Source organism: Ixodes scapularis, unplaced genomic scaffold (genome assembly GCF_016920785.2).
Source record: "Ixodes scapularis isolate PalLabHiFi unplaced genomic scaffold, ASM1692078v2 PGA_scaffold6__148_contigs__length_123643588, whole genome shotgun sequence".
NCBI classification, from domain to species: domain Eukaryota; kingdom Metazoa; phylum Arthropoda; class Arachnida; order Ixodida; family Ixodidae; genus Ixodes; species Ixodes scapularis.
In genome coordinates, this window is record NW_024609881.1 from 55,077,034 (window position 1) to 55,193,548 (window position 116,515).

Genomic DNA, 116,515 nt, shown 5'->3' on the forward strand with positions numbered 1-116,515 from the left:
ACTTTCTGAGGAAAGTACAATTCCCGACTTCAAAGTACATTCTCCAAATTTGGTTTTGTTAGATTTGTATCACGAAATGATGCCTTGTCAACTCCGAATAAATAGTGGGAAAGATATAATCTAGTCACACCAGAAAAGTGAGCAGACGACGCATCGCTTTGCTTGTTCTGGGGGCGGCTTTCCAGTAGCTTTTTGAGCTCTCGCTATTTCTCGGTCGGTCAGCGCAAGCGAGGAGGTTTAAAATATTATGAGAGAAAAATTGATTATAATCTAGCACCTGAAACTGTGGTGCGGAACAATTAAACTTTCAAGTCGAAGAAAAAGACAACAGAGGAGAATGTCACAATGTTTTGAGACACTCTTTCGCCTTTTCCTGAGGAGGTTTAAAATATTATGAGAGAAAAATTGATTATAATCTAGCACCTGAAACTGTGGTGCGGAACAATTAAACTTTCAAGTCGAAGAAAAAGACAACAGAGGAGAATGTCACAATGTTTTGAGACACTCTTTCGCCTTTTCCTTCGACTTGAAAGGTCTTTAATTTTTTCGCACCCCAATCTCAAGTGTCACATTATGATTCATTAGCACCAGCTCGCTTTCACACTGACTGTTTTTATCTTTCATTAATGAGAGGACACTCCTTTATGAGAGGATTGCTTGCGGAAGCTACGAAGCTGACGTCATGCTCTCATCTAGTGCATTTAACCGGGTTTACTACGGTTGATCGAATGCCATTTCATCGAAGCACGTTTTAGAGAATGGGCACGTTTTATCGAAGCACGGTTTAGAGAAAGCAGAGCCTCAGTTTAGAGAAACGCCGTCTGTCGAAAAGGGGGCGCTTTAAAAAAAAAAAAAAAAAAGCTTTCCTACTTCTCGCGTGTATCACGGGGGGGGGGGGGGGGGGGGGGGGGGTACTCTGGCGATTTTTTTATGGTCGCTGATTTGCCTCCAAATGGACTCAACACACCGATAGACATGGCTCTACAAGTTCCCCAAGTATCGTGTGAAAAGAAAAAAAAATTCGCGAAGTTATTGAATTTTCGAATTTCGTTTTCATCGTGTTTCTCAAACCGGGAGCCCCTACTGGCAACATTGAGGTGTGACGACAGAAATGGTACAAAGTGGGCAGTAAGCCATGTTCCCAACCGATTACAAGACGTTTGATGGTGGGAAAAGAATGTTTGGTAACTGAATCACTGAGAAGCACGTAAAAAACACTCGACATAATCTGTTTAAGACTACATGCACGACCTGAAAGTCTGTACCATGTGTGACAACATACCACTGAAGAGCGCGCGAAAATTTGAATGCTGGTTTCGGCATCATCTTCATTTACGGTTTTCTCAATTGCTATTTTGAATTTCGAGAAAATAAATAGCATACCATGACGACTAAAGTGCGGGTAGTCAGAAAATGCAATTTTTTTTTTGCGGCAGCTCATTACAAAAATGTTAACTCACCTGATTTACCCGTACATTCCGCTTCGCGGCGGCCGAATTCGCTAAAAGGAGGCTTATCGTCATTTTCTCTAAACTGGGTTCTCTATAAAGGCATTCGATAAACCGGGGTCGGTAAAACGGCGTTCGCTAAAACGAGCTTCTCTAAACCGCATGCCTCCGCATTTAACCCCTTTAGTGCAACAACCTAATGCAAGCGGCGCCAAATTCAGAAGAGGGACTTCTGAAGTTGGCTCCATTCCTGAAATTAACTACTCCGTGGCCATTATCAAATATTCGCCGCTGTTTTTTTTGAAAATAGGGCATGCACCCCTGATTACCCCTGGGCAATGCATACCAGTTAAAAAATCATTGCATACACGTTTGCAAGTCCGGTCTCAGAGCGCCGCTATCTTGCCCCGTGGAAGCTCTGGCACGGCCATAATACGATTATGACGCCTTAGCAAGGCTTCATAATCGGATTATGACGCGTTCAAGCGCACCCCAGCGAGCAAGACGACATCATGAAAGATTGTATCAAAATACTGTACTTTACTTTAAAGTATATTGTAATTATACTGTTTTACTTCAAGTACATTTCACCCTATCACGTCTCATTGACTTCGTACTTTATTTGAAGTACCTTTTAGATGTGCTTTACCCAACACTGAACCCCAGTGAAGTAATACAATATTGAGCATATAAATTAATGTTTCCTTCAAGTTAAAAAAATTGTAATAAAACTGCAATTTGAAATTCAGATAGAAACCAAAGCAATTGTCAATTGATTACGAACGTCAATGGTATTTTATGTGTAGAACTTCGTAACAAAAACGGCATGTGAACGAAACTTAAAGACAATTCTGCTGAACTCGTGAAAGTTCTTCCCGAGGTTCCTACCAATTTAGTTCTAATTTACTCACATCTATATAAAAGTGATGGCTAAACAAATGAGTTGGTAGGAATAAAAAAACATAAAAAGAGTGCATACAAATGTTCTTGCAATACCGAACTATCCTCGTTAAATCTCGATTTGAAAAAAAAAAAAAAAGGTACGAAGTTGTAGACAGGAATTGGGTCGCGTCTCGCTCTAGAGGAGTGCTTTCCCCTTAGCACGGGGGTGCATTGCGGCGAAGCAAGACACGCAAAATTGCGATGCCTACTTCGCGGTTTTTCACTTCTCTGCTGCAGTACACCAGTGCACGGTGAGAAGCGCACTCAACGAGACCAACTAACCCTCCAGCAGGACAAACAAACATGAAAATTCTTGCAAAAGGCGCAAAAGATTGCGCACTTTCAACGCCTAGAGAGAACCGCACATGGCCGACGTCTTCTTGAGATTTTGGACTATGCAGCGGAAAGAAGGTGCCCACTCGAGGACGCCCTGCAACCTTGGAAAGACATATTAAACTAACGGACCACAAACCGACACCCAAGGAAGGGACGGGCAGAAGAGCCTTCGCAGCTAAGAAACGCAACAAGCGGCTGGAACAAGGGAATCCCGGACAAAAGCTCACCGGACAAAAGCTCACCGGACAGAAGCTCACCGGACAAAAGCTCGCCGGACAAAAGCTCAAGTTTTCACAGACCCGGATAAAAGCTCACCAGAAGAAAATTTAATGTTGGCCTTAAGACGAGTGCGGACAACTTAGGTGCTTGCCTGCGACACTAAAATGCAACGATAAATTTAATCTGACAGGCGCATATGGTTTGTTGATTAAAGTAGAAGCAAGTTTATTTATCAATTGGTTAGAAGCGAATGCATTTTCCTACTAGCTCCAGCAGTATTGGTAGATCTCGGTGCACCTCTTCGGGTTCAAAAACTCCGGTTCACGAAGTTTCTTGGGCGATACACAAGGGTGCTCCGACATACATTGAAAGTTGAGTCAAGCAAGCTTGATCTTAATCAGCTCAACTCAGTTTCGGTTATCTTAATTTTGGTCCCAAAAGTTGCTTCTTTGCCAGTTATGGCTTATCTGTCGACACCTTTGCATGGGATGGGGTACCAGTTCTCCTAAAAATGGTGCTATGTCCATCGCGTCCGCACGTTATCCAAGCCCTTGTTTCGACCGGGTAGCGAAAAAAAAAAGAGGTGAGCTTTTGTCCGGGTCTGCGAAAAAACGGATGAGCTTTTGTCCGGTGAGCTTTTGTCCGGTTACCGGAACAAGGTACAGAAGAAATGAAGAAATAAGACACAAATGCTGCTAAGAGCACCGCGGCCGTTTCTATGGCACGCAGAAGAAACTGGAAACAAAATTGAAACAGCGAAGCCCCCAAAACAGACATCTGTCAAACAAACCGAACTGACAGCTACAATGGCAGTTGCTGAAGCCGTTAGAGCAACTCTCCAGCCGGGCTAAACGGCCCGAACATTCACGGACTCACAGCGTGCAGAGACAGCAGGACAAGAAACGGACAGTTAAAAACATCAAAATAATCGCAGAGGAGATGAAAAAACGAGGCTCTACACTGATAATTGAATGGCCATCCGAGCACGCTGGCATCCCGGGCAGTAAGGGTACACCTGGGGTGCTATGTTGCGCTTTTTGCACCCCCAGGAGACTTGGAAGAGGGAGGTGACGTCAACGACACAGCAAACGCAGATTGGATGTTGACAGAAGAAAACGAAATCAACATCCAATCTTCATTTGCTGTGTCGTTGACGTCACTTCCCTCTCCCTAGTCTCCTGGGAGTGCAAAAAGCGCAACATAGCACCCCAGGCCACCTCGGAGGCAGCTAGCAGCACCAGCCCTGCAACTGGTCTAACATCTCGGGAGGAAGCAACCAAGGAAGCTCCCATCGACCCAGAAGAAAGGGCCGAATTAGCAAAAGAAGAACGAAAACTCTACCTGAAAGGCCTCCTACCGACAGTAGGAGACCCAATCCCGCAAGGGTACAAGAGGTGGGCGAGTGCACGATTACGAAGAATCAGGACAGGTACGGCCTTTATACCAACAAGAAAAGCAACATTTACAAAAAAAAAAGAAGTAAATGAAGACGTCAATCGATCCTGTGTGCAAGATATATACATCACAGGAGGGTTGCTGACAACAACACGCATGCTATGGGTCTGCAAGAGTATGGAGAAATGCAGACAAGACGCGCGGGCCGCGCCAACGAGCGAGGCGAAACCAAATTTAGAAACCTGGACCTGCCCAAAAGGGCAGGCACCACGCAGAAAACAAATCCTGGATTCACCGATATGTTTTATCAGAACAAATGGGGTCCATCAATTCATTAACATAGTCGTCATCATGATCCCATCTCCCTACAACCCTCACAACCCCCATCCCTCCTGCCTCAGGTTCACCAGACCATAGGCGGGCGAACCTTTCTTATCAATAAAGACACGATTTCAATCAATCGATCTTGCAAAGCGTCCGAGTACAGTCAGTCTTTCGTACGAAATGCGATCAAATAGTATGTCGACACGTTAATCAAAAGTTCCGAAAACTCGCATAAGGCTATCGTAACATTCCGACCAGGCACTGAAGCCCAAGCTCAATTAAGGCAAAATAAAGTTTTGGTGCAACATTGGTGCAAATTCCTCGCATTTTGGTGAAATGTAGCAGGGCAAGCACATCGGCAAAGATTGGCACAAATGGCTCAGCAATCACATCACTGTGACAGTCATATCTCATTTCTGCAATTTTAGCATAAAACTGCCCCGACGCTTTGGGTCACCCACTCAGCTTTGGGCGTCACACTGTGGATGAGCACAGCGATAACCCAAGCTATGCGGGACACCTGAAGCATTAGGACCCCAATTGTAAAACTCCCCAATATGGATGCCCATGTAGACAGAACTTTCAGGGAAAGATCGGGTAAACACAGGAATCTCTGTCCCATTATTATGAACAACTCGCATTACGAGGATTTTGGGGGGAACGGTGGTGCGGATATTACCGAGACAGCACTGTAGCGACACCTGGAGCACGAAGGGGGTACAGCTCCCGTTTGCTGGGAAAAAGAAGTGATCACACTACTCTGCCCTCTAGCCCACCAGAGCCAGCGAACCGAAACCGAACCAAAATCTTCGCCACTATCTTGAAAATGAACCAGACCCAAACCAGAAAAAAATAATGGTAACCGGATAATGGTAACCGGACACAATTCATTGCTTAAAAAAACCCAAAAAAGATATAATTAATTGCATGTTTAAAAAGGAATAAAAACAACAGCTGGTTTTGGGTAATGAATTTCCATCATTCAATTCGCTTCATGTATGCGCTTCCGATCATGCAAGAAACATTTACGTTCGCCAACAGATTTTTTGTACGGCAACAATTCGGACTTGTTCAATATTTTGGACCTAAAGGAGGAACCGTCACCTACCCGATGAAAGAGTGCGTATTCACGACCGACATTTCGCAGAACTTGAAGTCTGAATCTTTGATTCTTTTGGGACAAAATCGTCACCAGCGATCAGTGGGAAACACCATTGAGAAGCCGCCATTTAAGACTCTATGTTGGCTGCTCATGGATTGGCTTAGATTGGCAGGGCTACTTGACTACTGCAAAGTACTACCGCTAGGCGACGCTATGCTACGGCTTTTTTTACCCCTGGCTGCACATCATTACCATCATTGTTACCATTTTTCTTTGTTCATTTGCCATTCTGCAGTTACTATCTTGCACCTCTCGCCCCGTCTCGGTGAATGTGTTCAGACTATGCTGGCTAGGACGGTGTGGCCAGTGTGGCCCCGTGGCCCCCATCCGTTCTTCTGACGCCGCGAAGTGTCGCTAAGAAGTGCGGAAAGTACTCGACCACAATGCTAGAAAAGGAGGCAGCAATTCCCAAGCTAATAGAAAGTGGCCAAACTCAAGCAGAGGCGCAACCTGAAGCAAGGCACTACTGTCGGTTTTTTTTACAGCGGAGCTGTTATGGGTTAGTTTCCTTAGTTTAGCGTCCGGTACCAAACAAATGTGGCACAAAACTCTGGACAGCTACCGCCATCTATGAGCGACGGCGGCAACCATTCCAGCTATCATAGACGAATGGATAGCGTGCCGAGTTGGTGGGAATTCATCGTAGGAAACAGCGCGAAAAACAGACGAGGACGAAGAAGAAACACACGGGAGGAGCGCATGAATGACAACTTCGATCGTTATATTAATGTCCGAATCTTTAATAGTTCAAATAACCAATTACCCATTCACACCTTAATCCTTACATTTATAAATACCCCATTCCCACCATAGTACAGCTTTGCTGGTCTCCCTTTTTCGCCAGAGGGGAAAGGCTGAAAGTTTTTTAAGCCCACCTAGACGTAATAAAGGCAAGTTTATTTTTTTAATCTGCCGATTTTTTGGACTGGTGTATTAATCAGACGTTTTTGCGGTACCTGTGGAGACCGAAAAATCAGTCGGCGGCTGTACATCAGAGAAAGAAAAGTTAATAAACGGCTGTCGTCCCCCGAAGAAAATGGAACAAAAAAAAAACATGCAGTAAATCGAAGCTTTGAATTTTGTTTCACTTGCTCCGTCAGAGATGTTGAAATGTTCATTTACAAGTCGGCTGACCCGAATCCTCTACGCAGAAGACGGGACATCGGGGGAGAGGGGGGCGGAGTTCGGCAAGAGCCAACTCACCAACTCAGCCAAACAAATCCCAATGAGGACACGACAAAGGCACGTCCCATTTTATGGTACAACTTTATTCGCTCTTCCTCCACACAATATGTTGGGGGGGGGAAACGAGAAAGGGGGAGGGGATGCAAAATACAAAACAACCGGGGGAAAAAAAAGGGGGGAAGGTAAGAAAAAAGCAGGAAAAAAAAAAAAAAAAGCTCGGTTTCCCGTACTGAATTGAACTGACGGGAGCCTACGGAGACTCCGGTTCTTTTCTTCTTTGTACAGTGAGATGACGACGCTGGTCGACGACGATGCGCGTCTCGTGGGCACGGCTGGGCGTCGCAACGCCGGTCGCACGTTCGTTGCTGACGTGGGGACGAAAAAACATATGGCAGGCACAGTTTGCGGAGGAACGACTTTCGACGGCGCTCGTGGAATGTGGATTCTCCAGTCGTCTGGGACCAGCCGGGGGCGCCGCCCACCACCCCCCCACCGGCATGCCGCTAGGGTGGCCCGAACCCATCTTCAACCGGTGTGTCCGAATGTCTGTGGGTCGAAAGCGGTCCCAAAGCGGCAACGAATTGTGCCACGTGCCAATAATAAAAGCAAACCCCCCCCGTCCCCCCAAAAAAAGAAAATGGTACATGGGGAGGACATGGCTGGAAGGCTGAGACCAGAGTTAGCATTCGCCACGTACTCGATCGATAGGTCAAAATACGACTGCAAATTTTTGTTTCTGTCGACCGTCCGGCTGCGGAGCAACCCGCAGCGCAACGGGCATCTTTTGGCCCACGTCCGCCGACGTCGGGCGGAAGTCGGGGGACCGCTTTCAAGGCCGCGCCGGACACACTTGTCGGGGAAGCGTTTCGAGTGCCGCGGCATCGCCGCGGGGGAGTTGCGGCAGCGCCACGCTTCGATTTCGTTCTCGCGGGGCACGACGAGAGGAGGCTCGAGTGAGATCTGGGAGCCTCCGGAGGGCGCAAAGCGGATTGGGAAGACTGTCGGGGCGTCCCGCAAAACGCCGAGGAAATCCACCCGAGAGTCTCTTCTCCTTGTTGTTGTTGTTGTTCGGGCTACTGGGCAGTCGACAGGCTGTGCACTCGGCAGACGAGGACTAGTTGCATCTGGCTACAACAGCATCAAACAAAACAGTGCACGCACGGAGCAATGGAAAAAAAAAAATGTGGTGCCCCAAAACGCGGCGTTTGTCGTAAAACTTGGGTTTTGACGCGAAAACGAAGAACAGACGACACGGGTAAAAGGCGGCCGCCGCCGCAGATGCCGCGCTGAGCGCGACGACGTTTGAAAACGGGAGCATTTTTTTATTTAAAAACGCCGACGACCCGGCACCACTGGAACAAGCGCCGCCCACCTGTACTCGTCACGTCTGCGCGCGGCAGTCTGTCGAACACCTTCGCCGAACGTTTCGGCGACCGCACAAACAAACGGTCGCCGGACGACTTCCCAGACGTGCGTAACGCGCACACTTTACGTTTAACAATAACCATTTCGACGTGGGGTCGTGCGCGACGGACCACGCGGTTCGTCCCCAGACCTCATCCGGTCTTGACCGGCGAATGGTGCCGGGAATAAATAAATAGGGGCAGTGTGTCCGCGCGCCCCGCGTTCCAGTGGCCCGAGAGGGGCGCAAACTTGCATTGACTTGGCCGCTATCACAATTGACTCTCGCGGGCCGGTGGAGCCCGCGGCTGCGCAAAGGCACCTTCGTCGGCTCGTGCTCGCACGAACCTCGGCTTCGCGACCCGGAAAACTCGGCCTCCCGAAGTGGCGGGGAAGACCGCCCCGCAGTGACCTTTCCCCGAGGTGACCCCGGGCGACCTCAGTGGCCCAAGAGGCTCGAGAGAGTTCTATAAATGCCTGTGAACGCGATCGAGGCATTCGGAGGAGGGTTTCAGATTAAAGAAGGGCGCTCGTCGCGACGCGCGGACCGCTGAACGACGATTGCATAGCAGACGGCCGGATCGACAAAGGAGCGCGTGACTGGCTTCCTTCCGGCTGGTGTGTCGACTTCACTCGACGGCGAATCCGCACGTTTCCTCTATGGCTTGAGTCAGCTTCTCCGTGAGCTTGTCGGGGCTTTCGTAAGGCGGCAGGTCGATCCGGTTGAAGCTGCAACGAGAGGGCGCCATATTGACAACTCCCACTTATCCGACCAAATCGGCGTTGTACAGCGCAGCCGTACAAACCGTTGCTTTTTACATACGTGGAAATATTGGGTTCGTAAGGGGAAATAAAACCCGGTCTTCTGGCTCGCATACCGTAAAATACCGTAAAGGCACCCACCCCGAAATCAAGAGATAAATGGTGAGAAACATGAGGTGGGCTAACTTTGGGGATGAGACAGCGAAGCTATCAAAAATTAATTATAAACATAAAGGGTATCCGCTACAAACTACGTGACATGGGAACCAATAGCACTGATCGCAAGCACAACAAATTTGCATTTCTCAATGCAATAAAAGCGCAGGAGTTCACTACAAACTCTCGTGTTACGGGAAAGGATACCGCAGACTGCGGATGCAGCCAATCCACGTTTCACGGCGCGATAAACACGCTAAGCTTGCTTGTCATGGGAACTGATATCGCGCGCGCAGATCGTGTACAAAAAATAAGGAAAACTCGCTACGAACTCGCACGTCACGATTATAGCCGGCAAGATAACGTTGTTTTATTTTATTCTCGCCAACAAGTCGTCGACGAGTTCCGTATCGCACTTCCGAATTCAAACGATCGGTCGAGGAGGGCGTACCAAGTATGTGCCTTGGGCAGGTTGTCGGTGTTGGCGTCGATCAGGTGGATGGTGAAGAGCCGTGGACCTGCGGCTCCCGTGGAACCTGGGGAAAACACGCAGCAGTCTCGAGATCGGTTGCACGAGCGCGAGAGCGACGGCGGCAAGTTTCATGGCAGGGTTCCAACGGGAACCCCCACGAGAACGCAACCGACGACAAAGCTGCTCGAAGTAACGCATTCACTGTGGTCGAGTTCTGTCGATTAAAGTCGACGCACATGCCTGCATTTGAAAGTTCATGATTGCGAAGATATGCTCGAACGTCACAGTGCCTTAAAGTTTACCTCTCTGCACGACAGTGACAGGAAGGACTACTTTTTTTTAGTGGCGGACGATACCAAATTATTGGAAAATGACTTTGCAACAAACAATCCTGAATAGGCATATGTGAACAGTGGGCTTTAAGTTTAAAGCAAATTCGAAGCGAACAGTAGTGGTTTTGTCGAACACCTTAGAATCTAATAGTTTCTTCGAACCTTCCAATACTGTACCATGCTTAAACAAAAACCCAGCTGAACTTGTCAAGCTTGTTCCCAAGCTTCCACTTGTCCATTTCCAAGCTAAGGTAATTTTAATCTAACTATATTCATGGACTTTAACATCAGAAAGTCTAATGCCTACACTGGGAGGGAGCATAAATGACACATTTGACATAAAATTAAACCAACAGAAATGCCCAACTATGCCTAATCGAGCGTATTTATAAATTTTCTCGCTACAGTTGAACCTCGATGTAACGAAGTCCGTAAAATTCGCAATTTACTTCGTTACATTGAAATTTCGCTAAATCGAAATTTGGCTTTAGCATGCGAAAAAAAAAAATTCCGAAACATTTTACGGGTATGAAAACTCACCGAAAATGACATTTATTTAGGGGCAAAGTAGTCCGCGAGTTTTGCTTGCGCCTTGTCCGACAGTAGCAGCGGCGTCATACGGCGTTCGAGCGCCCAGAGCGCTTGCACGGCATCCTGCTGCCCATGCGACGCCGTGTACTTCCTCAGTACGTCCATTGCGTCGAGCACTTCCCGAGTGCTCGTGATCTCGGCAGTTTCTTCAGGATGGCGTCCAGAACGTTTGCTTTCTCATCCAAAGAAAGAACTTTACGTTTCCTTATGGCAGCAAGCACGTGAGTGAACCACTCGGTTAAAAAATAAAGCTGTTTAGTTTAGGCGGTGCCAATGTTTCCAACCTACACAGCACTCTTGACCGCACAGTTTACTTGCCCCCTTGCGCCCACAGTGTGCTTGCACCTTTGCTTTACATCACGCTCGCAAGACGATAATCGGTCCTTTCGGTCTTCTCCTAGATGGCACTGCCCGCGTGGTCGCGCCATCACGTCGCTCCCCCGCTGAAGTTGGCTCCCGCGGTACAGTGGAGTGGACTATGGTGATCAGTGAATGTCAGTGGTGATGCTGTTATGCCGTGTTAACTTTTTGCTCGGCATTTTCTGGCCAGCCTCACGGAATCCGCTTTGCCGCATGCCTCGCCGGCGCTACCAGCGCCGCATCCTCGGGCAGCCTAGGAACGTTGGAAGGCCTGTCCCCGTGAAGTAACCTATCAAGCGCTCGCGTTTGCGCATAATTTTTTTTTTTTTAACCACAATTTTTTTGCGAAGTTGTTTTTTAGAGTTGATTTATTTATTGCCTTCTATGGCAATGGCGCTTCGTTATATTGAAATAGCAGCAAAATAGACTTCGTTATATAGGGACTAAAAATACATGGGGTCTATGGGCAAGAAATTATAAAAAATAAAATACTTCGTTAAATCGAGGATTTCGTTACATTGAAGTTCGTTATATTGTGGTTCGACTGTATATGCAAATATCCTTTCTTAAATCGTTTAATTTGAGAAAAAAAAGGAAAGATTAATTGTGAATGCAGGTTGTCCTGACATCTCTGCCTAACATATCCTCTCGCTTAAAGGGCAACTCCGCTTCATTTTTGGTTTTGAAAAAACAATGCAGTCCTCTTCAGTATCGCCTAGGAAGACCACACGTGAAATCTTACGACGCAGTTCTGTCTAAATGTTTCTTAAACGGTCCGGCAAACTTTGCAACTCGCCAAGTTGCCAAAATCGGCTGACTTGAGCGGGCGAATTCAGGTGCAACCAACAGCGCAGTCAAGGCTACGGCATGGGCGGAGCCAACATTGAGCTAAACGTCATTATCATGGCCCCCTTTTGCTTGTTTTCACTTCTCTGGGCGAGCGTAGCGCATGACCCCAGCAACGTTGCCTCTCGGTGCTCAGCGGTGTCCACGTGATTGGTGCAACGCGCCTGCGCAGCGCGTTTCTTGGGAGCCGTCCGGCCGCCCACCGTGGTCCCGCCGTTACCGCCGTCTTCCGCGTCACAACCGCCATCGTCGTCTCACCGATTGTGATTATTGTCTCTAGGAGTTTCGTCCACACTACAGACACCACGTGCGCAGACTAATGCCGCAGTTGTGCAGACGTCGTCGAATGCCGTAAACACCAAAACGTGGCGAAGAGTGCGGTGCAGACGACACTCGCGCCTGCCATGCACTTGGCGACCCGAGGCCAATGTTGCCGGGCGGAGCCGAAGTTTCGGTTTCGATTTCCACTCGTGTTTAAAATTAGATTTAAAAATATATATCCCATTTTTCGCTAAGCAAACAATGTAGTGTGTTTTACTAGGGCTTTTTAATTCGAAATCAATCATTATCCCGAAATCTTCGGAATTGAGCGGAGTTGCCCTTTAATAGCTAGAGTCTAAATTTGAAAATTGTACAATAGTAGACCTGCCAACCCTACTATGCTAAAAATACTACAGGGGACGCCAATAAAACACCACAATTGTGTCAAGTAATACGACCAAGAACGGCACGCACCAAAACATAGCCAATCTCTTTTTCATCCATTCCCTTCACTATCGCAGCTGTCTTGGTTCGAGCACAGGCATAGTTAGTAGCTCTCTTTGAGCCCACAAACATTTTCCGAAACTGGTCTCCGGCATGACCAGCCACTGTGAACGGCACATTGTGTTCAATCGAAAATGCCGCAAAAAGGCATTCTGCTAAGGTAGTGTCGGGATCCGTTGATCGGCTGAAATAACCTCCAAGCTTCTCGCAGAGTCCTGGTGCTTTTTTGTACCGAGACGACACGGAATGTCCCGGCGACCAGCGTGCGAAATGTTGACATCGCAGTGGCACAGACTACACAATGCAAACCTTTCGCCCTTGCACGACATCTTGATAAATGAAAAGTCAATCGAAAAGCTGGGAATAAACACTTAAAAGTAATTTTTCCCCAACATCGTGTAGTAAAAGTGCTTTCGAGGGATCATGCGCAAAAGTTCCGGTAACACGACACCCGACGTGCGCCACAAACAAGGTTGCCACAACAAAGGAGATTGCCTAAACAAAGTTACTTTGGATTTGAATGGATGGATATGTTAGCAGCTATACCTCTTTTAACGAGCAGTAGCTTGCACCCCCTAGTATACAAGCTAATGTAGCAGTGTTGCCAACACCAAATTGCAAACTGGCGTGATGCAGCTCGAGCAAAAACATCTACTATTTTCCTTTTTCTTTTTTTACACGGGATCAGAAAAATTGTACAAACATTGTTGTCAATGCTATAACCGTAAGAAAGCGCTAAAAAGCGGGCACTTTACGATAAAATCAGTAAGTTCACTTTCTTTTTAAATAAACGAGGCACACAAGTGGACCATCCCGCATTGAAAGTGTGCTTTCCTCCTAAGCATGAGACTGCAATATTAGTACTTTTCGAAGTGAGAATTGCAGCATGTCAGCCCCGTTGAGCGCAATTCTTATTTAGCATCGGTGCACTGCAGAAAGCAACAGCCATGATTCTCCACAGCGCACCGGTGCTCGGTGCACTGTGCTCAACGGGGCTGGCCCACCGTGGTCAACACTTTGAAAAAGCACAAATACCACAGTTTATCTTGAAGCGAGTTTCGAATAGTGCATTATTCGAAACAAATATCCAAAATTTCAAATATTCGCGCAATCCTAGCTTAAATAATTTGACGTGACACAGACAAAACATTTGAGCATCAAAATCGACGGCGCTCGTGTGCACAATCAAAGTTTTCTGAGCTCCGAACATTGCAGCCAACGGCTGCTATTGAAATTAACGAGTTTTTGGAGGACGCACAGAGGTGCACAAAGACAGATACAAAAGCAGAAGTAGACACCATTGAGCGCCACCCGGTGTTCTCAAATTCAGCACCAAACCACCCAACAATCGGCGCCGTTCACTTTTCAAAGGCTTCCCCAGAGCTTTTGCAAACAAGTATTTTCTAGAATCCACGGGACCCCGAGGCTCGAAGCTCGAAGGACCAATGAAGTGGGCGAAGTCGTGGACGCTTTCAGAAGCCCGGTCGCTCCAAAATGGTGGCTCCGTATTCAAACGCTTCCGAGAGCCGGCGGGACGCCGAAACTGGCGACTTCGTAAGCACCTCCCTAAGCCGCGGCGCCGCCAGTCCCACTTCGTCCCGCCCCCCCGTAGACCCTTTCCAAAACCGCGTTGAGCAACAACGACAGTCGCCATTTGAGTCTACACCAAATACCGATGCAGTATACGTTCTTGATGCGACCCGAGCACAGCTCGCACCAAACGCCGACGCAGCCGTCGCGTCCTACGCTCGCTTCGAGGGCGCACCTAGCACCACAAAATAAGCTACACTTCGGAGTGACGACACTTGCCCATTTTGGGGCTCAAAATCGTGGTTGCTAGTTATCCGAAGCTTCATATGAAATCGCAGGAAATGCTTCTCCGTGCCCCACGTACATGTAAACAGTTTGCAACAAAAGCAAAACAATATCATGCGAGCTTCCCGCCGCCGTATCCAATGCTGAGGAAGTTGCACCTTCGAATCGTCGGGATCGGCGGTTGCGTCTGCTCTCTACTAAACACCGACATGGCGGCGCCCACAACAAAGTGCCGACACTCTAAGCGTAGCTCGTTTAGTGGTTCCGGGCGTAGCCAAGCAACAACAACTCAAATAAGCGGCGAAGCCGCTGCTAGATGGTGCGCACTTCTAAAAACAGTCCGTTCGCCGGATCTATCTAAAAAGCAAATTGCGGGGGAGGGGGTCCTCGAAGTGCACTTACCCTGCAGCGCCCTGAAGCCCTGCAGCGGCACCCTGGAGCTTCCGGTGACAAACTGGAGCAGGCGAGCCCGGCGCTCCTCGCTGTAGCCCTCCACAGTGCGCCAGAACCACTGCACCACGGGGGTGTCGGCCGTGCAGTGCTTGAGCCTCGTGTGCTTCTGCCAGTCCTCCAGGTCAATCTTGCCCAGGCCTCCAATCACCAGCTGCGCAACAACCGCCGCACCAAGGGAGGTGGGACAGCATTCAAGACTCCGGCGCACTGCCCAAGCTCCGCGGCGTCGAGGCTAGCGCGGCTTCTGCGCTACTTCGATACTTGGCGTCTCCTTTGCACGAGAGAGCGCGCGAGAGAAAGCTGGCTCCCACACTAGTGTTTAATTGCAACCCAGTTCGTTCGGTGGAAAAAGAAATACGGCAAATTGCTAGGCAATTGTGTCCTGCACATGTAACGTCCTATAGTCCGTTGTAACTCAAGAAGGTAGGGCAAGGGAAAGAAGACTGGGGAGGAGGAAGCAGACGGAACGTTGGAGAGGAAAGGGGGAAACTTCCTCCACTCTCCAGCATTCCACCTGCTTCCTCCTCTCTGGCCTTCCTTTCTCTCTCCCTACCTTCTTGAGTTGCAACGGACTATAACATCACAAGCATCTAGCAAAGTTTGTTTAGCAGCACGTCTAGCCTCTTCAGCCTAACGCCCCAGTTCACGGCGCTCTTCACCAGATAATTCGAGGCACGGCCTGTGTATGCTGGAAGAGATGAACCTGGTAACCTTTTAGAACCTTCTAACCCATTCCTCCTCTCCCACCTCGCCTCCTTACGGCCACGCTATTTTCCAGGTTTTATTTTTGGGCTACACGAAAAGCCGGACATTTAGTCAAGAATGTTTCACCTTAAAAAAAACTTCTCCTTATATAGCCCGCACCTGGCATGCAAACGATTCTCGTGCACTGCAAACCTTGACAAATGCCCGCATTGTTAGTTCATACAGAAGCCTGTATCATACATCAATTATAAATTAAGACTGACATACTTTGTCACTCACAAAATCTGTCAGTCTCGTCATAATGACCAATCTAGAAAGGTAAACCCTCGTATAGTCCGCACCGCATAAAATTTCACCTTTTAAACATGTATCAAACATAGTCCGAAAACCCATTCACCGAGACAACACCCCAAAAATCATTTTGTTGGCTACTTTTTGGCCACATCTGCCAACAACCCCTCAAACTTGCCAACGGCGCAGGCATCCCCGGCACCTTTGTTTTGTCTTCCAAAATCGCTCAAAGCAGAGGTCAAGGCGGCGTACCTCGAGCTCCTTCTCGTCGAAGGCCTTGAGCAGGTGCGGCTGAACGAGCTCACTGAAGCCCTTCTGCAGGGCCAGGAACTGCTGCTCAATGCCACGCATGAAACGGTAGTTCACAAACAGCCTGCGGAGGGAACCAAACCACAAATGGACAACACGCAACACCGCTTTCTTTCGTGCATTTCTTATAGGCTACCCTTGGCTCGCAAGCTGGTGGCTGTCTCCTCCTTCACTTCAATAGTGATGCAGTTCTACTAATGCAATTTTTAAGCACAACTGCATTCCCACTCAATGAACCTTGGAAAAAAAAAATAAGTGAAGCATGCAAGGTAGAACAGAGTTCGCCGACTGCCAGACACCTCCGCTGCGAGCTCCGCCGGCCACACAATGCGACTGGGAAAGAAAAAAATGACAACAAAAACAAGCACACAGAAGGGGCAGGAGAGAGGACTCAAAGACACTTTGAGAAGACTTTGCCACCTGCGAAAACTTCAAAAACAATAAAAAAGAAACGGTACAAGAGGAGGCCGTGGCGATGCTGGCACGGCGTCACGTGCCTGGAAGATCGAGATTGGATTTTGCATCTGCTGCATTGCTTGCAAAACACAAGTCCGCATATGAAGTCGCACGACTGCGATGTTGCACGACGTCATAATGTCACCCAATGTCACATGACTTATTGAGGCATCATGATGTCACATGACACTATGACATCATGATCTTAGTGTCATAACATGTCACAGTGTCATGACACTGATCAGCATTGGGTAAAGAACATGTGAAAAATATTTGAAGTAAAGCACAAAGTAAATTAGAGGTTGTGTACTTCAAGTAAAGTACTAGTACACCAAGCACAATAAGTGCTATAAATACAATGTATCTAATCTCCAAGAAAAGTACAAGTACTTTTTAACGCAATCTTTTATGACGCCCTTTCACTCTCCTATACATGCCTTGCACCTACGTCATTAAAATTGCATGCTGGGAGGGCCATCGCCATTACGCCGTACCAAATCGTCATAGCTGCATAGAATGTTCCCTGGAGTTGCCGTCAGTTTGCCTCGCTGAGCAAAGGTTTCGCTACGTAGAATGGTTGCATGTGCAATTATTAATTGTGCAAACAGGACTAAGAGCAACAGGCGTCGTAATTGTAACACCGTCGGTGATGCGAAGATTTTTCAAACTACCGAAGGTGATCTCTGCTCAGTGTCGGCAGACACACGAACTGTCAAAGAAGTGAAGGAGCATGTGGTTTGCGAAAATTAACAGGGCCGACCTGGTCGCGAACGTGAACACACAGGTGTGCAGCGAGCACTTTGTTACAGGTAAGAAATGCTTCTTGTCGTTCTCCGTTTTCGGGACCCGTTCACCCAGTTGCTGTCGCAAAATTGAATGTAAAACTCGGCGCAACGTTGTCTGCTGCGGCGAGTTTCACGAACGCGAGCGCGTCAGCGAATGGCGTTTTTTTTTTTTTGTTTTACAGGAGCTCCTTTTAAGTTGTCCGATGACACGAACCCTGAGTGGGCACCGAGTTTGAAGCTTGGTTACATGGACGAAGGAGATCGCTCAGCCTCGAGTTGCAGCGCTCGAGGCTGAACGAGTTACGTTAGGAAAAAAGGCGGCGTCGAATGTCGTGTCCACGCCGACACGGAGTTTGTGGGGATTTTCGCCGTCGCAAAGTTCCACCTTCTTCGCGTATCTCGCTCTCGTAGGCCCAACGAGCTCGTCGAAGTAATCTCCGTAGAGCGGCAACGTCCGCTCCTCCGGCGACGGCATATTTAGCTCGTAGGCGCTGGTAAAAATAGATTCAAACGATTTGTTTACAAATTGTGCAAAAAACAACAAACACACGCAAAAAAAAAAACAAAAAAACGCTACGCTCTCAAACTGCGTAAACATGTCATGGTCGGACGAAACACGCCGTCGACTATGCTTTGTAAATTCTCCGGTCCTCCTCTGGTACGGAGCAATGGCGATCGGGGGTGGGGCATCACGGCGTGACGTCAGGCGCAAGGCGTGTATAAGTACAGTGTACTATATATTTTTTACTGGTATGCGTTACTCCAGGGGTAATCGGGGGTGCATCAGTTCTTTTAGGAAAAGGCGTTGAATATTGAACAAAAGGAAGTGGCCACGGAGTTCTTATTTTTGGAAATGGGGCCAAATTCAAACTCCCTTAGATTTCTAAATTTGGCACCGCTTGCACCCAAGGGGGTTAAAGTTACTAGGAGAGAGAACGATGTCAGCCCCGTAGCTTCCACAAGCCATCCTCTCGTGGAGGAGTGTCCTCTCCTAAAATTTTTAACCTCCGCGCTCGCACTGACCAAGCGAGAAGTAGCGAGAATTTCAAATGCTGCAGGAGAGCTGCCCCCAGCACAGACAGAGTGATGCAATGTCTGCTCGTGATTTACAGCGAAGCTGTTTATGGCTAGGGTTCCGAGGATTATTCATGTGCTGTGACTAGAAACTCTATGCTCGCACCGCCGCACGTGCCTGCCTTTCCCGTATAAAAGATTCAAAGTAAATAACCAAAAATAAAGTGTTGACGAACGCATGTGCAAGATGCCCTTTGTTTTAAGCTTTTGCTCCAAAACACTTACTGCTGCAGACGCCGGCACCGACGCACACGCAAGCCTCCTTCAAATAAAAGATTCGAAGTAAATACCCAAAATAAGGCGTTGACAAACGCGCATGCAAGGTGCCATTTGTTTAGGTTTTTGCTTTAGAACAGTTACTGCTGCAAACGCCGGCACGTGGAACACCATTCCCTGCATTCTCCTTGATGCTTGGGCAATTTAGCAATGAATCTAATCAGTAGATTAGTTATCAATAGGCACCATTTTCAAGATCGGTAGACTCGCAGGTAGTTAAAGGTTTCTCAAAGATTTCCCGCTGTGCGAGCCACGTCGGCCATGTCTACACTCGCACCGCCCTCTCTTCGTTGTCCTTCCAAGCGCTTGCGTGCCTAGTTTCCTTTCCTTCCGCTCTCCCAAGGTGGCGGTCCCGTCGCACGTGTCTAGTTTGCTCCAGCACCTCGGAGCGGGTCTCTGTCGTGTGCTAAACAATGTCGCTGGTCATCCACCTTCCCAGTGGAATGGCTCATGATTTTTTTTAGGGGCGAAGCTGCTTAGGGGCTAGCCATGTCCGTATGTCCGTCCGCCGTCGGGTGCACGTGCTCCTGCTCGTGAGCTCACGCGCTCGTGTAGGCCAAAAAAAAACAACCGCATCTCCACGTGGTGAATGATGTTGATTGGGGCAAAGCTCTGGTGCTGCTTGTCTGCGTAGACGCTGAGCCGCAGCATGCCGAGCCTTTCGTTCGTTTTCATCCATGTCAGAAAGAGAATGTGTGGTGTGGAACGTGGTTATACCGTATTTGCACGAATATAACGTGAGTTTTTTTTTCGAAATTACGTGCTCCAAAACGCATTTCGCGTTATATTCGGAATCAAGTTCAGCCACGAGGCGCGCAAGTCTGGAGAAAGTCATCCCTCCGGCTCAATGCAGGAGATCCGGTGGGAAAAGAAGTGGGGGTGTGGGAGGGAATTTATTAGCTATTGGGCCACGTGAAAGGGCGAATAGAAAACATTAAAAAGCATTTTTATCGCTTTTGTGTTTGTACAACGCGCACACGCTGGAAAAACGGCGCGAGCGCCGTGCGGGAATGCGGGCACTGGCCAATTCGAGCCAAGCCAAGCCGGGCCAAGTCAAGTCAGCACAAGCCAAGCTAAGACTGGCCAAGAGTACCAACCGCGTTTACGCAATCGTGCAACACGAGGCATTTGTTTATGCAGAGGGACCAGAACAAGAAGTGTGATTGTGTATCCGATTCAGCAGTCTTTTTTTCTGCCTGCGCATTGTTTAGTTTCTGCTCCAGAGTGATCTGGTGTTTGTGTGTTGGTGCTTCTGCTTCGTGCCTTGTTTGGATTGTGGGCTGCCGAGGAGCTCGCACGGAAGAAAAAGGGACTACCAGTCAAGCAGGTGCCGTGCTGCTGCTTATCTGCGTAGTTGCCAAGTGGATTGTAAACAGAAGGAACTGAGCAGTGAGGATGAGTGCAGTCAAAACATAAACTGATATTTCTTCTATTTCCATTGACTTTTCACATCTGCTATGCCCCCCTGATTGCGAGAAATTGACGCGGCCTCGGTTCGCGTTATAATAGTAATAATATTTTTTTTCTTTTTGAGGGCATCAAAACCTGCCCTCGCGTTATATTCGTAGTCGCGTTATATTCCTGCAAATACGGTATACGCATTTGAGCATTTGACCGCAGCATGACATGGAATAAAACAAACGAAAAGCTCGGCATGCTGCTGCTCAGCGTCTACGCAGACAAGCATCACCAGAGCTTCGCCCTAATCAACATCATTCACCACGTGGAGATGTATTTTAAAGTGGACATTTTTACAGTAATGAACAGCGCCCAGTGCGTTTTCTAAGACGCTTGAACTGAGGGCCAAAATAATAATTGAGGCTGGGTGGATATTTAGAAAGCACATCGTTGGTCAGCCATTTCAAAGTTGGACGAGTCACTCTCTGTAGATGAAAAATTTAGACAGTGCAGTACAACCGCTAGCTTGGGGTCTTTAACCTGCACCGCGCAGTAGTGGTACATGACCGCACGCCAGTACACTAGGCCCGTAGCTCTCAAGTTTTGAGCAGCGTTCCAGGCGAGCCAAATATTTTATTTGGCTCGCCTGGAACGCTGCTCGGGAAGCGTATCGACATGCGTCGATACGCTTCCCCACTACAGTTTTTTTTTTTTCTTTTTTTATGAAAGTAAAATATTCTTTTTATTATTTCTTCAGGGTTTACAAAGCATAATTTTGGTACACACATTTAACAAGACCAAATTTGGGGAATGTACTTTAAGTTGGGAGTTGTACTTTCCTCGGAGAGTACCAGCAAAAAATACTCAGTACAGTGTAGACCGCATATAACGTATGTCGCGGGAGTCGCGAAAATCCGCACTATAAGCGGTACCGCGTTATAACCAAAACATCTATTTTTCAGGCCAAAATACATGCCATGAGACAACTTACCTTTGTAAAAGAATTTATTTTATGTTAGATGAAAAATAAAGCTTAGTCTGAGGAAAGTCTTTATTTCACCAGACTAGTACAGTTCTGTCTCAAGTGTGTCACACATTTTGAAAGAAATTAGCGGCTTTTGCCTGGCGCAGCCTTTTAACGGCGTCGCGGGTTGCGGACGGACGTTGCGAGCGTTCAGGATTGCTAACCCTAATCACTTTTCTCCGGAGATGAAAACGCGTGAAAATTCGCATCCTTCATACGGTACGCGCCAGTAATACCTTGAACTTGAGCACACGCATGAAATGCGCCAAATAAGAAATCCGGGCGATGTACTGTAGTCGAAGTAAACAAACACGACGACACGGGCGTTTCTGCCGTCTCGAGAGCGCCGCCACGACATCGCCGCACGAGTAGGTGAATCTTCCCTTCTGGTACGTGCTGGGTTATCATAGCGACACACAACGAAAATTCACAGTCAAGGATAGCGCTTTTACGCAGAACGATGAGATGAACTCCGTCTACGACGACGATCAGAACCGACACCATGTTTGCGGAGAAGCAGCCGGCCCGCGACCGGCACGCAACGCGCGCGAACACTTCTCCTCGATCTGCGATTGGTCTGTCGGTGCGGTTGTTTGTTTCTTTGTTTCCAACACAGCGGAGGGACGCACGCACGTGTCGTGCGTCCCTCTGTCGCTACGGCGACTGAAGCCTCTCTCTTCGCTTCTCCCCACTTCTTCGAGCAACATCCTCGCCCCGCGCCGTCAGCGCCGTTATCTAGTGTCGCACAGGGAAGCGTGCCCGCTGCTCCGGTCGTCGGCGCGGTCGGCGGGCTGTGCCAAAAACCGCACTATAGCCGGTATTTCCCTTCGCGCGCCTGCATTTTAAGCGGTATGTAAATACATGGAGTTCTATGGGAGGCGAACCGGTGGTTTAAAAAAACCGCGTTATACCCGGTCCTGCACTATAAGCGGTTACGTTGTAAGTGGTCTATACTGTACTACTCGGACAATGTACTTCAAGTAAAGTACATGTTTTCTAAACTTGTTTCAAGTAGTACTGTAAGTACAATGTACTTAAGGTACTTTTTAACACTGACACCGATCATAGTTTGACGACACTACAAAACGTCACTCAGGGCATCGTGAGGTCGCACAACACCACGACAAGTCGCACCACGAAGTCGTACACGTTCACGGGAGCCTGCGACGTCGTGCGATGCGTCGCACATGCGTGGTACGCGTCACACAAGCGTGGAATGATGTGGGCAGGTGCCCACCTTGTTCACAACATACTCTGTGCTCTTTGTGGGAGGGAAAGGTTGAAAAGGGCCCACACCTGACATACTCCTTCTTGTTGTCGTCCGTGACCGGAAGCTCCCGGCCGTTGGGCTTCAGCTCGTGCACCTGGAGCTGCCCAAACGCATTGTGCTCCACCGAAAAGGTTGTGTCGATGCCGTCCCCTATGTCGTTGTTCCTGCAAGCACGCCCACTGCCTCAAACCTTCCGTCGTGGATGCACGTCGAAAGCAACACTGCATCGTATTCTGGAGCTTTGAAGGGGGCAGCGTGACCATTTGCATAGCTTCCGTAAACACCACTTAGAGTTAACCCTTGACGATTATAACTGGGTCTCCCTGTGTCTTCACAAAAATGGGAGATAACCAAAGAAAAACCCAAATTGGAGCCGCCTTGGAAGAAGAAAGAAAAAATGATTCAGGGGAAGGGAATTTTTACCTAAAGCTCTATTCTGCGTCGACTCGAAACTTTGCCCCTATTTTCTTCGGAGCCATGCTCCTTACCTCGTTTACTTCTCTTATCGGCACGGGAACATTTTAGAAGTATTCGGGTTGTGCGAAGGTTCCTTGAAGGGGAATCCCATGCCCGTCTCCCATATTCTTCAACGTAAGCCCCAAAGAAAAAAAAAATTTTGTCACTTGATATTAAAGGGTGACGCCGAAAAGGACCTACTGTAAAATTCCGAAAGGACATCACCTCCCGAGAGATCGCCCATTCCGTTTCTTCTGTCTAAATATTCGTAACATTAGAATCTACTGCGTCTGCGATATGCGGTATCCGTTTGCATGACATGCGAGTTCGTAGCAGATTCTTGAGTTTTTGTCCGAGACCTGCATGCGACATATTGATTCCCTTAACACGCGAGTTGTTCTCACGTGTATGTTGCATCATGATATGCAATTCTGCTGTGTCAGCGACCTGCAGTATCCGTTCCCGTGACATGCGAGTTCGTAGCGGATTCTCACATTTTGTCCGTGATCTGCGCGTGCTACTATATCAATTCCCATAACAAGAGTTTTTCCTGTGATTTGCAGTATCCGTTTTCATGACATGGGAGCTTCTGCAGGTTCTTCAAAAGTTTGTCTGCGATTTGCGTGCGTGACATTGGTTCCCATAACACGCAAGTTGTTCCCGCATGTATATTGCATGGTGATATGAATTCTGCTGCGTCCTTGATCTGCGCACGCGACATCGATTCCTGTCACAGGCAAGTTTGGCGCAGGTTCCCGCGTGTTTATTGCACCGCGAAACTTGTATCTGCTGCGTCCACCGTGTTTGTTCCCGTGAGATGCGAGTTCTCGGCGGGTTTCTGCGGGTTCTTCGCACCGAGAAAGGTGAATTCGTTGTGTCCGCGATTAGCAGCATCAGTTCCCACGTCACATGGTTTGCGACGGTTGCCCCGATACTTATAATTAATTTTTGATAATGTTTCACTGTCACATCCCCAAAGTCAGCCCACCACATGTTTTTCACTGTTTATCTCTTCATTCTTGGTGTACGTTCTTACAGGATGTTACGGCAATAATTTTTTTTAATAATGATGTTATATTATAATAGTATATTAGAGCATCGAGCGGAAACCCGGAAGCTACGACGTTGTTGGGCAGAAATTGAGCGACCACTTTTTAGGGACGCAGACAAAAACGCAGGTCGGTTTGAGGCACCATAGTTACGGCCGAGGATTGGCTTGGATTCAAGCTAGACGGGTGGGAACGCACAGCATCCAGGTAAGGCTGCGGTGCAGGTCCGGATCGACCAGCTCAATGTCGTCCAGGTGGATGGGCTTGCCCAGAAGCATCTTGTAGAAGGGCAGCGTGAAGCCCCCGTCGATGTAGTGGCCATGGAACACCGCCAGCCCAATCACCCGCCCCACAAAGTGGAAGTACGACAGGTGCTCCTGAGGCCGAGAGAGAGACAGACGGCCGTGGGGAACAATCCTTCCCCACACTGCACAGTCGCGTGACGAGCCCCTCCCGCAAAGCCCTCCACTTTTCCACTCCAGCGAGCAAACGAAAGAGAGGCAAGTGGACCCACCTCTCCTCTCACCTCCCATCCAACATTGACTCTGCCAAAGTGAGCAGAAGGCTTTATGGGAGGAGCTTGTCGCAATTTTCTTAACCTGCAACACGGTTTAGTTCGTGCAGAATGCGGAAAAAAAGTAACAAGGTTTGGAAAAGTTGTAAACAGCTGATAGTGAGCTAGGGAATTCTCCGAATGATTTCCTCTTTAATTCCCTCCAAGAAACTTCCTGGCAAATAGACTCTTCTCAAAAATAAGAGCCCTCGAGTGCCAGTCTCAAAAGCTCAAATTTTTCTGCACTAATAGAGGTGACAGGAGAACATGATCAACTAAATCAAGGACTCTCGACTTCGTGAATCGAAGGCAACGTACAAGAACCGAAGCGTTCAAATCGATTCCTCGCTTTCTGCCCTACGCTTTCAAAGACATTCTCTTTCTCCGGAGAGAAGCCGTGCAATGCCGCTATTGGGGGGTCGGGTTTGGCTCTGCGCGGGATAAGAGACCGATTTTTCAAAAGAGGCTCACTCCCTAGCCCGTAAGGTGAGTTCCCCAGCACGGGAGCGATTCCGCGGTGAATTCCCTCAACCGTGAGTTATCAAACGTTTCAGCACCTAAAACGTCCGTCTGCCTCGACCAATGGCCGAGGAACCCCTCTCTGCCTCGGCATTGATGCGACAGACGGATCTCGCCCGCTGGTTTCGCTAAGCTGCGTAGCCGCGAGGCTCGACACCGATTGGTCAACAAGATGAAGAGCAAAAGCAAGGTGCTCGACGCCTACTGGTTAACAGGGAGCTCAATTGACCAGGATCGGAGTGACGAGAAATAGACGAGGGTTAGAATGTTCTGGAAGATCACTAGGTTTATCATTTCAAGCATACAGATGCCATGCGTTAAATTTTCCGACGAAGTGCACTGCGAACGCAGGCGTCCGGCTCAACGGGCTAGACGTGCCACTAAACGACGACATAAACGTTTGTGATGTCAGAACGTTCCATGTACACAATTGCCTAGCGATCTGCCATACTTTTTTTCGTCTTTAAAATCTCAATTGACCGCTTCTACGGCAGACGGGCATGTCTCTGGCGCCTAAAAGGTGCAACCGGAGTGCGTACCGGGTTCACCGAGGAGTCCGGGTTGATCTGCAGGGTGTAGATGTCGTCCCTGGTGTACTGGAACAGGCCGTAGTACGGGTTGAGCATCTCGTGAGACAGCAGGTACAGCCACTCCCTGGGGGAAAGAAGCCAAGGGTCGGGACGCCGCAACAACAGCGACGCTCGCTTTCGCTGGCGCTTTTTGCTGGGACTTTTAACGCCAACCGTCGGGGTCTCAACGACCGACGGCGCGACGTGCCGACTCCCGGGACGTCGTTTGTTTGGGGCCACTTTCGAAGTATGGGCGCGATGAGACGCTAAATGCACCGGTTAAAGACGTTTTTCAGGCACCGTGCCGCAGTCAAGAATACCAGGATCTTTACGGTACAAGGAAACCTTTCCCCGTGGGACAAACAGTCAAGCGCTAGAGACAAACATTCAAGAATACCGGGGCTGGAATCCCTCTTTCACAATACGGGGAAAACTTTCATCTAGGGACAACAGTCGAGCTCTTGGGACGAAAAGTCAAGAATACCGGGACTGGAATCCCTTCCTTCACGCTTTCGGGAAAGCTTTTCCCTAGAAACAGGCTGAAGAACAGAGGTGAGCTGCCGACATCGGGAGTCGGCCAATAGGATAATTTGGCGAACCCACCTATGGACGTGGGTTCGGACAAGGAGCCGTGCAGAAAGCCGCCGGATGCGTCTACCCTTTTGCGAGAACCCGCGGACGAGTTGAAAAGATACTGGACACGCCATCTATGCTTGGGATGTGAGGTTTAAATTATTTCGGAATAACTTTTTTTTAAACAGGTTGTGAAAGCTACAGCACAGCAATCTGTGCAGGAGAAATATACAGTCAGTAGGACATAGCACAGGGGGCTAACTGTCACGATACATAGAATAATTAATTAAAATGTGTCAATTAACTTTTTAACTAGTGAAAATAAACGTATGGCCTCAATCTGAAACTTGCTGAGGATCGCATCAATTATCTGATCTCAAAAACGCATCAAACTTCGGTGCGCTCGTGCAGGTTTTTCACCTCTTACCACGCACGTTTTTGCACCACCAGCCTTGCGTCTGTAGCAATAGTGGCAACTTTAGAACGCTACCACGCTTCCCATGCACTCCAAGTCTCTCTAAAATTTATCAATTTAATGGTTTTCGATAAAGCTCAGCAAGTTCAAATTGGAACCATACGATTAGCCCCCGCTATTATGTCCCCCTACTCTTATAACTCACCTACGTAGACTGTGTTAGTGTAGCTTTCATGGCTGTTTTTGGAGAAATCCGTGAAGCCTCGAAAAGACACCCTGAAGCGAGTCAGTTGGATGACAAGTAACCAACGCAATGAATGATTAATTGATCGGGTAATTAAGAGCCCCACCTGGCCACTCCCCCGTAGTCGAGGCCTTCCTCTCCCCTGAACTTGACCATGAGCCGCTTCTTCAGGTCCTTGGGGCGCATCTTCATGATGAGACGGTACGACTCCTGCAACGAGGCCTCCATTTCTAATGCCGTAGCGGGAACGCCCAATGGGCCCAACATCACAGTCTGCCATCCTCCCGTCTCTCACAGCATCAACAAACCCCCCCCACAACCGACCTCCCAATCACACCAACTTACAATTTTTTTTTTCGGAAACTTCCATTGCTGGACGCAATGTGCCAAGCACTCCAAACAAAGACTGCAAAAGTGGATTATGTGTTGCTGAATGCTCAGTCACCACCCAAAAACAGCACTGGTCGCCCAAACTAGATGCCAAATATTCAGGGCTTGCTGTTATCGCATTCAAAAGTTTTAAGCAATTTTCGGAAATTTTCTATAAGAAATGGGCAGCCGATGTCACCCAGAAATGCATGGAGATGAATGGCGTCAGCCACCAGAAATGGGCCCTAATTTCCCATCGAAGGTTTCAGAAAATTACTTATAACTTTTTAACAAGATAACAGCTAGTTCTTAAACCTCAGCATCTGGTCCTACCGCTAGTGCTACGTTCGACGATGCAGTTAATTTTTTTTAGTAAAAAGGCACCATACACTTTTCTTAGGGGGCACGCAGTACACTGGGCCACCTCAAACATGTGGCCTCCAGCTGGACACGGTGTCGTTTTCTCTCTCACACCCCAGTACATCGACCCACCTCGAAGATGTCTTCCTACGAGACCTTTAGCAGGGGACATCGGCTCAAAGAGAAATTTCGTTCTTCTTTTTCATCTCTCGGTCCGGGTAATGTCACACTCTCAAACTTCCCCATCCTATTATCACCACCCATGGCATCATTTTCGCGTCAATTCCCGGCCTGCGGCAACACGTAGTTCGTCTACGTGGGACGAAATACGCAGCATAGTTTTCCCTCCAGCACTTCGTATTAACCCACCTCCAAAGTGCCCTCCTAAAAGACATCCAACTGTGGACGCCGGCTCGAAGAAATTTAGTTTCTGTCTTCTATCTTTTGATCCAGGTAATTTCACGCTCCCAAATTTTCCGCACTACATCGCCACCACCAACGTAACACTCGCGCGTATCTGCAGCTTTCTGTGACACGTAGTCGATTCCAGCAGGCCGAAAAACATGGCGGCGTTTTACAGGCTGCACCCCATGCGTGGACCCACCTCAAAGATGTCCTCCCGGGAGACCTCCAGCCGGCAGTGGCCCGACTGCGGCTGCACGGTCTGCAGCTCCTGGCGCAGGGCAGAGAGCTTCTGGACGAGGTCCCGCTTGTATTTGGGCAGGCAGGACAGCTCGGGGGGCGAGGGGGGCCGCTCCACGATCAGGCCTCCCGACGGTGGCGGTGGGGGCGCCGCCGGGGACGGGGCCCCGCTGCGAGCGACCCGGGAAGGGCACCGGTTGGAGGACGAGGTCGCCAGAAGCCGACTCACCCAGAATGCACAGTGCGTTTGTGCCAACTTGTTTCGGTCCGTTTGAGTCCGTTGCGTCTGTTTGGCACGTTAGGCTATTGAGGTAGCCTGTCACACCCGAGTCCCGCCAAAGCAACAGACGGAAACGGCAGACACCGACGAGCCTCAAGCATTAGCGGCATGCGCATGAAGGTTTTGAACCATGGTTAAAAGCGCTAAAAAGACGAACGCAGAAGGGAGGACAAACACGGACGCCCGTGTTTGTCTTCTCTCTTGTGTTCATCCTTTTACCGCCTTTAGCCATGGTTCAAAATGTTCACCACCAACTAGCCCAACAGGAACTTTTACATACGCACAAAAACAGACTTGGCATTTGGTACCCTAGGCAGCCTTTAATAGTTCCGTAACCCTGGGGGGGGGGGGAAGTATCTATGTTTTGAGTTACACAATTTTTAAAGGTAGCTAGGTTTGGAGCTAGGATTTCCAAAGTAGCTAAGTTCAGACCTAGATTAAAAAAAAACACCCAATTAATTTGGGATTGGCCACAAATTGGCCTTTGCCAAAATTTTTCCGCCCTAGGCAGCTGCCTACTCGCCTATAGGTAGGGTTCCGCGTTTTCGGTTTCTATTATTTCGAAATTCGGCATACTTTTTTTGGTATTTATTTTAAAATTCAATTTTCGGTTTTTTTTTCGGTGTATATTTATACCCCAAAAAGTTTATCGGCTTCTTTCGGTGAATTAACATAAACACTAACAAACACCGAATCACATGATCCTTGTAGCTTAAAATATTTGTGATCACTCAAAGAATAACTGCACAGATACATTGAAAAAGAAATCAACACTTTATTTGGCAAATGTGATAATAATGATAAATGTCTTGGAACTCGTCACTCATGTGTTACCCCAGTGCACATGCGCCGCCCAACACAGCGCTGCATGTAAGTACTTAGCTTAATGAGCTTTACTTAATTCAAACAAACAAACAATTAAAAACACAAGCGTGCACAACAAAGAACTGTCCGAGTGCGGCATAGTTAACCGCCACTAAACGCACGCTTCCCGTCTCCTGACCTACACTGCACTCTCTTCCTAAGAGAATAGAGTGCAAGAGATGATCCGGTAAAACATCTACAGTGGCGTAATAGCGGTGGCAGGACACTCACAAGAGGCTGTTCCGGTGGTTGTTGCTGGCCACAGATGGAGGGCCGGCGGCAGGGGGCAGCGGGGGTGGCAGGCCGCTCACGTTGATGGGGGAGATGGGGGCCACGGGAGGGGAGACTGGGGGAACCGACGGGGAGGCAGCCACGGGAGGAGGGGGCTGCTGCTGTTGCGGGGCGGCCCCCGGAGATGCCACCTGGGGTGCGGGGATCCGCCTGCCGACGGCCAAGAAGAAAGGTGAATACCTCGATCCCACATGTGATGAACTATGTTCAAGAATTACGTCAGCTAGCCGTGGCCTCCGACATTCTGTGCCGAATATGCCGCGCCTCCCCGAACGCCGGGTACCATCAACCCAGAGAGCGATCTGCAGCGGAACAGGCGTCCGACACGTCCAATACTACTGCTTCAACACTTTCACTACGTCATCGAGGGAGGGGCACATTTAAGGGTTAGGCTTGGGGGGGGGGGTGGGGCATAGGCATTTCGTTGGCGGTGAAAGGAGGGGAGGTCTACCGAGAGATGACGTTACGAGAAACGTTGCCCAGATTAATTTTGTTGACCCAATATTCGCCATGTCATTAAAAACTAAACTTTTGGCTAGAGTTCTTTTCATTGAAAAAAAAAAAATTAACCTTAAAGGAACACTGACACCCCCAAAACCTACTTTTCACATTTTGTTACGCGATCCATTATGGCGTCAGAAGACTACCCAATCAATATTGTTCTACAGCATCACATATATTTTTAATAAAGAAAAAAATGCAACTGCTCAAAACCGAAACTGGGCTGTGGAAGAAGAAGAAATACAGTAAAAGCTCGTTAATTTGAATTGCACGGGGATGCAAAAAGAATTCAAATTAAACAAAATTTGAACTAACTAAAAACGAAAAAAAAAGGCCGTTTCTGCACAGGAAACGCTCGGAACGGCAGATCTTTATTATCCAAAGTAATCAGTGATCATCATCTGCTTCTTTTCTTGGAAAGTTATGGTCATTAGCTTATTTTCAAGGGACGCACTAAGCACAAGGCATCTTCTTCGCCCCCTTTAAAGCTGAACAAAAGACGTGCCACGTTCAATGCATCAATGACCTCCGGTGCGGATGGCCGAATCGGAGTTTCTTCCACCCCCACTTCTTCCTCCTCGTCAGCGACGTCGTTCTCCGCTTCTGCGACGGGTTCACCAACTACTTGAGCGATGATGTCTTCGTCTGTCATAGCGCCACAGATCACCGCGCTACTGTCAGCATCGACGTAATCGGCAAAACTCACGTCCTGCAGCAGATCACGCATGCCCTCAAAAACAACATCACATTCTCCAATGTCGCCACCAGCCGCCTCCGTACCCAAGACACTAAAACCACAGTGACGGAAACAGTTCGCAATTGTTGCGGCGGTGACACTGAGGAGCGTCACGTTATAAATCTGGTTCCCTTTGGCCGCGCAAAGAACCATTCGTTCCAGCATGTGACGTTTGTAGGAAGACTTGATGTTTTTGATCACAGCCTGGTCCATTGGCTGGAGTGCTGCAGTCGTGTTTGGTGGAAGAAACACGAGTTTAATTGCCTTCAGCTCCACGTCGACCTTGTGCGCCGAGCACTTGTCTACGATAAGCAGAACCTGTCGGTTGCTCAATTCGAACTTTCTGTCGAGCTTCTTAAGCCACTTCTTAAACAACTCGCCAGGCATCCACGCCTTTCTGTTGGCTTCATAGTCCGTTGGCAGTGTGCGAATCTTCTTGAAACACCGAGGCTTCATCGACTATCCTATTACGAGCAGGGGAAGCTTCTCCGTTCCAGTCATGTTAACCGCGACCAAGACGGTGACACGCTCTTTACTTCGCTTCCCTCCTGCGCAGTTGTCTCCTTTGTACGTGATCGTTTTGTCCGGCAAGAGTCTAAAAAATAGAGCGGTCTCATCCACGTTGAAGATGTCCCGCGACATGTAGCTCTCCAGGTAGCCCTGCAGGGATCCATTTCGCCACATTGCGCAAGTTTCCATGCTCACGTCTTTGCCTTCACCAGACATGATACGGAAGACGAGGTTGTGCCTCTGACGGAAGCGATGGAACAATCCCTCAGACGCGGCGAAGTCGTGGTGTTTCAAATGTAATGCGAACTCGGCTGCCTTCACCATGATGATCGGGCCGCTGAGAGGAAGATCGTGGCTTCTCATCTCTTTAACCCACGTGATGAGCGCCTTCTCCAAATCCGGGTGTTTGGCAGAGCGAAGTCTTTTTCCGTCATGGGCAAAAACTTCAGCTTCATAGGCGTCCTCGATTGTTTTCCTGTTGCGGATGTATGTTGACAACGTACTCCTCGGGATCTCATGCTTCTTGGCAATCTCGACCTTGCTCGCTTTTCCTGCGTCTATTTCACGCAAAATCTCCACTTTCTCTCTGAGCGTTTTGGCGCGATACTTTCCTCGGGCCAGTATACACCTTTTCCGCGTAGTCGTCACCATCTTGTGTGTTGCAGCGACAGCCACGCCGTCTGGCGTACGGTTGTTGCGCACCCATTTTGGTATGCGGAGAGCAGCGTTGTTCCTAGCTCCGGCGTTGTCCCCATTGACCCCGTGCGTCGTATCTTCATTGTTTTCCCTTTAGTGAGTTCTTACTTTGTTTATTATTGAAAGTCTGAATTATTCTTGTGTTCTGGCGTGTTTATTCGCCTTCATGGCTCCCGTTGTTGCGCCAACAGCGCCGAGAGGTTCGTCGCCAGCGTCGCCGGTAATCAAAATCGGAGGCATGTTCACTTTTCCTGAGGACGTTTACCAGTGTTTACTCTTCGCGTGTTGTTGTTTGTGAAGAATGACAGCCTTCTGCGAATGACTAACGGAAAGTTTCTATGCGCGAGCGAGGGCGACCCTGGGCATAGAAGTATCATCGTTTAATCGTAGAAATACTCACAATGGGAGTTGGCGACGCGGGCCGAACGGTTTATTGTTATGGTGCACCGTCAAGGTACGATCGCTAGTTACCGGGACATCTGTCTTCGTATGACGCTCAGATGCGTCGGAACTATTCAGGAGATGGGGGTGAAAGGGGGGGGGTGGGGAAGCGGGGGGAACGACGACCACAACGATTTTGCGCCCTCTTTTCGTATTGTTTTCATCAACGTATTTTAACAGGCGTAGCTACCGAGCAACACACAAAATTATAGTGCACATCCTCGTAGGAAAGAACGGAATGAAAAACAAAACTTGAGTAGCCAATAACAATCATTATACTCAGGGTCTTACATTTGCACCACAAGCTGCAAAATTCGTTCTACATCTGACTTGTCGAGGCCTATTACTGCACTTGTAGATGTCCGTTTCTATACTGGCTATTTGCTTTTTTTATGTGCTGATATTGTATCGTTTCCCCGCTGATATCAGCGGGGAAGCGATGCAAAGTGTATACGTTACAGCCGCATTCGCTTTGCGACTTCTTGTGTTCGGTGCACAATTTGTCGTGCGCTATCTTCCGTTTTCGGAAACTGCTGCTGCAGCCAACGACTGTGCAGTGGCAGCCCGATGACAAAATATGCACGGACATGATACATCGACGTATTAACCCACCTTATTTCAACTCACTTCGCTGTCAAGGGCTTCAAAACCCATTTAACGCGCACCACTTCAGCATCTTGCCAGCCGGCTAGGCCTGCTCCCGCATACCGGAAGTGTTAGAACCGGAAGAACTATTCCCGCTGTGCGCCGAGTCGAGGCTACGCACGTTACGCGCTGGGTCGAGGTTAGACGGAAAAGGTGTATACCCGATGACGACATTGCGGTCTTAAAGCGCGTAGCAAGTAGCCCGGTCGTACCGCCAGTACGGCCAACACCATCAGCTAAGTCACCAGCACAAATGGATCGGCGATCGCGCAACGGCTCAAACACAGTAGGCCCGGATCAACGAGGCACGGAAACAGAACCGCAGAACTGGTAATGCGGAGAACAAAGGAACGTGAAGGCCTTCGAAAAGCGCGAAAGAAACCACTCTGAACGTCCCTATTGGTCTCTCGAATGCCTGGCGATGTTGTTCCAAATATCCATGTGCGCATTCCTATTGGCCCGCAGTGGATACCGGCGACGCTCTCGCGTTTCCTGCAACGCGCCTGCCGCATTTAGGAACGCGCCGCGCCGCCTGTCGCTTGACCGGAAAAGCTTTACGCATGGCGGCGCGTGGTTTGAATTGTCGGTGCCGGAAACGATTCGAGCGTGAATTAACGGGTCGTTTTACACACGTACCTCTACGCAGCATGACCGAACCATGGCAACTGGTTCCAATTATCCAAAAGTTTGAATTAATGAGTTGTGAATTAACGAGCTTTCACTGTATTGAGAAGGAGAGTGTTGCCAGAAGACACGTGGCTGTCCAACTTTTAGTTTTTCTATCAATGTATTTGCAACTTCTTAGAAGCCACAAAAAATAGATATCATATTTTGTTTCTATTTTTAATATTGAGTATGTGCCTTCGAGGACCCACGACTTTGATTTTATTTGGTGATCGTGTCTAAACCAACGGAGAAGAGAGCGAGCGCAACTCAAACCAGCCAGTTCTCAATCAACAGTTTTCGGGTGGAAAAAACAAATTTCAAGCCACAAATTGTGTTCTTGGTAATGTGGCTCTCATACGTCATTTACAAATAAAAACCTCAGCAAGCATAAACACCCTGTCAGTTACCCTTTAAAAGACCTCTGACAAGCCAAAAATATTTTTTTTTTCATGCTAGGCGTTGAAATGGCATGTCAGGGCATTACAAAAAAATTGTTTCACTATAGAGGTGTGTAGTTCTTTTATAAAAAATAGAAATACAAGGCCCAATTCAAAGTTCCCGCCAGTACACTGTGACGTAACAGTGCATGTCAAGGTGTCGGGGCGGTCAGAAGGGAGGCATCGCCAGAAGTCACGTGAGCTGTATCCCTCTTCGTGCTTACCACGAGTGCGTGTAATATTTTTTTTTATATTTTTGTTATTCTCCGCACCTCCACGAGCGATCCTAGCAGACAAGGTATCTTTTATTTGCTTTTCATAGCTTAATGTAGCAGTAAAGGTAGAAGAAGAGTCGTCAGTGAATTGACGTGATCAACTACAATGCCTAGAAGGTGCTGTGTGAGGGACTGTCCCGGTATTTCAGCAACTAAAGAAGAGATCACACTGCATGCATTTCCGAGAGACGGCAGGCATCTTCAGCCTGGAGAGTATACAATGAATCGACGACCTCGGTGTCCGAAGTTTCAGGAATGCAATTGGACGTGTCGTACGCAAGCAATCCTAATTTTTGCGAGCATTCTAAAATTTTTTGTTTTCAAAACTTGATAGCTTTTTTTGTGCCCAATATGGCTCTGTATCATCGGACTGATGGCATGCACTCGTACACTGGCTTGTACTCGCAACGCTTTCATCATTGACCTCCATCACATCGATCAACTGACTCTTCGTCCTCAACTTTTACAGCACGCAAACTAACCAACGGTGCAGCAATAAAAAGCTAGTGGAACTGAAACTTTGTTTTCTACAATCGCTCGTACAAAGAGCAGAAAATTAAAAAAAAGTCGTAGGCACGGTCGCGGAGAGCACGAGGAGTGAAACTCACGTGACTTCCTGCGAACCCACTTTTAGTGACGTATGTGGATGCCTCCTTTCTGATGTTACGTCACAGCGCACTGGCGGGAACTTTGAATTAGGCCTCCTATTTCTATTTTTTATAAAAAGAACTATGCACCTCTATAGTGAAACAATTTTTTTTGTAATGTCCCGACATGCCATTTCAACGCGTAGCATGAAAAAAAAAAAACATTTTTGCCGTGTCAGGGGCCCTTTAAGGGGCTCTGACAGGGTGTTTATGCTTGCCAAGGTTTTTATGTGTATGACGCATAAAAAAATTTAAAAAGGGGGGGGGGGGGGGGGTCACCCCCCCTCTTACACCTGCTCATGCATCAAGGTGCCACTTTTGAGGACGCAATGGACATGCCAGTCTGAAACGCGCTCTGGGCGCTCCGGGCAAACCGACCTGGACGGAGTGGAGCCCGCAGCGGCGGGGGGCTGTGCCGGCTGCGCCGCCTGCGCGTTGGGCGCCAGGGGCAGCCGGGGGTCGGTGAACTGGGTGGTGCGGTTGTTGTGGTCGACGTAGTAGAGCCTGCCCGTGGGCGTGGAGCGCACCTCCCAGCCCCGGGGAAGGGGCCCCAGGGCATCCGGGTCCAGGGCCCCCAGGTCTCGGGGCACCCGGGGGTCGTGCCAGGTGCTCACTCCCGTGGCCACGTGGTAGAAGTACACCTGCCCCTGCTGCGTCGTCCGCACCTCTGCACCGGTAAGGAAATCGAGCGCGTCTTGGCTCGGAGATGTGCGCAATGCGTCACGAGTGAGCCGGGTATGTGCGCTCGGTCACCGTTATAAACTGTTACAAATCGGTCGAACTGGTTTGTTTTTAATTCTTTCTAGGCTATAAATGATGTCAGGGTTCTCGAAATGGGTAAAAGTCTATGGTGGGCAAGGTCAAGTGTTAATGTTGCACTGTATCAGCCGAATTTTACCTTCAATGCTCTCGGTTAACATTCTACTGTTCCGACCACATTGTAACTTGAAGGCCTTAGGTCACTGCCATACTGCAAGGCCTAAGGTTAGCATCCTATGACTCATCAAATCACTCTTAGGTTAGCATCATACCGCACTAGCATCTGTGGTACAATTCTAGCGGGGCTAAAACCCTACCACAGATGGATGGATGGACTTGTAGACTTCATAAAATGTGGTAGCTTGCACCGCCGAGACTAAAAGCTAAAACAAAATTTTTAGGGCGCAGCTGTTACACGCCCGTTTCTGCAATACGTGGCGCCTCCGTTGGTGTCGGCGTAACTACCCCGCTAAATTTAGCAGGAAATTAAATGGCTGTTGAGGTCACGCGGAGAATCTGAATTTGTTCATGGGTGGCGTGACACAAAGTCATCTGACGTCATTGTCACCGCTAAAATTAGCGAGGAAACTGAACTGGTGTTGACGTCACGGGATGTCAATTTAGTGGGAAAATTGACATCACGTGATTTCAACACCAATGAAGTTTCCCCGCTATATTTAGCGGTGAAAATGACATCAGATGACTTCGTCTCACGTCCCCCATGAACAAATTCAGCGGGAAGAGGAGGAGAGGAAGAGGGAAGAGGAGGAGGAAGAAGGAAAGGAGGGAGAGGTGGAGGAAAGGAGGAGAGGAGGAAAGAAGGAGGAGGAGGTGCATACCTTCCCCTCTGTACCCTTCCTTCCCCCCCCTCAAGAGCTGCACTATAGTTCAGCATTACAAAGTTTTGTAAATGTCTTTCTGTCTTTTTTTTTTTTTTTTTTTTTAATGTTAGTTTATCTACTTTTACCCAACCTGTTCTCGATTTCAGCGGGCAATCTCTCCGGATATCACCGTAATGTCCCACCCCACCGAACGAATCGCTTCCGGTCGACCAAATTGCACTGGCCAAACCTCGGGACAGACCGACCGTCCTCACCGTAGCCCTCGGGCAGGTCGGCGGTGGCCCTGTGCAGCTGGTTGCGAGCCAGGTAGTTGCGGTGTCGGGTCGACCTCCGCCGGGCGTTGGGGGGCGGCCCCTCGCACGGAGGGGGCGGGTCCCCGTCCTCCCCGGGGGGAGGCGGGGCCTGGCCCCAGTCCTGGTTGGGCGGGGCGACGGGGCAGGCCGGGGGCGGCATCGACTGCCGCTGTCCGCCCCGGCCCCCCAGGGGTGGCGGGCAGGGAGGGGCCCCGTTGGGGGACGCCACGCCCAGCAGCTCGTAGGCAGGCCTGGAAGGAGCATCATCAATTCGGTCAAAAAACATAGAAATCAATAGTTCTGTGCAGTGAATCATGGTACGCTAGCGTCGTCTACGAAGTGACCTTGGAACTGCATTTCACTAGACCAAAGGTTTTGCGGTATTTGCTATATCCAATGCACATAGCATCTACAAGAAATGTGTCGGTTATCACACTGTCAGATGGCGCCAGTGCTGTGCTGTCGTCGTAGGAGGTCCCAAGAACTTGTAAGGCACTTGGTCGTGAGCAGCTGAAAGTGTGTCAACCAGCCTTTAAATGGGGACGCCGGGAAAATATTGATGGTTGCAAATTTTCCTCAAATGTTGGTTAAACACAGACAAGAGTGGACTTGTAACCAAAAACAATAGATGGAAAAAAACATTTAGAGAATTTACAAATTGTGGTCCTTACTGTACTCCCAGAGTGGCAACACTGGAAAGAGTGACGACAAATGTCGTAATTTGGGAGCATATGGCTAGTTCCCAATGGGTTAGGAGTTTGATGACATGAAATTAATGCTATGGAGGCTCGCATTCGGCAGGCTGATAAAAAGGTGCAACACACCCTTCCCAATCTGCAAGTTTCCCAAAAGGCGAAGCCACACTGCTGGAAAGCGGGGGGAAAAATCTGAGTTGGTTTTGGCCTAACCTTTTTTTGCCATTTTGTAAATAGCTACTCCGATTTTAGAGGTAATAAATAGCATGCCAAGAAGGGCAAACCCCAGGGTTCGCAAAATCTATAGTGCCTGGTTAGCTAATAAAAACAGCTAGGACTCCTTTAAAAAAAAAAAGATTTATTAATTTTTTTTTTTAATGTGCACAAGACAGACGTTACAAAAAACAAAACCAAAAAAACTCCAGAATAAAAAAAAGAAATGTATAGCGTGACAATTAGGTAGCAAGACTCTATTTGAGTTAAAAGCAATTCCAATATTGTTTCTAGTTTGAGACGCCGGCCCAGTAACGTTCTTGGTAGTAGATTGGACATTTTACCTCCCTGGTGGTCTGGAGGAAGGGGTGCCCGCTAGGCCTCGGCGGCACTGAGCAGATCAGACAGGACAACTTCGAGTTTTAAACTCCGTAAACTTAATAGTAGACACATTTGAACGAGTGACAGATGACGGAACAAATAAGCGAAGACTTCGACGAATCGAGCCGCGGACTTTGCCTCCGTCAGAGGGCGGCTTGTACCTCTCATTTGGTACCGAACTAAAGACCCGTCCCTTTGTCTTGCCGATGCTCTTATTGAGATCAGCCCGTCCCTCTTTCCCATTCCCCTGCGAGGGTTAAATGATCTCGCCTGGCACCCAAGCCCAGGGTCCAGGCCACGCCAGGCATAGGAGACGCAGGCAGGTCTGGCCCTCGGACGCAACGGTGCCGCGACGAGTTGAAGTTCAAATGCTTGACGACTTTATTTCTTTTTGTGCATTGCATGACGCCAGCGTTTTTGTGCAAAATAAAGTTAGAAAACAACTATGGCAGAATCCACTTATCACGATAGTGAAAAACATGAAAATTCAATTGTCATAATTGATTATTATCTGGAATAGAAACTGATTGTTTATTGTCTAGAAACGCTAGAAACTGATTGTAGTAAGCAGTAGATCGTTATATGTGGCATCATTATAAGTGGAGTGCACTGTACCATAAAATCCCTTTGAGTGCCCTCCCCAAGGTATCGCTTACGCCATCTTTTTTGGCTAGGTATCTGTTACATTAAAATTTCAAAACCTCGGCAACCTCCCTTTTCCGTTTGTTTGTAGCGGGTTCTCGTGCGTTTATAGCGTCCCAAAGTACCAACCTGCTGCATCCGCAATCTATGGTTTAAGTTCCCGTTTCACGCGATTCGTAGCGGGTGCACCAGTGTTTACCACTAACTCCTGATCAAATTTTGCTGTCACATCCCCAAAGATATATTTTTCACCACTCTGGATGCGCAGTTTTGCAGGATTTCACTATGGGTACAGTCCTCGTAAGTGGTGTTTTGCTGCTTCTTTGCAGTATGGCAGCAGTATGGGTCCACTGGGGCCACTGACGTACGAGCCTATGCCGTTTCGAAGCGACCGAAATTGATTGAAATCTGGTGGAGCTTTTCCTCTAGATTATTACATTACCGTAACAACTTGAGATACCTCACCACCGAAAAATAACCCACCTCCCAATTTTTAGCATCATTCCCTATTTTTTTTCAAAAACAAAGAAATACAAAAACACTTTTAGAAAGCACAGGGTCCTGGCCATTGGTGACCTTGGCAGAAATGGAGTTTCTTAGGCACAGTGGGAGATAAGCAAACATTGCTGACTGGGAAGGACAGTCTTTGATTCAATGCCTCTTCCTGCGATCACGAGTTTCACAGTTCACAAAGTCTAAAACTAGCCTTTTTCAAACCTTTCTTTATCACACACCGCAAGTTAGCCTACTGCTTGTTTTCACCCCATTTGCTTTCGACTTTAGGCGGGCCATCTCTCCAGACATTAGGGTAACACCCTGCACACAGCAGAGAGCAGAGGCCGAGCGCCATGCACGTGCACCCACCTGACTGGCTTCTCCCACTGGGTGGAGCGGCTCCAGTGGTTCACGTAGTACACACGCCCCGTGGCCGCGCGCCTCTGCTCCCACCTGCGGGAGCGCGCACACTCTGTCACGACGCAAACCAAGCACCGGCACAACGAAGGGTTTCAGTAGGTCATTCCAATGCAGATTTAGCAGAAAGTGTGTTAAAAAAAGAAGAAAACAAGACAAGGGGCATGGTTCTCGAAAGGAGAGGCAGCCTCGCCGACAGTTCGGCGTGGACCGTGTTCTGGGACAAAACAGAGCGCTAAATAAAGACTTCTTTCCATGAAGCTCGGGTGTTTCTCATTCAAGGATTGTTTCGATTGGGGTTTTTTCAGGTTTCCCAGATTTTAATACAACCGGTTTGGGGGTGCGGGGTTTTTCGGTAGGTGCCCGTACAGGGGGGACCCCGTTTGTAAGCAAGGTGGGTGGCAAAGAGGCTCCCAGGAAAGGGAACAGGAAGGGGAGGGGGCACCCACCCTTCGGGCAGGTCGTCCTGGAGGGAGAGGTTGCCCAGCAGGTCCACCACCACGTTCTGGCTGCCCAGGCCGTGGCCGTCCCTGGAGAGCAGGCTCACCACAATCTGGCCCCGCACCAGGTCCCCGTCGTCCCCGCTGCTGCGTGTCAGGTCCAGCCGCTGGTCTGCACACCCACGCGCCCCCTTTCTAGAGTGCCGGGAGGAAGGGCTCTCGACGCACAGGCCACGGAACGTAGCCTCGATGACTTCGCGATGTCGAGCGACACTGCAACATGTCGCTCGACGCGTTTCTAAAAGCGCTCTAAATGCACAACGTCGAGGGAGTCCTCTCCGACGTCACACGACGTGACATTGTGGCATTGCATCGCGTCACACCGTGGCATCACGTTGCAACACTGAAGTCACACGACACAATGTCCAACATGGCATCGCATGACGTTGACGTCACGTGGCATGCGAGCTCACGCAACGCCTACGTCGTGAGACACTGAGGTAGCATAACGCTGCGACATCATACAATGCTATGATGGGACCCGACGTAACGTAGCATGACATCGCGATGTAACGTAGCATGACACCGCAATGTCATGCGACATTATAACATTTCATCACGTCACAACGTCGTCCCATCACGGGGTGCGTACGCCACCGCCCCCATCCGCCACTCACATCCGGTGTCCTTCAGCTGCTGGATGACGTTGGCCATGATGCGGACGCAGCCCAGGAAGCCTGCCCCCTGCTTCTTCTGCACCTTTTTGTGGTTCCAGACGCTCAGGGTGATCGAGTCGGAGCGTCCCAGGTACCTGCGGCACACGGGGAGTGCAGAGCAGGTTAAGAGCCGTTCGCACGAGACACGCCTTCTGTCGTGCACAGCAAAGAAAGCGTACATGGTTCCCAAAAAACACTAATGTTTCGATATGTGTGTACGTTTTTGGCGAGGACACGAACCAGAAACAGCAAAGCTTTCCTCCTTGCCTCCTCCCAGTCGCCTCCTCCCTCCTTGTAATCGAGAGGTTGGGAACCGATATCAACTGTGGAGGCCTCGGTGACAGCCAGCAGAGCGCATGAGTGACTGTCCGGACCCACATAACGAGCCCCAAAGCGGACCGGATCTGGAGCAAAGCATCCATACCCAGTACAGCAGATGCTGCGACTGCAGAAAATGAGTCCCTTTTGGACATCCCTTCGGAGCCACTAACAAATTTATGCTTTGAGGTCAAATTATTAATTACAAAATTTAAATCAAAATTAAAATTATGCGTAAAATTATTGTTGCCTGTCACTTGAAGTTCCATCCGAAATTGCGGGAAATGCCTTGCCATTCTCCACAAAACCTAAAGCAGCCAGCGACGGAGCAAGACGAACGACATTGCCCGAGCCTTCCAGACACCGCGTAACGAATTACGTCATATATATTTTTGGATGGCCGGATGTTAGTTGGCCCCAACGGGCTGTCGCAGCGTTGAATCGGAACCGTCGCTGTTTGCTCCGCTCCGCACCGGAAAACAAGATAGCAGCACCCGTACGACGATCAGGGATGTTGGAACTCCGAGCATAGCCGGCCTAGCGGCACCAAAACCACTTCGCCAATGAATGCAGGTATCCCTCCCGGAGGTTAAAATGGCCGTACGAGGGATTTCGAGGTCGTGCGACCAGCTCCGGGGGGAAAAGGTACCTCGAGTTCCGTCGGCAGACGTGAGCCTCCTTATCATTTTGTTTTGGTCTCGCTTAATGTGACTGAGCAAATCGCGATTTTCATCCGCCGACCGTGTGCTAGGTGACCGCCAAGTTGCCAATTCCTGCGATGTATGCAGTTGTGGTTGAGCACCTTTTCATACAATGGCGTAGCCAGGAATTATTTTCGAGGGGGGGAAGGGGGGGGGGGGGGCTTTGTCTCACCTTTGCGTGTAGTTTTCGACATACTGTACTATAGTCATTCAAAATTTTGTTTTCCTTCTTTAGAAACAAAAATGAGAGGATATTTACAAATTTCTTTCATGCAAAATTAAGAGCATAGCTCTTGAGGAGGAGGGGAGGGTATACCCCTCCTACTCCTACATACCCTTTCCACTGCCTCCCCTACCCCTGCCTACCCACCCTCCCTCCTGCTGTACACCCTCCCACAATTTCCCCGCTAAATTTAGATGAAAAATTGACGCCACGTGACCTCAACAACAATTCGATTTCCTGCTAAATTTAATGGGAAATCGGACTGCTGTTGAGATCACCCTTGACGTGACGTCTATTCCGCTAAATATAGCGCAGAAACTGAATTTCTTCATAGGTGACGTGACACCAAGTCATGTGACGTCATATTCCTGCTAAATTTAGCAAGGAAACTGAATTGGTGTTGAGGTCACGTAACGTCAATTTTCTCGCTAAATTTAGCGGAGAATTGAATTCTTGTTGAGGTTATGTGACGTCCATTTTACCAGCTAAAGTTAGCAGGCAAGTGAATTGGTGTTGAGGTCATATGACGTAAATCTTCCCAATAAATTTAACACGGTTACGCCGACAGCGATGCCGCGAAACCTGGAAACGGGCGCCTTAGAGCTGCGCTCTAAAACCCATGGTTATAGAGAGGGGGGGGGGGGGGGGGGGAGTTTGATTCCCCCCCTTCCCCCTTTGCCTGCGCCACTGTGCATACGTGGATTTCTGGTAGTTATTGACTTGAAAAGCATTAAGTCTGACAACAGTACGACATTTTCTTTTTCCTGGGTGGGTGGGGTGGGTGGGGGTGGGGTGACTAAAACAATGATGCCACATTATTGTGTTCTGTGCGTTCGCCGGTTTGTTTTGTTGCACAATTTTTGGTTCCATGCGCGAGAGGAAATGCAGAAACTTTGACCGGGTGATGCGATGCGGGTTACTGTACTCCTCCGGGCCCGTGTCTAGAAGCTTCCGTCACAACTCGTCTAGCGCACCGCACTCTTTTTTGCGCGTCCAATCGGCCTTTCATCCGGCAAGACCTTTCTTGTGGCTGTGGTCTACTCGAGTGCTCTGCGCTAGCACGAAGTGCAGGAAGGCATTTACCAACGCTCCTCCGCAAGCCTGGGACTTCGTCGCCTTTACACTGAAGCCTCCTCGAGCGGGACCACGGTCGTGTCACCGTTGTGCTTCACGCTAAGCCCATCGCAGTGTTCCGTCTTGCTCTGCACACGACGGCAGCACACAGTTCTTTTTGGCAGCAGCAAACGTCGATTTCACTCTTGGACGACGGTGCCACAGTGCAAGGTTGGAGTTGCGCGGCACTGTGGGGTGGCGAACGGGTTCGGCCAGTCCTCGCTGTCGTCTGCCCGTCGTCTCCTTTGGGTGGATGCGCTTGGGAGATGGACGAACCGCAGACGTGTCGTCGCACAATCAATTTGTTCGCGGATCAGTCCGTCGTGTGAATCGGCCCTCAGGTGCACGATTGCGATTTACTTCACTTACGTTTCACGCCCGTTCACCCTCCTTTAGCGCACCAAGTCGTAATCCAATACTCGAAGCGGGGACGAACTTACGGTAGCCGGTCACGCGACTTCGAAATCCCTCTAGCAGCTAGTTTAGACAACGGGAGAGAAACCCACAATCACCGGCCAGCCGGCCCAGGGGCTCCGGGAGATCTACTCACAGGTCGTAGTGCTGGTTCCACTTTGGGTCCAGGGTGTTCTTGCAGGCATCCGTCGAGTGACACTGGCCAGACCCGTCCACGCTGATCTTGCAGAACGGGTCCGGAAGGCCTGTGGGCAAGGAGGACGTCGATCGAGCTGCACTGCTAAGTTGACACTAAATGATAACCGAGACAATAAAAAACATTTAATGCGTTCTCATCCCACGACAAGGTTGGGAGACACAGAATCCGCAGCATGTTTCTAGCTGCGCCGGGTGCGGGGGTCATGCTGAATTCTGCCAATTCTGGCGGACTCGTGTTTCGCCGAATCGAGCAGGAAGCATATGCCCACTAAATTTAGAGGGAAGTATCAGGGTTGATTCAGAACACTGATCTCTATTGTAGTAGGTTGGACCTCGGATCGGGAGTCCGTCGGCGGCACCATTGGCGGCCATTGCTTGACACCAGACACCAGGGTTGCAGCCAGCGACGACGCGACACTTCACTCACGTCATCGGGCGGAAACCGAGGGACCGCTCTTTAAGACGCGGGAAACAAACCGGTTTGGAGATGCCTTCCGGGTACCACAGTTACGACTAGGGCTGGGCAATTGATCTATTAACCAATCAATCAATTCATCTTTTTAACCGGTTAATCGGCAAAATTTTATGAACCAAAATAGTAAATAGTAAACGGTTTCACCCCGCAGACGTGGACGAGAACACCTGAACGAAGGGCAAATTTTAGGTCAAAATTTTGCCTAAAGCAAACTGTAGGGGCAAGGTTTGTAACTCTTGAAAAGTGCAGAAGGTTACACGTGTCCCGGCCACTCCAACGCCGCTCGAGTGTTTGCTTAGCGCAGCAGAGACTATTGTGAATATTCAGAGCAGGTCGCTCTTGGCGGAGAATATCAACAAACCTCTTTGGCTCATGCAGAAGTAATAATCTGCGAGTGTGACTGCCTTTGAAATGTTCTTAACTACACATAAAGGATGATCCATAATAAAAACTGTATATTCCACCCTTTAGGTTACCTCATATTCAGCAGATGCATAAACAAAAAAAGATATATTAATTTCAGCTTTTAAAAAATATTATGCATGGAAGGTAATAAGACTGATTAATCGATTAATTGATTGATTAAAGGGTGGCAATTAATCGCGTTAAAACTTGTAATCAACACCCAGCCCTAGTTATGACACATTCTGCGTTAAAAATCAGCCGCACCAGTTCCCACCCCAAAATGGGCACCGAAAACCCAGGCACCCCCGTCAGCAACAGAAAAGAAACGAATCTCGGAGATTGAAGTAAGGCGGTAAGCTGGGCGAGGTGCTACTGGTTGAGCATTATGAAAAAACAGTGCACAAAAGGATGAGGACAGGTGCAGGGAAGGAACACCGAAGACAGACAACTGCTAACTCACAACTCAAATGTATTGTACTTAGAAAAGAAGAAAAAAGCAGGAACGTGTAGCAGGCTTGAGGAAAAGAACACTGGCACCAGAAGCAACCCTGGTGCCAGTGTTCTTTCCCTCGTGCATGACGCACACTCCTGCTTCTCACTTTTTTTCAACGTACAATACAGTTGAGTCGTGAGTCAGCGCTTGCCTTTCTTCTGTGTTCATTTCCTGTTCCTGTCCTTGTCTTTTTATGAGCTTTTTTCTTTTTTTTTTTTAATAATCTTGGAACTTGAAGTTACATTCCGTTGTACCGTGGGTCGTCGTCTGTCGCGCAGACGACGACCCACGGCAGACGGGCAACCTTGCCGAGAATGTTCCCACGCCCCGGGAGTGTTGCAACGGCACGGCAGCCGCAGGACGCTCCAACGAGTCCCATCCTGCCCGGGCGGGAAACAATTAACCGCTCCGCCGAGCGTTGCTGCCTCCCCTCCAATTAATGCCTCTCGCGGATCTGATCGAGCCATTGAATATTAAGAGCGTTAAGAACTCAAAAGTATTGGCACGCCATGGCGCAAGCGTCGCGCCCGCCTCGACAGGCCGTTCGGCCAATTACCCGATTAGAGTGCCGAGGAGAACGCTGGGACTGTGCCGTAAAATACTATGCCCATGCAAAGTTGGAGATAATCACCCAAGAAAATGGTGGTGGCCGCTTGTTACTGTATTTTCCGAACTACTGTCAGCGGAGTATACGCGTGTAAAAGTCAAAATTTCATGCGGCACAGACTATATACAGGTCGGACTACACAACAGTCTTTTTGTTTTAACATAAAGGGACGTGACACAATTTGGGAATGACGGCGTATGTTAATGATGATTTCTTTATGCCAAAGTACGCTTCGTATGATCATTTTCAATGTGTGGACTGCAGGTGCGGACTATCCAAGGACAAACTTTCCCTTTTCAGCCAAAATTCACTCCTACGAACTATTGTCCCAAAGATACGTTAGGTCCGAGAGCACAAAAGCAGACCCTTGTTTGATAGGTATAGGAGCAGTATGGGGTCTGGCAGAACCCCTCATTTTTAAAGCGGCTGCTCCACTTTCATTAAGCCTGCTTTGCGCCGGCACCCTCGCGTCATGTTTTACCCCTCCCACCGATGCACATGCGCAAAGCTTCCCCTCTTTGCACCGGCTTCTCGGAAAAGCAACTGACACAGATGAGTACCTCAGTCCTCAAAAGTTTACTGGGATAGGTGCTTGATATGTTCTTTACAAACGTTTTACACCAGTGTTTAACCGGAATTGAACCATACCAAAAACTGGAACATAACCGTTATTTTTAGCCTGAACCGAAACTGAACCGAACCGAAATCTTCGCCACCGTTTTGGAACTGAACCGGAGCTGAACCGGAAAAAAAAATATAACAGTAACCGGCTTAAAACGATCCATGGTAATTTCTTTTATATTTTCTTAATATCACAAAATAAACATTTGAGAATAAAAAAATAGCGGAGCTCTGTATTTCTATGTATTGATCATACCATCATTTACAGGATTCCAAAATATAAAAAATTGTGGGTTTTCGTTGCATTTCTGTATTCGAACTATGATTAATCATGTGTCACGTGGTCACGTGATGTCATGGTGTCAAGACATGCTGTCAAGTAATGCCACGTCACGTAGTCCCGTGACGTCACACGACTTACTGCATCAAGTCGATTTGAATTGAGAACATCACTGGATTCATTAGCCTTGTTGACAGCATGTCCACTTCTTTGGTCATTAAATAATTATGTTTCAACACATACACACATCTTGCTTAATTATTCATGGTAGGTATGTGCTGCAAACAGCCTAGCTGCACGAATCGTCCGTTGTGCATTAAAGGGCAACTCCGCTTCTTTTCCACTAGTGCAAAACTACAGTTCTCTTCATTATCATCTACAAAGCCCACATGGCAAATATTACGATGGAATTCCGCCTAGAAGTTCATTAAAATCGCTGTCAATGTTTGACAAGCACAAATCCGCTGGTTTTGGATGAGACGGTGCGGGCCAGACAACACTGCCCGGCTGCATTTCCGATTCCTCCAAATTCCTTCTCCCGGCACATCCGTGACGTCATCGAGCATGTACAGGTTGTTTGTTTCGTAGTTTTTTTTTTTTTTTTCAATTTTGTTTTTTTTCCCGGGGAGAGCACGGGTGGCGCCAATGCCGTGAGAGACGTGAGCGACGCGCTCAGCCGGTTCGGCGCTCGACTATTGATACCCTACTGATAGGCCCATCGCCTTGTTGAGCGCGGCGTGTATTCAGTGCATATTGACGTGCGATGGCACGTGCTTTGCAGACTATGCAACGATGACTGCGAAGCGCATGTCCGCGTGATAGATCACGTGACCCCTTGTATATCACGTGGGTGTACATGCTTAGTGATGCCGAAGATACAATGTTGACCGGTTTTGCCACCGTTTCGGTTTCAGCTTGCGATCATGGCTAGAGTAAAAATTGCACGAAAAATATTTTATTTTTCGCAAAACAAAGGATTGGGGATTGTTTTTGAGTGCTTCTCAAAGCAAAATCGGGCACTATCTCGAAATTTTCTAAATTGAGCGGAGTTGCCCTTTAATGAAAAAATAAACACGGGGATGGACAGGACGACTGATCTTTCAACTTTCAACACAGAGAATTTATCTAAAGTCAGCAGTGCTGTGATAGGCCTTTGTGGAGGCCCCATTCCTTTCTCCCCCCCACCCACCCGGGGAGTGTCACCCCAGCGACAGTCGGCGACTGACAGTCTGAGCCGTCAATGACTGGCAACATTGCCCAGCGTCGTGTTAGGGCGCAATGCACCTGAGCAAAAGAGGTTAAGCCGGCCTCCCCCACAGAGAGAGTCCTCAAGTTGAGTCTTTTCCAGCAAAGATTGTTTAAGGGGTCAGTTGGAATATCTCTCGTCTTTGGAAGCTTTGTATTTTTCAGTCCAGACTCGATGGCAGCAACGGCGAACCCAGGAGTGACAAGGTGCCACTGGGTCAGTATCGTCTGCATGTGTCAGCTGGGCGTGCGTGTGAAGGAAAGAAACAGGAGCAGGGCTCAGACTCTGGAAGCGGAAGCTTTGCCACCCTTGACCGCCAACATTACTGCATGGACTCCCTAGTAGGGAGGTGGGGCCAAGTGACCCTTTAAAAAGGAGCAGCAAGCAGCTGCGTGTGTGCTCTCTGGGGATGTAAATTCTTCTGTAGACATGTATGCAATGGATGTTATCGTGAGAAACCTTCCCGTCTCATGATATTTCTGCTTGGGGTTGTCCTTCGGTTCCTGGCCTGGCCCTGCTCAAGCAAGACTAGGCCAGGCTCCTGCCTGGAGAACTCTTTGGTCCCGACAGCCGTTTTCTCTCTGAGGCGCGTCTTATCGGGCCGCTCAGGGGATGATATGAACGCGAGATTATTGAGGCATACACGATGATGCATGCGCCCCGTAACGTGTCTCGTCCCTCACTCTCTCTCTCCGATAGAGAAACTGCCTTCCTTTGTACCCAGCTGCCGTCCTTGATCTCCCTCAAGCAACTAGATGGCGGAGCCAGAACGTCGTTTTCATTTTCATTTTGCCGCCAACTCCTCATCAGAGAAGGGGTCACACGCGCCAAATTTGACTACGGCACTTGTGGGGAAGGGGCCTTGCAAAGCGCCAGGTTTGGGATGGAACATATTATTCGCTCCGCTTTCGTGAAATGTATATCTTGCCCTGAAGTCTGACGAGCAGAAAACGCCTTGAACCTTTGGACATACTTTGCGACACATAGACACGAGCGATCACATTCCTTTTACAAACCAAGCGCCGTTTCAAGGAGGTCGTGTACGAGCAGACGACACAACAGTTGACGACGCAGCGTGCACACACTTCCGAAGGACCCGGAAGACGCACGACGATGCACGCGCTGTGAATCGTCAGGGAGCGTCGTCGTGCCCGTTGCGTCCCATGCAAGGGCGACGTTCACTCCTCTCGCAATACTTGAAGTAAAAAATCCAAGACCGTTGCAATACTCTGCACCGCGATCGGAGCATATACAGCTACTCTGGATCTCTTCTGCTTTGTGCACCTCCTGACAACAAACAACGGCATCGCCTTTGACGACCAGTAACCTTTCTTCTCGTCCTGTTTGCTTTCTTCCTGCCACCCTTCTCTCTTCTCGTCCCCCTTCTTCCCCCTTCCCTCTTAAAAAGCCTGAGGAAAGAAACTAAACAAATTCTTTAGGTGTTGGAAGTTGAAAAATGTGTCGTCCTTTCATCCCTCTGCTTATTCTTTTGGTAATGTGGAAACCCGTAGAACCTTATTTAAAACAAGTAATTGGCAATTTGCACAAAAATTAAATAAAACATGCACTTCGCAGCCAATTTTTTTTTTTAATAAATTTTTAGCAGTTATTTGATGTGTGCATTCAGCAGTTATACACTGTGTGGTACACTTGTAAATGCTTGGGAAGGCAGAGAGCAACAAGGAACATCTGGAGGCCAAGTGAATGACTGACAAGGAAACAGCGCACCCTCAAAACAAGCACTCTAAGCTTTCATGCACACAAAAGAAAGAGTCACTTACACAGCCAAGTGAATGTTCCCTTTCATTTTTAAGCAAACTGCCCATCTTAAAATAAAGTCTCCGAGTCATCAGAGAGGTGGTACGACTTGTCATCCGAAATGGTAAAATACCCATAACCTTCAAATAAGTTTTTTGCATTTCTTATCAGCTAAAGTGTTAAAGGGACACTGACAGGGTATTTATGCTCGCCGAGGTTTTTAGTTGTACGTGACATATCAGAGCTCAACTACCCAGAACAGAAATTGCGGCTTGAAATTCGGTTTCTTTCCGCCCGAAAACCGCCGATCAAGAACTGGCCGGTTCGAGTCTCGCTCACTCTCTTTTTCGCGGTCACGGGCCGTTTTCTAAGGTATCGATGCGACCACCAAATTTAATCAAAGTCGTGGGTCACTGAACGCACACACTCAATATTAAAAATAGAAAAAAATATTAAACCCATTTTTTGTGGCTTCTAAAAAGCTGTAAATACGCTGATTGAAAAAAAAAGTTCCACAGACAACCGGAAGCATTCTGTGCGTTCGTCGTTTCGCGTATCGTGGGTCTCGCGGGGACGGCGATGGCAGCGGACGACGGGCGTGGGACCTCTATTTCAGAACTGCCGTTCGCGGTACCGGCGAATTCTGTCTACCGTTAAAAGAGAAATTTGGGACTGATCAAAAGAATTGGTATTCATCCCGTACGACACACCCGGCCACCAAGCCGATTTAAACGAAGGCGTCGCCGAGCCGTCGCTCCCTTCTCGTGGCTGAAGACATCGCTCGCGCAAACGTCAAGCACGACGTGTCTACTTCGAGTTGAATATGCACGCGTACAATTTCTTTACTAGGTGCGAATGTCCCCAAAGCGTGGTGCTTCCCGACTTCGACCCGGGAGTGCTTTTGCTAGAGAAAAATCGACAGCAAACTTTCCAACTTACAGTTTACCGGCTGAATTATTACAAAGGAAAGAGATCCTCCAGAATCGAGATGCCCCAGTAGCTCAGTGGGAAAGACGTCTGGTTCACACGCGGTAGGACCGGGTCCGATCCCCTGTGAAATTTTTTTTTGTCAAACATTTTTTGATGTTTACATATCTTTTTCTTTTTTTTTTACAATCATCACTGAAGAAACAAACAAAAAATAACAAACAAATGTTGTGGACGATACTTCGCTGAATTAAATGGTATGGGATTTTCGTTCTGACACCTGCGAACTCAATGTAATCACTTTCCACAAAATGCAAGGAGCATATAAATCAGGTAGCGTCCGCTTTCCGAGGTGCCCGTAAATGTTCTACAGGAATTGCAGCCAGCAATTGGTCCCGATCCCGTTGATCTTTCGGAAACTCTGTCGCACAATGCCACTTTTTTCGGATGCAGGACAGGTGAGCCAGCTCTTCACGCAACATCTTGGGTGTATTCTTTTCGGAGCCGATCATGGAAATTCACCACGGGCACTTGCTACTCATCTCCAACTCCTCAATGTACAAAACAACTCATCTTGGAATACAGAACAATGAGCGGAACAAACATAACTGCAAAAGAATCGCAGGGCGAGCAGTTCCCGCACGCCGCATCGCACGCCGCATGTCGTGTCGTCTGCTACGGAGAGGAGAAAAAAAAACACACACAAAAAAAAAATGCACGGTCGGGTGTAGCCACGTGACTTCCGCCACTCACTCTCTTCTCTCCACTTCTCCGACCTCCGTCGGGTTTCGGTTTCGAGCAGTTGCGTCTTTTGGCTTTATTAAAAAAATATGCTACTCTGTTGCAAAATATTAATTGTGTAGTCCTCCGACACCATAATAAAGCGCCTGGCAAAAAATAAAAATTTTTTGGGGGGTGTCAGTGTCCCTTTAAAGGGACACTGACAGGGTGTTGATGCCCGCCGAAGTTTTTAGTTGTACATGGCATATGAGTGCCTAACTACCCAGAACACAATTTGTGACTCAAAATTCGGTTTCTTTCCGCCCAAAAAGCGCCGATCAAGAACTGGCCGGTTCGAGCCTCGCTCACTCTCTTTTCCGTGGTCACGAGCCGTTTTCTAAGATATCGATGCGACCACCAAATTTAATCAAAGTCGTTGGTCACTGAAGGCCCACACTCAATATTAAAAATAGAAAAAAATATGAAACCCATTTTTTGTGGCTTCTAAAAAGCTGCAAATATGTTGATTGAAAAAAAAGTTCCACAGACAACCAGAAGCATTCTGTGCGTGCGTCGTTTCGCGTATCATGGGACTCGCGGGGACGGCGATAGCAGCGGACGACGGGCGTGGGACCTCTATTTCAGAACTGTCGTCCGCGGTACCGGTAAATTCTGTCTGCCTTTTAAAGAGAAATTTGGGACTGATCAAAAGAATTGGTATTCATCTCGTACGACACGCCCGACCACCAAGCCGATTTGCACGAAGACGTCGCCGAGCCGTCGCTCCCTTCTCGTGGCTGAAGACATCGCTCGCGTAAACGTCAAGCACGACGGGTCTACTTCGAGTTGAATATGCACGTGTACCATTTCTTTGCTAGGTGCAAATGTCGTCAATGCGTGGTGCTTCCCGACTTGGACTCGGGAGTGCTTTTGCTGGAAGAAAATCGGCAGCAAACTTTTCAACTTACAGTTTACCGGCTGAAATATTACAAAGGAAAGAGAACCCCCAGTACAGAGATGCCCCAGTAGCTCAACGGGAAAGACGTCCGCTTCACATGCGGTAGGACCGGGTTCAATCCCCCGCAAAACCTTCTTTTTTTTTTTCTTTTTTTTTAAATTATCCGATGTTTACATTTTTTTTTTTTTACAATTATCACTGAAGAAACAAACAAAAAAATAACAAACAAATGTTGTGGACGACACGTCGCTGAATTAAATGGTATGGGATATCCTTTTTAACACCTGCGAACTCAATGTAATCACTTCCCATAAAATGCAAGGAGCATATAAATCAGGTAGCGTCTGCTTTCCGAGGTGCCCAAAAATGTTATACAGGAATTGCAGCCAGCCATTGGTCACGATCCCGTTGATCTTTCGGAAACTCTGTCGCACAATGCCACCTTTTTCCGACGCAGGACATGTGAGCCAGCTCTTCACGCAACATCTTGGGTGTATTCTTTTCGGAGCCGATCATGGAAATTCACCACGGGCACTCACTACTCATCTCCAACTCCTTTATGTACAAAACAACTCATCTTGGAGTACAGAACGAGCGGAACAAACATAACTGCAAACGAATCGCACAGCGAACAGTTCCCGTAAGCCGCATGTCGTCTGCTACAAAGAGAAAAAAAAACAAAAAAAACACACGGTTGGGTGTAACCACTTGACTTCCGCCACTCCACTCTCTTTTCTCCACTTCTCCGACCTCCGTCGGGTTTCGGTTTCGAGCAGTTGCGTCTTTTGGCTTTATTAAAAAAATATGGTACTCTGTTGCAAAATATTAATTGGGCAGTCCTCCGACACCATAATAAAGCGCCCGGCAAAAAAATTAGAAAAAAAATTTTGGTGGGTGTCAGTGTCCCTTTAAGGTCATGTCGCCTTTACCGCGCTTGCAGACGCCTTCTTTTTTTCTTTTTTTTTCTTTTTTCTTGAAACAATTGGGTTTTTTGGTCATATTTTGGAATGAACAACATAACAACCTGAAGGGGGCGCAGCAAAAGTGGCAATGTTGCCGTCTGCCCGAGAGCAGGCAAAACAAGCTCCGAAAGCGAAACGCGAGTGTGGTACGTAATTCGATTTTCTGAATTGTTCCCAGATGACGCCTGTCGATCATGCAGTGGCTCGAGCATATGACGTCATGTTTTTGAATGAAAACAGGGCTGGCGCTCAGCGAGCCTGGTTGCTGTCTTGGAACTTGTCCCGATGGGTCGTCTCATCTACTTCGTCTCGGTGCGGCCTTCTATGGCCCTTGCCAGTTCCCGTCTGGGCCAACCGCACGGCTAGGTGAGCCCTAGCCTATCATGCCTCAGCACACCACGTCCTTGGGCGGTTGGCTACAGGCGCTTCTCCTGCTTTCTTACGTGCCGAGCAACCTTTAGCCTCGGCCATCCCCTAAAAATTACTACAATGAGCCAGACTCATGGTCTGTTTTTCTGCTTCGTAATGGATGGCACGAGCAACGCTCGTGGTTGGTAGACTAGGGGTTAACACTCTCTGGTTCTCGTCACACATCAAGACGGAGAGCAACTTTTTCAAAGAGATTTTTTTTGGCGCATCGAAACGCAAAAAGGGGCACGCCAATCGACAGGCTACGTAAAGAATGCGCGATGACGAGGCAGCCAAGCGCACGCTGTCATTGGTCGAGACTGGGGGGGTAAACGAGAGCATGCGGGCGCATTTGGAGGGTAAACAAACGCACGGGGTGTGCAAAAAGCAGACGAACTTGCACGCCGTATAACAACGATTGGCTCCCCTCTCCTCTGTGCCGCGGCATTCATCTTCTCGAGAAATGCCACCATTCTCTACCAGGTGGTGATGCTCGATCCCCACTGACACTTTGCGTAAAATGTTGTTCGTGCAGACAACGATAATCAACTCAGAAAGCCGCTGCAGTGCTAAGGTGCCCGGCCCGCATCCTCAACCGGTCCATTTATCGTCCCATTCCGTCACTGCGTCGAGAGTAGCTCCAAAGTGGCAACAAATGACGTTGCGAAAGTCGGAGCGTCCTGCCGTCGGACGGCGCAATCCTGGCGGTGGGGCATAAACGTCCCAATAAAAAAACGGCATAAGAGAATGCGAGCCTCGCCGTCGTCAATGCGGCACCAAGGCTGTACCGACGGCGTGGCATCCAAACCACGCAGCGTAGACCTTTGGGAGAAAACGCAAGCGTGCGAATGGCGGTCATACTTACGGAAGAAGTCCTTCTTGCTCAGGTTCTTGGCACAGAGCACTGCAAACGAAGAAGGAAGCGTCAGAAGAAATTCCCCGCATACACTGCCTCCCGACACCTCGAGGCTCAATCGTGCAGCTGCATTTGAGCGAGTGCATTGCATCCTTTTGACAGACTGGTACCCCCAGAACTGCATGTTACCAGGCTGAAGGTTTCGCAGTATTTACAAGATAGAATCTATGCACTATTCATGGAAAATGGTCATTTACAACATTGTCTGCATTACTTCGAGCCCAGAGTGAATAAATATTGCATAAAAAATTAGAAAATATATAGGCGGGTCGGGAGTGTTCCTGTTTTACTTGACAGATGGCGCCATTGTTTATCTCGGCAAAACACACTCCATCACAAATTTGTGAACCAGCCTTGAAAGTTTCTAAAACGGCCCGTTATCGCGAGAAACTTTTCGGGGACGTCTGTCACAACATCAGTAATGTGATCGGTCAGAGTCATTTTGGAGCACCTTCTGAAGCAGCTAAAAGTCTATTTTCGAGCAGCAAAGGGAACTTTTGGAGCACAAGTTTACACTTCATTTTCGTTCCAACCGCCGCAAATATTATATGCCAAGATTAAAGTGATTGTCCGGTCAAATTTTGTATTCAAGAAAATGTTTAGACCTCATTGTCAGTGGCTGTAAAAGCATCTTCCACAACAAATCTGAATTTTGTATGCTTCCCTGGACGAGTAATTGTATATTAACCCAGGCGTGCATAAACGGCGTTTTCCTCTTCCACCTTTGCAGCGGCGGAGGCTCTGACGTAACATAACGCAAAGGTTGTGCCAAACTGAAGCGCCCTTAGTATTTTGTTTTCCGTGTTAGCGCTAGGACGTGGTTCACCCTTGTTGCTGCACTAGAAAACTTTTTGTTAATGAAAGGGGACTCTTGCTGTGCGGTTGTCACGCTAGACACTTCTCCGCGTGATTTATAGCGGCCAGTTAAGTGGAATGCTGCAGTGAGTCAGGAGCACTGTTTTCTCACGGAGGAATGACGCGTAAGATCTGACAATTGCGAGCCTGGTGTGTCGTCACATCAAACATGGGAGCGCAGCCATTGATACTTGTGAAATGTGGCATGGAGTTTCGTATAATTATCCGTCATTAATTACACTAAATTGGGGTGTCGTTTATAAGAATAAAAATGGCCTATGCTAATCCTTAGGCTCCCATTAGGTAATCATCACAAGATGTTTTCACCGGATAATCCCTTTAATGTATTGGCCTGTCCATCTAAAGACATTGTCCACCTTGCCTTCCCGCTTTTGTGCAACTTTTAGAGTCAGTTTAATCCCCTAGTTACACGGGCACTTTGAACTGTCGTTGAGTTCAATCACAGTTATCAGCCCTAACTGTGATTGAACTGAACTGAACTGAGATGGTGCTACCATACCTCGGCAAACCTCACTCATGAGGGCCCTCACTCACCCTCACTCACCCTCATCCTCACAGATGAGGTGAGGGTGAGTGAGTTTCTGAACCAGGAAAATTCATGAGTGTGAGGGTGAGTGAGGGCCGTGAGGGCTGTGAGGGCGGTGAGGGCCGTGAGGGCGGTGAGGGCGGTGAGGGCGGTGAGGGCCGTGAGTGCGTGAGGGCCGTGAGGGCGGTGAGGGTGGTGAGGGCGGTGAGGGCCGTGAGGGCGGTGAGGGCAATGAGGACCATGAGGGCGGTGAGTGCGTGAGACCCCTTCAGATCGAGCATCTTTCTCAGCAATTTTGGTGTTAATGGCGGGTTGTTCTCCAGCTTTCCCTAGATCGACACGAATTGCTAAGATCGGGTCCGGCTCGAAATAAGCAAGCAACTCAGAGCAATTCGAATACGTTTGAAGCGGCTGCATCCAATCAGGGACGCAAAATTTTCACGTGATACCTCGTGCCGGTGATTATGACACCGAAAGACTTGGTTCTGGTTCGAACTCGATCGTTTTTTGGAAATAAACTGTTTCAGAAAGGTGAATTAGCATTCTTAACGAGGTTTAAATGCATAAAAACACGTTTATAACGCGTAATTGTGTCTAAATAGTGCAAGAAAAATAAAATTTTATGATGACGATGGCAAATTGCAGCAATTGGTTGCTGCGTGCGATCGCGGGCGGCCCGTGTTGCTGGTGTTGCGACGTAAAGTTTCTGGGCGAAATCGCCCCATCTGAAGCTGGCCTGAGTGGCGTGATGGTCATGAGTCCGTGAGGGGTGTGAGTGCCGCAAGGGCGGTGAGGGGCGTGAGGGCGGTGAGTGGCGTGAGGGCTATGAGTGCGTGAGGGCCGTGAGGGCCGTGAGGGCGGTGAGGGCTGTGAGGGCCGTGAGTGGCATGAGGGCGGTGAGTGAGTGAGGGGCGTGAGGGCCGTGAGGGCGGTGAGTGCGTGAGGGCCGTGAGGTTCAGTGAGGGTGAGTGAAGGGCTGATGGTGAGTGTGAGTGTGAGGGTGAGGGTTAGTGAGGGGCTGAAGGTGAGTGTAGCTGTGAGGGTGAGGGTGAGTGAGGGGCTTAGGTGAGTGTGGCTGTGAGGGTGAGGGTGAGTGAGGGCGACCTAAAATGCCGACCTCTGGGTGCTACACGGCTCTCTAGAACCTAGTTGAAGCTAAAACGAAACTAGTTATTGTGCCTCGTGATCAGTCTAATTGTTACAGTAATCTACTCGGAGAAACATATTTTATTTACTATAAGTATATCGTACATCATGTTCAATACCTTGTTGCTTTTTAGCGGCATTTACATCAGTACCAAAGCAAATTCAGGGCTAAGTTGTGCATATTTTAGGCTAGGTGGAGCTAGCTACCACCCACTACGATGGGTGCACCCATTACTATCTGTCCATTCACACAGCTGGCCCCGCCGCCATCTTCGCTCGTTTGGTGGCTTGCCGGCTAGCCGGGATCGTTTTAGCGGCAGTTCGGACGCCTAAAGCTATTCCTTCCTGGATATTTTGCTGCTACGATTCTTTTTAGACGCCTCCCCCTGCATTCCGAAACAGTAAGTGCCTCGGAAACGATGGTCAGCGGCAGCGGTCCCGCGGACAGGCGCCATTTTACCTCAGTTGAGGAAGTCCATTCAGTTGAACTGAGGTAGGAGAGCTCAGTTGAACTCAACTGTCATTAGCGGCTCGATGACAGTTGGCGCCGCCGTGCAACTCCGGCCGATCACGACTGAGTCAACGACAGTTGACTCAATGGCAGTTGAAAGCGCCCGTGTAACTAGGGTATTACAGTGGGTATGACTTCTTCAAACACAAAACTAGCTGTTGCATGTGTTAAGTGCCAGGCACGACAACAATATTCTGAATGATGAAAGACAGTATAATTGCTGCAAGATGTTATTTTAGGCACAGAGACAAAGTTCACTGTGCCATCGCTCGAACAGAACCTATGTAAAGGTTAACAACTAAACCAGGGAGTTCACATAAAAAAATAAGCTTACAGAGAAATCGATATAAATCTTCCCGCAATACACAAGTATCCTTGCTAAATCTCAATCTCGAACAAAAAATAATCAAAATATTGTAACCTATCTTATGTAGTAGTCGCAGTTTTATTGAGGATTTTTTACTGCAGGGTAGAGCTGTTACATCAGCACTTACAAAGCTTCGTTCTTTCTTTTTTTTTCTTTCTTTTTTTTACACTTGATGCTTGAGTGTGCAACGCATCGCTCTGGAGAAGTGACTTCCCCTTAGTACATGGCTGCACTGCGGCACAGCAAATGCGAAACATTGTGTTGCCTACTCCGCAGATTTCGCATCACTGCAGTGCACAGTGCATGGCGAGAAGCGCACTAGCCGAAGCTACCTAACCAACCAGAACAGACCACAAGCATGAAAATATTGAGCGACTTACAGTCGGCGTTTGACACAGAGAAAAAATACCTTTAAATTCTGACAAGCCTACCCATAGCAATACGGACGTGCAGCGGTGCGGGGCCTCAGATATTATGCTTTCAGTATTAATAGAATGAAATTATGTTTTTCGCACAACAGTGGCACAAATTAATCACACTGTGTTGAAATGTAGCAGGACAAGGCGGGGTAAGCAGATTGGCGCAAATGGCGCAGCAATCACACATCACTGCAACATTCAAGCAGAAAATCTAGGAGCCTCCGAAGAAAGGACACTTTGGGCTTCCAAAATTGCCGGATCCGCAGTTCGCAAGGACCTTGCGCCTACTAGAACAGATGGATGAATGGATATTGCTAAACCCTTTGAACCAGGTGGTAGCATGTGCCACCTGGTGGTATTGACCACCAATAGTGCCAAACTTCTGAACGGCAGTGGCCAGAATAACATTGGAAGGGAATGTTTTATGAGGCATCTCAGGGGTGCCCACCCTGTTTTAAGAGGGTGTTAGTCCAGTTGATTGACCGACTGTGACAGCGGTGCTGACACCTGGTGCCACGAGTTGGCACTAACACGAGGGAACCGCAGTTCGCATCATTACTGCATGATGTAAAGAGCCCTGGTAGCAACCGTATTGCACTTGCTCAATTTTTTATCTATGGCGTAAACCAGTTGTCACCGTACCTCAAAGGCAGACGGACATCTGTGTTGTCTAAGCTTGAACTTCAAATTTGTTTCCTTTTTGTTTGTACTACTCACTTACTTGTTGCATAAGCATTTGTCATAATCGGTCCTAAAGGTTGTTTGCGTAAGGTTTTCAGCACAAACATCACCGAAAAAAGAGAGCTCAAGTGGCAAGGACCCCTCTGTCTGTCATTCTAAAGCTGCCGCTGACCACAGTTGCACGTGGCATTTTTCAAACAAACGGAACGGCAGCGATAGCAATAACTTTGAAGGGACTGCCCAGAAACGTTTAAAGTTTCAACTGGTTCCAAACAAAACTATTTTTCTAGCCGCTTTTGAGAGGTAACTCTCTTTGCAGACGGACGGAAGACGCACCCGTCTGCTAAAAAAGGAACCGTACACAGCAAAAAAAAATTTGCGACTTCACTTTCCTACAAAACACACAAAGAGACAATCACGGCGAGCAGCAGAAGGGGCCCAGCCAACGACAAAGCTCAGAATATGATTAGATCTAAAAAATGTGACGTGTGCAGGAAGAGTGAGCAAGTGAAACGTCGTGCCCAATGTTCCTGCACATGTCGCATCGTTTGGGTCATCGCATTTTTTACCTTTTTAACTGTTCTGCAAAAAAAAAATTTAATTCACAGACATTTCTAATTTTTTTATAGGAGTACCATATTTTCTAGACTACAGTTTGCAGACTATACATGTTTAGAAGTTGGAATTTTATGCAGTAAAGACCACCTAGAGGTGCGGACTATACAACGATGTTCCTTCAAGACCGTTCCTCACAACCAAACATGACAGGTTTCGTGAATGGCAGGTTATATTTATGGTAATCTTTTATATCAACCTCTCGGTGTCCTAATAAAGCAGGCATTTTTCAAAATATGCTGCACTAAATTTTTGTGTGTGCGGATAGATATATAGATAGTTTTTATTCGTCGCAGCATCACAGAAAGGCCATTGGCCCATACCTGAGGCCTGTGGTGCCGCAGTATTACAAAAGCTCAACACAACAGTAACAAGAACATTAACAGTAATTAAGATTTAATGCAAAGGTCATATGGGGGTGGTATATATGTCAGTCCGAAAAGGAGGTGTCCGTCACTGCCGGAGGAAGTCTAATGCCTCTTTGCGCCAGGCTTTCATGTCCTCTTCCTCTTGGGGAAGGGGGGGGAGGGGGGTGCAAATTATCCAAACTTTTTTTTTTTTTTTTTTTTTTTTTTTCAGTCGAAATTTGTTGTTCTGATTTATACACCGGGTGCGGATAATAGACTGGAAAAGGCGGTATGGAGAAGCCATCGAGAGGGAGGTAAGGTCGTTTTCACCCCCCTGGACACCGGAATGCGTCTTAAGTCGACCTAAGCTTCCGGAATGGCCGACGACGACCCAGAAAGACCTTCGATTCCCGATCGAGCCCGAGGATCCCAGGCGCCGCTGAACGTCTGCCGATAAGGCCGTGTGGACAGCGATAAGAGAACCAGACGATCGCAAACAGAAGCACGTCGCCGACGTCCGTTGCACGGGCTTCTTCTCGGTCTCGCATGTCTGCTTCGCCGCGGGGGGTTTTCCGTGAGGCCCGTTCACGCAGTCGCGTTTGGGTGCGTCTGACTGCGTTGCGTCGAGAAACGGCCGCAAGTCACCGGGGCGCGACATCCTTGGGCTTCGTATGCAGCTGGTAACCGATTCAAGTAGTTTTTTGGTACACGACATACGAAGCACGGATGCCCCGGTTACTTGCGATCGCAACGCAGTCAAACGCAACTGTCTGTATGGGCACTTTTGCGCTCAGACACTGCGATGGTTACGGCGTTCCGATGCCCGTTCGTGGACGCAAAGTTGACGAGTGCGAGCTGAACGGCGGTGCTACACCCAAACAGCCCGAACCAACTCAAGCAGCTTCCGTCCAAGTTAAGCGTGTACCGATGGCGAACGGATGCTACTTGAGTGAAAAGAATACACTAAACAGTCGTTAATTGACCGCAACGACGAAGACTGGCCAACAGCGGAAGACCGAAGTTTGCCCGCGGTCGTCGACACTGGGGAATCCAGCGCCATTCATTGCGTGATGAGAGCGAAAAATTTTCAAAAGCTGGTTCAATTTAAGTTTACCACGACAGATCATGCAGCCGTGTTTAAGCTTAGGAGGCTGTCGCGCTCAGCTTTGAAGCCAGTGCAGCGAAACGACTTGAAAGGGATCGCAGTGCGAGAGCTCGCGCTCAAAGCTCAAACGGTGCACTCCGTGGAGTCGGTCACGTCGGAAAGCCTTGAGCATCCTCGCTTATCTGACACCGTTCCCGCGAGCGCCTCGACTGATTCGCGGCGTCGGCGGACGTTCACTCGAATCCCCCAAAAAGCGTTCGGGCACGACGGTACAACTCCAATAGCTCGGGGCGTTAGGCTTAGCCGACGCCAGACGAGCGGACCCCACCACCTCAGGCACCCCGCGCGCTAGTCCGATCGCCAGGACGGGTCGCGGCACGCGAGTGACACGATGTTTTAATTTCGGGAGAAGGCTCAAGAGACGGGGCTCGGACCCCACCGTCAGTCACCCACCTGTGAGTCTGATCTTCATGGCCCCGTGCCTCCTTGTCGGGGGGTTGGCCATGGCCAGAGAGCGGTCCCCCCAACGCCGCTCGATGGGACGTTGGACACGCTCGGCTGTTGCGGTCACGTCGGCTCGCGATCGCAGTCGGGCATTGTTGCGGCTCCGGTCCGCGTCTACGGGTCGTCCGACGTTATAGCGAGACACCCGCGGGCCGGCCCGACGACGCGCACATTCCGACCAAACTCGAGAGAAACAAAAAAATACACACACACACACACGCACGCCACAAAAAGTGAACAAACTTCGGTGCGAGTTTTGTTTGCACTTCGGGGCAAGCGGCGGAGAGAGCGGCGAGCAACCGAGCAACTCGCTTTCCGGACGCGTGGCGCCGTCTCGCGGATCCAGCCGAAACCACCGAAACTAGACGCTTTTATGCGACTGGATAAATTGCATTGGTGTGAGCTTGGAGTTGAACGTCAGGTTGCGCCATCTATTGGCTATAGTATAAAGCAAAATTGTCAGCTCGAGAGGAGGGCAATGGAGAGCGAGGAGAAAGGAAGAGCACCAGGAACTACAGGAAGTTTAGAGAAATAGGTTTCTCTTGCCCTCCCCCAGCCTTCCTAGTGCTTCCCTCTCTCCCCTTGCCTGGCTTTGCCTTCACCTGTACTCCATTTCACTAGTTACGTGAAGTACGTGTGAAGCCAACACCAGGCAAGGGTAGAGAGGGAAGCAGTAGGAAGGCTGGGTAGGAGAGAAACCTTCTAAAGTTCCCATAGTCCGTAGCACCTCAAGAAGGTAAAGCGAGGTTAAGACAGGCAGGGGAGGAGGAAGCAGACAGAACGCTGGAGAAGAGGCAAACCTTCTCTTCAGCGTTGTCTGCTTCTTCCCTCACCCTACCTTCTTGAATTGCAACGGACTATAGTGCTTTTCCTTTCTCCTCTCGCCCACCATAGCCCTCCTTCCCTGTCCTGCTTCCCTGGTACTTGCCCTTTCTCTCTACACCTGGCACTGCCTTCGCCTACACTGCACAACATAGTGGCCTGGACTATAGGAGTGCTGCTGAACCCAGGGATCCTGTGTTCAATCCCCACCCCTGCCCGTTTCGATCTGGATGAGCATCGTACCAGCGTGCGGTCATGTATCACTACTGCGTGATGCTCGTTGAAGACCCCAGGCTAGCGGTTGTGCTGCAGTGGTTAAATTGCTCATATACAGCAGAGACGCGCCACGCGGTCGGTTTCAGGGGCACAAAACGTGTATGGCCTTTCCCTGAATACCTGCACACCGGGCGGCACTGTACAATAAAAGTGCAATAAAATACAATACAATACAAAACAATACACCAGATGTCCACCGAGACAGACTAAATTCTGGCTGTATAAACATACACACAAGACAATTTGTTGTAGGGCGTTCCTTCCATCTCCTTTCTCATCCGCGCATTGCAAGCACGTCGTTTTATTCTCATGGCCAATTCGTCTGGGCCCGCATCGCACCGGTGCAGTGCGGTTCATGGTACACGGAAGGCTAGAGGGGAGAGGGGAGCTTCCTTCTCTCCCCGCCAGACTTTTGTGTACTAAAGTGGAGAGAGTTTACTGAACTGGATGGGTGCGGAGTGCCCCAGACGAATAGGCCATTAGAATCCGTGAACCCCATTTTCTGCAACGTGGCGCCTGTTATTTCTAAAATGGTGGATTACTTCGAGATAACGCTAGGTTTTATTTTTGGTTCTAATTATTTCTAATGGTTCCTACAACTGAACTTGTAAATATGAAAGTAAAAAAAACTGCCTAAACATTTTTTTTTTTGTAAAGCATAAATATTATTTTTAAACTTGATACCATGCAATTCCTTTGTGTTCGCAACATTGTTTGGCTTCGGGTTGTAGCACGGTCCAAATCCAATAACCCAGAGTGCTAAAAAATAGATTATCTCCTCTTACTAGGGGTGTCGCGAACTTTTGTCGAACCAGATTTTTGGGTCGAACTTTCGGGGTTCGACTGGGTCGAACCGGCCTTAGAACTTTTCACCAAATTTGACCGGTTCGACCAGGGTGTAAGATAGACAGGTGGTGAAACGAGAGCCAAATGAGCGACCCGATTGTGTCCCCCTCGGTTTTCTCTTTTTCTGTGGCGCCATCTATGGGGAGCACCGCGAACTTTCACTCCGGGTGGGCGAAAGCTGGCGACCGGTTAAACTGACGGAGATGGTTTCTCGTGGATTTTCAATGGAGGACTCTCGTGCTCTAAGTTTATTTTGCGCACTCTCCCATAGAGTTCCATGCAAATTTGATTCCAATTTCTTTCTTCTCGTCGCAGCGCCATCTGTCGCAAATCGGGAGTACCCGCAAGCCACCCGCAAGCAGACGAGTACACAATCGGGTCACGGCGCTGCGGTAGGTTTCTATGGGCCGTTTCCCCACCTGTCTATCTTACACCCTGGGTTCGACTTTGTCAACGAGGTAGAGGGGCTTAGAGCGATAAACCGGGGTTCCGGTCTGCACTCGAAAGTGACCCCCATAAGGAGGCTGCCACTGTACGCAAATTTGACCACACGTCACATGACCAAACCAAATACGTGACGTCACAGGAAAGATGGCAGCGCCCATGAAGCGGCTGGCCCCAGCTGGGCCGCAGCTTGTCGGATGCTTTGTTGGTTGTCGTTCGTCTCGGCGAGTTGATTTCAGACGCGGAAGCCGTCATATGAGGCCGGTCGAAAGCGAGTTCAGAGTTCAGCGTGGTGTTTGACGTAGGTATAACGTGAAAATACGGAGAAACGGTGTGCATTTCGCTGGTGACCGACCGGGATATTGCCACGGAAGAGACAATCTGACCTACGTTGCTCGGACCTCGGATTGATTCGGATACCGCTAGGATAAAATTTAAGGCGACGTTTCTGTGCTCTCGTTGACCATCGGAATCTTCGAGGTTTGCAGTGAAGCGTGTGCAATATATTTGGATACACAGTTTAGCGACGGAAATTGCGTGAGTCGTGCTTGGCGGTGTGCAATCGCGGTGCAGCTTCGATCAAATGACCGAGGGCTCACTTCGGTTGTGCGGCGCACCGGAAGGCTGCCTTGAAGCTGGTAGTTCCCGTGCCCTGCTGAATGATGCTGTGCTGCTTACAAATTGTTCCGGCGTAGAAGTGCACTTTCACGGAGCACAGGTGTGCGGCGCACCGAAGAGCTGCCTTCAAGCTGGTAGTTCCTGTGCCATGCTTTAGGTGATGCTGTGCTGCTTCCGAAATTGTTCCGGCGTAGACGTGCACTTTCACGAAGCACAGGTGTTGCAGTTGGTATTGATCCCGCTGGTCTGTCGCACGTTTCGTCAACACAAACGTTTCATCCACACTCGTTACGCGAATTGCAAGCTGTCCGGACATTTCACCGAGCGTGTTACGTACCCAGCTCACGCCGCTTTGTGGCAACAGTCTGCAGTGGCTCATTACCAGAAAAGTGGTCCCACATCCATTTCAGTTCAGTTCGTCCACGGCAGTCGCCAAACCCCGAAGGAGAGGATTTATTCGGACAGAATGCCATAAAGCAATGCAGCTTCTTCAGTGGTCAGGATAGATTCTCTTTTGCTAGTTTTGTTATACTTTCACGGATCCTTGTTCCAGTCCTATCTTCTATCAATATTCACTATTCTGGGACACTGCAGGTCATGCTCAGCTGTAATTGTATGTTCAGGTGGAGGTGCTGGGCACTTTACCCGTAGCCCTTCACTCTGTGTCAATCCGGCGGCTCTTCAGCCGAGTTACCCGATAATGGGACACGGCTGGCGGACTATCCTGCGTCTTATACCCCTGTCGAGCCGTAGGCAAAGTCCTGACCCGAGCCTGGCAGAACAACCGCAAGACGACCGAGTACCACAAGGAGTAACCTCGGAAATACACCACGAAGCACCTGAAATCCGAGCCAGTTGCTGCTACCAGGAAAAACCACCGGAATTCGGTCTCCTGTCAGAAAATCCGAAGCTGACTAAGCCAACAATGACAAACCTGTAGCAGCAAACCATGTCCCCTCCCACCATTGTTTGCATGCCCGTCGCAAATCACACTCCGACGCTTTTTCACGCAAGCTGTATGAAGACATCGAGGACTGGATTAAACAATATGACAGTGTCGCCCGCCACATTGGGTGGACAGACAACCAGCTCCTGCAGAACCTATACTTCTCGTGGAAGCAACTGCCGGCGCTGGTCTGAGAACCATGGACCCTCCTTAACGTCATGGGAAGTTTGCAAGATCAAGCTGAAGCGCGCATCCGTCAGCCAACATCAACGAAAGAGAGCCGCATTCTTGATTCTGTCCAGGACACTGCCCCAATGAGAGCGCCACCGCACTCGTGGAGGATGTTTTGCGCTTGATCGAGCGCCCACGCCCACGCCGACCTTGATGCTACAGAAGACAAGAACCTAAGAATCCCATGCGCCTCACGTGATGGACAACGCCTTCGGCAGCCTTGTCCGCAACCCCCCAACAACAGTCGAAGTGTTCATATCACTGAGGCTTCCAACATGGAATGTGCACTGCATGCCCGAGCCTGCCACTATGAACAACTTCCCGGCGTCTCGACACTCGAGTTGTCCAGCTACTACTTCGACGCCAGCCTCCCAGGCATCCACGACATCACCCACGACGTTGTCTGGGAGGAGATCAGGAAGCTACTTCCTGCCATCAGTTGCCCGGCTTTTATTTTGATTGCCGAGATTGTTTCGGAACAAGTTTGACAGGTATTTCAACCGAGACTTCTGCGAGCGAAGCGGCATCTGACAAACCAAGGGCGACTTACGCCACAATGGCACGACGACTGCCACCGGCTGCCCCTTAGTATTCAATGCCAATTCAATGAGACACTCTAACGCCGAAGCATTCCCGACATCGTGTGTAAGACTGTGCTCAACAAAGTACACCGAGGAAAACGTAGGTTATGCGAATGTGCGATTGAAAACCACTTTGCTACCACTGCATGAAGCCGACCATGTCTACCAAAGCAGCCCGTACCAATGAATTGGTCGGCGAGGGTTCGTGCCAAACGACCCTCGATTACGTCTCGAGGAGCGACCACAGGAGATTAAGGATTACCTTCGGCGACCTTTGTCCCTGATGCCGAAGGTGCTGAATCGAAGATTCTCTATCCCTGATTACCCCAAAGCTCCTCATGTCCATCACCTCAACAAGAGGTAAGCACGACAAAGCAGGTGAGCGGCGATGCAGTGACAGTGGATTTGGTGTCGGTTGTCGTCCAAGGACAATACCTAAAAATTTGCTGACACCAATTTTCTGTGTCCACTCCACGAAGCACACAATTTCCAACTTTGAGGGAGAATGCCCCTGAGTGACTTGAAGGAATAGAATGGTTGGTTGCTCTCAAAAGTGAACTGCAAGCATCACCAGACTTGGATAGCAAACAAAAATTGTTGCCAGCTTTCAAGTCAACAGTACAGCAAAAGGCACAGCCACGTACGCAATACATGCCCGAGCTTGCTACATTGATGCCGAAAACTACCAGGAAAATTTTCGGATTAGAAGCCAGCCCTGCAGCTTCAGTGCACATGACGTATGATTACGAGACAGCATCAGTCGGTCAAAGTTGCCACTCGACCAAACTGAACACCGACGTGCCAGGAGCGTCATCCGACAACAAGGTTCACAGGTACTACGACTGAACGCCTGACACGAGACTGTCGCAGAAAGAACTCGTTATGGAACCATTTACTAAGAATCAATAATTATGTAATCAAGTGGAAATAAACATATTTGATATACTAACCAGATAAACATATTTCCGCTTGCCTTCATGCCTTGAGAGTCTACACACCGAGAATTGTGTCCATTGCACGCTCTGGACCTTACGGGGACACTCGCTTCTCTGACCCTTCAGTATTAATTAAGGGGTCATACCAGACTGGCAGACTTCTTGCAAGGGGCTGCACTCGTTCAACCTTTCCTGAACATGTGGTGCATCCGAAAACCAACTCCAGTGATGTGAAAATGTTATTTATTAATTTATTCCTTCCAGGGGCCTTCGTAGGCACTGCAGAGAGGATACTTAAAACTACACACATGATAATAGCATTAAAGCACACTGCTGTAACTTGTTAATTGGAAAAACAAACACACCTCTGAGCATATAGTTTAATAGTATGTGTTGATGCATTGTTATATAGCATGACACTTCCTATATGTATGACACAATAGACCCTTTGCAGAACCTTATCAAGCAACACAACCGTCACCATTTTTTTCGGCGCAAAGCACACGAATGGGCCCCAGTTCACGTCGAACGCCAATGCAGCATTCGAGTCCAATAGGTGCTGAACCGAATTCACAGGGATGGCGGACATAACATTCTTGTCGAACAAATACCCAAAGTATGAAAGCCTGGGGTAATTACAGTAGTAGCTACTGTAATTTGTTTCACTAGAATTTGGCAGACGGCAAAGGCTACGGTCTCGGTGAGTCAATACACACATTGGAGAGAGGCACATGACAGCATATCACCAGAGTGCTCGTCTGCACAGATTTGTCACACACCTTCGCACCGTCTCTCTGATTGGCTCGAGGGGGCTGTGGCGGTTGGCCTTTTCCAAGTTACGGTGATGCGAAGTATAGACAGCCCACACTTTTAAAAAGAGTCTATTGAAGAGACTGAAAGGAATGGTAGTCAACATTTTTCAACAAGACTGCTCTCCAGGCAAGGGATGAACACAAATATGAATCATCTTATCCAGCTAATTAGAACAATTAAATAATTCACCGACTAATACAATGCGCTCTTGATGGAAAAGAGTATAGCTGGAATAAATCCTACAAAACAGAGAAAATGCGCAGTTAATCTATGCATGCACCAAAACAGTTGTTCTTATAGCAAGTCGAATAGCTTTGAAGCAGGTGCCTGCAACGATTTATTCTTCCCCATACTCAATAAAACGCCAACCTCGTAGCTGAAAATAAGGGTGCACTTCGCACTCACACACACACAAAAAAAGGGAAGAAAAGCGATCGAATGTAGAATCGTGGATAAGCACAAAAGGTTAAAATCGCAGGAGCTTCCTCGCTAAAAGTTGCTATGGTTGTTCGGTGACGGAGGGCTGAAACAACTTCCCTTAGGCTGAAACAACTTCCCTTAGGCCCTAACGCGACGTATACATTTCGCGTAGATTCTCAGATATTTCAACGTTCAAACAAAGCTAAGAGAATGCGAAAATTTCATGTTAAAAGCACTCAAAGTTCTATCGATCCTCGGACACATCCCGGAATCCAAGCACCGGTACGGCGATGCAGAGCTGATGCTGTCTCACAGGCGTTAATATCCAGATGATCCAGAGCGATCTTGCGCAAAAACGGTATAAAGTCTCATTCCTTCATATTTTCACATTATACCTGCGTCAGCGAGCACGAAGAAGCCCGAAGTCGTCGGAAAGCAGCTGCACATCACGGCTACCGCGCACCGAACAAACTCGCATCCGCCAGCTCTGGGCGCTGCCATCTTACCTGTGACGTCACGGCTCTTGGGAGGTCACGTGACGAGTGGTCACATTTGCGTAAAATATGGCGGCAACCGGGGGGGTGCCACTTCCGAACTTCCGGTTTATCACTCTAAGCCCCTCTACCTCGTTGGACTTTGTGGACAGTGTGGCCAGACCTTGATACAAGCATGTCTAGGTTTGGAAATCTTTTTTTTATGCAAAGGGTCATTTTATATTGTGAACACCTGCAATTAAAAGAAACTAATTCTAATTAATGAAAAAGTTAATAACTTTATTTTTAGTACTGTATTAACTGAAATAGCCAATCAGCGCTGCACTTAATTCATCTCTTAGCCATTATCATCCAATCCGAAGCCAACTGGCCAGCCTATCGCGCATGCGCACACGAGTCGAACCTCAATAGAAGGTTCGTCGAACTTTCCACTAAAAGTTCGAAAAAGTCGAACCTGGTCGAACTCGAACCGCGGCCGGTTCGCGACACCCCTACCTCTTACCCTTCTACTAGTTCCAGATCCTCCTTTCTCTTTTTTATCATAAAGAGAAATAACAACCAACATCTCTAAGCCTAAGAATGAACACTCATAGACAAAAAAGAATTTAAAAAAAAATCTTGTTCCACATTTTTAGTGCAGAGGCTCAGTATATACATGGAGGACGGGGAAGACGGTCAACATCATCAATCTTCCATCTTGACAAAAGCAGGAAAATGGCGGCCACCATTGCAGACGACTCCGAAGAAGCATCTCAGCACCGCAGCGAAGTCCCTGCAAGCAAAGAAAAGATTTCCGTCGAATTTACGAGCATTACAAACATAAGAGCCTCGTCCCACTAGGGAAACAACAAAACGACGACCCATCACTTGCAGACGACTGCTAATCTTTGTTTACTCCCGCGATGACATGGCAGTTCTGTCGAAGCTTGCCGGATCAATCAGTCGCCTCCCTTTCGTCACCTGACCCTACTCTCTGCACGTCAGTGTTGGCGGGGGTGTGACCATGTAGCGTATGACTGGCCCACTGAGTATCGTAGCTTCCACCACACTGTGAGCTTAGGGGTGAATGGACGGTGAAGACGGGACCAGTGTAACTTTCACCCCCTTTCTTAATCCAAATTTAACACCCCATATAGACAAGGAGAAATACACGAAACCCCCCTTTCAACATATCTGGTAGTAGCAAGCGTGCTTTAAAAATTGTAGCGATTTTCTAATCTCTCTAACTGCTAAGGGCGCGACATGCTGCAACACTCTTCCTTTCTGTAGAAACTCCACGCAGTTGGAGTTCTCCGTCGCATACTGTCACCATCGCTTCCAGGGACTCCTTTTTTTGCATGCTGAATGCGTAACATTTTTTGTGCTCGCGTGTTTTTGTTTTTTTCCCCCCTACTGTAACGCCAGATGGTGAAATATGAAGTAGGTACTTGAACAAAGACAAAAAAAAAGTTATTGTGATACACTAACAACAAACTCATATACTCGCCGAGTTTGTCAGAATGATTGAGGCAAGTTTAAATTCATTCAGGACCCACGACGTCGTGAGATTATAGGGGGGCTACACTTCGTCATTCGAAAGCCAGTAGAGCATGCAGACAGTCGCCTACTACCACAGGGTCCCCTCTTCCTAGTGGCGTCAAATAAAGACGTTGCATTGCAGATTGCGTGGTTCAAGGTTCGATTCTCTCCGCACCCCTTGGTAAATCTCTCTAATTATGATAAACAGGGTGTCTAGCAAATTATTATTTTGAAATTCCCTGACTTTTCCAGGTTTTCCTTGACAATTTAAAGTGAAATTCCCTGAACACTGCAGAGGGTTAAATATATAAGACGATTACAACACAATGCATAGAGCATTGAGCACTGTGAGCATTATTTTGTACGGGCCTAAACCCAACTTGCATATATTCCGAAATATTCGGGTTCGTCTAGTATGGATAAAACGAGCACTTTCTTGCCGCCAACATCGTTAGTGAAGAGGCCATTTCCGGGAACACGATGAAAACGCAACGCTCAACTACACACGTCAATAATCGAATGGCAGCATGGCGCATGACTGCAAGATGCACACTTTCGGATAGTTTTGGTTTATTGCTTACATTGGATTGGGGAGAGAAAGAGAGATAAGGAGTTTGGAATCTGCGGCTTTTCCATTTGTTACTAAATCTAGTAGCTCTGACTGGATCAATCTTAGTGTTGCCCTCTCAATCCAACCCAAGGCTTGGACTGGATTTGTCGGATGTTCCCTTTGCAATGTGTAGCACACTCTACATCGGGGGAGCAGGGCCCATGCTCCGCTCTGAACAGAATTTATTGCATATTTTTCTGCCCTCAAGTCCTCAAGTCTTTGCTCAGGGCACTGGATGGTGTTTCCGGCTCATTTTCCCTGACTGGGCTCGCTTTTCGACAATATCCCTGACAATTCCCCGACTTTTCCCAGTAGTTAAAATATCCCTGACAATTCCCGGTTTTCCCGGTCGCTAGACACCATGGATAAAGTAGATTAATTATGGCTAAGTATGCCTCTTTATGCTTTGTATGCTTATGCATAGCCCACCATGGGTTATGTATGTTTCCTTGTCTTGCATGTAATGGCCTTTCGTTACACTCGAGCGTCATGCTTTTCTCATGAAATCTAGTCCACAAACACAATGTGTATTGAAAAATTGGCTGCATGTTTGGTCCTCCTGCCATGCATGTTTAAATGCGGAAGCTTCATAGGGTGGGTAGAGCTTTTAGTTTGGGCGGTGCCTAGGGCAGGCAGGGTTTTGTATGGAAACAGATTATGTCATGTCATTGTCTCTTTGCGACACTATGTGCACTTCCCTTCAGCACCACCCAGATACAAAGCCCTTTGTGTTAAATTTTTTTGGGTCACCAAGAGAGGGAAAGCACCCTTTCTTGCCCTTTCCACTTCTTGTCGTTCCGCACACTCTCTCTACACCATATGTTTCTGCTCCTCTTTCTTGCCCTTTCCACCCCTCTCTGCTTTGCATGCTTTCTCACACCACCTGCTTCTGCTCCTCCTATTTCTACGTGCTGGGTACACAGCTGTCAGCAGCGCACTCAGCTTCTACGTCGGCGACCAGGGTTCGATCCCTGCTACCGGTTGCCGTTTTTTCAAGATTGTCTAGCGGTTACAGACTGGCCGGCCTACACATTTCGTTCCTATGCAAATCCTGAAGTTGGTTGGCCCTATAAAGCTACCACCCTAAACAGAGAGCAGCATTGCGGTGATCATCAAGGGTGAAGCACACTTCCCTGCACACTTACGGTCCAGCCTGGCCTCCTGTGAGCAGGGGCAAGACATGCTCCAGGCACAGGTCCGTCAAGAATCGGTCCAGAAGAATGCTCCTCATGCTTGACATCAGGTGGTTGTACTCCTGAAGCTCCCTGACGGTAGAGTAACTGCATCGAACGCCGGGGGGCTGCGCAGCTGAGACAGAGATAGTTCACGGTTTATTGACGAGTGACGAGTTCACGGTAATGTGCTTAGGTCGAGGAAGCCACAGCAAAACCATGGTCTTTGGATTACCTGTTCCGGAGTCCACCCATCGATTAACTCAGAGAACTTAACGGATGGATGTGGATTTGAAGTAAATGTGGCGAAAGTCACCGGATGCGTATGCTTTTTCAGAAAACCAATAAAACCCCACAGACAAAAGGACACATCAGAAAGACAAGTGATCGGAAATGCCATCTACACTTCGAGACCCGGGGTTATGTTATTACGGAATAATTGAAATGCCACGTGAATTATGCTACATCTGTCTTTACAGAATTATCAAAATTATCAAAATGTTTCAGATCTTTTCATTTTTAACCGTAATTTTTAGAGCGCAGCTCTTATGGTGAATTCCGCTCGCAGATCTCGAGCGCTCCAAAAGCGCTCCATTTGGAGCGCGCATATTCCGCTCGCAGATCTGGCTCAAGTTGGTCATCTTCCGCTCGTAGATCTCTGGCAGCGCCCGCTCCACGGAGCGCCCCAAACTCCGCCGAACTTGCTCTGCGGGGTTTCACGGATCTCTCCGGAAGCTGACAGAGCGACCCACGTGATTTCCGTCTAAATCGGCGGTGCGCATGCGCGGAGAGATCGGCGGGCCGGTCGGGTCGTGGAGTTGGATCTGTTCGGGTGCGTCGGTTGTTTACTCTGGATTGTGACGGCTCGAACGCTTCTACCTCGCGTAGATCAGGGATAAAAAGCCGGGGATGTGGAGCGTGGCAAATCGTAAGCGTCTGTGATTGTGAGAGGGAGAACGAGAAAAAGAACGACAGAAAAGCCGGATGCAGACGCAAGGTTAGGCCTATTCATTCTGCAGCCAGTGATTGTTTACCTTTTAGAGCGCAGCTCTTAGGGGCCCGTTCCCGGCTTGAGCGGCGTCGGCGTCGCCGTCGCCGTCGGCGTCGGCGTAACCGCAACCCTCGTAACCCTCGTGAGGGTTACGAGGGTTAATCTCATGAGGGTTACCCTCACGAGGATCACGAGGGCCACGAGGGTTACTTACCCTCGTAACCCTCACGAGGGTTACGAGGGTCAGTTACCCTCAAAAGGGTTACCTTCACGAGAGTTACCCTCACGAGGGTTACTTACCCTCGTAACCCTCACGAGGGTTACGAGGGTTAGTAACCCTCATAAGGGTAACCTTCACGAGGGTTACCCTCACGAGGGTCACGAGGGTTATGAGAGTTACCCTCACGAGGGTCACGAGAGTTACCCTCACGAGGGTCACGAGAGTTACCCTCACGAGGGTCACGAGAGTTGCCCCCACAAGGGTTACTAGGGCTACCCTCACGAGGGTCACGATAGTTACCCAGGTCACGTGACCGCCCCTGGGGTCACGTGACCTGGGGATACCCCCGAGGTCACGTGACCCCCGTTGACGTCATAGCCACTGATGACGTCATCAATGACGTCACTGATTACGTCACCGGCATCCGCATCGTCATCGTCATCATCACTGATGACGTCATCAGTGACGTCACTGTTGACGTCACCGGCATCCGCATCGTCATCATCATCACTGATGACGTCACTGATGACGTCATCGGCATCGTCACGTGGCCCCAGGTCACGTGACCCCCCCGACGTCGCGTGACGTCCCAAGGTCACGTGACTCCCACAAGGTCACGTGACCCCCACGAGGTCACGTGACCCCCGCCACGCGAGGTCACTTGACCCACCCCCTCAGTACCCTTCCCTCCTCCTCCTCAAGAGCTGCGCTCTAATTCGGCGTTACAGGGAGTTGTAAACGGCTTTTTAACAGTGCATTCCGTCGTCGTTTTCCCGTGAAATAAAGCAAGAAGTGGTTAGGCAACGACCGCGCAAGTGATGGTTTGTTACCTGTGTTTATTAAAGTCGTACTACAAATCTGAACTCCACCGCTGGCAATCGCTGCATGTCCGTGCCCCGCCACTTCGAGGCGGCCGAAAGGTATGTGACGGTGCCGAACGCGGACGTTTTTGTTATTTGTGACATGGGCGCCGCTGTACGTATAATTTCGACCGGCCTGTGTCGCGTGTTACTTCTGCAGCTAAGCAGTGACAGTCGTCACTGGTCGTCGGAAAGACCAGCCGGCTGAGGCGTTGGTGGGCTTGTCAAGTTCGAGCAGCGGCCATTTTGTACGGCGGAGGGAGAAGGGGTGAGGAGGGGTGTGGGGGAGGTCGCTCCAAAAATGCAAGTTTATCTTCCCCTCGTCGATTCGGAGCGGGTCCCACGGAGCGGAATTTTGCTCCCTCGCGGATTTTGGAAAGCGCTCCAGATCTACGAGTGGAATTCACTATTAGGCGCCCGTTTCCGGCTTGAGCGTCGCCGCCGTTGGTGTCGCCGTCGGCGTAACCAAGGTCATCCCAAGGTCACGTGACCCCCAAGGTCACCCCAAGGTCATGTGACCTCCCTAGGTCACGTGACCCCTCCCAAGGTCACCTCAAGGTTACGTGACCCCCAAGGTGACCCCCACGTGACCCCCTGAAGGTCACGCGACCCCCAAGGTCACGTGACCCCAGGTCACATGACCCCTTTAAGGTCACGTGACCCCCGAGGTCACGTGGTCCCCTCCCCAAGGTCACGTGATCCCTCCCAAGGTCACCTCAAGGTCACGTGACCCCCAAGGTGCCCCCCAAGGTCACGTGACCCCCTCCCCGAAGTCACGTGACACCCCCCCCCCCCCCCCCCCCCGAGGTCACGTGACCCTCCCGGAGCATATTAAAGAATGAGGGGAGGAGGAGAAGGGAGAGGAAGGGTCTACCCTCCCCTCAGTACCCTTCCCTCCTCCTCCTCAAGAGCTGTGCTTCAATTCGGCGTTACACGGAGTTGTAAACGGCTTTCACTTTTTGTTCACTTTTTATTTGCTCTTACATGAACTAGTGCCACTTGTGGAGAGAAAATGTACTAGGGCAGAAACCACCGAAGTCTCCAGGCCAGTAAGTAGCTTATCTAAGGACCATGCTAAATCTCACAAAAATAAAAGCATTTTTTTTTTTTGGACAATCAACATTGTATAGATTAGGGGCACAGCCAATGGTACCTCGATAGCCCGGTCGAGTTGACCGCTGTGTTCTTGCAAAAGTGTACATGGGTGCCAGCGAGAGGACAATGCGTCGTGGGTCGGTGCATCTGATCTAAAATGACAACTTGTCGAGAAGACTGACTCAAGATAGCCTGCAGGCCACTCTTACAAAAACTTGGCACATCAATCTTGACAACTGCAGTCTATCGTTAAAAAATGTTCAACTGCTCCGCGGTCCTGGACCTTAGACAATGAAGCAAGCGACATACGTACTATGTACATTTCATACATACACACTACACATTTCTCAAAAAACACACACAAGACTCTTGTCAGAGGTGAAAAGAAGGCAAATAAGCTTGTTTCTACTTTTAGCCAATTATAAACTGTCTTTTCCAACACACTTCTTGCTCGGAGAAACTGCATCACATGCCACAGTCACGCAATCGACAGAGCTTGTGCTGCCCTCAACTCACCAAGCGGAGGCCGGACCCAGAGGTGTTTGAAGTATGTTCGCAGTGACGCACCGAAATTTTCTAGAACGATCTGTCGCCGTAGAGCTGCCAAAAAAATTCCAACATACCTGGGATGAAAGCAGGCTCTTCCGTACCTCTGCAAGGGGACACCTGCAAAATGAAAGAAAGGTCTATCTGCAGTACTCACTAAATGCAGGGTGCTCTTGTTCTAGACCGGGAGTTCCCAAACTTTTCAATATTAAGGAATGCCCATCTTTCCCGAAAGGTAGCTGGGGAGCCCCTCCCTGTCTCAGCATGATTACAAAAGTGCAGAGAAATGTGGACCTTGGTGACCATAATGCAGTGGTTCTCAACAACTGATGTCACAAGGACCACCTCTTGATCAACAGAAATAATGAGAGACCCCATTGGGGGGGGGGGGGGATGGGGGGTATTGGACGATTACAATAAAAAAAGAAAAGGTAGACGAAGAAAACTAAATGTGCGCGCATACCAGGGGTGGGCAGCATCGCGATACTATTTTAGAAAACTTTTTAGTATCTGTATCTGTATCAAGATACATTCGAAAAATGTATTTGCATCTCAGTAGTGAAATACATTTACAATGTATCACTTGTATTGCAATCCTTTGCCAGACTTAGGCATCTTGTTACATTTGTTGTCCTTTCTAAGATAAATTTAAAAGATAAAAACATCTGTTTGGTGCAAGTTCCTTCGTAGTGCATTCTACGAACCCGCCTTATAAAATGATACATCTCAGTCACCGACATTAAAAAAAAAAACTGGTTTGGAAAAGGTTACTTGCAAGAACAACAAAATCAGTACTCGCACAAAGCCCTCCTCTCTTTGCAATTTAGCAGAGAGAACACTGTAAAGGAGATGAGTGGAGAAAAAGTATGGCCCTGTTGCCCAGTCTTCCCATACATACTATGAGTGACAAAGAAGCATATACTACGACAGTTTGAGATGCGCCCTCAAGGTAATACGGGGTTCATTTCAGGCAGACGCCTTTTGTCAAGCATGGCACGCAGTGTTTACCGTTCTAAAACTATGTGATTGAACGGGGGTGACATGTTGTTTTTTTTAGTGGCATCAATAATCAAGAGCTCTAGGTAAGGGGAACAGAATAAAATGGCACAAGAAAAAGGAGCAGAAGCATAAATTACCATTTGGATTCGCCACAAACTTCAACCTTTGCACATAACACCGTTCGGGAACAAATGTATTTCTATAAGTATCTCTGTCTGTATTCCGGAATACTCTTTCGCCATTTCTGCAGAAGTATCTCAGGATATCCCGTTGCATAAAAGACAAATGTATCTCAGTGTCTGTATTTTTGGCCTTGAAACGCATATATCTCGGTATTGTATTCCCAAATACTTTTTGGAGTATCTCTGCCCAGCCCTGGCGCATACCAACTTTGAAGCTCTGAAACGGAAAATGATCAGCCCTACTTGCTCATTGCATATGGTTTGTGTAGTGGGCGGCGCTAGCACGACTGAAAAATAACTTTTTTTTTTTCTTTATTTATATTTACCTTTCGCTCGGAGCGGAAGCACCACGCCGCGTGCTCTCGCTCTGGCGAGCGCGTGATTAAAGAGTTCAATCCTCAATGCCGTAGTGATTTGACTTTCCTACATTTTGATCTGTTGAGCTTTGTGTGTGGCGGTCGAGACACGGTAACTTTTTTTTCACTTTTTCCAAAGACAAAATGAAGCAAATGAAGACCTTGAACCATCGGGCCTCCGCGACGACATTAGCAGAGACGACAATCAGATGGGCCGAAACGAAAAGCTGTATATCCGTGAAATCAGGGAAGCGCCACGAGTAACAATGTGACGTTCACTCGTTTATGCATCGCAAATGACCTTCTCTTCTTCTTCACGTTGCGTCTTCGTCGAAGCTTGCTGTCCGCCAGGTAATCGCATCTTTCCCGAGTCATCGGTGTGTCCTCCCAGCGAGCGAACGTGCGACCGACACAGCTCGCAGACGCAACAAAAACATTTTTCGGATACTTAATTGCGTTTCAACGGTGCCACGCGTAAAAAAGAAAAAAGGTCCGCCCATCCGTTGTCGGTCGGGAACACAAAAACACCATGAAGAGCGCCAATGAGGTGTTTTCATCGCGACCACGGTGCCTGGTACATGTCTCCGACCGGTGCGCTCGCCCCAGGCGGTGTCGCAGCGGCAATGGTAGATGGGGCAGACGCCTGTTCCGCTGCAGGTCACTCTCCGGCGTGGCAGACCACGGCAGCTTAGGCAACAACTTGCGATGTTAGTCCTTTTACGAATTGCCGTGGCAACGGGGTTTCCAGTCGCTTACGTCCCCCGCTGCTTCTGCGCGGCGCGGTCCTAAGAGGCCTACAAACCAGTCACAATCGCTCTCGGCCCGAATCAACGTGAGTGTGTGAATCGCCCTTGAGGGTGGAAACAGTCGAGGGAATTCGCAAGCTCAGGGAACCCGTGTGGGTACTCTGGGGAACTCCCGAGTTCCTATACTTGGCGTCTACTATATACTTTGCTGCATTCTTAAGGCAAGCATAGCTACCGCAGTGCTGAAACCTGTTCAAAGCTTCTTGCACGAACTTGTGCGAATGCAAGAGGAAGTCACCGTATTACAAAAGCATTTTATTTTAGGGGCAGGGATGGTCGACAAAATCAGGCAGCTCACGGAACGTGCGGGGTACTCAAAGCTCCCGGGTTTCTAGGAACCCAGTTTGAGTACACATGATGTAGACTACACATTTCTGAAAAAGCAAGGACTCTCGAAATTAATCGTAAAGTAACACCCGAGGCTGTGTGCAGAACAATTAATAAACATTCAAGTCGACCGGTTGTTTGTGGTTCATAATGTGTTCTAAAATTACTTCTTGTTCTGTTTTTTTCCAAAGGGGGTGGGTCGGTGGGGGGAGGGGGGGGGGGGCAATTTGGTTTTCTTTTTTAGTGTTAGGTCTGTAGTTTATAGGTCACCTAGGGGTTCTCAGGCCGGTGTGTTCCTCTGTAGGCCCTTTTCGAAATGATGCATGGATTATGTGTGGCCGCCATTAGTTGGTCATGCACTGTGAACCAGGGGTGGATTTATGGGTCAGGCCTGGGGGGGCGGTACACATTCGGCTGGCGGGGGGGGAGGAGTCTGCTGAGATATGACAAAGCAGTTGAAACTTTGCCCAGATCTATTTTGTTGACCCAATATTTGCTATGTCACCAAAAACTAAACTTTTGGCTGGTGTATATCAATGATTTTATTAAAACGAAGTTCACCTTGGGGAGCTTAGGAAGGGGCAAATTCCCCTTCCCCCCCCCCCCCCCTTACCTTCCACACCACAGTTACAGGCATTACGTTATGATTAATTATTACAGCTTGCCTGCACACTCAGCGTTTTTTCTTTACCCTTGAGATTAAAGTTCTTTCTTGAGGAGAGAGGGGATAACATCCAAAGTGTTCGATAATGTTATCCCAAGGGAATCTGCTCTTTGTTGCAATAACCTTTTGTGGTTTGAGAAATGCTTTCAGCAAAAATACAGCTCAATGTCCAACAAAGCACTTTACGGAGTGCATGCTCGGCTAATAGTGATTCTTGTGGCGCCAAAATAGAAACAAATGGAAGAAAGACGACAACCTTTCGGTCTCAATATTTCTATTTGATGCTTCTCAACCTGGACAGTTTGCAAGCACTGTTTGTGTCCCAATTAGATAATGAAAATAACTTGTGCATTGTCTCTTTCGTCCTGCTAGCTCTTTGGATAGAGAGCCCGACTACTGAGGCACATCTCTTAGAGCAAGAAAAGCCCAACTGTGAAAGGGTCAAAGGGGCGATGCAACCATTTGCATACTTTCATAAAGGCCGCCTAGAATTATTCCTCGACATTCGTAACCTACGAAAACATGTGGTGGTTTTCTACCTCACACTACGCAAGTCGCGGGAAAAATTTGAAGAAACCGAGCGGCGTTCGCCCTCTCAACTCGCAGCCAGAACGAGCAACCACGTGATCCAAAGCCGATTACAGACCGTCAATGTTTATCGTAGCCACGCGCCGGGGTTGGCAAAGCACAGGGCACGCGCCGAGTTCCGCATATCGTTAGGGTTCGACTGTTTTCCTTATCTGAGTGATTGGTCACGAGCCAAATCTCTCAGTGATTGGGTCGAGGCACTGAATGTCACGAGACCAAATAAAACGATCACGCAGCGCTCGCGACCACTGTAAAAACCGCATTCGCATGTCATTGCCGTAGATATCGCAGAGCTTCCCAACAACACCCGAGGGATCACACTGTCAACAACGCCGACACTGCGATCCCCACGATTTCGTCATCCAGATTTTGCAAAAAAGAGATTAAAAGAAAACGTCTGCCTTTATCCTTGAAACTGCGCGGCGGCAAAGAAGCTTCTCGGTCAGCAGCGTCCCGTGCGAGCATGCTCGGGTTCCCATAGTGCCAGTAAGCTTGTGTAAAGTGAAAAACGTTCCTCCCCAATATCGTCGCACGGCCCCTTTAATTTCTCTGAATAGAGAGTATTAAAAAAAAAATGTTTTGCATCCCCGATCGGATACGGATACAAACAATATAATTGCCAAATGACGCGTGCGAGAACGTGTCCTTGGTTCGATCAGAAAAATGCAATTGCGCTCGTCGAAACGGCACAAAAAGGCTGTAAATATAACCGAAATGAACCGTCGTTGCACACTTCAGAAGCGATACGTAAAGTTTTGGCCGAGGAAGATCGTAATAAACCAATATTAAAGAAAAACAAAAAGGTTCTAGGCGTACATTGGCAAAAGATGTTTATATATATCCTAAACAACTGGAAATAATATCTGCATAGTGGCTGAGTGTTCTGAGTGGTCGCCTTCTAGAGGAAATGTACGTATAATTTTGAGGTTCGAGACCTCTAAGGTGCGTGTCTTTTTATTGCTTCCTTTATTTTTTTTTTTTTAAATTCTAGCACACATTAACATATTTTATATACTAAATTAAATCCCGAGAGATAGCCCACCCCTAGTTTTGGCTTGATTAGCTATTTTCTTTTAAACATGTCAGTGTTTGAATAGTGAGAGAGCTAGATGCCGGATAGCAATGAAAACTGCGTCGGAAACTGTTCTTGCCAAAGCGCTACTGCAAGCACGAAGGAGATAGAGAGAATAGATATAAAAGCTTCTGAAGTTGAATTACCAGCAATCCCGAAATAACCCAGCTAAAATCAAGAAAAGGTTTGCTCGCTCTACAGACGTCTAACTCCTGGTTAGCTGAGTTGGTAGAGCACTCCACTGGAAATGGAAAGGACCAGCCAGATAAAATCCGGCTTGTCCTGGTTTGATACCAGGACCAGCCGGATTTTTTCGTTCGCGCACCAGTCACCTAGCTGTGTTTGGAGACTTGTGTTTCTCCTTTGTACTCCTTGTTCCCCTCCTCCAGGGATTAGTTTCGTCATTTTTGTCCAGCTCGTTTGCACCTTTGCATTTAATTGCATTATAAAAGAAGAAAAACGAAATACGCTAACTTTCAATGTGCAAAAAAAAAAAAAGAAAATTGAAAAAATTTTGTTTTTAGATTACCTATGTGTCTGTCAAAGATCACTGTACTTCCTAGTTAGCAATATTTGCTTATATCCCACCATATCTAACTAGACGCATTTACGCCAAGGTCATCGTTGATTCAAACACTACGATTACTAAGAAGGGGCCATCTTTCAGCATTTAAAAGAAAATAGCAAATCAAGCCAAAACTAGGGGTGGGTTACCTTTCGGGGGTAGAACATCTCTCGGGATTTTATGTTACCGTATAAATTATGTGCTTGTATGCTAGAATAAAAGAAGAAAAAAAGCAGTAAAAAAGACACGCTTTTCAGAGGACTTGAACCTAAAACTATGCACAATTTCCTCCAGAAGGCGATGACCTAGATCAGATCACTCGGCCATTATGACCACATTATTTCCGGTTGTTTTGGATATAAACAAACATCTCTTGCCAATGTACGCCTAGGACCTTTTTGTTTTTCGTTAATCTTCGTTTATTACGATCTTTCTCGGCCAAAACTTTTCGCGCCACTCTTCAGGCACGCAACAACAGTTTATTTCGGTCCTATTTCTAGCCTCTTCATCCCGTTTTGGCGAGCGAAATTGCTATTCTGTGATCAAACCGAGGATGCGTTTCTGCACGTGTTGTTTGGCTATTGCATCGATCGTATCCGTACCAATCGGATATGCAAAACGGTTCCTTAAAGGGACACTAGCAGGGTATGCTCGCCAATGTTTTTTATTTGTCCATGACATATGCGAGCCCAACTACTCAGAAATCAATTCGCGGCTCGAAATTTGTTTTTTTTTTTTTTTTTTTTGCCCAAAAACCGTTGACAGGGAACTGGCCGGATTGAGTCGTACTCACTCTCTTCTCCGTGGTCACGGGCCATTTTCTACGGTTTAGACACAACCACCAAATATATACAAAGTCGTGGGTCATCAAGGCATACAAACCATATTAAAAACAGAAAAGAAATATGACACATATATTGTGTGGCTTCTAGAAGCTGCAAATACGTTGATTGGAAGAAAAAAAGTTGCACAGCGACGTGACTTCCGCCAACTCTCTCCTCCTCTGTATCTTCTTCCTTCCCAGTTCAGTTTCGGTTTCGAGCAGTCGCATTTTTTTTTTTTTTTCCACTTTATTAAAAATCTGTGACGCTGTAGCAAAATATTGATCGGGTAGTCCTGTGACACCATAATAAATCGCCTGGCAGAAAATACAAAAATAAAATTCTGCAAAAAAAGTTGATTTTGAAAAATGCCCTATTTAGATCTGCTAACATCTAGAGCAAGGGTGGCCAGGCTGACCCGGCATAAGAGCCGCAAACAAAATCACAAAACTTACAAGAGCCGCGGGGGGGTGGGGGGGGGTCAAACTTTTGTCCAGAGCAATAAACGAAACTCGAACTACTTTCAATCTATCCGAGTCAAAAGCAGCCCAACTGTACGTAAGGTAGCCAGCAGTAGCTCAAGACTATACCTAACTGCTATCTGTCTTTCGATTTAAAACGCGTTCCATTTCTGTTTTGGGGGACGTGCTCGTGTGACCGGGAGGGTGGCCCGGGGAGGGGGGGGGGAGGGGGGGGGGGGGAGCCACGAGCTGCACTTTAACACGCGAAGAGCCGCGGCTTGGCCACCCCTGATCTAGAGAGTATTCCCAGAAGGTTTCATTTGTTCACAGTGCACAGTTATTTTTTTTTTATAAATTATTCTCAGTACACCAATGCTAAAGAAAAGGTAGAGGCTCGAGCACTGATTGCATTCTTCCCCAGTCCACTTTTTGGCATAAATCCCACCTTAATAAAACTATTGTTTCAGTATGAGTCTATCGAGAGACTGAATATTTTTGGCTAATATGCCGAAATTTTATGGAGCCAGTTACTATGAACTTAGATTTTGCATTTTCATGTTCCCTTATTATGAAAAATTGTAATTTGCAAAACTTAGTAAATGCGAAAAAAAAAAAAATGTTTTCTTCATAAGTTCTTTTTAGTTGAGAACTGCATATTTTCTGAAATATTTTTTCATAGCAACCGGCAACAGGTATCCCAGTATGCATTCCACGAGAAATATATGTGGTTATCAACCCCATTTTTAAACAATAGATTAATTGAGCAGATTCCATGTTTTGTGAGCATAGTTCCTCATAACATTTGTTCACAAAGCTGTTGCATGCCCTCCTTCTATATGGCTACAAATGCCACCTTCAAATATCACACCGATTGATTGAGCAGTTCAAAAGTTGACACTCCCAGGTACTGTCCCCCCTCAAAACTCTCTAATATTAAGACTTTGGTTTGAACCAGCTGGTTCATGATTATACAGTTGAACCTCGATTTAACAAAGTCACCGGAACCCGCTAATTACTTCGTTAAATCGGGAACTTCGTAAAATCGAGGAAGGGAGACCTCGCCCATAGGCTGCGCGGGGAATGCGAATTTCTTCGTTAAATTGGGAAATTCGTAAAATCGGGTTTCGTTAAATTGAGGTTCAACTGTATAAAAGGTTAAAAGCATAAAACAAGACACGACGCTTGCTCTGATGTTGCCACGTGATCAACGTTCTGCCGTACCTGTGCATGTGCCCGCATCTGCAAGAGGAAACGTTCTCGGCCAGGACATGGGGGAAGCTCCCTGGCTTGCTCCCAGGCGGCTTCCACGCGCCCGTAGCTCTGACGCAGCTGGTCCTGCACCCCGAGCCTATGAGCAGAGATGACCGTAGTCGCCGGCAAACTGAATGAGGATGAAGCGTCCTTTCTTCACGTTTAACAGTGGCACAAACTCGCTCTTAATCAAACATTTTTTTTCTTAACGTTTAACAGTCTTTGATAGTTTAACAGTCTATATCTTTAATAAGGAACGAGTTAAACTCGCTCCTTGTCAAAGATAGAGGGGAGACACTGCTCTCCAAGGTCAACAAAAACTTTAAAAAAAACAACAGGTTTTCGTTGTGTCTAACGTTCAGTGTGTACTTTCGCTAGGCCGCAAGGCCTATTTAAGGGTGTCTCAGCTTAATGTATTTTCAGCTGTGTTTGGTGTTTTGTGTAATCCATCCCCTCTTTTTACCTGCTCGTGGGTTACTATGCATGTTCTTGAAGTTTTGTTTCTGAAGATTCATAGGCACATATCATCTAGTCCTGAAATATTTTTGTAAAATAAGCATTATTTATCTTGAAAACATAATACAATATATCTGCACATTTTTTTTTATGTGAATTTTTTATGTGCTTTGCTGTCCCATGGAAGCCATATCTAGGGATGCCACAAACTTTTGTGGAACCCGAGGTTCGACGTCGAACCTTTGAACCTTTTGCAAAGTTCGACGAAGTTCAACTTATGAACAATATGCCCGGCTTCTACACAAATATTTTGAATTTCGGTAAACAAATAATTTAGAAAGTAGTTTATTACCAATGCTTACATGATATAAAAGCAAAACTGGGTACTTTTAATGCTTCGTAAGTTAACAATGCAAACCATGGTGATGCGATACATCCAAAACATATTGCACCTTTTCCTCTGCCAGGTGGTGTCAACTCATTTTCACATTTTCGCACATGCACTTAAAAGGGCACTCTATAGTCAAACTTTTATCGAACATCGCGTTGGAAGTTCGAAAAAGTCTAACTTGGACAAACTTGAACCTGGGTAAGCATGACATCTTTAGTCATATCTCTATTTGCACAAAACCAATCTTCACTGTTTTCTTTGTCTGATAGTTGCATAAATGAAAGTACAATAAGGGGTATAAACATGCTAAACATGGCACCATATATTTTTGTTACATGCCTCCTGTAAAAAAATAATTTTGAAAGTGCAAAACTTTCAAATTGAAATAATTTTAGAGCTTTAATTTATACCTTATTGGATTCCACAGACATTCTATTTATAGGTATGTTCATTTTCTAATTTCAATATTCGAATTTGTTTGAAAGCCTGCCCATAATCTTTGCAAAACTGATTAAGTTTGCAGTAGATGCAATACAGCTAGTAATAGATATTTTTTTTTTACTTCTAAAGTTGTCTGCGACGATGGCTCTGACACTTCCTGTCAGCCCTGACAAAATTCCTTGATGTAAAAATGTAAAAAGAGCATCAAACTGCAGATGCAACCCTTTTTAACCCGGTAAACTAAAATCTCTAGATATTTTAGCTATCTTCTTATTTCTTCTAATACTATATCTTAAATTATATTTTTTCTAACCAGTTGCAGTGTGCTTATCATAGACATTTTTATGGAATAGAAACACGTGAGTCATTTCATTCTACTAATTTTTCAAAACATCAAACATTTTTGTATGCTAAGCAGAATCATTTCTGTGAAAGCCTAGAAACTGCAATATAAAAAAAAGCCTCTCTAATTCGGTTCCAAACAGGGATCTTAGTACAAAGACAGTGGCGTACCAACTTGTTTTTGAGTGGGGGGGGCAAACCAGACCCTCTCCCCCCCCCCCCCCCCAAATCGAAAATTCGGCGCAACTTTTGTCCAACTTTTCTAAAGATTTGGCAATGATTCGGCAAAATTACAACGTTACCAGACTTAACATTGATATTTTGTTTTTTCTAACGAAAAAAATTTTGCTTCTTCTTCTTAAAATAAATACAACTTGTAGTGCCTATTGAAAGAGTTATGACTAAATAAGGTGATATTCTAGAAGATAATTGTATCGATGTCGCTTTTGTGTGTTTACTTGTAATTTTGGTGTATGCTTCGAGAAAGTGGCGTGACAACGAGGTTGGGTAGTAGCCGGCACAGTCACGAATCACACTACGAGAGCTTTGATTTTGAGGCTTCATCAGCGCACGCCTGCAAGTGTGTTTACATTGTTAAAATAAAGGCAATCACTGCGTTCTTACTTTCTCTGGTAGTCGCCGTTTCGTGCGCGAAAACGGATGCAACGGTTGCTGAGCCTTCACCAGAAGAGATAACAATATTGTAAATATGCATGTTTTTCGATTTGAGTCACTTGACGTCAGCTTTGCATGAAAGTGCGCGTTCCATATTCGCAACGTGCCGTTTTTAACCTTTAAAATTCCGGTTTCTGGTGTTCGGACACACACGGACGTTTAGGAAGATGGGGAGAGTTAGGAATGGTCGGATGTGCAACGTCGACCATGATAGTTCTGTGTTTAACGAATATTTTTCATCAGTGTTTACTAACGAGTGCTTGGACTCCGTCCCCACTCTCCCTGAAGAGCTTTACGAGCGCATGCATCCTATTAACGTTAACTCCGCCGGTATTATAACATTGATTGATAAACTAAAACTTACTTCGTCCGCTGGAACCGATAACATCAACTCTAAAATTTAAAAGAAACACCAGTGTTATTTCGAGTGAGTATTTAAAACTTATCTTTATTCAGTCCTTATCTCAAAGGTGCCTTCCATCTGACCAAAAGGTGGGAAGGGTAATTCCCAGTCTTTAAACAGGGCAGCCGCTCTTCCGTATCTAATTATCGCCCTAATTCATATATGACTTCAATTTCTTGCAAACTACTTGAGCATATCCTCTACTCCAATATCATGAGGCACCTATCATCCCATTTCTTTTCTTTAAACAGCAGCACGGTTTTCAAAAAGGTACACTCTCCGGCAATATGAAAGACCCACTGGGAGCGCGTGGCCGAGGCGGTGGCTGGCGGGGGCGCTGCGAGCCCTCCGGGCAATTCCATTCTGCTTCGAGGGGAGGACGCTCACTCGGGCTCAGATAAAGCGAAACGCGCTTATCAGTTTGTGCCGAGTGCCGAATGAACGTCCTCCCCTCGAAGCAGAATGGAACTGCCCGGAGCGCTCGCAGCGCCCCCACCAGCCACCGCCTCGGCCACGCGCTCCCAGTGGGTCTTTCATATCGCCGGAGACTGTACTTTCCTGCGAAACACAACTCTGCGACTTCATCCATGACTTGCACACTAACCTTGAACCTTGAACCTTGAAATGAAAAAACTGACGCAGTTTTTTTTTGTTTTTTTTTTCCCAAAGCGTTCGGCCGTGTTTTTTATCAACGCCTTCTTTCTAATAGCGAGTTCGTTTCACGGCACTCGTGCCCACGCGTGCCCACTCGCAGCGTGGAACGGGTTCGTTTCGGCCGGCGCTCCACGAGTGGTTGCACTCTCCGAGTTCGTTTCAGCGCTTACACCCCACTATTAGCATGCACTCGCTGCACCGAGAAAATCGGGAGTGCGCCAAAATGCAATCCCGTCATGCCTCGCTCCGGCGGGGCCGGCGAGGAGCGGGAGCAGACGACGAGGGTTCGTCTGCTGCGATGTGTCGCGGAGCCGAACGGAAAAAAAAGTAGATTTTCTGATAGAAATCGCGTCCCGCGGGAAACGAAATCAAACGCGAGTTTGAATTGTGAGCGTCTGCTATTTCACGGAGGAAGCAATTGACAACCCGTGATTTATTTGCAGGTTTTAAATCGCTCTGTTGCCGTACAAACGCTGTAATATACCAGTGTGTAAGGAAATGCTCAGAACAAACGCAACAGCGGCCCCCGAGATGTCGATCACCATCCGTGTGCGGGTGAAAAATTTAACATTTGTCGATAAAACTCCCCCAGCACCAGCAGAAACCTCTGACTGCCCAATAAGCATCAGAGAAAACTAAAGATGGTGACTTTACCCGAGGATTGGGCAACATCATCATGTTTAACATTTACCTACGCAGCTAACTTGCCCCGTCGTATTTTGTTCGAGAAAGCTCTCGTTCTCGACGCCCTCACCAAGGCTAATATCTAATCCACCTATAATGACGATACAAATCGAAAGTCCCAGTTTTGCTGGATATTCCAACAGGCTAGTTTTAAGCCGTACCCTTTTAGTGGTTCACGCATAATATCATGCTCAAACGGATCAAGCTTCTGCTCGGACAGCATCATCAGTTTTCTTCAGTGTAAACGGTTATAAGGATTGAAAGATCGCAACCAGCTGCTTTCTAGACAGCTGGTTGCGGAAATTTACGCCGTCTGTAACTATCCCTACGACAGCCGAGCCGCTTGAAGACATCGCAACTATTAACTACAGGTTGCAGTTGCCAACGTTTGTAGATAAACGTTGGTAGCGACTGCATTCTCGCATTCCCACGCATCACTCGGAACAGAAAGGCACTAGTTTCGGTTTGAAGTCGGTACCTTTTCTATAACATAGATGGCGACAGCATCAGTCTTCTGCACTCGATGCATTTGGCGAGTTCGTTTGAGTCCAGTTTTCCGTGCAACACTCAGTGAGTGCGATGCATTCTGGGAGAGAACTCGAACGGTGCCAGTGCGTGTGAAACGAACTCGCTATAAGCTATCATCTTTTTGCCTCGACCAAATAACCGTTTGCATAGATTCGTGACTTTCTTTTTTCCCGTGTACAGGTCACGTCCATGATGATCATGAATCTTCCTTAATAAATGTATCTCGTGGTGTTCCCTTGGGGTTCGTACTTGGGCCGTTACTCTTTTTAATATTTATTAATGACATCCCCATTGGGATTTCTTCAAAAAACCGCTTTTTCGCCGACGACTGCGTCATCCATAACAAAGTAACTTGTGTGCAAAATAATAACCAGCTTCAGGAAGATCTAGAGAAAATTAACAATTGGTGCAAAGAGTGGATTATGTCATTAAACAAGTATAAACGCAAACTAATCCACTTCACCAAGAAAAAAAACAAACACTGTCATTTAATTACTTCTTGTACTCCGATCTGATTGAGACCGCTACTGTGTATAAATACCTTGGTGTAAGACTAACATCTGACCTTCCCTAAAATAACCACATTGAAGTCATTACTGCCGATTCATCTGGAACTCTTGGACTAAGCAGACGTAACTTAAAAAGGGCTCCACCCTTTGTTCGTAAGCTAACCTTGGACACGTACGTCAGACCAAAAATAGAATATGGTTCAACCATCTGGAATACCCATAGACTGTACCTCATCAATACCCTGTAGAGGCAGTTCAGAACAGAGCTGCTCGCTTCATTTCATCCACTTATGACTTTTTTTTTCAGTGTCTCAGCGCTAATAACTGAACTAACCATGTCCTCTTTGCAGCTTCGCAGAAAAGTCTCTCAGCTGTGCTTTATTCACAAAATCTACTACTACATTCCCGACCTCAAAACCACTTTGTTATTACCCCCCGACCGAACATCTTCTCGCCTCAACAACGTCTGCACCATCAAGCACATTTCTGACTCTACTAACGCTTTCAATTGGTCATTCCTTTCTCAAGCCATCAGCCACTGGAACAGTCCCCCATCCTCCATTGTCACCATCTTGGACCCTGCTGATTTCTCCTCTGCAGTAAAACTACACCTTTCTTGGCCCATGTGATGGTGTGCGGGGCTAGGCAGATAGGTGAAAACCCTTACGCAGAGCGCCTGCCGGGCCAGACTTGTACGTAGTTCAACTACTTTACTCAAGTTACTGTAGTTTAACTACTTTTCTGGGTAGTTTAGTAACTTTTAATTACATTTATATTCTAGTAATTCGTAGCTTACTTTAACTACTTTTCCGAGTGACTTCCACTCAAATTACAAATTACTTTCTAATTTTAGTGGTTGTTTTGCCTATCAACACAGAAAAGATGTCGGAAGGTCAGCTGATATTTGCAGAGGGGGAAGCATGCGGAGCAGAAAAGGGGGGGGATGGGAAGGAAGAAAGTGATTTAGATAGTCCAAAAAACCCCAAAATTTTAACGAGCCCCCCCCACTGCAACAACACTGCTACGAGGCGCGGGGAGCGAACAGACACGACGCAAGAGAGGTCGAGTAACTGTGGGATTAGCTCCGAATAGTGGCGTTTCTTTGTATTCCGAAGCTCAAGGAGACTTGACGCATTTGAAGAAAGGGCTTGTCCCCGCTTCTCTCCAATGTAGGAATTCTTGCCCACTACAGGAGGTGCACACACTGCTCCTTTTACGGTGCAGGCGATAGAACCCCTAACAACGACGCTCACGCCAGATGGGCTGCTCGTGTATCACTCGAAGCGCGTTAACCCACCCCCGCGCCTGCGTTCACGCCGCTTCGCGGTGACGGTGTGCGGCTGCTAATTACAAATCTATTAACCCACCTAGCCCCCCCACCCCCCGTACACGCAGCTTTGCAGCGTCCGGTCGGCAACCCAAGCCCCGCTGCCCCCCATGCACTTCCGTAAATAGAGTCGATACGATTTAGTTTAGCGATGTTTCGTCAACAACATTCGTTTTTTTAGTGTTAATGGTAAAAAAGAAATGTAAATATCGCCAAATGCCTCGACAAAACAAAATGTTCGAGAAAAAAAATAAAAAGAAGTAAGCCGGCCCACACCATAAATAGAACCCGGGTCTGACACGTATGAGGCAGACATCTCACCACTAAGTTACGCTACCTCTTCGGAAACTCGCATTGCATCTGCTGCCTATGTTGACGGCGGCAGCGCCTATCTCCAAGCAAGCAAGCAAAACTTTATTTTGTGTAAGGGCCTACGTCCTGGTCTGCACGGCCCGTCCGGCCCATGTCTCGCGGATGGATTCCGTTAGGTTACCGTGTAGCCTTGTTCGTGGGGCAAGGCTCCACAAACCAGCCAATCCGGCGTGCGTGAGCACCGTTGCTAGGGTTTGTATCGCCTGCGCGTTAAAAATATGCCCGCGCGGGTCGGGGAGCAGTGCCCTTGGTATTCCTTGGGCGCCGCCGGCCTGTGTCTGCTCTGCCCAGTGGCGGCCGTTTCAGGGGGGGCAAAACGCATGCCTTGCCCCCCCACTCTGAGAACTGGGGGGGCAAGTGCCCCCTTTGCCCCCCCGGTTGGTACGCCCATGTACAAAGACAATAACATCAAAGCAGTGGTTTGTTTATTAAGTGATCACTCAAATGAAGTACACAGCACAAATTATTGAAGATATTATGAACAAAAGGAAGTTTCCATCGAACGCACTGCGCACCAACTTTCCTAATGCTGAATTTGGCAGAATTCCTAGAAATCTATAACACATGTCGCTGTAGTCATTTGCTGGTGCTCCCATTGGTTTTTGGAGGAATTTCCAGTATTGGCGAAGCTATTTCATACTCGCCCTGGGTTCTTAGGAATCCAGAGGTTCCCCAGAGTGCCCTCAGGGGTTCCCAGAGCACCCCAAGGAGTTCCCAGAGCACCCCCTGGGGTTCCCAGAGCACCCCCAGGGGTTTCTCAGAGTACACCCAGGCATACTCCAGAGCACCCCAAGGGGTTTCCCAGAGCACCCCAGAAGTTTCTCAGAGCACCCCCAAATTTTTCCAGAGTACCCTAAGGGGCTTCCAGAGCACCCGAGGGGCTCCCCAGAGTAGGTACCTCCATGGGTTTCTTAGAGCAACCCCAAGCGTTCCCCCAGGGTACACCCAGAAGTTCCCCAGAGGACCCCCAGGGGTTTCCCAGAGTACTCTCAAAGGTTCCCAGAGCACCCCAGGGGTTCCCCGAGTACCCTCAGGGGTTTCTTAAGTACCTCAACGGGTTCCCGGCGTACCATAAAGGGTTCCCCGAGCTCCCAAATTTTGTCAGCCGTCCCTGCCTCGAAGTCAAATGTTCTTCCAGCTTCAGCACTAATTTAAAAGATTCGAGTCATCCATTGGTGCATTGCTATGCGCCAAACTCTCCCTAGTATATGCACCAATGCTTAAGTGTGCAGACTTCCACACCGCTTCACTGCATCGGTATTGAGACCAGGAAGGCTTCCTCAGCTAGCAGTCAAGACAGATGGGAGCTCATCAAGGCCGAAAAGTTTGAGAACTCCTGCTCTAGATTACTGTACAAGCTCTAAGCACCCGTGGGACATGTGGTTCCATACCTGCACTGTGCCAGCCAGTGCACGCCGGGAGAGGTGGTGCGGATGGAGGGCACAGACCGGGCTCTCTCCGAGGTCTTCTTTCCCGATCCTTTGGCAGACGCAAGGCGGCCACGGTGCGCGACAACGATGCCCCTCGCCGATTCTCTGTCCTTGGCACCCTTCTTCGCCTCGGGACACTTATCCTACAGAGAGTGCAAAGGTCAGTGAAACTCGTCATCTAAGCTTTCCTCCAGTAAAGTGTCGATGCAACATTTTTCCTGCCCATTTCGATTGGGGCTACAGGGCATCGTCCCGGCATCCAGTCATGTAACCACCACCTTGTACTATTTGCAGTTGTGTCGTTATAATTATGTTGCGTTTGTTTAGACAGCGAAACGTTTGTTGACCCCAGGGGGTATATGGTGTCTGAGATGCATGTGAGAAATTTAGCCAATGCAGTACAACCGCTAGCATGTGGTCTTTAATGCATATCACATACTGGTGATTCCACGACCGCACACCGGTACGACGTTCATTCAGATCGAAAGAGGCAGGGGTGAGAAACAAACTTCAGATTTTGGGGCTACGAGGCAAAATAGTGTCTTTCATTATAACTTCAAAAACCATGTGAAAAGATATCTTCTGATGTGTCCAACATAATACATAAGGTTTTTGCCAATTTATTACCACATAACATTGTGTTTAGAATTGTTAATGTCTTTTTAGTGTTTTTCTTCAATGTAGTTAATGTATAAATATGATGTGTAGTTTCTTTTTTGTTTTGTTTGGTTTGTAAATGTCATATTAATACAATTTTACTGTTGGTTTCTTCTGTCAATGCTTTTTTATTATTATTTATTACACGTGTTTGCTTTTCCACTGCTAGCTGATGCAGTGTTAGGGTGACTGGGCCTCATCAGGCAGAATGTATCTGCCTTTTGCCCTGTTCTCCTGAGACCTCGCGTCCAAATAAAAAAGGAACAAGCAAACAAACAAAAAATGAAACATAAACAGCCCAAAAGACAGACAAAAAGATTAAGATGAGGGGCTAATGCCATCCTCATTGTATACAGCTGTATACAGTATAGTTATACACGGTGAGCACACAACACCTCTCCTGGCTATCCTCTTTTCCTCTGGACATTAAAAAAAAATGAAATATACAGTTAGCCCTCCTTAATATTTTAGCACAAGCACAGCAATCAACCAGCATGGACAACAAGCTTCTAAAGAAGACGTACCACTTGAGATGCAGGACAGTCTCCCCGCTGTAGACCTCCATCGATAGATCCGCCCTGTCAATGTGGAACGGGTTAGTGGCAGAACAGGTCAACATCTTTAATGGGCCACTGCAGCCAAAAATAATATTTTACCTACTGTAAAATTTCAAATTTTGCCCTCCACCAAGAAATTGCCCATCTCACTTTTCTCGCTTAATATCCATAAGCTAAAAGAAAAAAAACTCTTTCCATCCTCGTCGACACTGTCACGATCCTTCTTGAACGTGGACGGAGGGGGCCGAAGCACCCGCCGAGAAGAGACGACACGCAGCCTGGTTGTGAGGGAGGACGATGACTGACCGGGGCGGCGTGCGCTCCACGGCGTTTATTTGGCGCAGGGACCAATGTTGCCCGCCAAGCCTGACGGCCACCGACGGGTGGACGGGAGAAGGCACTACATGCTTGTCACACACAGTTCATGCGATTCTCGTCAGACATCAACCGCACGATCTGCGATTTTGGTACATGTGACAAGCACATTCGTAGCAGGTTCCTGCGTGTTTATCGCACCATGGAACCCGAATTCGCCACGTTCACCGACGACATGCGTGCGCAACATCGGTTTCCGTGACATGCGAGTCCGCAGCAGGTTCCCACGTATTCACCGCAAGGTGAAACACAAATCTGCTGTGTCCGCAATTTGCGGTATAGATTCCCTCGTCACATGGTTGACGGCGGGTGTTGCGGTGTCTGTCGGTCATTTTTCGTAAATTTCTGCTGTCTCATCCCCAAAGGTCGCCCACTCAATATTTTTCACTACTCGGTGCCTCCTTAAAGAGTAACTCTGCTCGATTTCGGAAATTTTGAGATAGTGGGTGATATAAACGAGAAAAGTACTCCAAAACAACCCTAGACCGTTTGTCTTATTAAAACCAAAATATTTTTTGTGCGATCTTGTTATTTACCATAATTGCAAACCACAACTGAAACTTCGGCACAGCCGGGCAACATTCTACCCTCAACGTCAGTTGCATACGCACCCACGTGGGATACAAGTGGTCACGTGATCTACTCGCGGTAACCCAGAAAAGACGCAGATGCGCGGGGAAGGGCGAGGAGCGAGGAGGGAGGACAAGCGAAGCCGCGGTGAACAGGCAACGCAAGCAGCGACGAAGCAGGCCATGTAGGTGGCAACCCAGGCGGCTAGTCTGTTGGCACCAGTTGGCAGGGTTGGCACGTATGTCAGCGAAACTCATCCAGCACAACCCTCTCCCTCCTCTTCTTTCTTTTTCTTGTTTTTTTTGTTTTTTTTCGTCTGTCTCGCCTCTTTGCTTGCTCAGATGCGGAGCGCGTTCGTAGCACCGCCTGGTAAGCTCTCCCTAGAAAAGAAAATACCAAGAAAAAAACTGCGTATGCAACAGACGTCGGCCACAACGGAAATACAACATTGGCTGTGCCGCTCGTCGCCCGCTAAATTAGCAGATTTCGGCGACTTCGCGCATCTCAGTCTTTGTCGGCCGGTTTAGTGATCTTTTAGGTGGTATTACATTCTAATATTTGACACTCGGTCTATCTAGATGATACTAAAGAGAGTCGCAGTGTTTGTCAACAACCGAGAATGAAGCGGAGTTTCCCTTTAAAATGGGTGGACGTTCATAAGGGATTTTGCGGTAGACGGCCGACAAAACTCCCCACTAAATTTCACCTGGATCCCTCAAGTGTAAGATGTATAAACTGTGTCAAAAGAAGACTGGTTTCATGCCTCCTCCAGGCATGAAACCAGATGCAAGAGGTGGCACAGCTGTTTCATGTTTAACACATTCTCTCTTTTTCCAACTCCTCACACACTCACATATTTAATTGTGACACTTACGCCAACACTCACATCCACTCATGCATGCTTACACTCACTCATAAACACTCACCCATTCATTCACTCCAATTTACATTCACTAGCACACGCTCACTCCCTCGAACTCACTCGAACACCTTAGGTTGTACTTATTCACTCACGTGCTCTCCCACTCCCCATAGACACACAGATTTAGTCATAAATACTAAAACTCACTAATACACACTCACATATACCCACACTTACACATTCACTCATTCATACACATTTGCTTACACACTTTACTCACGTTCACCGATACACAAACAGCCAATGGGCACGTTAAGTCCGTGCTCCAGAGGGCAAGAGTTTGGTGGTCCGTTCACTAAACAGGAGGGAGCACCGCCCGAGACAGATTCGAGCACGCTCCTCGTGCACCGGGTATTTCTCAGAGCGCAAGTAACTTCTTCGCGCTCTGTGACGTCGCGCCTACGAAAAAAGTGGCTGCCCTCACGGAAACGTTGAGACGAGAGGCGCTACCGGACCACTGCCCCTTTTTCAGTTGATTAGTGCTTAATCCAGCAGGTAAAAATGATTTGATATGAAAGCCAAGACAGCAATTAGCGTTCCGGAAAGGTTTGTTTGTGCATCTCGCCTATGAATTCATCTATAGGTGGTGTTCACTGAGCCTGCAGGTTCGATTTTGCCAGGGAGCGCCACCGTCAATCTGCCATCTTCGAGGTCGCGGTTCGACTGGCTTGGGTACGCGGTCGTACGTTGGTGGTGTGTGCTAATTTCATATAGTTGAAGAAGCTTCGTTGAACAAAAGAGAGAAAAAGGTGTATCTCGGGGGCAGGCTGTTTTAGTTTCCTTGTTGCCGCCAAGTACCGTGCGTAAGGGCTGAACCGCATGTAAGCATTTTAGTGAACGACGGGACGAGACGGCGACGACGACGAAACAAGCGACAACGACCCACTTCGCTGTCGCTCAGTCACTCGCGCGATGAGGCAAACCGCATGAAAACGACGGAGGCAAGCGACCAAGGCGATTAGCGACGTTTTCTAGATATCCAAAAACTGAGCGACGCGACGACCGATTGTGAGAAATCTCCATCGCTCGTCGCCGACTCCCGTCGCTGTCGCCGTCACTCGCTAAATCGCTTACATGCGGTTCACCCTTCAATGTCACTCGTCGCGTAGCTCGGTTTTGGGATTTCTAGAAAACTTAGCACTCATTGCCTTGGTCGTGTGCTCCCGTGGCTTTCATGTGGTTTGCCTCGTTGCGCGAGTGACCGAGCGGCAGCAAAGTGGGTCGCCGTCGCTTGTCTCGCCGCTCGCCAAATCGCTTACATGCGGTTTTTAAATCACTTGGGGTAATGAAAAAGGCGCCGGATTTTTCATAAGCTGCGTACTCTGTGAGCCACACATATATTTCTGCACAAGAACGAACACCAAAGGCACGACGTATGTACGACACAGAGGCAATGGAGCAACACGGTTACATGGCCGTAGTGCAGAAAATCCGCTAGAAAAAAAACAAAAAAAACTAGCAAAACAAAACAAAGAGTAATCACACCGTGCTACAAAAGCACCAAAGTAGAAAAATCAGTTCTTGCAAGAGCTACCGCCGTGGGCACGGCGCGCGACACGGAGCGCTTCATGGAGCCAAGGGAGCAATGCAGACGCGGTGAACGAGTTCGATAGCGACAAAAACGAACTAAAACACACAAAAAATACTCCTACGGGGCTTCAAAAGCACCATAGTATAAGAATTACCCCTAGTTTCGGTCAAAAAGACCCTTTAAAGTTGTAAAAGGCTGCTAAACCACGCTCAAAAGGTCCGGCCAGACGACACCCGCAATAGAAAGAGACCTTGAAGATGGCGACTGTGGTGGGCAATGCCAGCGAACCTAGCGAGTGACGTTAAGTGAATGTCACCTATTGAATGGTAGCGTGCCGATAACATAAACTGATATTCCTTAGATTTCCATTGCGTTTTCACTTCTCCTATGCCCCCGAGTACAGTAAATTTACGTGGCCTCAGGCTTGCATTAAATAGTAATAATATTTTATTTTCGAGGGCATCAAAACTTGCCCTGGCGTTACATTCATGGTCGCATTATATTCGTGCAAATACGATACTTCGATTGGAAAGCCGAAACATCAGTTAGCATTGCAGAAAAGGTTTGTTTACGCATCTCGCTTGAAAACGAATTGACGTGGTATCATTAAACGGTAGTGTGCCGGTATCGGCGTAGTACATTGACGGGTTCCGTCTCGCGCTGCAAGAGGGAACCACGAACCACATGACAAGTTTGACGGTTTCCAGCGTCAACGAGCGAGTTCAAAAATACTGACTTTATTTGAATTTGAACAGCATGCGTGGCCAATATGCTCAAAACGAGTCTTCAAACCTTTCACGGATATTAAAACATTCGTAGAAACTTCCTAACGACATTCTTTTTTTTTTTTCGAATTAACACTCCTCCGCTCCACAGAACCCAGCTAACTAATTTACCTTTGAAATAATTTCGGCTTCTGCCACCTGTATTCACGAGATGCTGGGTTCGTCGTAATTGTGCCGTCAGAGGTGGCTCGGTGACTTGTCAATAGGTTCGGCGTTTCGCGCTCCTGCACGCTGTGCTCCAATTAGTTGCTGCGCTCGGAGTATGAAACTCGGGGAGTCGGAGTAGGAGTGAAGGAGCGCGGAGTTAACGTGCCCACTCACTCACATTAACTTAACTCCCACTCACTCACTAAAGAGCACACACTCCCACTCCTCCAATCATACCACATATGCGCACACACACACACTTGTATCCTGGCAATATAGTGATATAGTCGCCTCCCTTTGGGGACAGAGGAGTGGAAGAACGGCAAAAAAAAATAACCACAACTCTGCTGTCAACATTGCGCCCTCCATTTTAACCGGCTTCAAATGCCATTACCGGAATCCGCAGCTTTGGTGGGCGATGGGAAAACATATTTTCCTAGTTTTTCTCGAGAACAACGAATCCACAACCAAAAAGGTGCGAAAATTATGCGGTGCGTAGAAACCCTGACAAGCATTTTGCTGGCTGCAGTGGCCCTCAAAGAGCGCGTCCTCACAAAGCTCCTCTGCCTCAAGCCTTGGGCCCTGGCCAGGATGTTCTCTGCCCTCCCCAGCTCCTTCGTCATCTTCTCTTGAGCTGAAGTGTAACGAGAAACACAAACATGCAGCAAGTTAGCTGCGGCAAGAGAAGTGCAATGCACCAGTGAAACTGGAAAGTGTTTCCCCATCGGATCATCTGACGACCACAAGTAATCCGTAGATTCAACCCAAAGTGCTTCCTGCACAACCAATCGTGGACCAACAGTGTTTGGTTTTCTCTTTTCATTGCACCTATCCACGTTCTCGGATGACCGAGCAGGCAGAAAACACATAAAAGCATCTTCACACCTTTCCCGGCTCTTTTGGTAGGGCCCCAATCGTGGCGTTTTGGAGACAAGGCGAGTTTTAGTCTGCTTTCTTCCAAAACAACCCAGGGATGCCCCTCCCGCATAGCGACTTCCGCCCGCAGCCCCACACTGGAAGCGCACCAAAAGTGCCACCCCCGGGGGCGTGACGTAACAGTGTTGAGTTGGTGTGCAAGTCGTCACAAACGACACGTACTGTACGTACCACATTCCAAAACTTCACGTTTACACAGCTGCATTGATTCAGAGATTCATATCCAGGCTGTTTGTAGGCCTGTTTTGAAAATCTCTTCCCCGTTTTCTCAAAATGCATTTTTTTCGTCACAACAAAAATGTTTTGCTTACGGTATCGTTGGATCCAGAACCTGGACCCGAATACTTTTGTTTCAGAATTGAGTACCTTAAAAATTAGAAAGTGCAACAAGACTACTATTTAAGGAAGATGTTGACTACAAAATTGTCTAATTGGCAGAAGCTTTAATGACTCATTTTTGTTAATCAGCAAATAAAATAAATTTTAACTCGTGATGACCTTTTTTTTTAGAATGATGCTAAAATTAAAACTATGGTTTTGTTGCTCTCTGCTGTTTATAAAACATGCTGATGTACTTTATGTAATATTTCTTTTATGGTCACACTAAAAAAGTTGAGCAGTACAATTTGTGATAAAGTTGAGGTACTCTTGAAAAATATTCTAGATAACAAAAATTGAGCTTATGCTTGCACTTAGCACAAGAACTTAAGAGCAGACGTAAAAAATTAAAAAAAAATTAAATCAGAAATGACAAAAAAAAATGTTCAAGGCCAGGGTTTCCTTTTACAGAAAACAGAGATACCAGACGTCTTTTTAAAACAGTATAAATTCTTGTTATATTGACTACGTAAAACAAATGTGACTTGACTGTCTTTGGCCAAAGTCATCCACGACATACCCCACCATGATTCAGTACCCACGCTTACACGAATGCGACTCAAGTGCATCGACTCCAATCGTCCTCGGAATAGATCCAACGTGTCAATGTTTGCATGGATGCGCATCGAGTCATACGCAAAGGTGGCGCCACACATCGGCACGCCTCAAAATTAAAGTCACGTTTCTGGCAGCAGCCACACCACATGACCCCATTCTCCGACATTCCAGGGCCTTCGCCCGTTGAAAGGGCGAAGGCCCTTTCAACGGGCAGAAAGGTCATGCCCGCCGTCTTCGATGCTCCGCAAAACTGCCGGGACGCACGATACATCAAAACCAGGGGCGGATTCAGAGGGGGTTCCGGATGTCCTGACCCCCCTCTTGAATTCTGCATGTGTAAAAATTTAGGGCGTGGAAACGGCAAAGGGGGAAGTTCTTAAGCATATGATACGCTGACCAACACCTGACCCCCCCCCTCAAGAAATACCTGCGTCCACCCCTGATCAAAACCAGAGCACTCTGGGCTCCGGGACGGGCCATTTCGGAACAGAGGCGACGTAAGTGCGCACGGTCCGGTGAGAGAGATCGTTTCCAACTGCTCGCAGGACACTGCCGCACTGCGCCTCGCCAGGCCGTGCCAATCGCGGTCGGACCCCGAGGCTCTGGCACAAGCCAACAACACCAAGGTGAGGGCATGGAAGGAGGAGCTCGTTCTGCGGTACCAATGCTCAGAACTCCCGGCACTGTTCCTGCTTGCGCCGGAGCCTCTAGGAGCTCCCTCAACAAGCCGGTCGTGATTGGCAAGGCCGGGATGGGGGCCACCCTAACCGAGCAGCTCACTTGTGACGATGAGAAAAGCTTGTGTCTCTTTTCGGGAGAAAATTGCGGACGAACACCGGGGACGGTTTTCTGCCAACGAGATTGGAAGCTGCCATATGTTCTCGGCTGCTCACCAGCTCCCGAAGCAAGCGCCTTCCCACAGTCCTCCCCGTTCCAAAATGCAGAGTGACCTCCGTTCACGTGGTCAGAATGAATGCGCATTCGTCGTCTCTACCCCCTCCGTCGGGTAGCTAAGGTGAGATGCGCTTCCCTGGCACATTACACCATTTACACGACTGCAATGAATGTGACAACTGGAGCTAATGCGCTTAAAGGGCGGGTGCAACGACTTTAAAATTAAAAGAATTTCCATCTCGTCATTTTTACATAGTTTATCGTGTCCCGGAGGATAGAGAAAATACCTCCTTCATTAAAAAATGTTGCAATTCTGCTGCATAATCGCAAAGCAAAAGTCGAGATTTTTCCCCCACCTGCAGCCGCGAGTGGCAGCCACGTGGCCTCACTCGAAACCGAAACCAAAAGTGGACTGGGGAGGAAGGAGAAATACAGAGGAGAAAGTTGACAAAAATCCCGTGGCTGTGCAACTTTTTTTTTTGTCGATCAACATATTTGCAGCTTTTTAGAGGCCACAAAAAATGGGTATCACACTTCTTGTCTATTTTTAATATTGAGTGTGTGCCTTCGATGACCCACGACTTCGGCTATATTTGGTGGTTCTGTCTGAACCATAGGAAACGGCACGTAACCACAGAGAAAAGAGTCAGCGCGATTCAAACCGGCCAGTTTTCGATCGGCGGTTTTCGGGCAAAAAGAAAACGAATTTCGAGCAGCAAATTGTTTTCTGGGTAGTTGGGCTCTCGTATGTCATGTACAAATACAAACCTTGGCGAGGAAAAATACCGTCAGTGTCCCTTTAAGAGAAAAACGACAATAAACCTTTACTCGAATTGAGCTAGCTTGTAGGGTTGTGCAAATAGAGTCAGACCCGTTTATAACGAACAGCAGGAAAGGCTACGATCAGTTCGATATAGCAAGTAGGTCGATACAGCAAAAACCATTTACAACGAACTTCCACGATGCGTTCGTTGTAAGACGAGAGCTTCTCTTTCTTTTCTCATCTCTTCACTTCCGCCTTTTAACAACGCGCTAAAAGGCTCTTTATTTTTTTATTTTTTATTTTTTGCATGCGTCCAGAGTTTGTTTTAAACTTATCTCCCCTTATTGAATCGCTTCTCTTGTGGGCAAATGCTTCGGGATGAATAATTTCTTTTTTCTGTGCGTGTGTGCAGAGTGTATTTTTTAGCTTTCTCCCCCCTTCTGAATCACTTCTCTTCGCTCAATTTTGTTCGCAACATGAGCTTTTGGAATTTTCTTTCTTACTACATCTTTTTGGGGGGAAGGGACAGGTTAAAAGATGATTGTTTGCACGTCTTTGGAAGCCTTCCTGGGGGGAAAAAGTTTGATGTAGCCAATATGTTGTTCGTTATAAAAAGTACTTTTTACATGCATTTTTATTTAAATTTTCCATGAGTTCGATATCTGCAATAATTCACTGTACGTGGGTTCGTTCTAAACGAGTTTCACTGTAGTGGTTTGAATCGAATAGCACAGCGTCATCCCTAGCTTCTGCACTGTTGAAATAACCAGCCGTCTTGTTTTTCTCTTGCATTGTTAAAGCCATGAATGACACAGCGCTATTCGGTTCGAACTACTGTTCGCACAACCCGACTAGCTTGTCTTCGTTATAGGGGCTTTGCCGCATGACGTTTGCTCCGAAGAGACATTTTCTAGAGCCGACAAACGATGTACAGCAGTGCTGCTCTATCGTAGGGTGTAAAAAGTTATGGTGTCCCTATTGAGAAATTAAAGTGCCTAGTTTAGCTTTATACACAAACTCAGCTCTGTTACGTCGCAGCACGGTGGTGGTGCGTCAACCGCACTTCCGGTCCGGGGCTGTGGGCATAAGTTACCATGCGGGACGTGCATCCATGTGTTGTTTTGGAAGAAATCGGACAAAAACCTGCCTCCTCGTCAAAACGCCGTAACTGGGCTGTACCAAAAGAGTCGAAAAAGGTTTGAAGATCAGTTTCCCTGTGTTTTCCGCCTCGTCGGTTAGCACGAGAACATTAATAGGTGCCGTGAAAAATAAAAACCAGATGCCATCGGAACATGATTACTTATGTGGGAAGCACTTTAGGTTGAAGTCACGGATACTTGTGGTCGTCAAATTTATTTGTTTTGTTCCAACATGAACGCGGGAAAATCGCCAAGTTGTATGTCTTCAACTTCAAACGGTTGCCTGATTGTTCGAACTGTCGTCTGCTCTTTTAAACGTTTCTGCTTGATGTCTGCTCGTTGAAACGACTGTAGCCCGTACAACAAACGTTGGCCCGGTAATTGCAATAAGTAAGTGCAGGCCTCAAAAGACTCTAAGTTTGAAGGTTATTTGGGGTAAGTATACTCTGTGTAAATAGTAGATACATGGAGATGTTGATCATTGTTACCAGTGGCCATCACTGACTTGTTATGCCTCATTCACTTGGTCCGATTTTGCTTGCAATTTTGAGTATCGACATCGACCATCTCAGCTGCGGTTCACGCTTTTGCGGCCCGAGCGACGTCACAACTGAAAATAGCGAGCAGAATCTCATCGTACGAATTACGCTTTAGCGTGCGCCCATTCTGTGGCATCCAAGCGGAATAGATCGCTGCATGTCACATTATTCACACAACGTTTTGAAGTGTAACAAGCCTCATTAATTTTGTTGAGGTCACTGCAGAAGTCAGACATTGCCAGGAAGGCAAGGAATCAACAATTACAACGTGGGGACTCACACTAACGCCGACAACATCACCTTCCATTCGTTTGTTTATATGCGACGGCGAGCTTCTTGTTCACACTCCATCGCGCATGCGCGGCACCGGTGGCATCCACTAGGGGTGCTCCGGTTTGTTTGTAAACACGAGTTGGTCTATATTTGTGTTTCCTCGCGATGCCTCCTAAGACTCCCTTTTCAAAACATGTCCAAATCGAGTGTGTTCTACAGAGCACCATAAAAGGCTGCACATGCCTTATATTTCTATAATAAAGGTGGGTTCAATAGCATTAAATTATGTGCCCCTGTTTGTAATTGAAATAGTATCTTTAAATTTATTAATTATAAAGTTCTAAACTAAAAGTAATTATTAGCCTAATTATATCAAACACCTATATTTTCCTAAATTCGCCCTTCAACAGGAACCAATATTACATCAACCCTTTCTCTGTGCGATGCATACTTTTCACAGGAACGATTTGACCCGCATTTTGTTAAACACCCTTAACATATAGCTGAGTGCTTCTCCCAAGGACTTGACTTTCATATAATATATATTTTTTACAGAAATATGCAAAATATAACCCAGACCATCACTGCATTAAGTGACATGGAAACACCCAACAACAAAACCCTTGAGGTTATCAAGTTCCATCTGTATTCCACTGGGTGTGCATGGACACTTAAAAAGGGTAAGCTGGTTCGTTTGTCGTCACACAATGTTGAAAAGCAAGATATCGACCCTCCAGGCACAACTTCCCTAGCCTTGTTTTCGCTGTGAGAGACCTTCCTCGAGTGGGGGCTTTCTTCACAGTAATGTGCTGTGCACACTGTTCTCAACTGTTGGCAGCAAGGACATCCATTGACAATCCTTTGTGAGCTAATAGCCCGGGGAAGGGAATGGGGGAAGGAGGCAATGCGAGGAAACCGCAGAATACTGCAGAAAGATTGAGGGTGGCTGGTTTCAGGCACATAAACATTTGGGGTAAAAATGACCGATATGTCATCGACTTTCGAGAGGCCGACGATGTCTCCTTCCTAACTAACCTTCATGCAGGAGAGCCTGGTGGCCATTGGACCGTGGTTCGTCCAGACCCGAAGGTGCCTCGGTCCTTGAAAGCAAGACGCCCAGCAACAAACTTTGCATAAATGGATGGATGCACAATGGCCTAACTCTTTTAAGGGGGGACACTACCCAGAAAAAACAATTTCTGCAAAAAGCTTGATTTTGAAAAAATGCCATAATTACATCCACCAACATCCAGAGAGTATTCCCAGAAAGTTTCATTAGTTTACACTGCATAGTTATTTTTTTATAAATTATATTCGGTCCATCAATGCTAAAGAAAAGGTAGGGGTTGGAGCACTTCGAATGCATTTTTCTCCATTCCATTTTTCGGCATAAATTTCACTTTAGGAAATCTATCGTTTTCCTATTACACAATAGAAAATTATTCTTAGGTGGTTTTTCGTCACGGAATTTTGTGAGGAACATGCCTGGCTGGTTAGTTTTTCTACTTTAACATTCTTTCATGCTAAAAAAAAACTACATTTGCAAAAAAAGCACAGACATGAAAAAAGAATTTTATCTTTTTATGTACTTATACTTACGAACAACAATGCAATATAGCAAAATAACTAGCTGGATATGTGCTATGGGTATTCCTATAACTATATTACACATAAAAATCACAATATTTTTTTCTAAGAAAACACGCTGATATTTATATTGTAACGTTTATAACAAGTTTTAGAATAGACATAGGACAATGAAATTTGGCAGGAATGGTCTTGCCACTCCACTGCAAATTTGACTGAAATCAAGCAAGCGGTACAGAAGTTGACTTTTCTGGGTATTGTCCCCTTTAAGTCGGGCGGCAGCTTGTGCCGCCTAGCCAGCATGCTTACAGCTAATTACGTTTAAACTAAACAGTCCAGCTACCACGTTGCCACACTCACTGTGAGAGGAGAAGCTGGCACATCTCGCAGGCCTCCTCAGTCGCTCGGCGAGCTTCATCCACCTGATGCTGAGCATCGGTCAGCGCATTTTTCAGCCTGCGACACACGAACAGCTTACTGGCAGTTAAAGGGACACTGACAGAGTATTTATGCTCGTCAAGGTTTTTATTTCTACATGGCGTATGAGAGCCCAACTACCCAGAACGCAATTTGCGGGCTGAAATTTGTTTTCTTCCCGCCCGAAAACCACCAATCAAAAACTGGCTGATTTGAGTCGCGCTCTCTCTCTTCTCCGTGGTCACATGCATTCTCTACGGCTTAGACACAACCACCAAATATAACCAACGTTGTGCATCATTGAAGGCACACACTCAATATTAACAATAGATAAAAAAATATGACACCCATTTTTTGTGCTTCTAGAAGAATGCAAATAAGTTCATTAAAAAAAAAAGGTTGCACAGCCACGCGACTTTTGGCAACTCTCTCCTCTTCTATGTTTCTTCTTCCTCCCCATTCAAGTTTTGGTTTTGAGCAGTTGCGTTTTTTTACTTTATTAAAAACATGTATGAGGCTGTAGCAAAATATTGATTGGATAGTCTTCTGACACCCTAATAATACAGAGGTGTCAGTGTTTTTTAAGGCCTGTTCACACGTACAATCAGCGTTTACTTAGCGCTACAGACACAGCGCCGAGTAATATCGGCCCTGTATCAGGACTTCATCACATGTCAGCTTTTTCCTGCGTACACACACAATGCAGTGCTATCTTAAAGGGCAACTCCGGTCCATACTTTCGATTTTGGGATTATGACCGTTTTTAGTGCAGTCAGCGTCCCTGAATTGCAAGGTGTAATTTTTTTCTCGTTATTGTGCGTAGTTCTAAAAATATCGACGCCTCAAAGTTTTGTTTGCGGCGTGGCCAACAAAACTGAAACTAGCCGCTTGAGGCCCCGGCAACACTGGAAATCAGCCACCATGTGAACGTGACGTCAGGATCGTTCTCGTTCAACGAGTATGCAGGCCGAGCGCCACCTACCTCTGTTGCGCTAGCCGTCTAAAGATAGGAGGTAAGCTGATTTTGTTTTAAATCTGTATACGTGGTAGTTATCCAGCATATGTAGCAAGAGTTAGTGCGTATACCCAAAAGCTAGCGACTGGAAAACCCATGAACTCGGTTGGTGCCCTACTCGGCGGCCGCCGCCGTGCGTGCGCTATGCCGTACTGATCGCCTGTATACCCAAAAGCTAGCGACTAGAAAACGAGTGAACTCGTTCGGTGGCGTACTCAGCGGCTGTCGCCGTGCGTGCAGTCTTCCGTACTCGTCGCTAGGCCTAAATTGTCATCGGGGCTCCGTGGATGGACCGGCGTTGCTCTATGCTGCGCTGCCAGTGATGTACAGTACACTGGGGGCCCTCTCGCTTTCGCGCTGCGGGTCAGTCCCAGACATAAAGCTTTGAGGCACTCCGGCGTGGGCCGCGGCGCCCGAACACACGTGTGCTGGGCTGTACACCTTTGTTTTTTCGTCCTTTTTTCCTCGGGCGCGTAAAAGCCGAAACCCAAAGTCCACTCGTCGAACAGCGTTCACCCACACCTTCTCCAATTTCCGGTCCGTTGGAAACTTGTGAAAAAACACCTCCAGGTTGTGCAGCAGGTTGTTTGAGCAGCCCACAGCGCTACAAGACGTACTTGGCATCTTTCGAGGAACAGCTGGGCAGTCTTGGGTGCACCGAGTTGCCTGCTAAAACGAGTCTTGAAGTCCTCACAAGCAAATAAACAAAAGGCTATACCAAAGCGCTACACAGGCTACAGATTAAAGCAACGGCTTAACACGCCAATCACAAGCCGAAGTGGTGGTAGCGGCTCAAAGAAGCGCACTCCGCGCAACGCCCGGACCGGAGGAAAAAAAAAGAGAACGATACTGACGTCACGGCCCAATGTTGCTATAGAGATCAGCAACCCGCTGGCCGCCCGCTAAGGAGCAGCGGCTTGCGGCGGGTCGCATTTTTATTATCGGCATTAGTTGAGAAAGCGGCGTCCCACGGACGTAATATTTTGGCTGGGGTCGTATTTTATGTCATTACAGCGATACCAGTAATTTATTTCATTTTGAGTTTTGGCCGGAGTTGCCCTGTAATTAGAGCCGATCAGTGTCAGTAGTAACACAGATATTGCATCATCATTTCGTTATTTTGGCACCGAGAGGCATGCGTGAACCGGCTTTTAAAACAATGAAAAGGACGGTATGGCTTATACCATCTAATCCTGCCAACTCCCTAACCTGCTCTGTACCTACCTAGGTAGCTCACTAAGCTGATCTAAGCTAAACTGGAAAGTCAAGCCTGGAAAGCCGAGGTTCACGCATTTGCGTCTGCTCGAGACCGAGTTATTGCAATCTCTTACGATGAGAAAAACATGTGGCCTGCTGACATCATCTATGAGGTGGCCCCAGAACTGCGTTTCGTTAGAGCAAAGGTTTTGACACATCTGCAAGATCAAATGTATGTACCATCTACAAGAATCGGTTGTTTGTAACAGTGTGAAAAGTTTTTAAAGCCAATAAGAAAAGAATGTCGTGTGAAAAGAAATAATAAATATACGAAAATTGCGAGTGTCTCACGGTTACTCAATAGACAACACCAGTGTATTTTCCCGGTCGTTAGGAGGCTAGCTTGAAGAGAGGGTTCATCTTAAACCATGAACGGGGTGCGTTTGCGATCCAATGGCGGACGCCTCCTGCGGAGATTAGTCGCAAGTGTATGCACGCCGCATTTTCAAGTGGTGAGGAGGACAGCAGGCGGAAAGGCGGAGACGTTTGCAGACAATCGACGGTTTTTGGCACCTTCTCGCGTCTGTATTGCAAACGCGGCCCATAATTAAGACACGTGACCCCGGTCGAGCAGCTGGCAACTCTCTAATATACATAGAATAAACAGACGTCACTGCCGCGGCTTATGGGATACGTCGCCGCCATCACCAGGTACTGAGATAGTTTCGGTTTCAGGCCGCCGTCGGCAAAGCTGGCCGCTGCTGCATCGTTTTCGGTGCGCTTTTCTTCCTTTCGTGTTATGTGCACTTGTGGTCATAGTGGTGGAGTAATGCCGATATGCGATATGTTCGGTTGCCGCAACAGAAGCAAGTCATCTGCAAAGGAGCGTAACACAATGCCAAATATAAGGCTGCTTTGTTTGCCAGAAGTGAAAAGCCGACAGTTCGAGAGCACGAAACTGCTGTCTGAGAAACATTGGAGTTTCTGGCTTGCTCACATACATCGGAAAGATTTGAAGAACATCAACAACGAATGTGTCTGTGGTTGTTGCTTCATTACCGGTAAGGAATACATGTGTAGCAAACAAGCGGGCGACACCATCTACACCGTAGAGCAACGTGCACCAACGCACGCACTGCAAACGAGGCAGGAGCCTCGCACCACGAGCGACACACACGCGACACAGAGCTCCGATGGAATACGCCGGCTGGAACCGAGGATCGTCTCATCTGACATAGACATTATCTCGGACTGGCCCATTTGTAAATATCTATCTGTAAATTATGTAAATAACAAGTGTGTCAGCAAAGAATGCCTCTCGGTATGTTGACCACAAATTGGCGACACGGACAACCGCACAACGTGCGCTGCGAATGTGGGATGCTCTGCCACGATGGACATCACGCAACCAACTCAACCCGATCAAGCATGTCCCCGCAACGTCCGCTTCACTCTCCAAAACACTACAAACTAGCGCGTCTTTCACCGCTATTCCGCTAGAGGGGAAGCCCATGTAGCGAACAAGTGGGCGACACAATCTACACCGTAGAGCAACGTGCACCAACGCACGCACTGCGAACGAGGCTGGAGCCTCGCACCACGAACGACACACACGCGACACAGAGCTCCGATGGAATACGCCGGCTGGAACCCAGGCTCGTCTCATCTGACATAGACATTATCTCGGACTGGCCCGTTTGTAAATATCTATCTGTAAATTATGTAAATAACAAGTGTGTCAGCAAAGAATGCCTCTCGGTATGTTGACCACAAATTGGCGACACGGACAACCGCACAACGTGCACTGCGAATGTGGGATGCTCTGCCACGATGGACATCACGTAACCAACTCAATCCGATCAAGCATGTCCCCGCAACGTCCGCTTCACTCTCCAAAACACTACAAACTAGCGCGCAAACAGCGTCTTTCACCGCTATTCCGCTAGGGGGGGGAGCCCATGTAGCGAACAAGAGGGCGACACCATCTACACCGTAGAGCAACGTGCACCAACGCACGCACTGCAAACGAGGCAGGAGCCTCGCACCCCGAGCGACACACACGCGACACAGAGCTCCGATGGAATACGCCGGCTGGAACCCAGGCTCGTCTCATATCTGACATAGACATTATCTCGGACCGGCCCGTATGTAAATATCTATCTGCAAATTATGTAAATAACAAGTGTGTCAGCAAAGAATGCCTCTCGTTGACCACACATGCATGAGTCATCCATAATACATAGATTGCTGAAATCTTACATTCACATTTTGTGCGCTTCGCCACAGCGGCTAAGGAAGCTCTACAGCATCTGGTAGTGTCCCACTGCATGCTGCTCTCTTTGCATTCACCCTTGTCGCCCAGCTTCCTTGTCTCTGTGGTGTTCATAGCCCAGTTGTGTTGATAGCATTTTGGCGGCGGCGCGAGTTTTTACAGTTCAGATCCTGCGACTTTCAATGCCTCAGCTACAGGCACATCTTTTAAACAGGCAAACCTTTGACTCGCATGAATGATACGAACCCAGACTGGGTGCCCACCCAGCATCTGGGCCAGTGGCATAGCTAGGCCACTTGGCACCCGGGGACCTTACGTCTTTCATAGCCCCTCCCCCTCCCCCCCCCTCCTTCACTCACCTAGATCGCAACTTATAAAGAGGGGGAGGGGGGATGTTGCCAGAAGTGGCACCCCCTCCACGCAACTGGGACGCCCGGGTACCTGGGGCCCAGGGCCCCTAGTCGGCCAGTCATCACCGGCCGATCACCATCGCCGCCGCCCAACGACGGGCGTGCCAGATGCCCGTCGTTGGTTTGGCACGTAAAACCCCCAAATTTGACTTTTAGGCCTCTTGTGTTGGTGTTTTGACGGATGGATTGATGTGTTGCATGCCTAAGAAGTTTCGCTCCCAGGTGACTGGGATGTCGATGATATATTATATGGGTTGCGGAGGAGGGAGGGGGAGGGGGGGGGGGGGGTTCAAGTGCATGTGTACAGTATAGGGTCGGCTGGATTCCGTAAGGGGGAGGGGGGGGGGGGTGGGCTGAAGCGCTATAAGCCTCCCTCCTGGATCATGGATCACAGGCGTACCAACTGGGAGGGGGGTGGGGCAATTGGGGGTGCTTGCCCCTCCCCCCCCCAGTTTTCAGTGTGTGTGTGTGTGTGTGTTTGGTGGGGGGGGGGGGGGGGGGCGGGGGGGGGGCAAAGGCATGTGTTTTGCCCCCCTGAAACAGCCGCCACTGGGCAGGGCAAACACCGGCCGGCGACGCTCAAGGGATACCAAGGACACCGGCCCTGGGTGGGTGCACGGGTGGGGGGGTCTGGTTTGCCCTTTATTCAAAAACAAGTTCGTACGCCACTGCCCTGGATACGCCTGTAAAAGGGAGACCCCGAGGTATCGTTCTACACGACGTGATCGTGCGAGGGGCGACGGCAATGGGAATGCGGGGAGAAAGCACGACGGTGCTTTCTCCCCGAGATCGTGGGTTTTGGCGTACGAACGCCATCGGATTTCGCCGGAAAGGGGCGCTAACAGAATGAACAAGCCCCGACGCCGCGTAACCTGCCGACCACCGCAAGATCTTGGACCCTCTGCTTGCTAACGTGCGACAGGCCGATCTCAGTGAGGAGTCGGTACATGAGCCCCCTTCCTTCCTTCCCCCTTCTTGGAGGACAGACAACCGGAGTACATCTCTCATGTAAATAAATAACGCTTGCAGAGATGGAGTTACCTTGTCAAGACGGTCCATGCCGTGCTCTTGCTGGCATCGTCGCGCATTGCTGGAACCTCTGGAGCTCACGGAATTAGTGCTGCGTCAACACAGCAATCAAATGTCTCATTCACGCAGCAGTGCTGAAGGTGCTTTTGGCCTTCAGTAGTACCGTACGGTCATATATGGTTTAGCCGGTTGATAGTTTTCTTTGACATGCGAACCTGCGAATCAACCGCGAGATCACGAACGCATGCAAAACTTGAAGCTTGAAGGGCTTGAAGCCGCCGAAGTTCTCGTAAAACGGCTGGAGAGAGGGTCGGGTATTGCCGTTTTATGGTTTCGTTTTGTTTAGTTTCTGTCAGTGGTTTCTGTTGTGTTGGCGTTTGGCGTCACAGACGCCAAAATAATATTTAAAATTGTTGCAGCCAGGCTTTGAACTGGGTGGTAGCTTCCGCCGCCTAGGCATTGAATATTGAAACATTGTGTAATCCTCTGTGATGCCTGTGCTGAATTTTGTATTTGTACACTGAAGCTGAATGTCTCTAGAGCGATCATTCGAGCGCCTCTTTGCTGCAATAAACGTTTTCTACAGCTACTATTACCGCTACTACGACGACTACACGCCATCTTAAATTAAGCCAAATGTTTATAGCAAAGTTTGCAGAGACATGCATCGATAAATAGAAAGCTTGTGCTACTGTTCCCTGCACATTATTACCAAAACATTCCACCACTTCACAGCAGGTGCTCCACTACAGCCTAACCTTCATTCACATACCATGAATACCCTGGTGCAAATGCCCGATTGCAGAAACCATGAACACTCTTGAATCACAAGCTTTGCCCATCTGGCATTGGGCATTGTTGTGTTCGTTTGCATTGATGCCCTCGCAGCAAAGTGACTTTCACCAAATCATTCAAAAAGCATCGTTCTCATTTGTTTATACTCGCCATTCAATACCAAGGCAGGCCTGGACAAGCCTCCCACGGGCAGCAAACCAGAAGTTAGAGCAAGCCAGCTAACATGAACCTATCTTATAGGTTATCAATTAGTTTGTGTACCATGCATTGGTGCATAACTATGAGCAACCCTTTATGCAGAGCGCAAGTTTGTCTGCTGCTTTTGCTGGGATTCCAACGCCACCACCACCTCTCCAAAAGAAGCAGACAAACTTGTGCTCCACATTGTTTACAAGTTCTGTAGGCTTCTACATTGCTTTATTGCGTCAATACCGAGACCACGAGGGGTTCCTCAGCTTTTATTTGAGCCAGATAGCCATTCCTCGAGACTAAAAAGTTCGGAGTCATGCGGTTTAGAGAAGCTCGTTTTAGCGAACGCCGTTTTACCGACCCCAGTTTATCGAATCCATTTGTAGAGAACCCAGTTTAGAGAAAATGGCGATGAGCTTCCTTTTAGCGAATTCGGCCGCGGCGAAGCGGCGTGTACGGAGGTGATTTAACATTTTTGTAATGAGCCGCCGTAGACTGCCGCCGCGAAGCGGCGGGAGCGCAGCAGGGGGCTTGGGTTAACACGCGCACCAGTGATGCACGCGCGAAGTAGGAAAGCCGTTTTTAAATATTGTTCCCTTTTCGATAAACGACGTTTCTCTAAACTGAGACTCTACTTTCTCTAAACCGTGCTTCGATAAAACGAGCCCGTTCTCTAAAACGTGCTTCGATGAAATGGCATTCGATCAACTGTAGTAAACCCAAAAAGTTTCTTAGCATAACTTTGCCAACGGTGAAAGCTACTGCCATTACTTCTTGCCACAAGCAGTTCTCCAGGACCGCGGCTCGTTATTCTGAAACGGAGCACTGCACTGACAGTCTCCAAATGAAATTGTGAATTGTAGCCGGACTCGCAAACAAAGACTGGGAAATAGTGCAAGAGGAAACGCTCTCGCAAAAAAGTGGTCTGTGCAGTATGCGGTTTTAAATGCGTCTTAGGGGAAAACTCTCCGCACGGTACCCTCAAGCTCAGAGAGCACAGAGGACACCCTTGTCGAAAGAACAGACATGAGACTCCAGGGAGGCACGTATTACACAAACCTTTAATGCCTGAAAGTTGACTGCTATTACAATACAATAAATTCAACACATCACAAGGTTTCTCAGTATCTTTGTCGTCGTCCAAGTACAGCCAGCATCGTCGTCTTTTTTTTTCTTCTTCTCGTCGCGCATATATAATATATATATATATATATATATATAATAAAACCATCTACAACTTCTTTTCGTGTGTTGTGTTTAGTGTGAGAAGGCCCCTGAATAAGCAAGTTTCTCCACATCGCGACAGCTTCGATCGAACACGGATCCCCAAAAAGAGCAGCAGCGAAACAGCAGCGGCAACGGCATTGGGGTGGGCGGAGCCCCGCGGACAGGGGGACCCCAGTTTGAACTAGCAGTCTGAATCACAAGTGGGCTCCGTGTCGCCAAACATACCCTTTTTGTCGCGCATGAACAGCAGCAAATAGTAGTAGTAGTGTTGTTGGAGGAAGGGGGAGGGGGGCACGTCGGGGGGGGAGCAAAAAAGGGGAGGCCACCCCCCGTCCGTCCGACCCCACGACCCCCGCCCCCCCGATTGGAAACACGACACTCAAAAACCGAAAAAACAACAACACAGAGGACTTGGAAATGCACACTTGGTGTAATTGTTGTTGTTGTCACCACAAGTGAGAGATGTCCCCAAAATCTTTTCTTTAAAACACAAGGAGGAAACACAACCTGAGATTATACATCGTCATTATTCTTTTTTGTGTGTGTGTGTGTGTGGGGGGAGGGGGTGTACAGTTGCATGGCGGGGGCCGCTCCTTGCATTGCATGGACCTCAGCGCAGCCGCTGATATGAGTCTGTGCTTGGGACCGACGCAACTGGTGCTACAAAACTATATAGACTTCGGACAGGACACGCACACGCACACACACAGAGTCCCTTGGGCACACGCACATTGCACCTTCGGAGGAGAGTCCGGCTTGGAATGCAGGGGGGGTCCGCACTTTGTTCGCCCTCTCAAGAGGGAGGGAGGGGGGGGAGGGGTGCCCCAACCCCCTCGAATAAATTAGCCGCCGAAATCACATCTTTGGAAACCCTGAGCAACTCAGACACGAGAACAAAGAAAAAAAAACACGAATGAACACTCACACAATTGTCGCGGCGATAGGAATACTAGTTTCGTCGTCTAATAACCCCCCCTCCCCCTCCCCTCCCGGTCATCATCATCACATTGGCCGCACATTTCGTCAGCAAAGGCCCCCCCATCTGCCCTGCCCCCCTCTTGCGCCCCCCTTCTCTTTTTTTTTATCTTTAGGCCCCATGTATTTTTAAGTAAGGGCCCATCTGGCAGGCTACCGATTTTCACACACCGGGGAACGAAGCACGAACCCCGCTCCGGGAGTCCGCAACCCCGTTTTGACTAGGCGTTCCTGCTTTGGCACGTCCGGGGGGAGCCCCTGATTGTCCGCCTGCTTGCTGGGGGGGGGAGGGGGGGGGACGGGGAGAGGGGCGGGGCACGAGAGGGGGGCGGGGGGGGGGAGGCCCCCCCCCCCCCCCCAAGGCTACTTTGAGATCACCAGCCGGCCCGACTACTGGCCGGCCCGCCCCTGCACTTGAGCCACATCAACGAGCGCAAAAACGACGAAGAAAAAAAACGAGAAAGTAGCACAGGCACGTCTCGCATCGCCTCTTCTTCGTCGTGGCGGGTGGCGTCGTCAAACGGCAGCGCGGGGCAGCGACACGACGCATTTCCTCCCTCCCCCCCCTCCCAACGCGAAACTTCCCCGCACGACAACAACACAATCAGTGCGGCGAAACAAAAAATAAAAATCCATCATTGAACACTTTCGGAAAAATCACCTGGACGTACTCCTAGACGGAGGGATTGCTAAGTGGGACAACTCATTGTAGTTCGCAAGATTCAGGCCACAAACGGAGCTCGCTTTGATGAGAGAGATGACAGACAGTGTTGATTATTCTTCAGGTGTAAATGTTAGCAGAAACGCAGCACAGCAGCGGCGGCGTCACTAACACTCTGGTGGAGGTAGTCTCGGAATTTGGCTCGCCGGTCGAACGCTACACCGAGTCCCCAAGATGTGCAACGGTACCCTCCCCCCCCCCATTTCCCCCGCAAGTGAGTCCAGCCATAAATGCCTGTAATCCAAGGAGCCAAGAACGTGCTGCGAGTTTCCCCCCGGGAGGGGCGGCGGCACTGCGCAGAGGCATAACCGTCCCCAGCCGGCCGGTTCGGAATTCGGCGCTTTGTTCATGCTTTTGATCATTTGGCATTGCTAGCATTCTTAGGAAAGACGCGCGACGGAGCTACCCCCTCCCCTTTCCCGTCGAAACTGCTTCAAGCCGGGGGAACAAGGCTGAGTGGCGGCAAGAGACGCTTGGACCAGGGAAAGATCACATCTAGGTTTTTCACGCGGCAGCAACAGCACCTCCTCAATGTCCGTCAAGTGCAAAAAAAAAAGAGACAAAAGAACACGTGGGAAGATTGCCCCCCCCCCCCCCCCTCCCTCCCTCCCCTTCCCTTGTTTTGCTGTGCCACGTGGAAGTGCCTCCGTCTTTGTAAGGCACAGAGAAGAAACAATTGTTGTCCTTGCCACCTACACCCCTTCCCTTCCCCGCACCTCCCCTGGCTGTGTGACAACCCGCTTCTGACTGTCCCATGGGGCCGACGACCGCGCAGACGCGCGCCTTGTGGGAATTGTGGCAATGCTCCTCCCCCCCACCCCCCCAACCCCAACCCGACAATAGTAGAGCCCTCCTGCGGGCCACACAAAATGGAATGCGATGGGCAGCGAGC

The 116,515-nt window shown here is 48.1% G+C and overlaps 2 protein-coding genes across 2 annotated transcripts; both read right to left on the bottom strand.

Moving 5' to 3' along the window:
* Positions 1-7,073: 7,073 nt before the first annotated feature.
* LOC8032393 (E3 ubiquitin-protein ligase SMURF2) lies at positions 7,074-62,398 on the bottom strand. The gene is made up of 18 exons (XM_040205936.3): positions 61,973-62,398; positions 54,876-54,914; positions 44,089-44,197; positions 41,145-41,278; positions 40,477-40,639; positions 39,980-40,063; positions 37,146-37,435; positions 35,669-35,957; positions 29,677-29,886; positions 28,264-28,471; positions 27,037-27,140; positions 25,669-25,783; positions 24,256-24,434; positions 22,579-22,716; positions 16,213-16,333; positions 14,914-15,115; positions 9,782-9,866; positions 7,074-9,141 (listed from the first exon to the last, which is right to left on the bottom strand). The coding sequence occupies exons 1-18, from the start codon at positions 62,022-62,024 to the stop codon at positions 9,042-9,044; spliced, it is 2,622 nt and encodes an 873-aa protein (XP_040061870.2). The 5' UTR covers positions 62,025-62,398; the 3' UTR covers positions 7,074-9,041.
* A 7,652-nt stretch (positions 62,399-70,050) lies between these two features.
* LOC8032392 lies at positions 70,051-112,128 on the bottom strand. The gene is made up of 10 exons (XM_029970664.4): positions 111,729-112,128; positions 105,737-105,832; positions 104,825-104,889; positions 98,864-98,943; positions 93,947-94,000; positions 92,727-92,908; positions 84,524-84,650; positions 76,539-76,581; positions 72,723-72,885; positions 70,051-70,221 (listed from the first exon to the last, which is right to left on the bottom strand). The coding sequence occupies exons 1-10, from the start codon at positions 111,773-111,775 to the stop codon at positions 70,134-70,136; spliced, it is 945 nt and encodes a 314-aa protein (XP_029826524.3). The 5' UTR covers positions 111,776-112,128; the 3' UTR covers positions 70,051-70,133.
* Between the last annotated feature and the right edge of the window lie 4,387 nt (positions 112,129-116,515).

Bases quoted from the DNA above. Each gene is read 5' to 3' on its own strand.
- LOC8032393 (XM_040205936.3), bottom strand. From the start codon at position 62,024: ATGGCCAACCCCCCGACAAGGAGGCACGGGGCCATGAAGATCAGACTC. The intron at 27,141-28,263 runs GTGGGTCCACGC...GCCTCGTTGCAG, and splicing joins CCCGGGAGGACATCTTTGAG to GAGTCGTACCGTCTCATCAT. The intron at 9,867-14,913 runs GTAAGTGCACTT...TGTTTTCCCCAG, and splicing joins GGGCTTCAGGGCGCTGCAGG to GTTCCACGGGAGCCGCAGGT.
- LOC8032392 (XM_029970664.4), bottom strand. From the start codon at position 111,775: ATGCGCGACGATGCCAGCAAGAGCACGGCATGGACCGTCTTGACAAG. The intron at 84,651-92,726 runs GTATGGAACCAC...CTCTGCTCATAG, and splicing joins CACTGGCTGGCACAGTGCAG to GCTCGGGGTGCAGGACCAGC. The intron at 76,582-84,523 runs GTACGGCAGAAC...TTCATTTTGCAG, and splicing joins AGATGCGGGCACATGCACAG to GTGTCCCCTTGCAGAGGTAC.